General features: G+C 39.8%; 1 protein-coding gene across 1 annotated transcript; it reads left to right on the forward strand.

Moving 5' to 3' along the window:
• Positions 1-6540: 6540 nt before the first annotated feature.
• Positions 6541-99605, forward strand: SLC15A5 (solute carrier family 15 member 5). Its single transcript, XM_052641530.1, is given in 9 exon segments — positions 6541-6901; positions 9399-9621; positions 22700-22869; positions 32870-33090; positions 39445-39658; positions 54054-54242; positions 63560-63688; positions 92683-92791; positions 99458-99605. Coding segments are annotated over 9 exon segments (1764 nt in total).
• Positions 99606-144179: the final 44574 nt, after the last annotated feature.

The raw sequence follows: 144179 nt of genomic DNA on the forward strand, positions 1-144179 counted from the left end.
ATGAACTCCCTGATGTTCAAGCTGGTTTTAGAAAAGGCAGAGGAACCAGAGATCAAATTGCCAACATCTACTGGATCATGGAAAAAGCAAGAGCGTTCCAGAAAAACATCTATTTCTGCTTTATTGCCTATGCCAAAGCCTTTGACTGTGTGGATCACAATAAGCTGGGGAAAATTCTGAAAGAGATGGAAATACCAGACCACCTAACCTGTTGAGAAATCTGTATACAGGTCAGGAAGCAACAGTTGGAACTGGACATGGAACAACAGACTGGTTCCAAATAGGAAAAGGAGTACGTCAAGGCTGTATATTGTCACCCTGCTTATTTAACTTATATGCAGAGTACATCATGAGAAACGCTGGACTGGAAGAAACACAGGCTGGAATCCAGATTGCTGGGAGAAATATCAATCACCTCAGATATGCAGATGACACCACCCTTATGGCAGAAAGTGAAGAGGAGCTAAAAAGCCTCTTGATGAATGTGAAAGAGGAGAGTGAAAAAGTTGGCTTAAAGCTCAACATTCAGAAAACAAAGATCATGGCATCCGGTCCCATCATTTCATGGCAAATAGATGGGGAAACTGTAGAAACAGTGTCAGACTTTATTTTTGGGGGGCTCCAAAATGACTGCAGATGGTGACTGCAGCCATGAAATTAAAAGATGCTTACTCCTTGGAAGAAAAGTTATGACCAACCTAGATAGTATATTCAAAAGCAGAGACTTTACTTTGCCGACTAAGGTCCGTCTAGTCAAGGCTATGGTTTTTCCAGTGGTCATGTATGGATGTGAGAGTTGGACTGTGAAGAAGGCTGAGCGCCGAAGAATTGATGCATTTGAACTGTGGTGTTGGAGAAGACTCTTGAGAGTGCCTTGGACTACAAGGAGATCCAACCAGTCCATTCTAAAGGAGATCAGCCCTGGGATTTCTTTGGAAGGAATGATGCTAAAGCTGAAACTCCAGTACTTTGGCCACCTCATGCGAGGAGTTGACTCATTGGAAAAGACTTTGATGCTGGGAGAGATTGGGGACAGGAGCAGAAGGGGACGACAGAGGATGAGATGGCTGAATGACATCACTGACTCGATGAACATGAGTCTGAGTGAACTCTGGGAGTTGGTGATGGACAGAAAGGCCTGGCATGCTGCAATTCATGGGGTCGCAAAGAGTCGGACACGACTGAGCAACTGAACCGAACTGAATTTGTATCTGTTAATCTCAAACACTTAATTTATCCCTCTCTGCCCTTTGGTCAGAGTACATCATGAGAAACGCTGGACTGGAAGAAACACAAGCTGGAATCAAAGATTGCCGGGAGAAATATCAATAACCTCAGATATACAGATGGCACCACCTTTATGGCAGAAAGTGAAGAGGAACTAAAAAGCCTCTTGATGAAAGTGAAAGAGGAGAGTGAAAAAGTTGGCTTAAAGCTCAACATTCAGAAAACGAAGATCATGGCATCCAGTCCCAACACTTCATGGGAAATAGATGGGGAAACAGTGGAAACAGTGTCAGACTTTATTGTTTTGGATTCCAAAATGACTGCAGATGGTGACTGCAGCAATGAAATTAAAAGACGCTTACTCCTGGAAAGAAAAGTTATGACCAACCTAGATAGTATATTCAAAAGCAGAGACTTTACTTTGCCGACTAAGGTCCATCTAGTCAAGGCTATGGTTTTTCCTGTGGTCATGTATGGATGTGAGAGTTTGACTGTGAAGAAGGCTGAGCGCCGAAGAATTGATGCATTTGAACTGTGGTGTTGGAGAAGACTCTTGAGAGTCCCTTGGACTGCAAGGAGATCCAATCAGTCCATTCTGAAGGAGATCAGCCCTGGGATTTCTTTGGAAGGAATGATGCTAAAGCTGAAACTCCAGTACTTTGGCCACCTCATGCGAGGAGTTGACTCATTGGAAAAGACTTTGATGCTGGGAGAGATTGGGGACAGGAGGAGAAGGGGACGACAGAGGATGAGATGGCTGGATGGCATCACTGACTCGATGGACATGAGTCTGAGTGAACTCTGGGAGTTGGTGATGGACAGAAAGGCCTGGCATGCTGCGATTCATGGGGTCGCAAAGAGTCGGACACGACTGAGCGACTGAACTGAACTGAACTGAACTGAATCATAAATTGTTTTGTATGTCTATGAATCTGTTTCTGTCTTTAATAAGTTCTATGTATCATATTTTAGATTCTACATATGAGAGCTATCATGTGGCATTTGTCTTTCTCTTTCTGACTTACTTCACTTAGTATGATCATCTCTGGTTACATTCATGTTGCTGCAAATAGCATTATTTTTGTTTTTTATGGCCAAGTAGTATTTCACTGTGTGTGTGTGCATATATACATATATAATAGATACATATGTGGCTTCTCAGGTGGCACTATTGATAAACAACTGGCTTGCCAATGCAGGAGATACAAGAGACTGGGTCCCATTCCTGGGTCAGGAAGATCCCTTGGAGGAGGGCAGGGCAACCCACTCCAGTATACTTGCCTGGAGATTCCCATGGACAGAGGAGCCTGGTGGGCTATAATCCATAGAGTCTCAAAGAGTCAGACATGACAGAAGAAACCTAACATCCATGCACGCATATATATATCACAGCTTTATTTATTCATCTGTCAATGAACATTTAATTTGCTTCCATGTCTTGGTTACTGTAAATAGTACTTGTATGAACATTGGGGGCACATGTGCCTCTTTGAATTATGGTTTTCCCAGGGTATATACCCAGTAGTAGGATCAGTGAGGCATATGATAGGTTTATTCTTAGTTTTTTAAAGGCAACTTTGTACTGTCCTCCATAGTGGTTGTACCAATTTACATGCCCACCATTCCCTTAAAAATGCTTTTCTAACACACATTGTAAAGTAATTATCCTTCAATTAAAAAAAATTTTTAAATGCTTAGAGAGGACTTATGAAAAATTATTCCATAAGTACATATCAAATTTGAAATTATTATACCAACATACTGTAAAATCATTTTGAAAGACAATACAGTATTCTCAGAATTTATAATCAACTTGGGGATATTTCATAGAAATGCTTTTTAAATTATTAAAAATTTAAAACTGTTAAAAATATTCCCCTTAAAAGTGGGGCTTACATTTCTGGTACATTTCCAATGAAACCCTTGTGGAATCTGATACATTCAGGCTCTGGGTGCTTAGTAAAAATCATGGGTGGTCATTAGGCTATCAAATAGGCTTTTGACTAATTTCCTCTATTAAATAAGATACATTAAATATGTATTATATGTATATTATAAATATATAATATAAATAATATCTATAATATGTATTAGAATATATTTCCTCTACCAAATATGATAAGTAAAATTTTGCATTCCAAAAATGATACAGGCTTTTTCATTTTAAAATATGCCTGATTTGTATTATAATTTGATGTTAAATATCAAGATGCCTAAACTTTCCCACACTTTAACCCAATAATGTTATTTCTGAGAAACTAGCCTAAGGTTGTAATCAGGGAATGAGAACTTTTATGCACAAATATTCATTAAATTTTTGCTAATAAGGTTCCTTCTCTTTTAAATGTGGGCTCAAGGTCCAAAGTTAAAGAAAGACTGACATAACTGATCTGAAACAAATGTAACTAACCCCAAATGGAGGAATAGTTAAGTAAGCCATGTATCTGTCTGTTAATGCAACCATAAAAATTCATGTTTACAAGGAGTTCACAATGGCATGTTAAACTGTTATGGCATGTTAACATTACCTACAAAAGGGGTAGAAAACATATTATACAGTAATTGTATACAATTATACAACTGAAATATTTAAAGCATGCTAATAAAGACTAGCCATGAGGGGACAACATCAAAGGAAATGCTTCGAAAAGATTCAGTGCTTTTTTCTATTTTTAGACATTTTCCAAATTGTGTCTAATGTGTGTACCTATTTCTATAATGGGGGGAAAATGTCACTTTATTAAGGGTGGCATGGAGGGGGAAGGACAGAAAACAAGCCTAAGGGTGTTGGCGTTAAGATAGGGTTGTATAAAGCTATAAAGTATGCCTAAATTCCCACTTCAGGACTCAAGTGTATTCATAATGACAGTATTCAATATTTCCGGCCAAGTGTTATTCTCAAGTGGAGTTGGGACTTGTCCTTTAAGTTCATTCTGAGCTCAGTATTGAGAAATGCTTTCCTATTGTTTCAACTCTACTCAGCAAATACTGTTGCTTTGGGAAGCCCAGGTGGTTCAGTGGTAAATAATCCACCTGCCAATGCAGGAGACAAGGATTCAATCCCTGGGTTAGGAAGATCCTCTGGAGAAGGAATGGCAACCTGCTCCAGGGTTCTTACCTGGAGAATCCCATGGACTGAGGAGTCCGGCGTGCTACCGTCCACCAGGTCGCCAAGAGTCAGACATGACGTAGGGACAGAGCTCACACCGCACACTCCCTGGTAACCATCCCCTGATGACAGGTTCCCACCACCTGAGTCATGTCCTTGGGCAAGAATGCACAGAGGAGCCAAAGAATTCAAGCAATCATCACCAGGCCCCGGTAAGAGGTGGTGCTACCCTGCTTGTGAGATCACACTGCAGGAGTTCTTTGTCAGATACTGGCTAAATATTAATACATCAACCAGTGGCTGGGGACCACTTTCCCTTCCATCTAGAATGGGAAAAAAAAAAAAAAAAGCCATCACTAAGGGTTCTTTGTAAGCTACAGAAATCAAAGGGGGCTAATTTAAACCAAAATTGATTGTAAATTGAGTCCTGGGACTTCCTTGGTGGTCCAGTGGTTAAGACTTTGCCTTCAATGCAGAGGGTGTGGATTCAAGTCCTGGTCAGGGAGCTAAGACCCCACATGGCACCCCAAAGAACCAAGGCATAAAACAGAAGCAGTATCGTAACAAATTCAATAAAGATTTTTCTTAAGAAAAGAAATTGAATCCTTTACAGAAGGAAAAACTAACCATGTCTCCCTGAAGAATATGAACCAGAACAGTCCTAAGCTCTCCATCAGGGGCACATGGACAATCCCTATTGGGTTGTACCAGCAGTCTCGGCTTCCACCAGGTCTAATCTTATCAACCCACTTATGACTAAAATTCCTTGTGGAGAAACAGTGAAACAACCAACTTAGACCTGTGCTGATCTCCCTTGGCCAGAAGAAAGCCCCACCAGGATGTTGTGGAATAGAAGGAAGTCATTCCTCAAAGGTAGAAGGACCACACATTGGGGTTTGCCCTACACAATCCCAGTGTGTACTTGTTTTTCAGGAATAACTATAAATAGCATGACTTTCGCTCACAAACATGTTTAAGTTTGGATAAGAAATTGCATGATCACTCCACACAAAGGAAAAACAGGGCATTGTTAACCAAAGGGGAAGAAACGGTGCTGAGCTGGTGAAGATAGCCACCATTCCAATGAGACCCTTAAAGGAGGTCAACACAAAGTGTTTTGCACCCAATCTCTCAGGTCAAAGAATCACAGTCAAAAGTCTTTATCAGTCTTCTGCTTTCAACTCCAGTATGAAAATACCATTCCTGTACTCACCCCCTATGTTTTGAATTATTATGACTTTGACCCAATAATTCTAATCCCTTGTCTTCCTATGTCCTTCTGCTAAACTCCTAACTGTTAAAATGTTCTTTTTTTACTGCCACTTTTTTAGCTTAATTTGTGCTCTTCTGCTTTCCAAAATAGAATGCTAACATCCATTCACCCAGCTGGAGGGTCAGGGTGATACCAGAGTCGATATTCCCCAAAGCATGTGTAGGATAGCTACTGTACCCCTCTTGCTGACTAATAATGAATCAAATAGCACCTTTTCATTCTGATTTCCTCTGAGAGGCTGTTCTACAAGCATGGGGTCAACTTAAAGGAACAGGGTTTTTGTTTAAAAATTTCTCCTTTCATTAGTGCACTTAAATTACTTTCTTGCAAACTCTGCTTGTTACCTAAATGTACTAGCACTTTGGTTACCTAATTAGCTTTCTTATCAGAATTCCAACCAAAAATAACAAGAAATGTAATAATGATAAGGTATCCTGCCCCCTCCAAACAGATATCTTTTGTGCTTTATCTCTAGGTACTGTTCTGCCTTGTTTTAATTAAAGTATCAGAAATTATTAGGCTCAAATTATTTCTTGACCTAGTGCTCAAATTCTCCTGAAAAACGGCTTCTTCTGCCTCCGTATTTAAACCTTTATCAGTGTGAGGCAGATGAGTTTCCACATGTATGAAACTGGATTCATGCAATTCAATATAAATTTTGGAGGAAAAGCCTAATCTAGCCTCTAAGTAATTAGACAAACAAATCAGATTTAGCCACACTGAGCTACCATGGTTTAAATACTCATGTCTCTTCTCATGTTCTCTTGGATCATCAAAATGACCATTAACGTGCAAAAAAAGCCTTATGACACTTTAGCATGGAGTTGTGAAATTCAAAGCAAAGATCTTATTTACTTTTTCATTAGAGGGATGGGTGCAAAAATCACCAAGTTCAAACCACTAACTTAAGTAGTATTGGAGGAGGGTAGTCATGTCTGTTACAGCCTTTAAAAACACCGATGAGAGGATACCCTTAAATCACAGCATCGAGAAGGAGAAAACCATAAGACATATTGGTTATTTGTTTTCCTCATACTCCGTGAAAAAAATTCAGGTTGGAATCTGTTTGTTTCTAGTAGAGCTGTGTGAGAGGTTCACTTTCTTCGAAGTCGTCTGCAATATGATTCCCTTCTGTACTGTCAAGCTTGGTTATCGCAATTACCAGGCCGCCATTTTGAAATTGTGTTTTATTGGAGTGTCAATCCTTACCCAGGTGTTTGCAGGTTGGCTTGCTGATGTCTGCCTAGGAAGAAACAAACTGGTCCATATTTGCTTATTTCTGCATTTTCTAGGTGAGTGTCCACTTCTGACTGGATTGTTTTACAACTTATTTTAGTGGATTTTTATTAAAATGGTTGATTTTTGTTATTCCACCTTGTTTTTAGCATAAAGTGTAACGAATGATCCTAGAATGTTGTTTCAATTTATTTTATTCTCTGTATAATTTGAGGGATACTAGTAAGTGTATATGTGTGTCTCTGTGTGTTAGAAGTTGCTCTGATACCTTTATCATTGCACTGATTATATTTTATATTAATTATCTCTTCAAATGTCTGTCTTCTGTAGAATGCCCTCCTTTTCCCGCTTCCTATCACAAGCCCAAATTTGTGACAAATTCTATGTGAAATGTGATGTTTATTTGCTTCACAATTAAAATGAAATGTGCTAAAAAGGTGTTTTGAAGTTCATGTAGAATAACTGAGAAACATTTTCATGAAAAAATGATCCTTTAATTAGTCATATAGTAATTAAGATTGCATTTGAATACATGATTTCCATGTTATGAGCTATGGTTACCTGCTAAAAAAATGAGTGAATTTAACACTATCCTGTGCTACTTTACATAACGAAAAAAGAAATATATCTTTAAAATTTGGGGAGTGAAGTGATTGCAAGCAATGTTGGTAAAATATCATTTGTTTGATAAGATATAGAGACCAAGTTGATGAAAAATCTAGAAATTTATACTGTGAAGTTCAAGGTGGTCTTCTAGACACAATGGAGTTACTGAAGATGAGATGAATATGTTTGGGAAATCTTCCAGTAAACAATCACGGTGAGAGGTTAGAGAGAGAACAGAAAATCTCTGGATGCTAGTCTAGGTTATGGAGAAGTATCAATCCAGGAAAGAACATAAAACCACAAAAAAACTCATCAACTAAATAAGGGCACAAATATGATGGAAAGACGGAAACTAACTCCAAGTTCTGAGTTAAGGAACTTAGGAGGTAGTTCATCAAAACCAACCAGTGCAGCAGAAATGCAGTTTTGGGCGACAGGGAAGATGATGAGGAAGTGATGGGTAGCAGACACGCAGCCTGTGTACATTTCTATCTGATGGCCAAGTACCGTTCACTGAATCAATCAGAGTGTGATTCAAACTTGTAAACTGCTTCAGTTCTGTGAAACATAAACTAAGTCACTGCATGGCAAATATTCATTCACCATTCCACAAATGTTTCTTGTTGACTATTAGGCATTGTTCCAGGTTCTGGAATATAACAGAGAAGAAGGTGGTCTCTTCTTATGAAGCTAACTTTCTCAAATGGGACACGAGAAAATCAAGAAATAGCTATTTTGTTGGGTGGTAGTGCACAATGATGAAAAATAAAGCTGGGGAAGTGGACAGGACAGATAGTGACAAGGCTGCTTTTCTGTATCAGGGAATATTTTCTGATGAGGAGGCATTTAAGCATGATTTACACCTTTTCACTTGGTCAGACTACATAGTAGTGTACATATACAACACCAATCATCTTTGCAGATAAGATCATCTCTATCAGTTTTCTAGATTCCACATATATGTGTTGATATACGGTATTTGATTCTCTCTTTCTGACTTACTTCACCCTGTATGATAGTCTCGGGTTCATACGTGCCTCTACAAATGACCCAGTTTCATTCCTTTTCATGGCCAAGTAATACTCCATTGTGTATTATGTACCACATGTTCTTTATCCGTTCCTCTGTTGATGGACATCTGGAAATACAAAAAACAGGGGATATATGTATATGTAGATGTAGAGCTGATTCACTTGGCTATACAGTGGAAACTAACACAATATTGTAAAGCAACTATACTCCAACAAAAAATTTTAAAAAGAAAAATATAAGCAATTCATGCTAAAAAAAAAACCCAAACGTTTTCTTTAGCAGGCTTCTGAGTTGCCTAAGATCATAGCGTTTTCTGTCTCTACTGATTAAGAACAAATAACCATTGTGAAAGATGGTTTTCTCTGAGGGGTGGGAGTGCAGACATCTTTAGTATCTCACATCAGGTGTTTCTGAATTGTTTTAATTTTGTTTAAATGGACTTGATTTGTTCTCCCCCAAACCCTTCTCCCATACGGGCTGCCACATAACACTGAGCAGAGTTCCATGTGCTGTACAATAAGTCCATGTTGATTATCTGTTTTAAACATAGCAGTGTGTATATGTATGGCTGAGTCCCTTAGCTATCCACATAAAACTATCAGAACATTGTTAATCGGTTATACTCCAATGCAAAATAAAAGGTTCCTCAAAAACGGACATGATTTGTTTATACATTCTGAGAGGTGGTTTGAGTTTGAGAGAAAAATAAACTAGGACTCTGGATTCATTAAAAACACATATTGAGGGAAATATTTACTTTTAGGAAAATTATATTGCCTCCAGAATTGCCATGATTAATATTTTAATAAGACTATCACAAGATGAGGCTACATTCAGAAGAAAAACTTTATTTCTGGTGTGCTTTGGTGAGTCAGTGGTCTATGCATATTTATTTCTCTTTTTCTCCATCTACAGGCACTGCTTTATTATCTGTGGCTGCCTTTCCCTTGGAGGCTTTCTACATAGGCACTCACCATCTGATTAACAACGTACCCAAAAAAGAGCAGACAAGGCTGTTTCACATAGCACTGTTGGCCGTCTGCCTCGGCACAGGAGGAATCAGAGCTATAGTCTGTCCATTGGGTGCTTACAGACTTCAGGAGTGTGGATCCCAGAAACGAACATCCCTTTTTAACTGGTAAGTAGAGCTAGCTTCACTTTCACTTTTCACTTGCATGCACTGGAGGAGGAAATGGCAACCCACTCCAGTATTCTTGCCTGGAGAATCCCCGGGACAGAGGAGCCTGGTGGGCTGCCATCTATGGGGTCTCACAGAGTCGGACACGACTGAAGCAACTTAGCAGCAGCAGCAGCAGCAGAGCTAGCTAGGAGAGAAAACAGGCTTATAACATCCTTTTCCCTTTGTGCATTTCTCATTGTTTGCTCTCTGGGTCCATTTTGATGGCAGTCATTCAGCCTTTGCCATTGATTAGGCTGGGTGACAGTGAGATAATACCTGTGACAGTGATTAAGCCAGTAGTCCCAGGAGCTTATGAGTCAGGTATAGACCAATACAGCTTACCAGCACCTTCTTGAAACACAGTGATGAATTTGTCCTCCACGTAAACAAGTGTGAGATGGTGTGTTGTATTGAATAGAAGATGGTTTTGGAGCCAAACAGGCCTTGGTGGAAATCTCAGCTCTACACAATTGCCTGATCTTAGTAATGTCATTTATTCTTTATGAGTTTAACCATTTCTGAAGGGTTATCATAATACCTCTTCTTGGATTTTCTTAGAGGTAATAATATGTATATTGCTGGTAGAGAACATGGCACATAGCAGTAATCAATAAGTTGTTTTTCTTAGTTATGTCTACATTGTAATAGACTAATTCAGCAAGGATTATAAATTCAGCAAGAAGATGAGAAGGATGGAAGAAGAATTTTACTTCTTAAATATCCATTAAAGCATCAACCAACATCTCTTATTTCACATTCACTCCACTCCCAGCACCTGACAGAATTTCTAGTCCATAGAAATCAAACCACATTTCTATGAGTCTTTTTCTCCCAGTGAGTTCTTTTACAGTGTTATGTGTTTCTAAAGAACCAATTTTAATTATCAAATGCAAATTCAATATAAAAACTTGAAATTTTGATCTTAAGAAAATGTAGTTCAACACTTAGTAGGGAACTTTGTTGTTATTGTCATTCACTGGTGGATATCAGATATATCTGAGATTTGTCTTTCTTCCTCTTCTCTGTGAAATGAGTTAGCAACATTTTTCTAAAATATTGCCTTTTCCACCAGTGTTAGCAATAGATAAAAGCAAAGCAGAATAGCATCAGACAAAATGTCTAAAGAGAACTCATATTTAAAGCATTAAATGAAAAAATTATAATAAATATTATTTAGGTATCATTACATGTAGCTATCTGAGACAGTTCCTTTTTTCTTTGTCTTTCTTTCCTCCTTCCTTTCCCTCTCCCCACCCTGCTGCCATATTATATTAATATTACAAAGCACTCAGGCCTATTTTGGATTAAGTCCAGACGAAAGAGAATAATGCTATTTTACCAAAGGTGGAAGGAACTCTTTACTTCCTTACAGCAAATTCTGCCTCCTTGACCTGCCCAAAGGAGAAAGAAAAATCTTTCTTTTTTATTCTATTCGGAGGTTTTAATCCTTAATTAGCAACATCATTTTGATTAAATAAGACTCTGGAGGATTAAGACTAGAGAGCAATCAGTTGTTCTGAAAGATAGCTCTGGAGAATTTATTGTACTGTGGTCTTAGTCATTCAGAATTGTGTTTAATCAAAGTGACATTTCTCAGCGTTGATTACAAAGGAGACATTATATGAATGAAATATTTCCTCAGGGAAACAGAGGGGACACCCAATGGGTTTGTGCTTTAGGACATTGGAAAGGGGGATGAGGAATGGGGTGAAAATGAATTTCTGGAGCCAGGCCACATTTAAGATGAACACCTTTAGATTGGGTTACTTATTATTTTCTGATTTCATTAAAATCTCCGATAAAGGGATCATGCAACATTTTTTAAAAGTAAGGGCACTGAGAAAAGGATATAAAGAATCAGAGTGTTAATCTTTAACATGATGAAAGACTATGGAAATAATAAGCTCCTCGAACGCTGAAGATGGTTGTTTTTTCTTTCTCAGATCAAATACTAAACTATGGAAAAACTTTTATGAACAGCTGCTTGTTGCAGTTTATAGAAATGAATGTTCATTCTATTCTTGTACGTACTAGGGGTTGGTGGCAAGATGGATAGAACCCCTGCTGGGCAGCCAGACAGCTAGTGGGAACCTCGCTGTGTCACTTAGGTGTCTTACAGTTTTCGGCAAGTTTCTTCACCTCTCAAAGCCCCGGGTCCCTCAACCACAGAATGTGGATGCCTTGGAGGGCTGTTGTGGAGTTTTTATGCAAAATACCATGGCACATTATAGGTTTGCAAATCAGGGTAGCTATGACCAGTGTTATTCAATGACGAATAAGTCATCAGCTAAAGTCATTGTCCAACTTCTGGGAAAGAGGAAGGCCATTTAGGAGAAGGTCATCTTTAAAAGGAGCAGCCCATTGACTTATCATCTATTTCTTCAAGTCAAAAATGCCCCTAGAAATCACAAGCCTGGTTAATATAATGAATTTCAGTACTGGCTTTTGAAAAAGCAACATACCACTTGAATCCATAACCACTTGAAGGTTGCATCCAGTTCCGGTTTCAGCACAGATGTCAGATGTTCATAGTTACGGGACCCTTAATGAGACGTGTCATTGCATCTCTACCACCTAACGCTTCCCAATGATCATGTGAAATAGTGTAGACTGGAAGTCTCAGGCACTGAAAGCACCACTTCCGAGTGGAGCTGCCAAATGTAGGTGAGAAAACCTCTCCCAGCCAACATCACCATCTGGTCCTGGATCATCCTCAAATATGTACCTCATTGAAAGAATAAAGCTAAACTCCCTGAAATCAAAAGGCATAATAATCTGCGAACTTCTCCTTGTGCCATCACCCAGAACTGAACCTGGCTCTTTCAGTGTTGTCCAAACTCTGAGGTGTACAATTAAGAGTTACCATACTGGAGATCATATAAGTAAATACACCTGTGCAGAATCTTTTCTGGAAGCAAACTGAATGGTGAATAATTAAGTCTGTTCATGACCATAATTTTAAATCCTACCACAGTTAAACTTAAGTCTTGCTCCCTCACCTCTCTACTTTGGGTGTCCCTGGTGGCTCAGATGGTAAAGAATCTGTCCACAAGGTAAGAGACCCAGGTTCTATCTCTGGGTTGGGAAGATCCCCTGGAGAAGGGAATAGCAACCCACTCCAGTATTCTTGCCTGGAGAAGTCCATGGGCAGAGAAGCCTGGTGGGCTACAGTTTATGAGATCGCAAAGAGTCGGACATGACTGAGTGACTAACACTCACTCATATCTTTACTTACTTCACCTGATAATTTGCATCCTGTCTGCATATCATAGTCTGTGGTGAACCAGTTACTAGAGTGAATTCTACATGCTGTAAAGGCTCAAATAGTATACTTGTAAATTTCTTGTAAAAGTCTAGAGACTGAATTATTCCATCCCTGAAATTTTGATTATCTGGTACTCAGTTTGACTCTACATAATATATGTCTCCTACTAAAGTGTTCTGATTTAAAATACTTGCTCAAATTTAATATTTTTTATCTTAGGAAAATACTAGAAGTAAAAAATTATTATCCCACAGCCTTTTTTTTTCAAACCTGTTGTAATATTTTACTAAAGTATTGTCTGAGAGAAAGTGAAAGTTAGTCACTTAGTTGTGTCTGACTCTTTGTAACCCCATAGACTGTAGCCCACTAGACTCTGCTGTCCATGGGATTCTCCAGGCAAGAATACTGGAGTGTGTTGCCATTCCCTTATCCAGGGCATCTTCCCAACCCAGGGATCGAACCTGGGTCTCCTGCATTTCAAGTGGATTCTCTACCAGCCAAGCCACCAGGGAGTATTGGAGTATTATCTGAGAGAAGTGATTCTAAAGACTTGTCCAGGAAAGTTTAAAAATGCTGATGCCTGGACCCTGCCACCAGAAATTCTGATCATGTTAATTTGAGGTGGGAACCAGAGGCTTTTTTTTTTAAGGTGCCTAAGTATTCAGGTTTGAGAACCACTGCTCTCAAGAAGTGTTGCCTGATTTTAAGAATCATTTGAGGATTTTGTTAAAAAATATTCCCCATAACTCTACTTAATGCAGTGTGATGACTTGAATGGGAAAGAAATTCAAAAGGGAGAGGGTATATGTATGTGTATGGTTGATTCACTTTGCCATACAGTAGTAATTAACACAATATTGTAAAGTAACTATACGCCAATAAAAATTAATTTAAAAATAAAACAAACAAACAAAAAACATTGCCCATGTCCCTTCCTCCAACTTCTCAGATCAGAATTTCCTGGAAGCATAGCTGGGGAATGTGCATTTTTACCAAGTGCTTCAGAATTTTGAAAACAGTTCGAGAGACTTAAGAAAAGAGAATTCCACATGTGGTCTGGATTTTTGAAAAGAAATGGAGCTAAACACTGATGGAAGCACTTATTTTGTACCAAGATGCTTCAGAAAATTTTGATGATTCATAACAGTTTTTCTTTACCACTCCAGAAATCTACCTGATTGAGAAATCCTATCCTTGAGGAGAAAAACAAAATATGAAATTACACAATTCTGCAAGGTTAAAATCATAATTTAGAAGATACATTTCAGCTAACAAAATCAAAACAGTTCTTGGCATAGTCTTATTAGAACTCATTTCTTATTAGTAGTCATTAACATGGACATAACTCTTTTTATTGCTTTGCTTTATTGTGCTTCACAGGGAATAGAATTTTTAAGTTAATAAATTTCTAAATTTTTATGAATTGTAAATTTTGTAAAATTTACAAATTGCAAGTTAACGACAGCCTTGTGTGTAGTGAGTCTATTGGTGCCGTTTTTTCCAACAGCCTTTGATGACTTTGTGTCTCTAAAGCATCTGATAATTCTCACAGTGTGTAAACTTCATTATTATTATTTTATTTATTATGGTGATAGGTGATCAGTGATCCTTGATGTTACTACCACCATTCACTCAAGGCTCAGATGATGGTTAATATTATTTACCAATAAAATATTTTTAAATTAAGGTAAGCACGTTATTTGTTTAGGCATAATGCTATAGCATGTTTAATGCATTATAGCATAGTGTAAACATAACTTTTACATACACTGAGAAACCAAAAAGTTTTTGCACCAAAAACTGCATGCCCTCTGTTATATCTTGGTGGTCTGAAACCAGACCCATAGTATTGATATCTTCAAGATATGCTTGCACTCAGAATATCTTCTAAGTTGAATAGTGAGGAATAGCTTGTAAACAGTTTTTTTAAAAACCACTAGACCTTCCAAAATTCTATTTGCCTGGGCTCCAGCCAAGTTTAACAAATGTACCCACTCAACATAGTAACAACAGGCACCTCCTCTGTTATCTTTGCCAAAATTGTCAGCATTCAGAAAATACTCAGAATTCCTGTCTGACATACAATGATAAACTAAAAAATATTGAGAAAAAGAAAAAAAAGAAATTTCTTACATTTCTTACTGATCCTGCAGCCTCCTGCTTTTTCTTAAGGCCTGTGTGGTGGCTTTTAAGCTATAGGTGCATCAATAGTGACTTACTGTCATCAATAAACATGCAGTGGTTCAAAGATCTTAAACTCAGAAAATGAGAAAATGATATACCTTTTTTTAAAAAAGCAACAGAATAAATTTGAAGACCTAGTGGGCTTTATCAGGTCATTCATGAATTGGGGAGCATCTCTTCTAACAACCAGAAGTGTGCTTTGAGGGGTTGTACGAAATGGAAGGCTTTTGCAGGAAAAAGGGTAAGGCAAGGGAGCTATTAGCAAAAGAAAAGAAAGCATTATTTTGGGGTCAGGAGATCTTCTTTTGGGAATGGATGTTGGGAAGGGAATGGCAAGTGTTGCACCACATAGATTGCTGCTTTTTCTCCTGAGGGATGGAGAGGTTCACAAGACGGATGACTTCATTGATGCTGACCTGAAAATTCCAGACTGGTTGATTACATTTCTGGGGAGGCTCAAAACTTCAAGTAAGTCCTGCATCTAAGTCTAGGTTTGGTATCATGAACTTTAGCCCAAATGACATCATTTTGGGCCTGGTTTTCTCTTCAACAACATTAGCAACTGTTAAAATTGGGATGTTGACAGAAGAAAGAGAAATAAAGACAGAAAGGGAATGAGAGCAAGTTAGAAGAGTGAGAGACAGGGAGAGCAAAGAAAGAGAATAAAGCGCCCCCCCCCCCAAATTTCTTAATTAAAAATAAATCTTTTACTTTAATTGTGCTGCCTGTTTACCAAAATCGATGGTCTTCTTTTATTAAGCCGTCTTTTCTTTAATAGCATTGTTGAAAAATGCTTATAGATGAAAAGTAGGAAAAAAAATTATATAAATGAATTTACTTACAAAACAAAAATAAACTCACTAATTTTGGAAACAAACTTATGGTTAAAGAGGAGAAACTTAGCAGGGAGGGATAAACTAGGAGCTTAGGATGAACACACAGATACTACTCTATCACCACTGTTTAACTGTTCAGTCATGTCCTATTCTTCTGCAACTCCACGGACTGTAGCCCTCCAGGCTCCTCTGTTCATGGGGTTTCCCAGGCAAGAATACTGGAGTGGGTTGCCATTTCCTTCTCCAGGGGATCTCCCTGACCCAAGGCTCAAATTTGGATCCTGCATTGGCAGGCGGGTTCTTTAACACTGAGCCACCTGGGAAGCCCACACCACTATCTTTATATAATAGATAATCAACAAGGACCTACTGTATAGCACAGGGAACTCTACTCAATATTCTGTAATAACCCAATGAGGGAAAAGAATCTGAAAAAGAATGTATATATGTACTATTTAACTGGTTCACTATGCTGTATACTTGAAACCAACACAAACATTGTAAATCAACTATACTCCAATAATTTTAAGTAGAAACTGCAAAACTTCCTCTGGTCTCTCTTTCTCCAAGTTCACGTCAGCTAGATTATTCTTTGAAGTACTTCAATGGGCCGGTGGTCATGCTAAAAGAAGCAGTGACGGAGAACAGCATCCACCATGAAATCAGCGCCCCAGTGTTACATTGACTCTTCTGCTGCTAAGTCACTTCAGTTGTGTCCGACTCTGTGCAACCCCATAGACGGCAGCCTAGCAGGCTCCCCCATCCCTGGGATTCTCCAGGCAAGAACACTGGAGTAGGTTGCCATTTCCTTCTCCAGTGCATGACAGTGAAAAGTGAAAGTGAAGTCGCTCAGTCGTGTCCGACTCTTCGCGACCCCATGGACTGCAGCCTACCAGGCTCCTCTGCCCATGGGATTTTCCAGGCGAGAGTACTGGAGTGGGGTGCCATTGCCTTCTCCTTGACTCTTCTAAACAGTTTAATTTTAACCCATTCAGTTCAGTTCAGTTGCTCAGTCGTGTCCGACTCTTTGCGACCCCATGAATCGCAGCACCCCAGGCCTCTCTGTCCATCACCAACTCCCAGAGCTCACTCAGACTCACGTCCATCGAGTCCGTGATGCCATCCAGCCATCTCATCCTCTGTCGTCCCCTTCTCCTCCTGCCCCCAATCCCTCCCAGCATCAGTCTTTTCCAATCAGTCAGGTCTTCTCATGAAGTGGCCAAAGTACTGGAGTTTCAGCTTTAGCATCATTCCTTCCAAAGAAATCCCAGGACTGATCTCCTTCAGAATGGACTGGTTGGATCTCCTTGCAGTCCAAGGGACCCCCAAGAGTCTTATCCAACACCACAGTTCAAATGCATCAATTCTTCGGTGCTCAGCTTTCTTCACAGTCCAACTCTCACATCCATACATGACCACAGGAAAAATGATAGCCTTGACTAGGCAAATCCAGGTGAAGAGCCACCATAATCCTGGTGAATTATCTCAGTATCATTCCATGAAGAATAACATATTCTTTCTGAACTCTTAAAATTATCCACTAAGGCACGGGAGTCCCGGAAGTTTTCCTCCCTCTTTCATTATGTTCACAAGTAGGATGGAAAGCCCATTTCAAACAGTTTATCTTATAATCACCTAAAAAAAGTCTGAACCATGTCAAAATTTGTCAGTCTAAAAAATGACAAAACATTTGAGTGACTTTAAAAATTATTCAGTTCAGTTCAGTCGCTCAGTCATGTCCAACTCTTTGCAACCCCATGAATCGCAGAACGCCAGGCCTCCCTGTCCATCACCAACTCCTGGAATTCACTCAGACTCACATCCATCGAGTCAGTGATGCCATCCAGCCGTCTCATCCTCAGTCATCCCCTTCTCCTCCTGCCCCCAATCCCTCCCAGCATCAGAGTCTTTTCCAATGAATCAACTCTTCTCATGAGGTGGCCAAAGTACTGGAGTTTCAGCTTTAGTATCATTCCTTCCAAAGAAATCCCAGGGCTGATCTCCTTCAGAATGGACTGGTTGGATCTCCTTGCAGTCCAAGGGACTCAAGAGTCTTCTCCAACACCACAGTTCAAAAGCATCAATTCTTCAGCACTCAGCCTTCTTCACAGTCAAACTCTCACATCCATACATGACCACAGGAAAAATCATAGCCTGACTAGACTGACCTTAGTCAGCAAAGCAATGTCTCTGCTTTTGAATATATTATCTAGGTTAGTCATAACTTTTCTTCCAAGGAGTAAGCATCTTTTAATTTCATGGCTGCAGGCACCATCTGCAGTGATTTTGGAGCCCCCAAAAATAAAGTCTGACACTGTTTCCACTGTTTCCCCATCTATTTCCCATGAAGTGATGGGACCGGATGCCATGATCTTCGTTTTCTGAATGTTGAGCTTTAAGCCAACTTTTTCACTCTGCTCTTTCACTTTCATCAAGAGGCTTTTAGCTCCTCTTCACTTTCTGCCATAAGGGCGGTGTCATCTGTATATCTGAGGTTATTGATATTTCTCCTGGCAACCTTGATTCCAGCTTGTGCTTCTTCCAGTCCAGCGTTTCTCATGATGTACTCTGCATGTAAGTTAAATAAGCAGGGTGACAATATACAGTCTTGATGTACTCCTTTTCCTATTTGGAACCAGTCTGTTGTTCCATGTCCAGTTCTAACTGTTGCTTCCTGACCTGCATATGGGTTTCTCAAGAGGCAGGTCAGGTGGTCTGGCATTGGCATCTCTTTCAGAATTTTCCACAGTTTATTGTGATCCACACAGTCAAAGGCTTTGGCATAGTCAATAAAGCAAAAATAGATGCTTTTCTGGAACTCTCTTGCTTTTTCCATGATCCAGCGGATGTTGGCAATTTGATCTCTGGTTCCTCTGCCTTTTCTAAAACCAGCTTGAACATCAGGAAGCTCATGGTTCACGTATTGCTGAAGCCTGGCTTGGAGAATTTTGAGCATTACCTTAGTAGCATGTGAGATGAGTGCAATTGTGTGGTAGTTTGAGCATTCTTTGGCATTGCCTTTCTTTGGAATTGGAATGAAAACTGACCTTTTCCAGTCCTGTGGCCACTGTTGAGTTGTCCAAATTTGCTGGCATATTGAGTGCAGCATTTTCACAGCATCATCTTCCAGCTCAACTGGAATTCCATCACCTCCACTAGCTTTGTTCATAGTGATGCTTCCTAACACCCACTTGACTTCACATTCCAGGATGTCTGGCTCTAGATGAGTGATCACACCATCGTAATTATCTGGGTCATGAAGATCTTTTTCCTACAGTTCTTCTGTGTATTCTTGCCACGTCTTCTTAATATCTTCTGCTTCTGTTAGGTCCCTACCATTTCTGTCCTTTATCGAGCCCATCTTTGCATGAAATGTTCCCTTGGTATCTCTAATTTTCTTGAAGAGATCTCTAGTCTTTCCCATTCTGTTGTTTTCCTCTATTTCTTTGCATTGATCGCTGAGGAAGGCTTTCTTATCTCTCCTTGCTAATCTTTGGAATTCTGCATTCAGATGCTTATATCTTTCCTTTTCTCCTTGGCTTTTTGCTTCTCTTCTTTTCACAGCCATTTGTAAGGCCTCCCAGACAGTCATTTTGCTTTTTTGCATTTCTTTTCCATGGGGATGGTCTTGATCCCTGTCTCCTGTACAATGTCACAAACCTCAGTCCATAGTTCATCAGGCACTCTATCTATCACATCTAGGCCCTTAAATCTATTTCTCACTTCCACTATATAATCATAAGGAATTTGATATAGGTCATACCTGAATGGTCTAGCAGTTTTCCCTACTTTCTTCAATTTAAGTCTGAATTTGGTAATAAGGAGTTCATGATCTAAGCCACAGTCAGCTGCTGGTCTTGTTTTTGTTGACTGTATAGAGCTTCTCCATCTTTGGCTGCAAAGAATATAATCAATCTGATTTCAGGATTACTAAATAAATTATGGCAAATTTTAAAATTATTAATCCCAAAAGGTTTGCTAAATTTTGAAGCGATAAGGTTTTTCCCCTTTATTTGTATTCAACACTGTGGAATCACGAAGACCGAAAAAAAAAAAATTACCATTTATATATACTCACAATTATTTGCAGTTCCCAGTCTGTGTTTAAAAGTAGACTAAAGAAACATATTTTTACTGCTGCTTTCAATTTTCCTTAATCACTGGTATTTATTTTTCTTTAGTGCTTTGCTCTCTGACTTTCTGTGCGAGAGGTGCTTTATATATTCAATTTGCTAGTGAGCTATGAGATGAAAGGAGTCTTAATGGTGAGTTTGAAGACTGGATTTTTATTTCTTTTCTTTTTTTTTACAGTTGATACATATATAATTTCACCTTTAATTATCTATGGCTTGTCCTGTCCATGGATCAACAAAGACATGTATAAAGCGTGATTGTACTAGGTAATTCTTTTAGAAAATTACACAATCAAATAGGTCGGGTGACATTTGTTAAAATACACTTAGTACTTTATGTGAAATCTCTTCCTATACAGAGATATTCAGCACTATAATTCTTTGGTTTATAACTATATTTCACAAGATGTAAGTCTTGGAAGAATTGTAATTTTCCTTGACCCTCTTTAGAGTAATTCCATTTACATTCTCCAGTGGTGTACTGAAGAATCTCAGGGAGTCCTCTTGGTTTTCTCTGCAATACTTAGCATTTGAAACAGGGTTTCTTAAAAATTAAAAGGACTATAACATTGCTTGCAGCTCCAGCTTCTCTTTGTTACTACCAGCCACAGTTCAAGTGTCCAGCTTGCAGAAGCATTAAAGATGACCTGAGGTAGAGCCAAGGGACTCTATCCCATTGTCCTAGAAAATTCTAACTTTGTACCTCCCCTGCATGGTGATCTCCAGTAGCATATTGGGCACCTACCTCATGCGAAGAGTTGACTCATTGGAGAAGACTCTGATGCTGGGAGGGATTGGAGGCAGGAGGAGAAGGGGACGACAGAGGATGAGATGGCTGGATGGCATCACGGACTCGATGGACGTGAGTCTGAGTGAACTCCGGGAAATGGTGATGAACAGGGAGGCCTGGCGTGCTGCGATTCATGGGGTCGCAAAGAGTCGGACACGACTGAGTGACTGAACTGAACTGAACTGCATGGTGATAAATCAATCATTATTAGTAGATTATAGTCAGTCAGCTTACTCGGCATGACCATGCTTGACATTTGATTACTTTTCTAGGTCAGTTATGGAGAGTAGATGTTCAAGATTTTGAATGGGGTGATCATTTCATGGGTGCATACATATTCAAAACTTAAATTGACAAGATGACATTGGTCAGACCACCATATGGCCAATTTCAAGATGACTGTCAGACTCACTGTACTGTTTCTATATGTAGCCCCCTTCTTCTGCTGATAAAAGCTCTCGCCCATTGATTGTCAGTGGAGGGGAGTCAGCCTTTGGACAGGAGTCTGCTCTCCCCCTGCCCCGGTTGTCGTGTCCAACTCATTGTGACCCCATGGACTTAGCCCACCAGACTCCTCTGTCCGTGGGATTTCCCAGGCAAGAATACTGGAGTGGGTTGCCATTTCCATCTCCAGGTAATCTTCCCTGCCCAGGGATCAAATCCAGGTCTCCTGCACTGCAGGCAGATTCTTTACCAACTGAGCCACCAGGGAAGCCCCCTGCCCTAGTTGCTGGCACCCAAAACAAAGCAATTTTTCCTTTCTACCAACTTTGCCTCTTTATTGGCTTTTGAACAGTGAGCAACCAGACCCCACTTAATAAGTATGTACTTAATAAGAAAGCTAATAAACAAAGATGTAGATGGTCAACGGGCATATGAAAAGATGCTCAACATGTCTAATCATCAAGGAAATGCAAATCAAAACCACAATGAGATATTAATATTACTTCACACCCATCAGAACATCTATCACCCAACAGAACACAAATAACAAATGTTGGCGGGGATGTGGAAGAAAGGGAACCCTTGTGCACTGTGGGTGGGAATGTAAATTGGCACAGCCACTGTGGAAAACAGCATGGAGCTTTCTCAAAAAGAAGACTGTGAACTACCATATAACCCAGCAGTTCCACTTCTGGGTATATATATATATCCGAAGAAAAAAACCCAAAACACTAAGTTTGGAAAAAATCATGTACCCCAATATTCATAGAAACATTATTTACAGTTTCCAAGTTATGGAAACAGCCTGTGTCCCTCAACAGGTGAATGAATAAAGGAGATGTGGTATATGCATACAATGGAATACTACTTGGCATAAAAAAGAAAGTAATTTTGCCATTTGCTGCAACATGGATGGAAGTGAAGGATATTTTGTCAAGTGAAATAAGTCAGATATAGAAAGACAAATATTCTATGGTTTCACTTATATATAGAATCTAAAAAATGCAACAAACTAGTGAACATGACAAAGAAGAAGCAGACTCACAGATATAGAGAATGAGCTAGTGGTTATGGGGTGGGGGAGTATAGAGGTGGGGGAGTGGGAGGTACACACTGTTGTATGTAAGACAGGCCACAAGGATGTATTTGTACACCATGGGGAATGGAGCCACTGTTTTGTAACAACTATAGATGGAGAATGACCTTGAAAATTTTTATAAAAATTTAAAAAATGGAACTTGAAAAAAGAAAGCTAATAAACAGTATTTGCAAAATCTAGTTTGCCTCATATGCTACTACTTTATAGCTTATGTTTATTTAAAGAATTAGCAACTATTATATGAAGCTACTCAATGGAAATTTTATTTTTGTTTTTGATTCCCAGGTTTTATTGGATCATGAACCTGAATGCAACTGTGGTCTTTCTGGGAATATCTTATATCCAATACTCAGGGGCCTGGGCCCTGGTTTTACTTATTCCTTTTATGTCTACACTTATGGCTCTGATAACTCTTTGTATGATGCACTATAACCTGATTTATCAGCCAGAAAAATGTAAGTAAATCTCACTTTACATTTTTTTGTTTGTTTTTATGGTTTGTTTTTTTTTTTTTTTGACACATCTTCTTCCTCTTAGGTTCTGTATAATTTCACTTTCAACTCAGGGAATTTGTAGTCTGTCACTTACTTCACTTGAGAGCAACAGAGTCTATAAGAATATCAGTAATCTCTATCTTATTTTTCCCTTGTTAAAAGAGTTTTACCAATGGAATGTTTTAAACATAAACAGAAGTAGAAAAAAATCATATATGAACCCTTCTATCTAGCTCTCAGCTTCAACAATTCTCAATTCATTTCTACTCACTTTTGCCCCATCCCTACTGGTAGTTCTGAAGCAAGAACCAAATATTACAGTGCTTCATATGTGTGTGTATAAAAAGAAGCTATATATATGCTCAATACTTTAAAAATATAATCACAACATCATTAATGCACACACAGAATTTCTTAAGATGATCAAGTATCTGTTAAAAAATCTTTTTCCCTTTTAAAATCTGTTTATTTTGCTTTGTCTTATAATTTATTCAAATGAAATCCAAATAAGGCCTATATATTCCAAATGGGAGCTATGTCCCTTAAACCATATATATTCCTCCTTCATCTCTATTTCTCGCCTTTCAATATTTTTTTCTTATGAAATCTGAACATTTCACATAATCTGAATTTTGCTGATTATATCCATTTAATGTCATCCAAAAGGTTTTCCCTCTTTATTTCCCCTAAAATGTCTGACAGACATAGATCCTTGATCAGATTCAGATTTTTCATTTTTGGCAAAATTCCTTCACAGATGGTGTTAGGTACTTCACACTGTCTCATTATCTGCTTTTGCAGGGTCAGTACCCATTGTTAATTTTTGTCTAAATCTATGATCCCATTGGGGGTTGCAAGTTGGTGATAGTCTATATTTCTTCCTCTTTTATTAGCTGAAATAATTCTATAAAGAAATTCTATAAAGAGAAATTTTATTAGCTGAAATATATTCTCAATAACTATTTCATTACACAGAAGTAGTTTGTATAAGGAAAAGAAGATAAATGTCTAATTCTTTCCCTCTGTTTTTAGATTTTCAAATTAATGAGATGAACTTCAGTGTCTTCCAAAGATGATCTATTAGTTGTTTTTAACCTATTAATAAAAACAACTAACAGGTCATCTATTAGTGACCCTGTGGACTGGACTGTAGCCCACCAGTCTTCTCTGTCCACAGGATTCACCCAGCAAGAATATTGGAGTGGGTTGCCATGCCCTCCTCCAGGGGATCCTCCCAACCCAGGAACTGAACCCTCATCTCTTATGTCTCCTGCATTGGCAGGTGGGTTCTTTACCACTAGTGTCACCTGGGAAGCCCATAGATTCCATATATATGCATTAATATACAGTATTTCTGTCTTACTTCACTCTTTATAATAGGCTTTAGGTTCATCCACTGCATTAGGACTGACTCAAATTCATTCCTTCTTATAGCTGAGTAATAGTCCATTTTATATATGTACTACGATTTCTTCATTCATTCATCTGTCGATGGACATCTCAGTTGCTTCCATGGTCTACTACTGTAAATAGTGCTGTGATGAACAGCACTACAAGGTTGCTGTTGTTGAGTTGCTAAGTCATGTCTGACTCTTTGTGACCCTGTGGACTGTAGCCCACCAGGCTCCTCTGACCATGGGATTTCCCAGGCAAGAATACTAGAGTGAGTTGCCATTTCATTCTCCAGGAGATCTTCCCAACCCAGGGGTTGAACCCACACTTCCTGCATTGCAGGTGGATTCTTTGCCCTTGAGCCACTGGTAGAGCCCTTCCATGCACAAGACTTTGGTCTATTTGCTTTGTCTTTTGCATAGTTTATGTTTGAAATAAAATTTACCTATCTTCTTTATGTTTCTAGATTTTAAATGTTGGTGCATAAGTTTTCCTCACTCCCAGATTATGAAAGAATTCATTCATATTTCTTTTGGCATATATATATATATATATATATATATATATATATATGCACCTTTATATCTGTGACCCATTTGGAAATTGTATTATAATAAGTTTTAAGAGTGAACTCAATTTCATCTTTTTCCATATGACTGTCATATTATCCAGCCTTTTATTAAAAAGTGTATTTTTTCCCACTGCTTTGAGATGCCAACTTCCTGTATACCACCACTTACATTTCTGGAATTTCTGTTTCTTCCTTTGATCAGTCACTCTGTTCATATTATCTCTCTTGTTTAAAAAAACTCTGATCTTGATTTCTAACGTATTTTAATTTCAGTAGTACCTTCACTGTTACCCCTATTTCTACCCCTTATCTATACAGCTACCACTAATAGCAATGCAAGAAGTTATATTTTTTAAAATTAAGCACATTCACCACTGGTACTTCATTTCACCCCATATCAGTGAAGTGGGCAAGAAGGGCACAGGGTTTCCTTTTACAGACTATACTCCATGGACTTTATTTCTGCTCTTGTACCATCCCGAGCTTTACTTTTCCACTTAGCATGTTGTGTTGAAATGGTCTATTTCTGATCAGTTAAAAATTCATGTGTCAGTTTGGCAGAAACCAACACAATCCTGTAAAGCAACTGTCCTTCAATTAAAAATCAGTGAAAATCGCTCAGTCATGTCTGACTCTGCGACCTCATGGACTATACAGTCTATGGAACTCTCCAGGTCAGAATACTGGAGTGGGTAGCCTTTTCCTTCCCCAGGGGATCTTCCCAACACAGGGATCAAACCGAGGTCTCCGGCACTTCAGGCAGATTCTTTACCAGGTGAGCCACAAGGGAAGCCTTCAATTAAAAATAAATAAATTCAATTATAAAAGAAAATTCCTGAGTAATATACATACTTGGAATATAGTAAATGTTCAGTGTTTGTTATTGTTAAACTAAGTGCAGAAGATGAGACATAATTGAATTTAATGAGTTGCCCAAGACGTCACAGGCAGTGGCTGATGTGGAACCAGAACCCAGATCTTACTTTTCTCAGGCTAGAGCTTGTTTTTTTCACGCCATGAGCTGAGGCAGTGAGACAGGGGAAACATTACCCCGGAAGCCTCTGCCTTATTTCTCAAAGATCTGTGTTCTGTCAGTCACAGCTGGGCAGTACACAGCCTCCTGGCAGTCTGTGGAATGGGTTCATTATGCAAAAGGATGTCTGAGAGATCCTCTCTGTCAGCCCCAAAAGGCAAAAAAGAGGAAAATGTAAAGGAAGTATAAGCTTTTGTCAAAAGACCACTTTGGCATATTCTGGAGTACGTAATTGTCAAGTAATTCTGCTTTTGTGAATGTGTTCGTCACTCAGTCGTGTCTGACTATTTGCAACCCACGGACTGCAGCCTACCAGGCTCTTATGTCCATGGAATTTTCCAGGCAAGAATACTGGAGCAGGTTGCCATTTCCTACTCCAGGGCTTCTTCCCAAGCCAGCGATCAAACCTGGGTCTCCTGCATTGCAGGCAGATTCTTTACTTACTAAGCCAACAGGAAAGCTTATACATCATTTTTACATTCAGATTTTCTATATAACTATTCATTATCCAACTATTTGCTTCCTAATCTCCTATCTGAAAGTAGATATTCATCTGAATTCATCTGAATAAAAAACTACAATTCTTCATGTAATACAAATCTATTTGATCAGCTCTGTTTACTGCCAGACTACTGTAGTTCATATGCTACCTATTTTAACATGTGATAAGGTAACCTTTCTTTGGACAGTTACAAGAAATAATTGTATTAGCTGTGGGTAAAACTACAAAATGTTCACCAGCAGTTTACTTTACACTATACTCTATAAAATGAGTATTTTGGAGTTGTTTTGCTTTGTTTTGTTTTCTTTTTCAAAGTTATACAGTCAACTGCTTTTCAAGTTATACACCCAACTATGGTGAAGTAAAACTCTGTCTTCCCTCTAGAAAAGTATGTCATCCTTACTTTGGCTTCTTCCTCTCTGATGACTAAATTGCAACTTCCTCAAAGCTGTAATTCAAAGCCATAGGTGACCTTAAAGAAATGATTTTTTATATGCTACCTTTTATTTTAAGGTAACTTTTCAAATGTGGACTATGCATTACATTATGTTTAGCTGTCAAGCACAGTCTTCATTTGCATTTCTTCCCACTGCTGTAATTTTGAGAACTGGCAGGTGACCAAAGAAGAAGGGGAAAAAGTGCATCTACCATCTAGAGTGCAATGTAGGATTTTTTATTATAATTAAGTAGAATAGATGTTCATGATTAGATCAAGGTCAGAGGAGCAGACCATCAGAGCCAAGAACTTAAAGGTACAAAGAATTTAAAAATTGCTTTCTAAAGTTTTTTTTTTAATAAAAAAATAGTAATGTGTTATGATCTTTTAAGTTTGGCAATAAACATTTAAAATAGCTCATCTGTTTTATTTTAAAATGTGCACACTTGGTGTGTTTGCCATGCATGTTTAAACTGGAACTTGAAGTCTCGGTTGCATTTTCATTTCAGGTTTTTTTTTTTTTCAGCTTCCCAGTTTCTGCTCCTGGTGTAGAAAAGCAATTTGAGGATTATAATGACAATGGATTTTTTTTAAAGGCTGAGTCTACACGACGCACAATATTATACAGAAGGCTTGGGTTTGGAGTTTATTGTACAGAAGGCTTGAGTTTCCTATTAAGCCTAATAGATTAATCCAGGAATGTGGTATGATGTTTAGATACAGATGTTTTCAATGGGGCTTCCCTCCTGACACTCGGGGATAGTTACAGTTTGAATGGATAATGGATGCTCCCTCTGCATAGACAGATACAGCATAGCTCCTTTTCCCGCCTCCTTACTGGCTCCCTCTCAGTCCACCTTGTCAATTAGGTTTATTACTTCCTCTTTCCTCTAACAGTCCATCTAGTTCATTGTCCACTCTTTCTCCTTGGCCACCTTTTCTCATTCTTATAGTCTCTCAATGGAGTGGTTGTTCAGTCACTCAGTTATGTCCAACTCTTTGCAACCCCATGGACTGCAGCATTCCAGGCTTCCCTATCCTTTACTATCTCTCAAAGCTTGCTCAAACTTAGGTCCATTGATGCCATCCAACCATCTCATTCTCTGTCATCCCCTTCTCCTCCTGCCCTCAGTCTTTCCCAGCATCAGGGTCTTGAGTCAGCTCTTCACATCAGATGGCGAATTGGAACAGAGCCCTGGAATTTATTCCAGGACTGCATTCTTCTCTCTTTACCCTCTTTCCTTAAGTGATCCACACAAAACACTCCATCTCATTTAACTCTCCTCATCTTGAAACTCACATTCCTGACTTCCTATTCATTTTCATTTGGTTATCCAGGGGTCATCTCAAATTTAAGCTGACACAGCTCAACTCTTAATTCATCCCACTGCAAATGTGTTTGTCTTTTCCATCTTCATGTAAGGGGAATAGAAGTACCATCCTCAAATCTTCTCATTTCTTCACCCTCTCCCCATGTCAAAATATCCTGTTGATTCTTCAACAACACTTCTCATTCTTGTTTTAACTTTTTATTTTATATTGAAGTATAGGTGATCAGGTGATAGGAAATTAACAATGTTGTGTTACAGATATACAGTGAAGTGATTTAGTTGTACAGCTATCTATTCTTTTTCAAATTCTTTTCCCATTTAGGTAGTTACACAATATTGAGTAGAGTTCCCTGTGCTATAAAGTGGGTCTCTGTTGGTTATCCACTTTAAATACAGCAGTGTGTCCATTATATGTGATGAAAACTCAGCCATTAAGAAGAATGAAATAATGCCATTTATGGCAGCATGGATGGACTTAGTGATTGTCGGTATATACTGAGTGAAATAAATCAGAAGAGAAAGACAAATATCATAATGATATCACTTATATGAAACTAATAAAAGATACAAATGAACTTATTTATAAAACTGAAACAGACTAACAAACAGAGAGTGAATTTATGGTTACCAGGGAGGAAGGATTGGGGAGGGGGTAGTTAGGGGTTTGGCATTGACATGTAAACACATCCCATTCGGTTCACTTCTCTCCTTCCTGGTCTGTGGTCAAGTCATCATTACCTGTTAACTGTCTTCCATCTTTGTCTCTTGTTCGGTAAAATCCATTATGCACACAACTACCAGAGTTCCAGAGTAATTTTTTTTTTTTAAACGTACATCATATCTTATGTCTACTCTGTGTAAAATTTCTTAGTAGTTTCTCATAACATGAAAAATAAACTCCAGGTTCCTTACCTTGGCCTGTAAAGTCTGACCCTGACCAACTCTTAGACCTTATTTCCTTCCAACGTTCTGAACTACAGCTTCATTGACCTTTACTGTTTCTGAGCCTCTCCCAGCTAATTTCTACTTCATGACATGCTTGGTATATGCTTCCTCTGGGTCATTTTGCCTATTTCCAATCTATTCAACTCTCAATTCAAATTTCAACTCTTTAGGTGGTGTCTACACCCTACCCCAGGCTTCCCAGCTAGAGCAGTGGTATAGAATCCACCTGTCAATGGAAGAGACACTGGAGATGAAGATTTGACTCTTGGGTTGAGAAGATCTCCAGGAGAAGGAAACGGCAAATCACTCCAGTATTCTTGCCTAGGAAATGCCATGAATGGAAGAGCCTGGTGGGCTACAGTCCATGGGATCACCAAGAGTCTGACATGACTGAGGACGGACATGCACACCTTACTTCTACGGTCTCTATCTTATCACTTCACTTTGTTTCATCATTGAACTCACCTAGTATTTCCCAGCTTGTTTAGTGTCTTCTCAGGGACCTGTAGATCTTCTTCACTACTATATTCTTAAGGACAAGAAAAGTTACTGGAACATAGTAGGTATGTAATAAAATATGTTAAATGAATGAATGAATGTTGGCATTCACATTTGTTTAGCATCACTTATGCACAATCACTGCAGATGGTGATTGTAGCCATGAAATTAAAAGATGCTTACTCCTTGGAAGAAAAGTTATGACCAACCTAGATAGCATATTCAAAAGCAGAGACATTACTTTGCCAACAAAGGTCTGTCTAGTCAAGGCTATGGTTTTTCCAGTGGTCATGTATGGATGTGAGAGTTGGACTGTGAAGAAGGCTGAGCACCAAAGAATTGATGCTTTCGAACTGTGGTGTTGGAGAAGACTCTTGAGAGTCCCTTGGACTGCAAGGAGATCCAACCAGTCCCATTCTGAAGGAGATCAGCCCTGGGTGTTCTTTGGAAGGAATGATGCTAAAGCTGAAACTCCAGTACTTTGGCTACCTCATGCGAACAGTTGACTTATTGAAAAAGACTCTGATGCTGGGAGGGATTGGGGGCAGGAGGAGAAGGGGACAACAGAGGATGAGATGGCTGGATGGCATCATCGACTCGATGGACGTGAGTTTGAGTGAACTCTGGGAGTTGGTGATAGACAGGGAGGCCTGGCATGCTGTGATTCATGGGGTCACAAAGAGTCGGACATGACTGAACGACTGAACTGAACTGATGCACACTTGAAGGGCTAGCTAAAATTTTAGACCTTCTTCATACTTAATCATTTCTTGTTCTTAATCATTTTGTTTTCATTGTTGCATATCACCATATCAGATACAATTTTACTTGTTTAAATAAATTCGTTTTTCAAAGTGTGTATTTAAGGTAGGCTACTGAAAACTTGGTCCATCAAGCAATGCTTATCATAAATTGTTACTAGTGTGTAACAAAAAAGATAAAGTCACTGGGAGAAAACACAGTAGAAGTATTATGGAAAGTTACATCATATATCTGTTGTATTTAATAATCAGATGATCAGGTTTTATATTTTGTATCTTTGTTTTTGTGTTATTTCTTAGGTATTTCATTTTATCATACTTCACAAATGTATTGACTATTATAGTTGATAAATTTTTTTTAAAAACTTTTATCTTTTAACACAGCTAATTTCAGAAGCACTAATTCAAACTCCCTTTCTTTAGAAATAATAAGATAGCAATATTAATTATTTAATAAGATTGGAGATATCAATTTATCACACATAAAAGCAGATCCCAATTTTTCTTAAGACATAGTGATTTGTTTATGTGAAGAAGAAATAGTGAGTTTAAAACATTATATTCAATAAAGTCCTGAATTTAAAACATACGAAGGAAATTAGGGAAAATACCTCTGGAAATAATCTTTTATCCTTCAAATAGTTATCATTTAATAATAAAGCCTATTTGAAAGCACAGAGTAAGTTGGATCAATGCCTGTAATGACCCTTCTGACTACTTGGTACTGTTTCACAAGAGTTGAACAGAGAACAGGTTGATGAGCAACTGAAACAAGATCAGAAGGAAATGTCAGGAAGTTAAGTCTCCAAGCCCAGACCTGTTCAAATTGTCTCTAGACTGTTCATCAAGACATTTTTAGTTCTCATCTTACCAAAACCTTAACTAAACTAATTGAAATAGCTGAAAAAGTTTCCTAATAGAGCAGTTCTTCCTCCAATAGTAAAGAGATGTCCCAATTATTTCATTGTTAAGGGACACAAACCGTGGCCACTCACAGGGACGTCTGTCTCCTTTGGACTTCTCAGTTCTGAGGGCCTTTCATCCAAGTCCTGGCCACAGTGACTACGAGGCAAGAGTGACAGTAGATATGAGCCTGTCTCCTGTCAGCAATTATCCCGACATACTTCCACTTGACCTCAACACACTTCGCAGAGGCAGCCAAAGAGCCTCTGCTGTAATCATTCTTGGTCACTACCAATTTGGGCTGGATTTGATTCAGTGACTTAGAGGTGAAAGGCTCCATATTCAATTACCAGGCCCCCAGCTTCCTCAATTAATCAAAGACTGACATAATAGGTCTATTACAACTCTTAAAGAAAAGATCAGATCCAATCAATGTCATCACTCTATAACCATAAAAAGAAATGAATATTCTTTATTTAAATCTGAAAACCAACACTGTGGCATTTAAATGAACTTGGTTACAATGCATTTCATCTAGAATTTTACTATGGGAAACTTGAACGTATTTAAAATGATGATCAAACTATATACTCTTGAGTTTCTAAAGCAGCCTTCTTTGGAGAAACTCAAGCATGTTCCTGTTTATTTCACTGTTTATCCTGCAACCATGGTTTGGTGTCTTTGTAATTTAAGGCAAGGTTTATCTGGTCTAAGGGAGTGGTAAGGGAGTGCTATGAAAACATTGTAACAATCATGATGGCACCTCTGAACTGCTAACTAAACCAGGATCTCTTATCTGTCATTGGATTAGGAAGTCCTAATGGAGTCAATGAAAAGGTGAAATTTGAAAGATCATAAAAGAAGCAACAATGAGGTTGCAGATCACTAGCAGTTAAGTGATTGCAAATATCTAAAGCAATAAAATGCTTCTGATGCTAAGCGACAGCCATATAAACCCAGAGGAAACTACTGGAAAAGTCAAAAGCCAACTAATCTAACCTGAACTTTTGGTGACACTATCAACATATATAAAGTCATTTGAAGAGTTCAAAGTTTAACCTTATGTCTGAAATTCAAGGATAAAGTCAAAGCAGAGAATATATTTCCTTTCATCTACATGTCAAAATAAGAAACCACCTTCTACCTGACAAGGAAAGTGAGGATTATTTATATGGCAATTTATATTTAAAAAAAAAAAAAAAAACACAGTACCAGTTCTTTGTGTTAAGCCTGTAAAAGAAAGTTCAGGTTGTCTCATTCATTAATGTGTTAAAGTTAGAGGCTTCTGAGAGATTCTGAAATCTTTTACTTTGGTGCTATATTTTGTCACCTTTCTTCCCTTTTTAATATGCTCCCGTTGATCTTACCTTTTTCATTTTTTACATCGGCTGTCAGGCACCACTTGGGCTGGTCACCAGGATGCCAGAACCCTCTTCATAAGCTTGTTCCTTTGAATTCAGCCCCTTGGGTGCTAAAACCGTCTCACTTTAGTGCCCTTCATCCTTTCCATTGTTATCTTTCTGATAGATATTTTGGAAAACTGAAAAATATTCCTTTACTAACTACATAATATTTCCAATTATTTGCAGGTTGCTCCCTTCTGACAACATTCAAGGTGTTTGTTAATGCACTGAAAACATGTTGTCTGCAGTATTGCCACCTTGGTGGAGGTGTGACAAGCTGGTTGGACCATGCCAAGGAAAAAAATAGCGGTCGCTACAGTGAGCTCCTTGTGGAAGACCCAAAATTTTTCTTCAACCTTCTGCCACTCTTTATTTTTTAGCTCCTCTACAAAACATGCATTATGCAAGTGAGGAAAGATAACTAATACTACCCACAGAAACAGTAAAATGATTGTATGATAACGTTATAAGTAGACATTTCTTTTCACCCCAACAAGTGTTTCCCATATACTTGGTTAGGATGTTAACCTATAAATGTTTCTAATCATTACAGGCTCTAGCTTTTAAGGACTAAGTGGAGTCAGATATAAGCATTCCAGAGGAGGATCTGAGTGTGGCATTTTTCCTGTTGAACTGCAAGTGTCTGTCATTAGGTGCAGACATGGCAGACAATACTTTACAGAATTTCCAAGGCTTGTGAGTAACTTGGAAAAATATGAGCTCTGCGGGCAATTATGGGCTTCTCAGGTGGTGCTGCTGCTAAGTGGCTTCAGTCTTGTCTGACTCTTAGTGACCCCATGGTCTGTAGCCTACCAGGCACCTCCATCCATGGGATTTTCCAGGCAAGAGTACTGGAGTGGGGTGCTATTGCCTTCTCCACAGATGGTACTAGTGGTAAAGAATTCACCTGCCAATGTGGGAGATGTAAGAGATAAAGAGTTCGATCCCTGGGTCAGGAAGTTCCCCTTGAGAAGGACATGGCCTCCCACTTCAGTATTCTTGCCTGGAGAATCTCATGGACAGAGGAGCCTAGTGGGCTATAGTCCAGGGGGTCACAAAGAGTCAGACATGACTGAGCGTCTGAGCAATAGAAATGGAGATAAATTAACTTTGTTTTCCTCCTTGACCAAGCTTTTAAAAATTGGTATTAACAAGTAGCTAAATTGGCTGATTCAGTTATGAAGAAATATAAATGATTATAAAAATCTTTGAAGAAGTTTGAAACTCTTCATAGCTAACATCTAACTTGGAATTAGATGGCTAATGAGTGAGTTAAATCATAGAATAGTAGATTCTACAATCTATAGATCTAGAAAAAAATCTTAGAGATTAATTTACTCAATTCCTTCATTTGTTGAAGAGGAAACTGAGGCTTGAAAAAAGTTAAGTGATTTGGGGTAAGTAGGTCAGTGAATAGCAGTGAAAGAAAAGACAGAATCTTATCGTCTGACTCTTAGTAAAACGCTTGCTCCTCTAAACCAGGGATCAGCAAATTACTACCTGCAAACCAAATCCAGCCCATTGCCTTTTTCGTATATCCTGTAAAGTAAGAAGGTTTTTGCATCTTCACATGATTTTTAAAAATAAAAAAAGAATTATATTTTGCATCACATTATAATTATAATTGGGTGCACAATTATAATTATAAATTGTATGAAATTCAAAATGAGGTGTCCATAGAAAACAAACAACAAATTTATGATTACCAAAGGGAAAGGGCAGTAAGGATGAATTAGGAGCTTGGGATTAACATATACACTCTACTGGGTGGTGCTAGTGGTAAAGAACCTACCTGCCAGTGCAGGAGATGTAAGAGACATGGGTTCAATCCCTGGCTCAGGAAGATCCCCACAGGAGAGCATGGCAACCCACTCAAGTATTCTTACCTGGGAAATCCCATGGACAGAGGAGCCAGGCAAGGTACAGTCCATAGGGTCGCACAGAGTCGGACACTGCTGAAGTGAGTTAGCATGCATGCAGTACTATAGATAACCAACAAGGCCTTATCCAACACAAGGAACTACATTCAGTATTTTGCAATAGCCTATAAGGGAAAAGAATCTGAACAAGTGTATCTGAAAAAGTTCATTTGGGTTTTTTATAACATCTTATGGGAAAACCTGAATGAACTTTGGCCAATCCAATATATATATATACGGAGAGAGAGAGAGAGCAGAGAAGGCAATGGCACCCCACTCCAGTACTCTTGCCTGGAAAATCTCATGGACGGAGGAGCCTGGTGGGCTGCAGTCCTTGGGGTCACTGAGGGTCGGACACGACTGAGCGACTTCACTTTCACTTTTCACTTTCATGCATTAGAGAAGGAAATGGCAACCCACTCCAGTGTTCTTGCCTGGAGAATCCCAGGGACAGGGGAGCCTGGTGGGCTGCTGTCTATGGGGTTGCACAGAGTTAGACACGACTGAAGTGACTTAGCAGCAGCCTATATATATATATATACATACATACATAAATACATACATATATATATAGAGAGAGAGAGAGAGAAAGAAAGAGAGAGAGAGAGAGTATGAAGTGAAGTTAAAGTCGCTCAGTCATGTCTGACTCTTTGCAACCCAATGGACTATACAGTCCATGGAATTCTCCAGGCTGGAATACTGGAGTAGGTAGCCTTTCCCTTCTCCACAGGATCTTCCCAACCCAGGGATCGAACCCAGATCCCTCACATTACAGGCAGATTCTTTACCTGCTGAGCCACAGCAGAAGCCCAAGAATACTGGAGTGGGTAGCCTATCCCTTCTCCAGCGTATCTTCCTGACCCAGGAATCGAACTGAGGTCTCCTGCATTGCAGGCAGATTCTTTACCAACTGAGCTATCAGAGCGCCCCCATATATTGAGTGCATATATATTGAATCACTTTGCTGTACACTTGAAAGTAGCACAACGTTATAAATCAACTCTACTTTGATTTAAAAAAAAGAAAGTACAATTGTTAGAGAATAATAAGCATAGGATTTCTCCTTGTTTAGAAGGATCCTGCCAGCGACTAGAATAAATGCCTCTTCTTTAAAGGAAAAAAAAAAAAATTCAGCGTTCATAAATACAGTTTATTGGAACGCAGTCTTATGTTCATTTGTAATAGTATGTCTGTTTATGCCTGCAAACAGCAGAGTTGTGTAGTTGCAACAGAATCCACACATGGAAATATTGTCTATCTATCTGGCCTTTTACAGAAAAGCTTGCTGACCCTTGTTCTAAACGATACATGAAAACTAGGCTGATTTAGTAGATTCAACCTCTCTCTTGACTCTACAAGAATAGATGGTGCAAAAATACAAAAATACCACCTCTATATATGAACATTAATATTATAAAAAATCTTAGGATGAAGAAATTAATCATGAGTACAAAATTGCTAACTGACCCATGGGCAGCCTTGAACCTTCTGTGCAAATAGCACACATTCTTGATTCTTACCCTCATAATTTAGTGACTCCTACTGTTTCTTTTGACTAAATCTAACCCTTCTCTGAAAACTGTCATATATTTTAAAATTTGACATAAATTATAATAAACTTTGATAAACTAATATTTAAGCATACCACCAAATCTAGATGCCTACTCTGTTGCAAAGAACAAACACTAATATCATTGATCACCTATATAGCCGCTAAAGGATGACTTCACAGTGTCTTAAGTCAACCCCCACAGCATGCCTCAGAACTGATTTTGTTATCCTAGATCTGAGTCTCAGAGACATTAAGTGGCTTGCAATTTGCTCTTGGTTGCCCTACTAGCAATATGGCCACATGGCTGTCCCAACCCAGGGCGGGTATTAGTGCCCACACTTTGCTGTTACCAACTATACCGCTCTTGCCTTTGGGCTAAAAACCCGTATACAGGGCTTCCCTGATGGTTCAGTGGCGAAGAATCTGCCTGCCAATGCAGGCGACGTGGATTCGACCTCTGATCAGGGAAGATCCCACAGGCCTCAGGGCAACTAAGCCCATGCACCACTGCTGTTGAGCCTGTGCTCTAGAGCCCGGGAGCCGCAGCTACTGAGCCCACATGCCTCGGCGGCTGCAGCCTGGGTGCCTTAGAGCCCATGCTCCACAACAAGAGAAGAAGCCACTGCCATGAGAAGCCCGAGCACCGCAACTAGAGAGTAGCCCTGCTCGTGGCACCAGAGAAAAGCAACAAAGCCACGAAGACCCAGAGCTGCCAGGAATATGATAGATGAATACGTAAAATTGTATTTTAAAAAATCCCTGTACAATGAACTCCCTGGGCAGTCCAGTGGTTAAGACTCTGTGCTTCAACTGCAGGAGTCATGGGTTTGATCCCCGGTCAAGGAACTAAGATCCTGTATGCCAGGTGGTGCAGCCAAAAATTAATTAAAACAAAAAACAAAAAAAACCCTGTACAGACTATACAGGTTCCAAAATCATATACAGTAATGTTATGCCAGAAACTCCAGAGAAAATGGTTAGAATATACTTCTCAAGGGGGCCGATGAAACTTCGGCTGGGATAGGCTTGTGTTAGATTTTTGCCTCCAGATGAAATAATCACCAGTGTAAAGGAGATCAAAGCACCAAGAATAAAACATCATAGCATGCCATATTTTAAATTTAGTAGCAATTATTGACCTTCAGTTCCAAGACATACATTTAAAATATGTTGATATTAAGGCCGATGATGTTGCCATTTGACATTACTGGCCATTCAGAGGTGAAAATGAATCTCTATTGACAGCAATTATTCCTGAATACTCAGAGGCTTGTATGAAATAAGAGTATTTAAAATTTTAAAAGGAGATGATTTCAGAACTTGAGGCAGAAGCAGAAATGATTTCAAGCTTTCAAGACATCAGAGCCTTTTCTTAGATTAGGCAATATATGAATATTGCTTCACTAAAGATTAATCATACATTTGCCACATTATTAAGTTAGCAGGTTTCTGTGTCTGTGATTCATGCTGGATAATAACTATTCCTATTAACAATAATTCTCGTTTGAAATCAGTAACAGAAACTTCCAAGTTGTGCTGTGAGCCTCTCAGTCTTAGAGGAGCTCTGCTGCCAGCACTTTTCCTTAAAAAATCATTCATTTTCCTCTGCTTAAGGAAGAAACTTAATATTTTGATGGAACTAGGGCAGAACTAGCTCATGTTCCCTTCTCTCTTGCTGTCTTTACCCAACTATAACAATCCTGTTTACTATCCCAAGAGTCAAATTCAAGATCGGAAAATAAATTATCACCAGGACATATTTTATATAGATCAAAAAAAAAAAAAACAACTTAGTGAAAATGTAGTTCATCCCTGGAAGGAGGCAGTTAATAGAGCAAAAGGCTCATTCTGTAATTGGTGGACTTGTTTGCAACTGTACTGACTTATGACTGATTCTCCTTATGCTTCTCAAGTTGCACAACCTGATAATTAGAGAAGGAGATAGTGAAGGTTTCAAACAAGAAGTTATCATCTGGATGTTTGAGCCAGGTTGCTCTCCCAGGATGGGGGTAAAGCAGGAATCCTAATGAAGTTCACACACTGTAAGAAAAAAAAAAAAAAATGGAGACTCCATCCCTTAAGGACAAAACTTGGGTTGACTTTCTCACCAAGCCAATTAGTAGCTTTGTGTGCCACTGGGAATTAAAGAAATACTCTGTGCTGCTAATGATAATGACAAAGATGTGATTATTGCAACAAAGCTCATGAAGTGAGAAGATACACCTTTCCTGTGACACTGTGCTTTAGTTCTGACCTAACAATTATAACCTAACAAAGGGTTTGGAGCACATGAAGAGACTCCAAGTTAATGTCGGAGTTTTAGTTAGTATTAGGATCTATTTTAAAAATGAAATTCTGACACTATGTTGAGGGTTTGCAGTGGGGCAGAGGTATTGTTTGTTGTTGTAGGTTCTTTTGCATGTTCGTTTTTAATTTCTTCTACTTTATTATGCAACTTTTTTCATGGAATTACCTTCTTGGTCCTCTAGTGTTTCACAATTAGTTTAAAAGAAGAGTATAGAAACAACTCTGTTTTCTCTCTTTTTTTTTTTCATTTTACTTGACATATTAAAAACAAGACCAGTCCAGCGAGCCTATAAATATAGCCTACATCAAGCAATGGGTTTCTACACTGGGCCCCTCTTCTTAGGGAAAAATCATTCTTACTTATTTTGCTACCAAACTCAGTGCAATTTAAAGGATATACTGGCCACAATCTATTGTTTATGAGTGAAAAGAAAGTCTTAATACTTTCTGCTGGCTTTCGCTTTATTGTTGGGAAAAACAAAAACTTTACTTGCTGATATGGAATATTTGTTACTTGATTTCTTATGTGTCATCTGAGGCGCAAACTTAGGGTCTTTGTTACTTTTCCAAGGAAAATTAAGAAGAAAGACTAGATGACAAAAGATTCATCATAAAGAATCAGTAGCATTGTCAATAGACTAAACAGAGCTCCTACTGACCTTTGTCAGCTCATAATCATGACCTCAAAGACATGGGGAATGTCCAGCTTATCTCTCACAGAGTACAGGCAAGGGACAAGGCATCTGCCACAGGAATCTTCCTCTAAAGTTAAACCACTGTCTTTTTTTCTTTTTTGAAATAATTTTATTTATTTATTCATTTATTTTGGCCTCACCATGGGGCACGTGGGGTCCTAGCTCCCCAACCAGAGACCAAACCCACACACCCCCTCTGCACTGGAAGCTCAGAGTGTTAACCACTGGACCACCGGGGAAGTTTTAACCACTGTCTTAAAGCATGGCTCTTTCCCTGTTGAAAAGCAGATTCCTTCAGGATATTATCTGCAGACCGTGAATTCCAATCTTAATCTGCGTGGATCGCTTCTGCCAGTTTCAGTCATGAATGTCATCACTATCCTACCACTACTCATTCTGGCTCCTTTTATGGTATATTTCAGCATCTGCTTGCTTCCCTCTAAGAGAGATGGCTCTTTACTGTCAGCATGCATTCATAAGTACAACTTCCCATTTCTAGTAAGTGGTTTGTAACTTTTTTTTAATCAGAGGGTAATTACTTTACAATATTGTGCTGATTTCTGCCACACATCATCATGAATCAGCTACAGGTCTACATATGTTCCCTCCCTCTTAATCCTCCCTGCCACCTTCCACACCACTGGAGGTGATTACAGAGCACTGGGTTGAGCTCCTTATGTCACGCAGCAAATTCCCACTGGCTGGCTCTTTTACGTATGGTACAGCGTATGTTTCCGTGCTACTCTCTCAATTAGTCCCACCCTCTCCATCCCACACTAAAATAAGAAACACTGTACAAGGCTCTAAGTTAGCTATGTGCTCTGGAGTAGAGTCTGATTTTGACAAATTAGGAAGAAGGTACATTCAAGAGTATTGAAGTCTCTACATGGACATCAGTGTTCCATTTTCTTCCTATACTTCTTTGCTTTTCAGAAGACACACCTGATATAAAGACTCGGCAAAATTTTCAGTGCCACCAAATGGTGTCTCCCTCTTCATGTAAAACAGTCTCTACTCCTAAGTTGATGCTGAGAATGTTTTAAAAAATTAACACAGGTAAGCAATAATACTTGGGAGGAATTAACTTCTGAACCACCAAAAAAAATTATTACAAGTTAGTACTGTGATTCAGCTTCAGTACAGTACTTCTTCCAATAGTAAGGTGTGCAACAATAATTTTCAAACAATTTTTCCACCTTGAGATATAATTGACGTTGTTCAGTTGCTAAGTCATGTCCAGTTCTTTGGGATTTCATGGACTGCAGCATGCCAAGCTTCCCTGTCTTTCATTTAAAATTTTAATTAAAAAAATCATAAATAGTTTCATAGATATAAAATTTCATGTACAAATAAGAAAGAAAGTGAAGTCACTCAGTCGTGTCTGACTATTTGCGACCCCATGGACTGTAGCCTACCAGGCTCCTCAGTCCATGGGATTTTCTGGGCAAGAATACTGGAGTGGGTTGCCATTTCCTTCTCCAGGGGATCTTCCCCACCCAGGGATAGAACCTGGGTCTCCCACATTGTAGGCAGGCGCTTTACCGTCTGAGCCACCAGGGAAGCCCATGTACAAATAAGGTCTACTTATATTCGTATATTCTCTCTATTCCTTTGGGTGTCTATTTACATGTTCTTAAAGAATTATCCTTCCATTTTAAAAATAAAGATTCAGTCTCTCAGTTGTGCCCAACTCTTTGCAAGCCCGTAGACTGGAGCACACCAGGCTTCCCTGTCCTTCACTATATTCCAGAGTTTTCTCAAACTCATGTCCACTGAATCGGCCATACTATCCAACCATCTCATTTTCTGTCATCCCTTCTCCTCCTGCTCTCAGTCTCTCCCAGCATCAGGGTCTTTTCCAATCAGTGGGCTCGTTGCATCAGGAGGCCAAAGTATTGAGCTTCGGCTTCAGCATCAGTCTCTCCAGTGAATATTGAGGGTTGATTTCCTTTAGGATTGACTGGTTTGATCTCCTTGCTGTGCAAAGGACTCTCAAGAGTCTTCTCCAACACCATAATTCAAAAGCATCAAATGTGTGAGTTTAAGGTACACAATGTTATAAATTGATACCATTCTGTATTGCAAAATATTTATGACAATAAGGGTAGTTAACACATCCTTGACCTCATATAATTGCTACCTTGTTGTTGTTATGGTCCTCTCTTAATTTTTAAAGTGAAAAAAATGTAGGACATCTTACACAGATTCCATCCCTGGATCAGGCAGATCCTCTGGAGAAGGAAATGGCAACCCACTCCAGCATTCTTGCCTGGAAAATTCCATGGACAAAGGAGCCTGGTGGGCTACAGTGCATAGGGTGGCAAAGAGTTGGACATGACTGAACACTGACCTCATTATTATCATGTTGTTGTTGATATGGTCTACTCTCAATTTTTTAAAGTGAAAAAAATGTAGGACTTCTTACTCAGAACACAATCTATAGAGGGTAAAGTAAAATTTCTGCCAATGAAATGGGAGAAGAGGAGCATCCTGGTGACATTCTCTTCTGCCTCGCTGTGGTCCACCAGGCACTGCCATGGAACAAGAAGATAAGAAACAGGAAACCCAAGCTCATCTGATGACCAGAGACTGGGGTCTCAGCCCCTGCTCTGCTGCTGAGCTGTTCCTGGGTGACTTGGGAAAGCCACTTAATTTTGTCTTCTAGTTCACTTTTTTTAATTGAGGGCCATACCTGAGATAAATGTTGGAACCCTTTGTTGTGTAAAACGTTTGAAATCATTCAAGGTGATAATAGCGCCTAGAACACAGTTAGGGCACAGACTGGAAGCTCTATAAATATTAGCTAATACTAAGTCATCGTTTGCATGGGCAGGTCTAATTGTTTGGTGAGGATAAACAGAAAGCAGAGGAAGTTTGAAACTCTTAAGAAATAGCATGCAATGGCAACATTATGTCTTATCATCTACTTGAGAAATAATTTCATTGAGAGTCAAGGCCAGGCATCTGGAAGTTTCTTTTCTCTTGGTTCAGTTCAGTTCAGTTGCTCTGACTCTTTGCAACCCCATGAACTGCAGCAGGCCAGGCCTCCCTGTCTATCACCAACTCCTGGAGTTCACCCAAACCCATGTCCATTGAGTCGGTGATGCCATCCAACCATTTCATCCTCTGTTGTCCCCTTCTCCTCCTGCCCTCAATCTTTCCTAGCATCAGGGTCTTTTCAAATGAGTCATCTCTTCATGTCAGTTGGCCAGAGTATTGGAGTTTCAGCTTCAACATCAATCCTTCCAATGAACACCCAGGACTGATCTCCTTTAGGATGGACTGGTTGGATCTCCTTGCAGTTCAAGGGACTCTCAAGAGTCTTCTCCAACACCACAGTTCAAAAGCATCAATTCTTTGGTGCTCTGGTTGTTATTCTTAAAACCTCCTTTGTAGAGATCTGTGAAGACAATGCAGTCTTCTGGCAACCCATTATTATATATATATATATTTTGCTGTTTCTCTGTTTATAGAAGTTACATTTTAGCATATGTGCCTCCTGTTGTTTACCAGAGCCATCAACAAGATCACTCCAGACCACATCACAGAGTAGATTTGTTTTTAGAAAGAACTCAAAGTGACTAAACTCAATTTATTTTATCTTCAATTGTAGAGGTCTTCAGTACAAAATATTTTTTGATTTATTCTATAAGCCAGTAACCCTGGCATTATTTATTGTTATAGGTTTAGACAAACTATAAAACTTAATAGGTTTTAACAATCCTTAAATCTTACAAACTGCCTTTTTTTTTTTTTTTTGGTCTGCTAGTATAGAAATCCAAACCAGTATTTAGTGAATGTCCAGCACTGTTTAAGGATACAAAAGAAAAGCAAGACTTTGTACATACCCTCAGCAAGTGTACTATTAAAATATAATGAATGCAGAACAAAGTGGGGGTAAATTTATATTGCAAAATGCCAGAATTCTTGGCAGTCCTGTACAAAATCATGAAAATTCAGTCTAAGCTTCTGAATTATGCTTTCTTACTAAAAAAAATTTTTAATTGGGTTACTTTAGAGAGATATGGTATACAATATGGATGAAAGAACTACATTTTAAAATCCTTCCTGTGAATTCCCTGGCAGTCCAGTGGTTAGTTTTCACTAACGAGGGCCTGGGTGAGGACTCAGGTACATTCTCTGGTCGGGAAACTAAGATCTTGCAAGCCACGTGGCACGGCCAAATAAAATAAAATAAAATCCTTCCTGAGTATAAGCAATCTTAAATTCACTTGAAATATGAGCACTTTCTCTTGGACAGTTCTCCAGTCTCACATATTTGAAAGCATGCCTATTCTTAAAGAAGTGTATGTGGTTTTTCTGGAGGAAGGAAGGTTAGGTAGAGTTATCTGATATATTGTTTAATGTTAATGAACTAAATATTCCCTGGGAAGGTTGGTAACAGACTTAGTGGGCAGGAAGAAAAGGAAAAAAACTAGATTCATCTAAAAAATCTGAGCTATATCCTTCTGAGTACAAATTACTGAATTCAATTGTTTCTAAGCCAGACTCCATTCATTTGTTCATTTACATACTTGCTCACTTATTTGCATAATATTTTGCTCTGGGGAAATAAAGAGGTGTGATGATATGTATCTTTTTAACTAGATGTTTGCTTAAGTTTTCCATATCGGGCTTGTGATTATGGAAGATTAATAAGTTTTATCAGGACATAGAAGCATAAACCTAGGGTACTTTTGATAGTGATTTACATAACTGAATTAATCTAACATTAAAATTTACTTTTGCTTTGAACCTAAGTGCCTTGAAAATGTCAGTGAAGTATGTAAGTATATAAATTATGAACAAACAAATATTTATGAATTCCTCATTTGAACCTAGGCACCTTCCTATGCATATCCCACTTAATCTCATGATAAGTCATCATTTACTAGGTCAAGGATCTCAAAGAGAATGTCTTATTTGCATTCAGACCTTCTAATTCTAAGGCCCTTGTTTTATTATTTGTTATTATTATTCCACTTACTAGCCATCTATAGTTCCTTTTTATTGGAGTATAATTGTTTTACAATATTGTGTTAGTTTCAGCTGTACAATAAGGTGAATCAATCATATGTATACATATATACTCTCTCTCGTCTCCCTCCCATACCCCGGTTCCTACCGCAATCCCACCCCTCTAGGTCATCACAGAGCACCGAGCTGAGCTCCCTGTGCTATACAGCAGCTTCCCACTAGTTATCTGTTTCACACATGGTGGTGTATATATGGGAGAAGGAAATGGCAACCCACTCCAGTGTTCTTGCCTGGAGAATCCCAGGGATGGGCGAGCCTGGTGGGCTGCTGTCTCTGGGGTTGCACAGAGTCGGACACGGCTGAAATGACTTAGCAGCAGCAGCAGCAGCAGTGTGTATATGTCGATGCCACTCTCTCAGTTCATCACCCCCATTCCTTCCCCCACCTTGTCCACAAGTCTGTTTTCTACTTTTGTACCTCTATTCTTGCCCTGCAAATAGATTAATCAGAACCATTTTTCTAGATTCCATATATATACATTAATACACAATATTCATTTTTCTCTTTCGCACTTACTTTACTCTGTATGACAGGCTCTAGGTTCATTCACATCACTACAACTGACTCAATTTCATTCGTTTTTATGGTTGAGTAGTATTCCATTGTTGGAGAAGGCAATAGCACCCCACTCCAGTACTGTTGCCTGGAAAATCGCATGGATGGAGGAGCCTGATGTGCTGCAGTCCATGGGGTTGCTAGGAGTAGGACTCAACTGAGCGACTTCACTTTTCACTTTCATGCATTGGAGAAGAAAATGGCAACCCACTGAGTGTTCTTGCCTGGAGAATCCCAGGGATGGGGGAGCCTGGTGGGCTGCCGTCTATGGGGTTGCACAGAGTCGGACACGACTGAAGCAACTTAGTAGCAGCAGTAGCAGCAATATTCCATTGTATACATGTACCATATGTTCTTTACCCATTCATCTGTCAATGGCCATCTAGGGTGCTTCCATGTCCTGGCTATTGTAAATAGTGCTGTTTTGAACATTTAAATTATAGACATTATTAGTGTTAATTTGGAATCCTTACTGCCATTTCTAATCAAGGCTATGAAGTAAACGAAAAATCCTTCTGCCATCACTATGAGTTGATTTTTAAGGTTCCCCCAGTCCCTTTCACAGTCGGTCACTCCCTGTCCAAGGTCTGTCATGTTTAAGGAGGCAGATGGTGCCAACACTGATATGCCTAGGGTTTGACAAGGATAATGACAGCCCAGGCCAAGAGTGAGAGAGGTAGAGAAATCTCATTTGGTTGGTCAAAGTAGAAATTTAACAAAGGAAAAAAAAATGAGCTTGCTTTTCTTTATCTAGCTCATAACAATGCAAGGAAAGAGGGGTTTCTGATTGAAGATAGGACATTCTTGAGTTTATCAGCTAAAGAAATTAACAAGTAATCTTTTAGAACTTGGACGACAAAGGTTTGATACACACAGAGTGTTTCATCAAGACTGCATTTTCCTAACATTACACGAGACAGATGAATCTATTTAAAAGTAAGCCTTAATACACCAAAAATCTAGAATCAGTGATATTATGATGTATCCTCTGTCATAGTTGGGTATACTTTGTTTTAGCTTTTTTCAGTTCAAAAATGTTTGCACCGTGAGTATTTCCTCTCCTACCATTAGTTAAAATCCAGTATGTGGCATTTAGTAGCTAGTGCTGACACACACCAGTATTAATCTGACTAAAATTAGCCAAATTAAGATTGTCATTAAGCCTTGAACAAAGCAGAAGTGCACAACCCAGTAGGTAGCTGTTATCTTGGCTTTTAAGTAACATTGATATTGAAATGCAGATGAAGTATATCCAAATATCTTCCAGGCCTTCCTCTTTAAAATAAAACTTGAAAATTCAAATCCTAATTCAAAGTTCTTTATGATTCAGGTACAGCCAAGGTGCTGGTCCCTTTTTATATATATACCTTCTACTAGTTTATATATAGTATATAGTATATATATAGTACCTTCTACTAGTTTTAATAATTGACAGAGTTTCTTTTTGGTTGGAATCAAAGTGCTTGATAAATTAAAAAACCAAGCCAGGGATCCAGTTACCTTCATTGGAAGTAGGATTATTTCATCAAAACTACTTTTTCCCTAGTATAGTTTTCAGAACTGTGACAGCAAGAAACATCATGATGTATACCTTCTACAAAATACCTGACAGGAAGTTTTGTAAACACTAAAAAAAGTAACATGCAAATATCTAGCCTGAATAACTCGTTCATTCAGTTGTTCATTTGTTTAATAAAAGCACATCGATGTTCTTAGGTTCTTAATTTTAAAGTTGACATCAACACTGGAATTAAATTTGAGGTAAAGTAGACCAGAAGGAAAATAATTTTTTTTTTCAGGGAAAATAATTTTTCCATGGGTTGAAGGGGGGGATGGTTTCCAAATGATTCGAGTGTTACATTTATTGTGCACTTTATTTCTATTATTGTTATATCAATTCCATCTCAAATCATCAGACATTAGATCTAGGAGGTTGGGGACCCCTAAATTAGACCATCTAGTAAGTCAACTGAAGCAATATTTTATGCCTTACAGATATGTTTGTGTAACTGATCTCCATGCAAATGAATGACCTGTTCCAGATTCAGAAGTTAAAACACAAACTGAAGCTGAACCTCCTGAAATGAGTTCCCAGTGTTCTAAACAAAAACGAGACAGAATGTGGATAGCTCAGTTCAAACACAGGAACATGCCACTAACAGGAGGAACAAAGCAAAAAACATATGCCAAGTAGCAGGTGAGAAAGATCTTCCACAAAGGCAGAAACATACACGATGATGAAATCATAGCTATCTTTATAAGCGTGTTTTATGCACACCAGTGTGTTCTTACATGAGCCAGTTTCTTGTTTTTGAAATTTGCCAAAATCATGGATCTGAGGACAATTTCTCAAGGACTCAGTACAGTTTCATCCTTTCAGTTGTGTTACATGTCGGAGACTCATACCTCAAATGACGCATTAAAAAAAAAAAAATCCATAGTTTTCTCAGTGAGGCAAATTTATCCAACATTGGAATCATCTTTACATATTTATATTGTAGTGTTAGATTTTGCCTCAGCAGGAAGCAGCAAATACAACTAAAATGTTTGAATAAATTCTGACTTAAAAAATTCATTGTGGTCTGATTTGAAAAAGTACTACATGGTGGGATATTAGAATAAACTCTAAGCCATTTAAGACTTTTAGAGAGTTGTCTACAACCACGTGTGTGTTCAGCCTCTTCAGTCATGTCCAAATCAGTGCGATCCTATGGACTATAGCCCACCAGGCTCCTTTGTCCATGGGATTCTCCAGGCAAGAATATTGGGGTGGGTTGCCATTCCCTCCTCCAGGGGATCTTCCCAACTCAGGGTCAAACCCAGGTTTCCCACATTGCAGGCAGATTCTTTACCATTTGAGCCACCAGTGAAGCCCCTATAATGACATAGCCAATATTAAAGCATACATTATTTATCTGAATATAAGATCTCCTTTGGAACCATGTGCTTTATCTTGAAAATACAGATCTGCTAGAGGTTTAAAATGTGTACTTTCTGATAAACTACACTCTGCTTTGGACAAGTTATGATCTCATAGGTGTTAACGATAAAATTGGAGCAGATTTAATTTAGGTTGGAATGCAGCTTTGTTTTGAATTTTTAAAAAAGCCATTTTTCATCTGCGCCAGAGTGCAGTAGCAAATTAAAAGCAAATGCAGTTAGTCTGATGTTTCAGGTAAAATATGCTTTGCCCTAAAATATCTAGGTAGATAAACCAAATATTTGTGCTTTGCTTGAAATTGTTTGGAGAACTGTCTTTCGTTGGATTTTCCTAAAACAGGTCTCAGAGCTTCTTGGATCTGGTTGAATGTAGGTCTGATCAAACCTTCTAGAATGGAGCTTGAAATTCTGTCTAGCAAGCTGCCAGGTGATTCCTATGCTCTTGATCAAAGACTAGACTTTAAGTTTCAAGGACAGAGCAAAAAGCCAAGAGACTGCTCTCTCACATTTCATGCTTGTACACTGCCAGCAGAGGCTTAGGTAAAAAAAATGCTACAATTTCTCATCAGGTCAGAGCTAAAATTCAGCAGTAGGCAATAAAAGCTGACAAGTCAACCGAAATTTGGCCAACCACTACACTCATGGGCCAGATCTGGCCTTCCATTTGCTTTTACATTATCTGCAAGCTAAAAGTTGTTTTCGCTGATGAACATTTGCAATTGATTTGATAAGAAATGATAACTGAATACCAATTAGGTGAAATTATATTACACCCTCAAAAAAGCATTATTAGTTTGAATCTTATCAATAAAAAATTGTATAAAATATATTCTATTTCTTGTTATATAATACTTACATAGCTTCAAAATGTTGCCTTTTGCACATAAAACCAAAAATACTCACTACTGGTTTTTTACAAAAAATATTTGCCCATCTCTTGTCTAATCTATTGCCTCTAAAGCTATAAACTTCTCTGGATAAAATACAATATAAGCCTTTTTATATACAACAGGTGATAACAACAAAAAAAAAGGTGGGGGGGGAGTAGACATGATATCTTTATCTAAATTATACTAAATTAGTTAGAATGAGACGTACTGTAGAAGATACACAGAGAATTCAAATTCTAAAATAAGAAAGCCAAGAAAATTTAAAAATCTATTCTATCTACCGCGATCCTTTCTTTGAGGTTCATGGGAATATCTTACAATTTAATTGCACAATATTTGAACAACTTAATTTTTTGCATGAAGGATCTTAGTTCCCTGACCAGGAATTGAACCCATGCCCTCTGCATTGGGGAGCTCAGAGTCTTAACCACTGGTCTGCCAGGGAAATTCTTGAACAATTTAATTTTCACGTAATATCTGAACATACCTGTAATCAGTTGGCTAGTGCTACCAGAACAAGATATCATACACTACGTGGCTTTCACAACAAGTTTATTTCTTACAGTTCTGGAGGCTAGAAATCCAAGATCAAGGTGTTGGCAGGTTTAATTTCCCCTAAGACCTCTATCCTTGGATTGTAGATGGCCAACTTCTTGCTGTCTTCACCCTTCCTTTCCTCTGTGTCTGTATAGACATGGTATCTTTTCTTCTTTTTACAAAGATAACAGCCATACAGGGCTTCCCTGGTGGCTCAGGCAGTAAAGAATTTGCCGGCCAATGTAGGAGACCCAGGTTCGATTGCTTGGTTGGGAAGATTCCCTTCAGAAGGAAATGACAACCCACTCCAGTATTCTTGCCTGGGAAATCCCATGGACAGGGGAGCCTGGCAGGTTACAATCCACAGTATTGCAAGTGTTGAACATGACTGAAGCAGCTGAGCACCATATTAGATTAGTGTCCCACTCTTACGACCTCATTTAACCTTAATCACCTCTTTAAAGGCTCTGTCTTCAAGTAATGACTTTGGAGGTTATGGCTTCAAATGTATGAATTTTGAAGGAACACAATTCAGTTCATTGTATGCGTGCATGAAATTGGGTTGTATATTATGCTAGATTGGCAGCATTTTTTTTCCTTTCTCAGTGGTATGAAAGAATGTTTCCTCATATAGCTAAATTAATCTTAGATTCAGGGAAGCATGGTAGGTGAGAAAATCAATAGTTCTGAAAGTTTTTTAACAGTAAGTAACAGTCTCCAACTGTTGCTTTCTTTATATCCAGTCAGTCATAATTCCCAGAGGCAAACCATTTTTTAAAATCTTTAGGTGTCATTTGTCTAATATTGTTGAATAATATGATTATAAAAACATTTTTAAACAGTAATAATAAGTATGTCATTGCAAAACCAAAGAAATAATTTATTTTTCTGTACTTAATAAATAGGTTGGTTTCTGCAAAGTTGCTCAGTCGTGTTCAACTCTTTGTGACCTCATGGACTGTAGCCCACCAGGCTCCTCTGTCCATGGAATTTTCCAGACAAGAATACTGGAGTGGGGTGCCATTTGCTTCTCCAGTGGATCCTCCTGACCCAGAGATCAAACCCACGACTGTCTCTTGCCTTAGAAGATGACTTCTTTACCTCTAGCGCCACTTTAACTTCTTAACTATCTTCCTACCTTCAGTACCACTCCCATTCTATCAACCAGCACCTGGCTCTTAGAGTTATCATCCTAAATGCCAATTCTAATCTTTTCACTTGTGTTTAATATCTTCAATGATTCCATTTTCTTCAGAGTAATTTGAAAATTCCTTAAAAATTTATGAAATGCCTCTTGTGATCTGACCTCCATCTGTCTTCTCCCCTGATACCTAAATGACTTTGAGTTTCTCACCATTCTGAAAATTTGTCTGATACTCTCATGACTTTGTGCTTTTGCTCAGGCAATTCATGCTGCCCTCACCTCTTCCTACTGAAACCCTTCTTTCTTTATTTTTTAGTATTTATTTATTTATTCACTGCACTGAGTCTTAATTGCTGCATGAAGGCTTTTTCTAGTTGCAGCAAGCAGGGGCTACTCTGGCTGCACTTGGAGGGCTTCTCATTTTGGTGGCTTCTCTTGTTGCAGAGTACAGGCTCTATGACGTGAGCTCAGTAGTTGTGGCACGTGGGCTTAGTTGCTCCAAGGCACGTGAGATTTTCCCTGACCAGGGATGGAACCATGTCCCCTGAATTGGCAGGAGGATTCTTAACCACTGGAAGGAAGTTCAGTCCTTCTTTCCTTAAATCATAGGATTTCTCTCACTTTTCCAGCTGGAAGTAAATTCTTCTCCTTTTAGAATAGCATTGAAAATGAAAAGTGAAAGTGAAGTCGCTCAGTCATGTCTGACTCTTTGAGACCCATGGACTGTAGCCCACCAAGCTCCTCCATCCATGGGATTCTCCAGGCAAGAATACTGGAGTGGGTTGCCATTTCCTTCTCTAGGGGATCTTCCCAACCCAAGGATCGAACCCAGGTCTCCCACATTGCAGGCAGTCCACAAAAACTGAGAACAATTTTTTTTAATGTTACTTCTCCAACTGCCCTGACAGACAACTTTACGTATAGCAGTAATAGAGTAAATATTAAATCAAATTGATATTTTAGGTCTCTTTCTAGTGAGTTTTAGTGTGCTAAGTATAGATAAATTCTGTGATGAATTTTATCTTCAAGGTGTGTGCGTGTTAGTCACTCAGTTGTGTCCAACTCTGCAACCCCATGGACTGTAGCCCTTCAGGCTCCTCTGTCCATGGGATTTTCCAGGCAAGAACACTGGAGTGGGTTACCATTCCCTTCTCCAGGGGATCTTCTTGACCTAGGGATTGAACCCAGGTCTCCTGCATCGAAAGTGGGTTCTTTACCCTCTGAGCCACCAGGGAAGTCATATCTTCAAGATAGGTAATATTAAAATTCCTTTTTTCAATCTGAGCTGTTAACAGAATCGAAATCTCTACTTCATTATGAATGGGCCTTCATGGAATCTAATTTAAAGTAATAATATATTTTAATATTCCTCAAATTTTCTGTTATTCAGATTTCCTCCTCTTTTATACCTTTTGTTTCTTGAGGTCTTAGAAAGAGCAGACTTTATGGATACATTTAAATGTTGAGATACAATCAAAAAATTTACCTACCAGTTTCTCTATCAACTAAAACAAACACTAAGCTATTTAAACATTAGATTGATTTTTCTAAATTGAAAGTTTGCTTATCTGAAATTTTATGCAAGTTAGCAAAAGGTGACTATCTCTAAATTTCAAGTAAATTCCATCAAGCTAAAGTTTGCCTCTGATCTAACAATGGGATTAAGTCCAGCAATATGAATGATAACTTGAGAAATGAAATGGTTGCAGTTGATATCAGTTCAGTTCAGGTTAGTCACTCAGTCGTGTCAGACTCTTTACAACCCTATGAATCGCAGCATGCCAGGCCTCCCTGTCCATCACCAACTCCCGGAGTTCACACAAACTCATGTCCATCGAGTCCGTGATGCCATCCAGCCATCTCATCCTCTGTCGTCCCCTTCTCCTCCTGCCCCCAATCCCTCCCAGCATCAGACTCTTTTCCAATGAGTCAACTCTTCGCATGAGGTGGCCAAAGTATTGGAGTTTCAGCTTTAGCATCAGTCCTTCAGAAGAACACCCAGGGCTGATCTCTTTCAGAATGGACTGGTTGGATCTCCATGCAGTCCAAGGGACTCTCAAGAGTCTTCTCCAACACCAAAGTTCAGAAGCAGCAATTCTTCGGCACTCAGCTTTCTTCACAGTCCAACTCTCACATCCATACATGACTACTGGGAAAACCATAGCCTTGACTAGACGGACATTTGTTGGCAAAGTAATGTCTCTGCTTTAGAATATGCTGTCTAGGTTGGTCATAACTTTCTTTCCAAGGAGTAAGCGTCTTTAATTTCATGGCTGCAATCACCATCTGCAGTGATTTTGGAACCCAGAAAAATAAAGTCTGACACTGTTTCCACTGTTTCCCCATCTATTTCCCATGGAGTGATGGGACCAGATGCCATGATCTTAGTTTTCTGAACAGTGAGCTTTAAGCCAACTTTTTCACTCTCCTCTTTCACTTTCATCAAGAGGCTTTTTAGCTCCTCTTCACTTTCTGCCATAAGGGTGGTGTCATCTGCATATCTGAGGTTATTGATATTTCTCCCGGCAGTCTTGATTCCAGCTTGTGCTTCCTCCAGCCCAGTGTTTCTCATGATGTACTCTGCATATAAGTTAAATAAGCAGGGTGACAATATACAGCCTTGAGGTACTCCTTTTCCTATTTGGAACCAGTCTGTTGTTCCATGTCCAGTTCCAACTGTTGCTTCCTGACCTGCATATAGGTTTCTCAAGAGACAGGTCAAGTGGTCTGGTATTCCCATCTCTTTCAGAATTTTCCACAGTTTATTGTGATCCACACGGTCAAAGTCTTTGGCATAGTCAATAAAGCAGAAATAGATGTTTTTCTGGAACTCTCTTGCTTTTTTGATGATCCAGCAGATGTTGGCAATTTGATCTCTGGTTCCTCTGCCTTTTCTAAAACCAGCTTGAACAGTAAACAGGGAACTAAAGCAACCATTTCTGAGAGACCAAAGCCTAAGCATAGTAAAATCACATAACACAGTCAGCTGACATCTGGACATCCCCAGAATAACAATAACAAAATGTTGAGGATACATCCTCTAGTGTCAGTGTGTAAGAAATACTGTGGCCTATTACATTGATTGGGTGTGCTGACTAAAAAAATATAGTTACAACCTGAAAGTAGAGAGCTGTTCCATTCAATGGGAATTTCTAGGACTTCAAGCCAGGGAGGCAGCATCTCAAGTAGCCCTGAGAAACTGCTCTGAGATGGTGGAGGATGGAGTCAGATTATATAGAAGTTTGCAACAAAGGGAGCAGATAGTCTGAACATCGAAGATTACTGGTAGTTAAGGAAAACCAGATATCTCACAGTAAGGAAATTAGCACTCTTCTATGTATGGGAGAAGAGGGCATGACAGCCCGCTCCAGTATTCTTGCCTGGAGAACCCCATGTTCAGAGGAGCCTTGGCAGGCTACAGTCCATGGAGTTGCAAAGAGTCGGACACGACTGATGTGATTTAGCAGGCACACATGCATGCCTGGGAGGATGCAAGCGTCTGGACTCACTGAATTCATTCCTTTCACATGCACCTCAGCTATCTGGGTCCAGTAATCCTGCATTTTCACATCCCCAGCTGCCCACCCCCTCACTCCTGTCTGTAGGGAGCCTCGTGTTGGCAGCTATATCACAGGGATTGTTCCTTTTCGGGGCCCTCCGGGTTGAGAAATTCCCATTTGGAGGGCCAGAACCATAGATAGCTGTGAAATCCTTGTTTATAGATATGACAGGAGATACTCCATTTCAGTGACTTTTTAAAATTTGGTTTTTTCCTTTGCATTCATTTTCTTCAGTCGCTGGCAATCTTTAGGCTGCCTTGTCTGTGTTGGTAGCTGGCTTCTTTGAAATACACAGAAAGCACTTCCCACCAGTGGAGCAACCTCTTTCAGGCAAAGTTGTCACCGTCTCCTCCATGCCCTGGTCCCACCTCGTTCTTCAATACGTTTTACTCGGAGTGGCTGAAACCCTGGTCAACCCAGCCTGTGAGTAATAATTTTTTTCACCTCCTGTTGGAACATACTGAATCTTCACTTGGAGTACATTGCCTCAAGTGGTGGGAAATCTGATCCTGCCCCAGAAATTTCCTACAGTGCTTCAGAACAAGCTTATGCATCATCCTCATTTAAAAAGAAATTACAATTTCTCTTCGTTCTTTTACCACATACAGACAATGATTAACTCAACCTGAATGTTGATAGGATGGAATGGAAGATTTACTAATCTGGTTGAAGGTAGCAATCATTTGGTCAGATACACAACAGGAGAAAATTCTGCTAAAACCTAGAAGACAAGACTGATATGTAATCTTTCCTCTGATCGTCTCCCTTCCCTCTTCCTACCCTCTGCCTCTAATTCATAGGTAAACTCACTTATATACTCCCTCCAAAAGTAACATTTGTAGTGTACGTTGAGAGTATATAAACATGCAAATGAAGTGAAAGTTTAAGCCAGTTTTCCAGACAACTCATGTCTTTAAATTAAATGACACTAAATTAAGTGTGATCACAAATGTTTCATAAGACAGGTTCAAAATAACTTTATTAAGTATCAAGGGTTTTCTGTATCATCTAGATGCTGATATTAATTAAACTAGCCACTTCAAAATTCATCAAAGTATTTCAGTGACTTCTTACAAAACTGCAATATGTATGTGTGAGTGTGTGTGTGTGTATACTTATCAGTGTGATCTACTGTGTCTTATATTTCTGTCTTCCTTATAAGTTCCCCACACAGAGGATCTTGATTGTAACTCAAGCCAATTATACTTTACCAAAATTATAACTTCCTGACTCTCTTCCTGCCTCTAATGTCTCTCCCATTCTATCTGCTCAACTTAACCTTTTAAGTAATTTTCATAGATGACAATTCTAATTCTCTTGCTAAAATCTTCAATTATTCTTAAATTTCTCAAAGCAATATACATATATATATGTATTTAATATATATGCACATATACACATATATGACATCAAGGTAATTCTTTTAAAAATCAAAATAAAATTAAATGTGTAATTACAGCCATATATGTATGTTAGACTTCTTTTTTATAATTTTAGGTCATTTCATTCACATGAAATAAATAATTTTATGATGTTCTGAGATGTGGCTATCACTGTTTGATACTAGAGGAAATACAAAAAAAGTATAAAAGAATATCACCACACAAATATTTGTGACTTCCCTGATGTTTCCAGAAGATTGTTGGAAGTAGTCAGCTGACATTTTATAGGTAATGAATGAAGGTGATGAGTGAATGCTTATGTGCTAAGTTGTTAAGTCACGTCCAGCTGTTTTGCGACCCAATGGACTATAGCTTGCCAGGTTCCTCTGTCCATGGGGTTTTCCAAGCAAGAATACTGGAGTGGGTTGCTATTTCCTCCTCCAGGGGATCTTCCTGACCCAGGGATCGAACCCGAATCTCTTGTCTCCTGCAATGCAGGTGAACTCATTACTGCTTGAGTCATCAAGGAATCAATGAGGGTGATGAGTGAACACAGTCAGGAAATTCCCAGCCAGCTAAGCAATTGTGGTTCAACATTTGAAAGCTAGAGAGGCACTTTTAACCAGAGAGTTAAAAAGGCAGATCATGTCATATTAAGCACTTAGTCCATCCATCCCTGATTTCCCATCTGAAAACTGAGGTCCAACTAAGTCCACTGACTTTTCCTCTATAGAGCTCATGGGACAGGGAGCAGAAGATTTCATTTTAATTTCCAGCCTTGTTATTAACTACACATGTGACCTTAAAAATCCACTTAGCCACTAAGCTTCACCTTTTAGACCTTTAAAATGGAAATACTTATAATTCTTCCTCATATCACAGCATCGGTGTAACAGTCAATGGGAATGAAACCTACTCCTGAGAATTAAATGACATAAAATGTGAGAGGGTGTTTTGAACTATCAAATCAAGAATCATCCGTCTGAAAGGCAGGATGGCATAGTTGTTAATATCCATAAAGTCGGGCAGAACTGAATTCAAACCCGTTCAGCCACTGACTAGTTGTGTGAACTTGGCAAAATTATTCTGCATTTTTGAGGCTTTCTCATTGTAAGGACTAAGTGAAATATTTCATGTAAAGGAAGAAGCAGCGTGTACATAGACAATATATAGGATAGACCGCACTTACCATTAACAATCGCAGAGCTTCCCCTGGTGGCTCAGATGGTAAGAATCTGCCTGCAATGGGGGAGATCTGGATTTGATCCTTGGATTGGGAAGATCCCCTGGTGGAGGGCATGACAACCCTCTCCAGTATTCTTGCCTGGAGAATCCCCAAGGACAGAGGAGCCTTGTGGGCTACAGTCCATGAGGTCACAGAGAGTTGGACACGATTGAGTAACTAAGCACAGCGCAGCACATGTGTGCTGTTATTATTGTTCCTATGCTTCAGGGAAATTAATAGTCCAAGACTCACGGCTCAAGCACAGATGTCCGGCTCACAAGTCATAGTAAAAACCACACCTCCCACAACTCTAACACCAGGAGATCTGATAGTGGGAGCAGTATTGTGTCTTTGTCACCAGTCATCCAAAGTTCCTTTTTTCTTCTTACTTCTCACCTCCAATCCAACAGCAAGTCTTAGTCTTTACTCTGAAATATAATTTAAATCTGGTCCTGTCTCATCATCTCCTTTTCTATTCACCTAGTTTCTAATCCCAGTTCTTTTTTTCCGCATGTACACTTCTTATTTAAAAAAAATAAAATAAAAGATTTAATATTCCAGGGATATAGTGGACTTAGGTGTGAGTTGTTTAAAATATTTTTAGTAAACATCACTGCTGGAAAAGTGGTATGTAAACACACAGGTGGGAGTGTGTCTGGCAAGAAAATACAAGGAGTCTCATGCAGTTGGAGGCATGAGGAAGAGATAAACTGGTCAAACTGTCAAACTTAAATTTGCTCCGGGGGGTGGGGGGGGGGGGCGGGGGCAGGCTCAATCATTTGTTTGGGAAACTAGATCCCTCATGCCTCAACTAAGAATTCACATGCCACAACTGAAAAATCCTGCATGCCGCAACTGGAGAAGGAAATGGAAGCCCACTCCAGTGTTCTTGCCTGGGAAATCCCATGGACAGATGAGTCTGCCAGGCTATAGCCCATGGGGTCACAAAGAGTTGGACACAACTTAGAGACTGAATCACCACCACCGTGCTGCAGCTGAGACCTGGCACAGCCAAATAAATAAATAAAAATTGTCAAAAAAAAAAAAAAAGAATTGGTCAACAGGGTTATGTGGTTTTCTCTAGCTACGTCAGACTGCATGGATCTAGGACCAGATAGTGAATTGTCTTGCCAGTCAATTTCCAGAAGGCAAGAGACAGGCAAAGACATGAGGGAATGTGGAAGAATATGATTCTAATAGTTGACCATGGAACTTAGCTTGGATAAAAAAAAAGTAGTGAGAACACGTAGGGCATGAAAGAGGTGAAAATAATGAAAGGAGTCATGGAGTGGAAGCCCTGAAGGAGGACAGGCATTTTGATGGTTGGGTTATCGAGAGTAAGCTGGGAAGATGGAAGGTGCTAGTCAGAGGCCAGTGCACAAAGTTGAGATTATGGATCAGTGACGATCACTACTCTGGGGCATGCGTTGGCAAACTTTTTCTTAAAACTTTCAGATAGTAAGTGGTTCGGTTTTGCACTCGTTTCTGGTGCAACTACTGAACTCCGTCATTGTGGTGTATAGGCCGTCAGACATGATATACAATGAATGGGCATGGCTGTGTCCCAATAAAACTTTATTTATAAATAGGTGGCAGTTGGACCTTACCTGACCGTAGTTCACCAACCCCTGGTCTGAGGTACAAGTTTCAGCATGTGTCCATAGGTGTGAGTGGCTAAGGTCAAATAGGGCACAAGGACATTAGAAAGGGGATCATGGAACTGTCATATCTTGGGCCATTCCAAGATATGACAGATGGAAGGTTGGAAAGATGATCTATATGTATGTGTGTGTTAAAATTGCCAGGGGACTTCTCTGGAGGTCCAGTGGTTAAGACTTCACTTTCCAATTCAGGAGGGTTGAGTTCACTGGGGGACTAAAATCCCACATGTGTTGAAGCCAAAAAATAAAAATAAAACAGAAGCAATATTGTATAACAAATTCAATAAAGACAGAAATAGTACACATCAAAAAATATATTTTTTTTAAAAACTGCCAAGAATTAAGACAGAAGTGGAACCAGAGAGTGTAACGATGAGAGGGGAGCTGATGACTTTGAAAAAATATAAGAAAATGTCACAGAGATTGGCAGCTGACAGCAAAGAAAAGAAATATTAGGTGATCTAACCAGGTAACATGAGATTCAAAGTTGAAGATTTTGTAGAGATGAGGGAGGAATAATGATCTGAAAATGGTAATAGCATAAAGTTCCATTTTCTAGTTCTGCCATACTTCTCCACATGTTCAAAGCAAACCCCTCACCAAATGGAATAAACACATTTTAACGGTTTAAGAACAAGTGAAGTAAAAAAATTTCCAGGAATGAGTCTCCAGTACTAGCTGCCTGAGGAAGGCAGTTATGGCTCTATAGTTTGTAGATTCCACATAAACTGTGATGGGGCATCTTTGCAAACACTACAGTCTCCACCTGGAGACAAATTTCAACTCGCTCTTTGGCAACAAGACCAGCTTTCCCATACACTGTATATTTTTTACTGTGTCCTCACAGTAAAATGATCTTCCTTGGTGGCTCAAGCAGTAAAAAATCTGCCTGCAGTGCCGATGACTCAGGTTCGATCCCTGGATCTGGAAGATCCCCTGGAGAAGGGAATGGCTACCTTTCCAAGTATTCTTGCCTGGAGAATTCCATGGACAGAGGAGCCTGTTGGGGTATAAAGTCCATGAGGTAGCAAAGAGTCAGACACGCCTGAGTGACTAACACTTTTCACAGTAAAATTAGGATTTTAGAATAGTGGCAAACTTGTTGATTACATCTATACTACAGTATGCTAAAGGAAATATTATGGAACCTAAAAAAATCAAGTCGATGATCACCAAAGTCAAAAAAGATCAGAACACTCCTGAAATTGGAGTTCGGAGGACTTGAAAAGCGAAGTCCTATAAAAGAGAACCAGAAGTTTTCATAACGAGGAAAATGACACCAAAGAGAGATTAACCAGCAGGCAGAGAGCTGGCAAAGTGTGCTCATGAATTATATACTGTACCAGAAGTTCTTGCAAAAGAAAAGCACAGGATTAATAATTAACTAGCAAAGTAATAATGGGCCCGAATTTTCCACTTTTTCTCACTGAAAGAAATCGTCCTACTTCATCTTCCTGCCCATTGTTTGTCTCCTTGTATTTAGAAAGAGGAAAGTTCATCAGCCAAATCCTTGTTGTAACTGAGTCATTCCTGCCCAAAGCATTTCTCTTGCACTTTCCTTTGGCTTTTCCTGAGAAAACTTGCAAGCTTGGCCTCAAACTCCTGCAAGTAATTTGCAGGGCACAATTCAGCTCTGGAACCCACGTCTCCTGCTGCCAATATTTGAAGCCTTTCTTCACAGTATTTTACTTATCATCATCATTACCTTAATTTCCAATAACAATATTTGTGATGTTAAGCACCTGGTTAGTGCTGCCCTTAGTATTATGCATATCTCTGCTCTCTGCCCTGCCAGAGTTCAAAATCCAGGGAAGATGTACTGATACTTTCTCCCACCCTCAGCCTTAGTACTTCAGCACATCTGAAGCACAGAGATTCCTTTAAATGTTTATTGAATTATAAATAAAAACACATGGAGAACACAGAGAAAGCAAAATGAAAACGTTAAATAAATACAGGAAGGAATAGTAAAAGTAAGGTCATTTAAAAGTGCTGGACAAGGGACTTCCCTGGTGGTCCAGCAGATAAGAATTTGCCTTCCAATGCAGGGATGTGAATTCAGTCCCTGGTCTGGGAACTAAGATGCTACATGCCTCGGGATGACTAAGTCCACTGGCCACCATGAAGACCCAGGCAGCCAACAATAACAGTAAATTAAATTTTTTAAAAAGTGCTGGAGAAATGCAGAGTTTTACTTGGGTAAAGTATGGGGAAACTAAGGGTGAAGTCTTCCTGAAAGGAAAGGGGGAAGATAATTAAATTTCATTCTTTGTAGAGAGAGTGAAACTAAAAGTTTAGCGTTCGTGGCATATCCGTTTTCTATCACCACCTTTCTTTTGAAAAAGAGCTTCAATATTTATTTATAATCTCTCATTGCAGAAAAATTTGCTAAGTACAAAAGAGTAGGAAAAAAATTAAAAATCCAATCATTCAGCCAGTCAGAGCTAAAACCATTCATATTATTTGATGTGTTTCTTTATAATTTTTTGCCACTTATATACAGAAGAGAGAGATGAGTACAATAAACTCCCATGTATTCACATTCCAGCTCTAATAATTTTCTACACATGGCCCAAACTGTCTCTTCTCTACCTTCATTCACATAATGTCTTCCTCTTCATGGTATAATTATGAAGCAAACCATAGGTATCAAATTATAATAAATACTGCAAAGATCTTAGTTTGTATCCCTACGATGGCTATTCATAGTTATGTTGATATGGAATGTATACAATTATATATGCTTACTTCCTTTATTTCTGATATAAAAAATTATGTTTAATTGAAATTCAAAATAAAAACTTTCCTCCATAATTTTCTTTTTACCCCTTACCACCATCATTACTACTATTCAAACAATGACTTGAGAGAGAAAAGATAACCATTCTGGAGACCCAATACTTAAGCTACTGCCTCTCCTTAATTGGGATATTTAAATGCATATAAAAATAAATAAAAGGGAATTCCCTGGCAGTCCAGTGGTTTAGACCCCACACTTTCACTGATGAGGATCTGGGTTCAATCCCTGATTGGGGAACTAGGATCCCGCAAACCATGAGGTGCAGCCAAAAAACAAATTTTGTAATGCATATGAAAGGATTCGTACAGTGCCTTGGTGGCTCAGATGGTAAAGCATCTGTCTACAATGCGGGAGACCCGGGTTCGATCCCTGTGTTGGGAAGATCCCCTGGTGAAGGAAATGACAATCCACTCCAGCACTATTGCCTGGAAAATCCAATGGACAGAGGAGCCTGGTAGGCTACAGTCCATGGGGTCGCAAAAAGTCAGACACGACTGAGCGACTTCACTTGCACAAATAGGGAATATTTGATTTGGTAAAATTAATATCATTACAAATAGCTAACCTTATTCAGTTCTTGTATACATCATAGCAAGTAACAGTCATACACCTCAAACAAGTACATAATGAATGATCTTCCTACCATTTCATAGAGAAGCAGGCTGAGGCTTGAGAAGTTTAAGTATAGAATCTGCCTACCAAGTAGGAGACATGGGTTCAATCCCTGGGTTGAAAAGATCCCCTGGAGAAGGAAATGGCAACCCACTCCAGTATTCTTGCCTGGAGAATCCCATGGACAGAGGAGCCTGGCGGGCTACAGTCCATAGGGTTGCAAAGAGTTGGACATGACTTAGTGACTAAACAACAACCTAAAATCACAGAGGTAATAAACATCTGACCCAGGATTTTATCATAAGCTTATCTAAGTCAGAGCTCACACTGTTCGCTGCCATGCTAGTTTTCTGTGATAGATTGAGTTTTCCGTGGAGAATCTAATGATGTATATAAACAACAGAATCATAGAACTTACGGATATCATCATGATACTATCCATTACAATCTTCCCAGGTGGTGCTAGTGGTAAAGAATCCACCTTCCAATGCAGGAGATGTAAGAGGCACAGGATGGATCAGTCCCTGGGTCAGGAAGATCATCTAGAGGCAGGCACAGAAACCCACTCCAGTGTTCTTGTTTGGAGAATCCCATGGACAGAGGAGCCTGGCAGACTTCAGTCCTTGAGGTCACAAAAGGGTCGAATACGACTGAAGCAACTTAGCATGCATACATGATACTCTCCAATGCAAGCCTTAGCTCAATCCAAAATCCCTAAGAAATATTCAAATTGATGTATAACTTGGGTGAATATTTTGGGACACTCAACCACCTAGCAGTTAAATTTTCCTTAGAGCTATATAGAAGTGTATTTTGCCACATTTTATTTCTTGTAGATATCTGTAAACTGTAACATCGTTATCAGCTCAGTTCAATCACTCAGTCCTGTCTGACTTTGTGACCCCATGGACTGCAGCACTCCAGGCTTCCCTGTCCATCACCAACTCCCGGAGCTTGCTCAAACTCCTATCCACCAAGTCGGTGATGCCATCCAACCATCTCATCCTCTGTCGTCCCCCTTCTTCTCCTGCCTTCAGTCTTTCCCAGCATCAGGGTCAGTCAGCTCTTCGCATCAGGTGGCCAAAGTTTTGGAGTTTCAGCTTCAGCATCAGTCCTTCCAGTGAATATTCAGGACTGTTTTCCTTTAGGATTGACCGATTGGATCTCCTTGCAGTCCAAGGGACTTTCAAGAGTTTCTCCAACACCACAATTCAAAAGCATCAGTTCTTTGGCACTCAGCTTTCTTTATGGTCCAACCCTCACATCCATACATGACTACTGGAAAAACCATAGATTTGACTAGATGGACCTTTGTCAGCAAAGTAATGTCTCTGCTTTTTAATTCACTGTCTAATTCATTGTCATAACTTTTCTTCCAAGGAGCAAGCATTTTTTAACATCATAATATATCTTACTCTAGTAATGTTAACAAAGGTGAAGTGAAAGTCTGTCAGTCATGTCTGACTCTTTGTAATCCATGGACTATACAGTCCACGCAATTCTCCAGGCAAAAATACTGGCATGGGTAGCCATTCCCTTCTCCAGGGGATCTTCCCAACCCAGGGATCAAACCCAGGTCTCTTGCATTGCAGGTGGATTCTTTACCAGCTGAGCCACAAGGGAAGCCCAGTGTTAACAAGGCCCAACAGAAATTTTACCTGCATCAGTAAACTTTCTTGGAGGTATGATCAATACCGATTTGAAGAGTATCCGTACTTTTACTTTAGAGAGAATTTTCTATGAACTTATGGTTGCTGGGAGGAAGAATGGAGGGAAGGGTTAGTTAGGGAGTTTGGGATCAATATATACACACTCCTGTATTTAAAATAGATAAACAACAAGGACCTACTGATTAGCACAGGGAACTTGGCCCAAGGTTATGTGGCAGCCTGGATGGGAGGGGAATTTAGGAGAGAATGGATGCATGTATATGTATGGCTGAGTCCCTTTGCTATTTATCTAAAGCTATTGTAACACTATTAATTGGCTATACTCCAATATAAAATAAAAATTTTTTAAAAAGGAATAATGTTCTAAATTCTGAACTTTTGTCTTCTCAGTCTCTGTAATATACAGATTTGTTCCAAGTACCATCAGAAGAACCTTTATGAATTGCTTGACACTGATCAGTGGATTTGCTTGTTTCATGGGGGCACTGCTGTTGGAGTTGGTCTACCTCATCTCAGAAGGTAAAAAATGGTTTGCTTATATATATATATGTTGATTTGATGACTAGAGAATTGAGAGGCAAAACCTTAAGAGAGGCTTTGCCAGCATAGTCTTTTTTTTTAATTGATCCACTTTTGCAATTAAGATAGAATTAAGATAGGAAATAGACTCTTGCTGTATTCATTAATTTCTGGGAATTGTTTTTCTTTTGATAGGAGGAGGTAATTACAGAATGTCACTTCTCATGAGACCCTGTCTGCTGTCTTTCTTTATCGTACTTTAATGCAAACTGGTCATTATGTTCTTATTAGGTTTTTCAACAGGGCTGTATTCAATAATGGGTCATAGATAACCCTCAGAAAAGGTAAGTCCTGTGTAAATATAGGAGGATGGGGGTATCTGGATGATCCTTTATCCAGAAATATAGTCTGCAACCAAAGAGAAATTGTGAGTTGAACTGGAAACATTTCGCAATAGATATTTGGTCAGAAGAAACAACCAATCTGAAAAAGTCACATGCTACATAAAAAGTACTACTCTTACATGGACCGGTAGAAAAATCAAACAGAATAACATTAAAAATTAGCTGTCATGACAAAATGTCTTTGGCTGTATTTTAAATCTACAGACTTTTTCCTTTATTTGTTCTGAGATGTTAATACAGCTTAAAATTTATTAAATTTGCTTGTGCTTATTTTATGGGAAATACTGAAGGCTTATTGTTCTCTCCTTTCAAAAAATGCATTTTAAAATTGTAAACAAATATTCATATTCTTTACAAATAAATTTAATTTACTTACCTTCGAACTATGGAAAAAATAAATTCTATGAAAGAGAAACTCCTTTTAACACTAGGCATCCATTCAAAACATATTTATGAGGATCCACTCTGTTCCAGATACCATATTAGGTACTAGAGATACCATGCCAAGAAAATTAACTTCCAGATCCTCACAAAATTTCCAAGGGTGTAGGGAAGCAATAAAATTGAGTAATAAATTAAATGATAGATATAGTAGAGTTTAAGGAACAAATCTACAGTCTTTGCTAAGATCGAACCCTGTTCTTAGTTAACTGAGAAAGTTAAGCCAAAGTATGTAATGAGTAATTACCATGTGCCAGGCTCTACGTTATTAATACTTGGAATTATGTGAGACATGGTTCCAGTTCTTAAGAGCTCACATTCAAATTGTCATAACTAAGTGTGAACAACAGAATTTGTTGACATCTCTGATGATCAGAGTCTTTAAATGTAAACAAAGCCTAGAACACTGATATTAGGATTTTATAAGATAGCTTGGAAAAATCTTACCAATACCTCTACCTAAACATCTCTTGACAAGCTGGCTATAAATGTGGAGATTCCCCACAGACTCCCCCTCAGAACTGATAATTTGCTAGGAAGCACAATACTTGTGATTACAGCTTTATTATAGCAAAAAAGTACAAATCGGAATGAGATAAAGGCAGAGATGCATAAAACAAGGTCTAGGAGGGTTCCAGAAACAAAGCTTGTTTCATCCTCAGAGATGTGGTACCCAAATGGCATCAGTGTGACAGTGTCACAGCAGTGTGACAATACACAGAGCACTGTCACCCAGCAGAGCTTGCCTGAGCTTCAGTATGCAGAGTTTTTATTGAGGTAGGGGCTTCCCTGGTATCTCAGACCGTAAAGAATCTGCCTGCAATGCAGGAAGACCCAGGTTCAATCCCTGGGTCCAGAAGATGCCCTGGAGAAGAGAATGGCTACCCACTCTAGTATTCTTGCCTAGAGAGTCCCATGAACAGAGGAGCTTGGCGGGCTACAGTCCTTGGGTTCACAAAGAGCTGGACACGACTGAGCGACTAACACTTCTGTCTCATGTGGGCAGGATTGACTGAACCATTGGCCATGTAGTTGAACTGGGCTGATACCCACTCTGTGGCTCAAAATACCAACCCTCTAACCCTGTGGTTGGTCTTCCAGGCTTGCCAGCTCCCATTCTGAGTCAGGCCATTAAGAAAAACCATCAGGTGGGGCTTAATGAGCCAACCATGAATAACAGAGACACTTCAGTCCCTTGGGAAATTCAGAGATTTTAGTTTACCTCCCAGGAACCAGGAAGAAAGGCTAGACAATTTTCTTATTACGCACAACTGTTCTTGCAAATATATTTTACTGAAAATCTATTTTTACTGAGAATCTGCACAGTATGATAGGATCTGCTATATAACATCACTGGGTCTATTACCACAATTGTATAAAGTTGACAAAGCATCTGCTCTCTAGTTGTAGTGGGCAGGCTTCTCATTGCAGTGGCTTCTCTCATTGCAGTGGCTTCTCTCCTTGCGGAGCACGGGCTCTAGGGTGCATGGGCTTCAGTAGCTGCAGCACGTGGGCTCAGTAGTTGTGGCCTCCTGGCTCTAAGCTCAGACTCAATAGCAGTGGCACATGGGCTTAGGTGCTCTGCAGCACGTGACATCTTCCCGGATCATGGATGGAACCACTTTTCCTGCATTGGCAGGCTGATTCTTTACCACTGAGCCACCATGAAAGCCCAAGAGTTTATACAGTTTTGGCAGAGTTTGGTGCTCATTAAAGGAGGTCTACCAAGAACACACAGTGAGTACATCTTAGCATCATGCAATGTGAGGCAGAGGGGAGGAGCAGTCTCTAAACTTATATTGAAAAGAACATCATTTAAATTACTGCTAATTGATTTAATTTACTTCTTTAAAATGTTTTTCTATTCATACTAGTACTGTATTACATCAAGTCATATCCTAATCAGTTCCGTTCAGTTCAATCGCTCAGCCGTGTCCAACTCTTTGCAACCCCATGGATCGCAGCACACCAGGCCTCCCTGTCCATCACCAACTCCCGGAGTTCACTCAGACTCACGTCCATCGAGTCAGTGATGCTATACAGCCATCTCATCCTCTGTCATCCCCTTCTCCTCCTGCCCCCAATCCCTCCCAGCATCAGAGTCTTTTCCAATGAGTCATCTTTTCACATGAGGTGGCCAAAGTACTGGAGCTTCAGCTTTAGCATCATTCCTTCCAAAGAAATCCCAGGGTTGATCTCCTTCAGAATGGACTGGTCGGATCTCCTTGCAGTCCAAGGGACTCTCAAGAGTCTTCTCCAACACCACAGTTCCAAAGCATCTAGAATCTTGCAATTGGTTGTCACTGTTGAGGTCATCTAATCTAACACTGTACCCAAAACTAGAAGATGCACAATCTTCTTCTAGTACCCAGGAAATGTTCTCTACTTTGAGAAGTAGCCCAACTGTTGATAAATATATTTCCCAGAATAAACCTACTTTTTCTGTCCACATAGCAACTCTTCAAAACATTCAATAAATATTTGGGGCAATAATGTGCAATGTTAAGAGAGTAGGTTCTATAGTCGAACTCCAAGGATTCCAACCCAGGTAGTCTAGCTCTGTGTCTTCAGTTTTCATGTCAATAGCAACAATAAATAATTCATTATGTTGCTTAGAGGATTAAGTAGTTAATATGCATAATAAGTATTCAATAAAGATAGCTATTTTGACCCCCTTCTAATATAGAGACAAACCACTCCAATTTTTTTCATAGTACATGATTCCTTGATTTTTCATTATCAAAACCCCTCTATCTTGATGGATAGATAACAATTTGTCAGTATCGTTCTTAAAATATGGTTTCCAGACTCAGTCACAAGGCTCAAAATGGGTACATCCAAGATAGATACGTTACTTTTATCAACCTTCTCAGTCTCTCTCTCTCGGCATTTTTAATAGACACCAACGGAGATTGTGGTTACTTTTTCAGTAGCTGCATCATACCTATGTTCAATTAAAACCTGAGGCTTCTTTTTTTATTTTTAGCAGTTTCTCTCAGTTCAGTTCCAATCATCTTATCACAATTTCGTTGTCTAATTAAATGCAGGACTTTATCTCTTATCCTTAATAAATGTCAGCCCATCGTTCTAAATAACGGACAGTTTAAAAACTTGATTCTGTCATCTGGTGAATTACGGGTCTTTACTTCTTTACCAGCTTTGTGTCACTGGCAAATTTAGTAAGCAAGTTTCTAGACTTCTTTCAGGTACTTGATAAAATTGTTGAATTGGACAGGACCAAAAGCAGAGCCTTGTGGAAAATTCCTAGAGACCTCGCTGTAAGTTAATGGTAATCAACTAGTCCTCTCCTTTTGGATATAATCACCTGCCTCTTCACCTAGTTACTATCATTGAGCCCACACGATTCTCCATCATTCCCAGAATGACATCACAGGAGACTTTTGTCAAATAGTTTTTTTCTGGGAGTAGATATATCTGAGTTTGTGACAGTCACTTTAGCCATCAGATTAGCATTCATCAAGAAAGGCAATGAAGTTCATTTAGATGATTTGATTTTAGTGACCCTAAACTGGCTTATGGTGACTAATTAGGGCCTCTAAAAGAGAGTGATCCTTAGACTATCTGCATGATTTCAGGTAGGCCACCATCTCGTTAAGAATGCTTAAAAAAAGGAAATGCTGCAGTTCACTGTTCTCAGAGATGATGAGAAGATAAAGTTCAATAATATATTTGAGCATTTTAATGTTAGAGATTATTTTAAATATAGAATAAAGCCATAGTGGCCCATTCAGTTAGAAAGATCAGTCTGTTTAATCAAACAGCCAGACCAATTTCTTTGACAGAACTGAGCATCATGAAAAAGAACTCTATAGCTCTATGTTTAAGCATCCCACAAGCCTCCACATTCCATTTAGCATATAGGATATTTTAAATCTTTAAGGATTCATGTCAGCAGAGCATGTGTGTATGTGAGTGTGTGTGTGTGAGTGTTAGCGTATGATTGGAAAAGATGATCAGTTATCACAGTCTCCAAGCTGCATTAGTCATTTTTAGCACCATGATGGAGAATGGTGTGAATGCGGTAAATTCAAAAGATTTCTCAAAACTTGACGGTGCAGACAGATAGCTGTTAGAGTGACATTTTCAGTACAAGTGAGAAAACTGATGCTTCTGGGATCTCTAACTCTAAGTGCCTTAAAGGAGAAGATACAAGACTAAACCCATCCTCCTACACTAATCATTTCAGGAATAGTTTATCTAAAAGTAGCAATGCTAATAAAAAGGGAGTGAAGAAGTCAGTCAAACTGCTTATTTCGACTCTGTGCCATTAGCAACCAGATCAATTTTCTCACATGCGTGAGCACAAGCTTACCTTCTGACAAAAATAACAAAATGGGAATTCAGTGAAAAGTGACATCTTAGTTACGGACGTGGAGGTGATTGAAAGATCCAAAGCAGAATGTCTCAAAGAAAAAAAGGATAATTGGGCAGAATCAAGAGGTCAAGGTATACATCTTCCTGTCCCGTTAGCCCTTCCTTTTCAGAGTTCAGCAAAGGGGCAGAACACGTAGCAGTTTAACGCCCATCAAGAGCCATTTTAAAATAAAACTGTGATCTTTTAAAATTCTCATTTAAATATCTCTGATGATTGAGACCACTGACAGCCTTGTCGGCATGAATCACTGGGTTGTTCTTGAAATGGGAATTTGCAGTTGCAGTAAACTTCAAAGAAGAAAATATTTATGCATCTGGAAAGCAATTCAGCTGGATTTCACAGGTCCACGCCTATTTTCTTGGAGATGGGTTTCTTCAAACTCAGGTCAGTGCCTAAGGTCCGACTTCATATGGGTATTGAAATGATAGACCCAGAGGGGAAAAGTGGCTCGCTACCCAGGATTCACCTATGTTGTTGTTATTCAGTCGCTAAGTCGTGTCCAACTGTTGCCTGCCAGGCTCCTCTGTCCCTGGGATTTTCTAGGGAAGAATGCTGGAGTGGGCTGTCATTTCCTTCTCAGGGGATCTTCCTGACCCAGGGATTGAACCTGTGCCCCTTGCATCTCCTGCATTGGCAGGCGGATTCTTTACCACTAGCGCCACCTGGGAAGCCGGGCCATATTCTACATTTGATTGTCAAGTAGTTTAGTGCCCCCATTCCCATGCATCCATGGCAGGCCCCCAGTGCTTCACGAGCAAACCCTGCTCTTCTTTCTCAGTCAGAATCAGGTGCAGAGACCCCCTCATCCAATGGGATTATATGTTCCAGAAACAATTTATTCTACATCCTCAACGTTTGGCTCCACAGAGACCCTCGGCATTGCCCCGAGACCTTAAGTTTTCACAACAGTATCAGGTCAAAGCTCAAAATACCTTTCCAACATGGACAGCAAGTATCCAGTGCTGCTGGCTCATGAGAGGTAGAAAGGGCAGAATTTGGAGTCAGAGCACTTGAATTCAAACTCAACTCTGCCCTTAATAAGCTGTGAAGTTTTTAGCTCTAGGGGTTCAGAACAGGTCTTCCCAAGATGAGTTCCTTTGGCATGTGGATTATTTTGAGTGAAAGGCAGTGGGGACCCTACTGCCTCTCCCTTAGATTCATTGAAAAAATTTAAATTGGAAAGTTTTCCCCAGAAAAAAATGAGTTTTCATCAGAGATACACTTTATCTAAGATGGCAGGGCAAACATCTAATTACCAAACGTCTGTATTTATCTAGGCCTATGTGCTCAGTCGGTCAGTTGTGTCAACTTTTTGCAACCCTCTAGATTCCAGTGTTCTTGCCTGGAGAATCCCAGGGATGGCGGAGCCTGGTGGGCCATCTATGGGATTGCACAGAGTCAGACACGACTGACATGACTTAGCAGCAGCAGCAGCAGACTTCAGCCCACCAGACTTCTCTGTCCATGGGATTCTCCAGGCAAAAATACTGGCATGGGTAGCCATTCCCTTCTCCAGGGGATCTTCCTGACCCAGGGATCAAACCCACAGCTCCCACAATGGCAGGCAGGTTCTTTACCATCAAGCCACCTAGGAAGCCACAAGGTTCTTACACTATTATGTTATTATATTTATCTATATGGCAGGGCAGACATCTAGTTATCAAACATCTGCTGTCTTTCTTATCATCCTATGAATGACCCTCCTTTCTTGGAAGCTCCAGGTCCCTACCCCATTTCTTACATCATGATGGCATGTATTCCTCATTGTATCTTTCTCTCTTTGAACCTGTCATGTGGGGGGAGGTCCTTGTAAGTACAAGATTCAATTTTATTTTCTCCTGTCAATCTGTCTCAGGTCAGTTTCATTCTTAGACCAGCCAGAAGAACCTAAAGGGACAGAAGAAAGGATTTTGCAACCCTGACTGCGCATTACTTAATTTTTCTGAGTCTCAATTCCTCCTTCTGTAAATGGTGTCACTAACAACTTCCAAGATATCTTGGACGACCAGAGGAAATAGATATAAAGCACCAAATCAGTAAAGCACACAAAAAATAATGATTTGTGTTGTTGGGGTGGTTGTTATTGTAATTTGAATGGGATCTCAACATTTTCCAAGTGGGCTAGGATTATCATGGATATGATGTTCCAGTTTGGCACTTATATAATTCTTCAGGAATATGTTCCATAAATGCAGAGCACAGGTGTCCTAGTCAGCTTCAATTCTAGGACTGGATTGGGATGAGATGAAATAAAGCTATGTTCTGAGATTTTTCTTGGCCCTCTTGGACCCATGTCATTAGTGGTACACCCTTTGCAAGGCAAACTTACACATCTAGATAGAGTTAGACACACATCTGTGCTCCTCCCTGCAGTGTTGAAGTTGGCTCTAGAAAGATGAATGGATTTTGCCTTGGTAAGCATAAGGGTGAAGAATTTCTGGTAGAGAGAATATATAACAAGTGAAAGTGTTAGTCGCTCAGTCATGTCCAACTCCTTTTGATCCCATGGACAATAGCCTGCCAAGCTCCTCTGTCCATGGAATTCTCCAAGCAAGAGTACTTGAATGGGTAGCCACATCTTTCTCCAAGGGATCTTCTCGACCCAGGGATCAAACCCACATCTCTTGCACTGGTGTATACTTACCACTGAACCACCAGGGAAGCAGGCATATATCAAAGCCTAGAAGTAAGGAGTCACCTGGTGCATCAGAGGAACTCAGAAAAGATCAGTAGCCTGAAAATATTCAGGAAGAATCACGTGAAGTCAGGTCAAGGAAGTAGGAGTAAAATCATGCAGGAACTGTGGCTTACAGATATTTTTTAAAAAGCTGTGTGTAATATATATGGAATCTAGAAAAATGATATTGATGAACCCATTTACAGGGCAGAAATAGAGACACATAGAAACAGATAGAGACATAGAAAATGGTCTTGTGAACACAGAGGGGAAGGATAGGGTGGGACCAATTGAGAGTGTAGCATTGACATATATACACTACCATGTGTAAAACGGATAGTGGGAAGCTGATGTACAGCTCAGGGAGCTCAGCTCAGTGCTCTGTGATGACCTACAGGGATGGGATGGGGTGGGTGGGAGGGAGGCTTAAGAGGGAGGGGATCTATGTATACTTATGACTGATTCATGTTGTTGTACAGCAGAAACCAACACAACATTGTAAAACAGTTTCCCTCTAATTTTAAAAAACCTATATGCAATAAGAATGTATAAAGGCACTAAGCAAGTCACACCTCTTTGTGTTTTAAGATCACTGCGGATGCAGCGTAATTTGAAAAGGAAAGAAGAATGGCTTGGGAGAAGCAGGATGTGTTCAACTGAAGTAAAACTCAGGCAAGTCTAGTAATGATGAACTAGTGACAAAGTAGGCAGATGGAGAGAAATGGATGAATGTGAGCTTGATTTTAGAGGTAGGGTAGTGAAGTTTTTGAGTTAGGAGGTGGTAGCATGTAGAAGTGGGGTCAAGGAAGTGGTCCAGATTCTGCCAAAAGATAACTGGGTGGGCAAAGATTCTATTCACCAAATGGAGAACGTTAGAAGACAGATAGGTTGAAAAACTTATCACCTTTAACACATTAAGTTTGACCTATCTATGAGACATCCAAAGGGAAATACCTGGAGCTCAGAAAAAGGGTTAGATATATAAATATGACAATCTGTGGCACAAAAATAGCATTTGAATCCAAGGAAGTGAATACTCTAGTGTGAGTATTAAGAATGAGAAGAGAAGGAGAGAAGGACCTAGATATTAGAGGTTGGGTGGAGGAGAAATGGCTGGCTAGAGAAGGAAGAGGACAGCCAGAGAGGTAGGGGGAAATACATGCTTTCCTGCATGGATGTGTATGTGCGTGCATGTGTGTTTGCGTGCTGTGTGTTCACTGAAAATAGGAAATAGTAAGTTGTGTTAAATGCTACTGTGAGATCTGAAACTATCACCACATTGATAATCGGCTATACTCCAATACAAAATAAAATGTCTAACAAAAAACAAGGATCAGTAAGAAATGAAAAAGAAAATTCTAAAGATGCTCTGAGGGTGAAATAGCTCAAACAAGTACTGTAAGGAATGGTCAAAGAAGAAGAAATAGCAAGTATAAAACTCAGAAAATTCATCAATCTTTTAGTTTCAGAAATGCTGCTCAGTGATGAAGTAAATGAAGTCAGATATTAAATATGATGATTAAATATGATGAAGTAAATGAAGCCAGATATTAAATATCTGTATAGAACACATTTCTATTTAACAGCAGCAAAATAGACATTAACATCATTTGATAATGAGCAGTCCTTTCCCTTATATTCCCTGTATTTTATATAAACAATATATGTTTATATATAAAAAAATGCTACTGTAAGATCAAATAATAGAATGAAGAATGGAAAGTATCCTTAGATTTGCAACATTATAATCCTTAATAACTGTAACAAGAGTCATTTCAGCAGTGAAAAGGGAAATAAAACCAGGATATAGAAGCATCACATTTAAAACAACTCTTTTTTTTTTTTTTTTTCACTTTACAATATTGCATTGGTTCTGCCACACATCAACATGAATCCACCATGGGTGTACACGTGTTCCCCATCCTGAACCCCCCTCCCACCTCCCTCCCCGTACCACCCCTCCAGGTCATCCCAGTGCACCAGCCCCAAGGATCCTGTATTGAACCTGGACTGGTGATTCGTTTCTTATATGATATTATACATGTTTCCACGCCATTCCCCCAAATCATCCCACCCTCTCCCTCTCCCACAGAGTCCAAAAGGCTGTTCTATACATCTGTGTCTCTTTTGAAGAACTTTCTCTGAATATTTAAAAAATAAAGTGGTGGCTGGAGGAAGCTGTGGGTAGATTTGCCAACTTTAGCAGATAAAAATACAAGACACCCAATTACATCTGAATTTCAAGTAAACTAAATTTTTTTATAATAAATATATCCCGTGCAATAATATGGATGTACTTTGCATAAATTATACTTTATAAAGTTACCAGTGCAATATTCAGGACATGCTCCTTCTAAAAAAATATTTCAAGGTTGTTCTTAAAATCAGATTTAACTATGGGTCCTGTGTTTTATCTGGGAAACTGAGATGTGAGTTCAAGATACATTTTTTTTAATCTTGAAAGATACTTGAGCATGTTTAACTGATGAAAATATCTGGTACAAGTGGAGAAATTAAAAATGCAAGAGAATGGGGGAGAATGGATACACGTATGCGTGTGGCTGAGTCTCTTTGTTGTGCATCTGAAATTATCAGAACATTATCAATGGGCTATACTCCAATAAAAAATAAAAAGTTTTTTAAAAAGAAAGAAATACATGTAAGCAAAAAAAAAAAAAAAATGCAAGAAAGAAAGGGAGATTGACTTCTTATCAGAGGGTAGCTATTTCTTTCCTCTACTGAAATAGCAGAAAGGAGAGTGGGTGTGCAGGTGCAAGCAGATGTATAGTTCTCGTATTAGAAATATACTGGAGTCTTCCTTTCAAGGGTCCCAACTTTCTTCATAAAGTAGGCAGCAAACCATTCATGAGAGCAAAAAGGAAACAGGATGAGAATAAAGAATAAGAAGAATGGGAGATAGGAGAATGTTATTTCGAGAGCTAGAAAAGATGATTTAGAAGAGAAGTGCTGGACTTCCCTGGTGGTCCAGTGGTTAAGAAGCTGCCTGCCAGTGCAGGGGACACAGGCTCAGTCCCTGGTCCGGGCAGATTCCACATGCCGCAGGGCATCTAAGTCCACGCACCACAATCACTGAGCCCATGTGCCTAGAACCCGCGCTCTGCAACAAGAGACACCACCACAATGAGAAGCCCATGCACCACAACTAGAGAAAGTCCGTGTGCGTCAAAGACCCAGCACAGCCAAAAGTAAATAAATAAAAAGAAGAAGAAAAGTGTTAAGATGGGCCGTAGTGTTGAAGGTGTAGTTGACACTGGTGATCATGAAGGGCGATTTCAAACCACCTAAAGCATGATTCTACCCAGTAATATTCAGGTGCTCAAGGCAGTCATGAGACTGTCCAGTAGATTTTTAAATGGTCTAAAGATCACAAGACACAGGGAGAAAGGCACAAACTCTATTCATGACTTTAAGTACTCTGGGGGTAAATCTTATAGGCTATTTTCTCATAAATATGCAAAAAAGTGAGAAAGCTTTCTTCTCAAATTCTGAAATTAATGTCTGCACCATTAGCTAATTGAAGCTGCAAATGAGTGAACAGACTGTACAAGCAGGCAGATTTGGGACAAAAATCAGTTCCTGCTATAGCCATGATGTTATTTAAATTCAATATTTCACTCTTTGAAATAGCTCCACTTAGAGATGGATTTATTAAATCAGTCCACAAAAACATATTAGGTTCCTACTATGTGCAAGTACTGGCTAGATACTGAATTAATAATACCGAGGCTGATGTTTAATTAACAAGAAGAATCTTATAGAAATATTTGACACTCAAATTAATATCAGATATATTCATTTGACTAATGCTATTACAATTACAGTTCATTGCTAATGGCATTATCGGGCTATTATCACAAAGCATTACCTCTCTTCTAAAACTCATTTCCATGATAATTCATTGAAATCATCATGAGAACACACTATCTTGATGGGTTTTTACCTCCCAATGCTCTTCAAAAGAATGAACTCACCCTTCTAAGAAAGCTTGTTATCCCAAATAGTACCCAGGCCCATTCTCCTGCAGTTCAAGTGAACAATGCATACAGATTTCTCTACAGTTTTGAAAGACACTGTGTCCCTTCCTGGAAACAGCAAGCTGATTTCATTTTTATCCACAATTCCCAAGAAGTAGAAATGCAAATTTAAGTCTCCATGCAGACATTGTTATGAGAAAAAAGTACTGAGCATGTGTAGATTCAGGACCAAACTCCAACCACCCCTTCATTCAACAAATACTTATTCTATCTCCTTTACATGACTTTAGGCAAACAGTTCAGCCTCTCCGTGCCTGTTTCCTTGTCTGTAAATTGAGGGTAATAATAATTTGAGTAGTTATTAGCTAAATATGAAAAAAGTGGTAGAAAAGCCAAAGTTAGAATATAGTTGTTAGATATTATTTCCTTCAGGTATCATGAAAATTAATGTGTTTTAAAAATTAACTCAGGTAGGAGAGCTATGAATCTCAAATGAAGCATTTAAATCAGGTTACTGAAAGGAGGAAGGAAAGAAATTAACATTTATTAAGTGTCAGTTATATGCAGACCTTGCTACATGCATTTCACAAGGATATTATTTCATTAAATCTTCACAACAATTCTTTGGGGGTAGGTATTTGTAGCCCCATCACGGATAAGAAGGAAATGAGCTCAGAAAGCTATACAAGTTGCCCAAATCCTATAGCGGTGGATTCCTGATTGGAAAGCTCTTTTTACTGCATAGGCTTTATTTCTCGAGATGCAGAAGCACATACACCCTGGAGAATGATGGCTACATCTTTTTAATTGCCTACTTCTTGGCTCCAGAGCCAAAAGCAGACAGTGAAGTGATAGATGTGCCTAAAATAAAGTAAGGTGTAAAACCCATTTCAGTTTTGCCTCAACCATTTTGGATATTTGCTAAACCATTTCCCTTATAAAATAACTTAAAAAAAAAATCTAACAAAGTTTGAAGGAAATAATTGCTCCCTGTGCCCAACTGAAGTCCTTGAAAATTTTCAAAAGGCACATTTTAAGGTTTTTGACTTTTCAGTTCAGTTCAGTTCAGTCTCTCAGTTGTGTCCAACTCTTTGCGCTCCCATGAGTTGACAGCACACCAGGCCTCCCTGTCCATCACCAACTCCCAGAATCTACCCAAACCCATGTCCATCAAGTCGGTGATGCCATTCAGCCATCTCATCCTCTGTCGTCCCCTTCTCCTCCTGCCCTCAATCTTTCCCAGCAACAGGGTCTTTTCAAATGAGTCAACTCTTCGCAATCAGGTGGCCAAAGTATTGGAGTTTCAGCTTCAACATCAGTCCTTCCAATGAACACCCAGGACTGAGCTTCTGATCTTTTGACTTTTAAATAAAGATAAAAATAAACAAATAGGACCGAATCAAACTTACAAGCTTTTGCACACCCAGAGGAAACCCTAAACAAAATGAAAATACAACCTACAGAATGGGAGAAGATATTTGCAAATGATATGATGGACAAGGGCTTAATTTCCAAAATATACAAACAGTTCATACAACTCAACAACAACAAAATAAACAACCCTATCCAAAATTGGGCAGGAGATCTAAATAGACATTTCTCCAAAGAAGATATACAGATGGCCAATAGTTACTTGAAAAGATGCTCAACACTGCTAATTGTTAGAGAGACGCAAATCAAAACTACCATGAAGTACCACCTCACACCAGTCAGAACGGCCATCATTAAAAAGTCCACAAATAATAAATGCTGGAGGCAGGGTAGAGAAAAGGGAACCCTCCTGCACTGTTGATGGGAACGTTAGTTGGTGCAGCCACTATGGAAAACAGTGTGAAGGTTTCTCAGAAAACTAAAAATAAAATTGCCACATGATCCAGCGATCCCACTCCTGGATACATACCCAGACAAAACTGTAATTCAAAAAGATAGATGTGCCCCTATGTCCATAGCAACGCTGTTCACAATAGCCAAGACACGGAAACAACCTAAATGTTCATTGACAGATGAATGGATAAAGAAGATATATATACACAATGAAATATTGTGTGTCATGTCTGACTCTTTGTGACCACATGGACTGTAGCCCACCACGTTCCTCTGTCCATGGAATTCTCCAGGCAAGAATGCTGGAGTGGGTTCCCTTGCCGTTCCCTTCTCGAGGGGATCTTCCTGACCCAAGTATCGAACCCAAGTCTCCTGCATTGCAGGTGGATTCTTACCATCTGAGGCACCAGGGAAGCTGGCAGTAATTACTGAACATCTGTGTGTGATAGAATGAAATATTACTTAGTCATAAAAAAGAATGAAATAATGCCATTTGGAACATTGGAACATAGTATGATAATAGAGATTATCATGCTAAGTGAAGTAAGTCAGAAACAAAGATAAATGCCATATAATATAGGAGATCCAACCTGTCCATCCTGAAGGAGATCAGCCCTGGGATTTCTTTGGAAGTAATGATGCTAAAGCTGAAACTCTAGTACTTTGGCCACCTCATGCAAAGAGTTGACTCATTGGAAAAGACTCTGATGCTGGGAGGGATTAGGGGCAGGAGGAGAAGGGGACGCCAGAGGATGAGATGGCTGGATGGTATCACGGACTTGATGGACGTGAGTCTGAGTGAACTCCGGGAGTTGGTGATGGACAGGGAGGCCTGGTGTGCTGCGATTCATGGGGTCGCAAAGAGTCGGACACGAATGAGCGACTGAACTGAACTGAACTGAATGTCACTTATATGGAATCTGAAATATGACACAAATGGGTCTATGAAACAGAAACAGAATCACAGACATAGAGAACAGACCTCGGTTGCCAAGGAGGAGAGGGCATAGGGGAGGGATAGAGTGGGAGACTGGGGTTAGCAGATGTAGGCTTTTATATGTGGAATGGGTAAGCAGCAAGTCCTGTTGTATGGCACAGAGAACTATGTTCAATATCCTATGATAAATCATAATGACAAAGAATATTTTAAAAACAGTGAATATTTATATGTACAACTGAGTCATTTTGCTGTACATAGGTAATAAACACAACATTGTAAATCAACTATACTTCAATAAAAAATTTTAAATATTTTCACAGCTCCATAACATTCAGAATGAAATGTTAGTAAAAAGAGAAAATACTACCTCTTCCTCCAAAAAGAGATAGTTGAAATCTGCCTTAAATCAAAAACAATATGCTTGTCATAACTGAAATATGCCTGGAATCAAAACAATATGCTTATCATTATATATATATATGCATTATATGTAGTGTGTGTTGTACTGCAGAAACCAACACAAAATTGTAAGCTATTTTCCACCAATTAAAAAATAAATAAAATTTTAAAAAAACACCCAATATATTTTAGCACTTAAAATAATGTCATGTATACCTGAGGCATTGGGTAAATCTAGGATTTCAATACAGAATATAGTGAAATGTCACTGAAGGGTTCAGACTCGACTGGTTATTGTTACTTGGGGTATTATAATTTCCAAAATAAAATCTTAGGATAGGTTCATAAATAGCACATAGCTTGCAACTTACAATATTGAGGCTGTCATCCAGACTTTGCTGAAAAAGAGTTGATTGTAGTGGAAAACCAGCCATTTTTGGTCTTTTATAATAAATCAGAAATAATTTTTAGAAGTCAAATATCCTCAAAAGTATGTTTGATGAAGTGGTTTAAAAATATTTTTCTCCCATAAAGGTGCCCATATATGTTTTAAAATATTATTATTCTGCCATATATGATGAAATAAATTCAAAGTATAAAGGAATGGAGAAAAAGCTGTGGCCCATGGGCTCAGTAGTTGTGGTTCCCATGCTCTAGAGCACAGGCTTAATAGTTGAGGCACACAGGCTTAATTACTCCACAGCGTGTGGGATCTTCCTGGATCAGGGATCAAACCCATTTCTCTTGAATTGGCAGGCAAATCCTTTTCCACTGAGCCACCAGGGAAGCCCTATGGGTATTTATTTTAAACAAAGTAGTGCCTGAATTAATCCTGCTGAAAGCTCAATACACAAATTTGTATTAAGTACCTACCTTTCGTTCTTTCCTTAAAAATATTGAGAGATCGTCCCATGTCATATGAAATTCTTCTCTGAAAGAAAAAAGGAGTGCTTACTTTTAACAATTACTTGATACATTTTATTGCGTTGATGGGGATATATATTGATTTAATTTTAATATATATCATATACATGTATAATATATATTAATTTGCCTTTTACTTCTTAAGGAATGTTTAGACTTTTCCCATTTTCTAATGCTAATAAACATTACTAAGGTGTGCATGTTTTATATAATCTTAAAGTACATCAGGTAAGGATTGTCCCCTTAGAATAGAATCTTGGAAATATGATTGCTCTTTCAATGAAGTTAAATATTTTAAAGACTCTTGAGAAGTAAAGCCAAATTGTTTTCTAAAAGGCCAATCAATTATGCCACCAGTGTGGTAGGATAATACTTGTCTCAATGTATTAATTTCAGCCCTGAGCATATTACTATTTTAATCTTCATCAATCTGATTAGCAAAAAATTATATTCCATTGTTACTTTAATTTGTATTTTTAAGAACAGGAAATTGAAATTTTTAGTGTGATGAACATTGCTTTTTTTCTTCATAAAATGACATATCATATTCTTTGCCCATTTTTCTTTTAGTCTATCTGTGTTTTTTCTTATTGCTTTCCATGTTCTTTAAACTTTAGGGATATTATTATATCATTGCCATTTATTGCTAATATTTTCCCAGTTTTAACTAAACATTTCACTTTATAGATGAGTGTTTTACATGTGTTTTGTTGATATATATTAATAATCAAATCTATCAACCTTTTTCATTGTGATTAACTTCGTCACATTTATCTATGGTTACGGAATTTTGCATGCTCAGTCACTCCAGTCATGTCCAACTCTTTGCAACCCCATGGACTGTAGCCTGCCAGGCTCCTCTGTCCATGGGACTTTCCAGGCAAGAATAGTGGAGCTGGTTGCCATTTCTTACTCCAGAGGATGTGAACCCAACCTGGGTCTCCTGCATTGCAGGCAGATACTTTACCACTGAGCTACCAGGGGAACCCTATGGAATTCTAGTAGAACAGACTTATTCATGTGGACTTCATTTTTGTATTAAGTGAAGATAACACTTATTTGATTCAAATAAACAAGTTTCACAACATAATTTGATATATTTTGAGAAAAGTTAGTTAAACCAAAAATATTCCACAACTACAGGATAAATGAAATGAAACCAGTTAGTGATATGTACTTTAATATAGACTTAGTTCTCAGCTGGTCTTAGAATTGTTTCAAGGATGTCTTTCTGTCTTGTTCCTTTCCAATGCCTCTTGAGTTTAGCTTAGTATCACTCTCTTTTTAATTATACAGTTTTATGATATATAATGCATCCAGTGGCTCAATGGGTAAAGAACCTGCCTGCAAATTCAGGAGACATAGGAGATGCAGGTTCGATCCCTGGGTGAGGAAGATCCCCTGGAGGAGGAAATGGCAACCCACTCCAGTATTCTTGCCTGAAAAATCCCATGAACAGAGGAGCCTGACAGGCTACAGTCCATGGGATTGCAAAGATTTGGACCCGACTGAGCAACTAAGCATGCATGCATGCAGTGCATATCAGGTATTACTAATCATACTTCTTGTGGTGATTCATTTATAAAAATATAATAAATGTAAAAATTATATTCCCTATGGTTTATACCTCCATATGAATTTTGAAGGCATTTTATTAGTTTTACCCAAATCCTGTTATTTAAAAAAATAAGTAGAAGTCAATAGCAAATTTTAGTGGGGAAAGTTTTTATAATAGTTAGTGTTCCATCTAGGTGTGTAACATTTTTAATTTATTAGTGTTCAAAAATTCAGTTTAGTAAGATTTTTTTCTTGAGAAATCTGTATGCAGGCCAGGAAGCAACAGTTAGAACTGGACATGGAACAACAGACTGCTTCCAAATAGGAAAAGGAGTACATCAAGGCTGTATATCGTCACCCTGCTTATTTAACTTCTATGCAGAGTACATCATGAGAAACGCTGGACTGGAAGAAACACAAGTTGGAATCAAGATTGCCAGGAGAAATATCAATAACCTCAGATATGCAGATGATACCACCCTTATGGCAGAAAGTGAAGAGCAACTAAAGAGCCTCTTGATGAAAGTGAAAGAGGAGAGTGAAAAAGTTGGCTTAAAGCTCACCATTCAGAAAACTAAGATCATGGCATCTGGTCCCATCACTTCATGGGAAATAGATGGGGAAACAGTGGAAACAGTGTCAGACTTTATTTTTGGGGACTCCAAAATCACTGCAGATGGTGATTGCAGCCATGAAATTAAAAGACGTTTACTCCTTGGAAGAAAAGTTATGATCAACCTAGATAGCATAGTCAAAAGCAGAGACATTACTTTGCAGACTAAGGTCCGTCTAGTCAAGACTGTGGTTTTCCAGTAGTCATGTATGGATGTGAGAGTTGGACTGTGAAGAAGGCTGAGCGCCGAAGAATTGATGCTTTTGAACTGTGATGTTGGAGAAGACTCTTGAGAGTCCCTTGGACTGCAAGGAGATCCAACCAGTCCATTCTAAAGGAGATCAGCCCTGGGATTTCTTTGGAAGGAATGATGCTAATGCTGAAACTCCAGTACTTTGGCCACCTCATGCGAAGAGTTGACTCATTGGAGAAGATTCTGATGCTGGGAGGGATTGGGGGCAGGAGGAGAAGGAGACGACCAAGGATGAGATGGCTGGATGGCATCACTGACTCGATGGACGCGAGTCTGAGTGCTGCAATTCATGAGGTCGCAAAGAGTCAGACACAACTGAGCGACTGAACTGAACTGAAGATTTTTTTCTTTGCATATATCCTGAACATTTCTTAGAGTTATTGTTGGCATTTTATGCTCTTTTTCTTTTTGCTATTATGAACTGAATCATTTTCCCTCATTACAACTCACTGAGATAATCACTATTATATAGGGAGATTATTAATGTTTATGTCTTCATCTTGCATCTAACTTCTTAAACTTTCTTAGTAAATTTATGAAGGCATTTTAGTTGATCCTTTTAAGTTTACAGCTAAATTCTCTAATCTTAAGATAAATACAGTTTTCATCCTTATTTTCAATATTAACTCCTCTGCTTTGCATCCTCATCAGGACACAGAACTTCAGTGCAATGTTAATAACAGAATACAGTCACATTTTATCTTTCTCATGGCCTTAACAGGAATTTTTCTTAATTTTCTGTTAAGCATATTTATAGGTTTATAAAGAGAATCTAAAAGGATGTTATCATAAGAACATTTCTGTTTCTTGTTCTCTAAGATTTAAATGAAGCAGGCTAAATTTTATTGAATGCTTCCTAAGCAGTTCTTGAGATCACGTTTTGATTTTTCTTACTGCTCTTGACATTACAGTATATTTAATTAATAGACTTTTCAATATTAAATCATTTTAACTACATGGGATAAACAATCCTCAGTAGCATCAATACTTGATGATCTTTGGCTCTTTAAGATCCGGAGGAAAGACTCACTTCTTCCATGAAAATGAAAAGGTGCATTTAGACCTCATGTGTCTTTGAGGATCATTCTTTGCAATGTTTCTTTCCCTGCTATTTCTTGCCATTAAGATTTTTCATTTCTTCTAGGTCCTATTTTGGCAAATAGCGTTTTCTTAGATAATCATCCTGTTTCCAGAACATTGTTTGACACTAACCTAGCATACTCATAACTTAACACTGTTATATCGTCTGATTCATTTGTTGTATATTTTGATTGGATTTGTCAAGTTTTTTTGTTGTTGTTGTTACATTTTCCTGCAATGAATCAGCTCTTAGAACTGTTTAATATACTTTAAGATATTGACTTTCTATTCTATTTCCTTCCTCCTACTTTCCTTAGATTTATTTATTTTCTGATTTTCACGTTCAGTGTTTAATTCATATATGCTTATTCTTACTCTAAAAGTGAAAACAGTGTGCCTTTAAATGTCTCTTAATAGGATTTAACTCTCTATGCTTTAATTTGTAAATGCAATTTTCTCATTTTTTTATTTTCTAAATACATTGTGATTGTAAATTTCATTTCCTCTTTGACCAGCTAGTTATTTAGGAGCAGAATCTTCAATTTACAGGAATTTGGTTTGTCATTAATGTTACCTAAACTTCTATAAGTCCTCTAACATTTTTCTTTGTACTCAACAATATTGTAATCTTAATTAAACTCTTACCAATCATATTATTCCTTTTTATTGAAGTATAGTTGATTTACAGTATTGCATTAGTTTCAGGTGTACAGCAAAGTGCCAATTACATTATTCTAATTCTCTACATTATGTTCCTTTTTGCCTATTCTATCAAAAAAAAAAAAAGAATCAAACTGATGTAATCATTCAGCAGAATTATTTATCTGTTTTTTTATCTCTGCATTTCCAACAGATTTTGTTATATTTCATTACCTAAGAGATATTCATTGACATATCTGCAATATGAATTGAGCTTTTTATCAATATAAAAAGATCCTCGATGTCCCTTTGACATGGTTTTTCCTTTGAATTCAGTTTTTCCTGAAATTAGTTTTTTCTGCTATTTTATTTTTACATTTGCTGTATGCTGCTGCTGCTAAGTCGCTTCAGTCGTGTCCGACTCTGTGAAACCCCATAGACGGCAGCCCACCCGGGTCCCCCGTCCCTGGAATCCTCCCGGCAAGAACACTGGAGTGCTTGCCATTTCCTTCTCCTTTGCTGTACGAGTTTCTCATTTCATCATTATTATTTTAACCTTTGTCATTTTGTGTTGGGGTATTTTGTAAACAACAGCAATAATATGTATTATCATCACATTTCCTCCCTCATATGGATTTTTTTCTGTTTACTCATCTCAGTGAAAGTGAAAGTGTGTTAGTCACTCAGTTGTGTCCAACTCTTTGTGAACCCATGGACTGTAGCCCACCAGGCTCCTGTGTCCATGGCATTCTCCAGGCAAGAGTACTGGAGTGGGTTTCCATTTCCTTCTCCAGGGAATCTTCCCCACCCAGGTGTAGAAACTGGGTCTCCTGCATTGCAGGCAGAGTCTTTACCATCTGATTTACTGAGGAACAGATTTACTGAGGAAAGCTCAAGGAACAGATTAACTGAGAGGCAGTATCTACTAACTGAAAATGTATATGGATTTCCTTACCTCCAGTCACATTCCCAGGTGGCGCTAGTGATAATGAACCTGCCTGCCAGTGCAGGAGACGTGAGAGACACGAGCTCAGTCCCTGGGTCAGGAAGATCTTCTGGAGGAGGGCGTGGCAACCCCACTCCAGTATTCCTGCCTAGAGAATCCCATGAACAGAGGTGCCTGGCTGGCTATAGTCCATGGTGTTGCAGAGTTGGACACGACTGAAACAACTGAGCACAGTACAGTCACATTCCATATTTTTGCCAAAGTCTTTTGTTAAAAATATCCCCAATAAAATCCAAGTTACAACAATAAGCCGACTGACATAAGAATGTTATCTACCCCCATTTTCTAGTTCTTCAACACTCTGATCATATAGTGTGATTATAAACTTCAGTTTCAAGCGTACTTGACTTTCAGGTGCTCCCAGAGCTCATGTTCACCTATAATACTTCTGAAGACTACACTTCTGGGATGCAATGTCCCCTGACTGTGCTGTGCCCCCGTTACTTCTTGTCTAATGGTTTATGGAAGTTCCACTCCCTGATATAATAGTTTAGAAGCAGAGGTACTTGGTGCTGGGTGCTGGCTAGAAGGATATAGGGAAGGGCTTCCCCCACCATCACCAAAAAAAAAAAACAAACACAGTAACTGTGCATTAGCTCAACAACAAATACCATCTTTCTGTCTAGGACTAACCTTGATTTCTGGGGTGGGGGCATATCCCAGTCACCTCCTATTCACCATGTTGGCAAGAGAGGGATCCTCCTACCTAAATAGCATAAGATGAACATGTGGGAAGACGAGACTGACAGCAGCTTATCCATCACCTGTGCTCATGTTAGGGTACGAGAGCATGCTGTGCCTGGCTCTATGGGGCTGCACCCAGGAAAAGAGTATACAATCAGGGTCTGTGAGGGACAGACTTATCGCAACAAACAGTGATGTGATCTCTGCTTCCAATAGGAGAATGTGACTGCTGGGCTGAATAATGGTGAAGGACTGGTAAGAAGTGAAATCTGTTGAGGACCAGTTGGAGTGTAGCTGGTCTGGCTGATAGTGAACTAGCTGGAGGGGACAATATCCCCCTGGGTGAGGAACATGTCTGATGAAGCAGGGAAATGTGTAGTCAGGCCTTTAGGGCTCTGTGACACTCAAGACACAAAGGCATTACATGAAATGTTAGGCTTCACATCACAGGGCATAAGATGCAATAGGATTTTCTTTTAATAGATGCAAAAGTATTTTCTTTCACATCAGCAGTTTTGTGCTGTTTACAGCATCATAGCATGTGTGGGTCACTATATGTATTTCTCAAGCCCATTCCTAAAACCTTAAATTTAGTGTAAATTATTCTGAGTCTCATAATAAGTTGAATATCAATCCCAGGATTTAGGTGAAGATACCATCTTAGATATTTTGGATGTTATTTGGAGCAAGCAATTTCAAAGACTGCTGTCCAGATGTTTTTACACTATTGACAAGATGCTAAGGAAAATCATAATTAGTCGTTACATTAGCACCAACAGGGAGCTGTAATTGTGCAGTTTTAAGAGTAAGAAATGAAGGTTCTGGAAATCCCCTCATGGTCCAGTGGTTAAGAATCTTCCTTGCAATGCAGGGCACGCAGATTTGATCCCTAGTCGGAGAAGTAAGATCCCACAGGCTGCAGGGCAACTAAACCCGCAGGCGGCAACTAAGACCGATGCAGTCAAATAAATAAATATTTAAGAAAAAGAGAAATAAAAAGCTCAAAATAAAAAAGAAAATGAGGGTCTACTGAGTGAAGCTTCGCTTTATCTCTCTGCGCTTTCTTCTTTTCATTAATAAAATACAAGAACTAGTTTAGATAAGTCTATGGTCCTTTTATCTCTAAAATGACCATGATAATTTAAGATAAACAGAAACATTTTATTTAGTGCCTATAAAGTCTAATGTTCAAGAATAATTACTGGCGTACCTCAGAGACACCGTAGGTTTGTAAAGTAAATATAGCAATAAAGCAAGTCACGTGGATTTTTTTCATTTCCCAAGGTATATAAAAGTGCTGTTTACACTATACAGTCTATTAAGACAGTATGTGTAAAAGACATTGTATATTAAGACACTATATTGTCTATTGGAGAAGGCAATGGCACCCCACTCCAGCACTCTTGCCTGGAAAATCCCATGGACGGAGGAGCCTGGTGGGCTGCAGTCCATGGGGTCATGAAGAGTCAGGCACGACTGAGCAACTTCACTTTCACTTTTCACTTTCATGCATTGGAGAAGGGAATGGCAACCCACTCCAGTGTTCTTGCCTGGAGAATCCCAGGGATGGGAGATCCTGGTGGGCTGACGTCTATGGGGTCACACAGAGTCGGACACGACTGAAGTGACTTCATATATTGTCTATTAAGATGGTATAGCACAAAACATGTTTACACTATAAGTCTGCTAAGTGCCCAGTAACATATGTCTAAAAAAAACCAATGTACATACCATAATTAAAAAAGGATTCTGTTTGGGGGAAGTTTCCTGGTAGTCCACTGGTTAGGATGCTGCACTTCCACTGCTGGGGGTCCGTAGTAGTTCCCGTGGTTGGGGAACTAAGACCCCACACGCCACATAGTGTGGTCAAAAAAAAAAAAAAAATCTGTTGGAAAAATGGCACCAGTAGTCTTGCTTGACAAGAGTTGCCACAAACCTTCAGTTTGTAAAAAATGCAAGATGTGTGTAGTGCAATAAAACAAGGTATGTGGTGTATCTGTATGTTTCATGTTACTAATCCATGAGCTCCTTTGCTTAAGAGATGGAATGCCCATTTCCTGGTACATAAAAATTTCTTAAATGATTTTCAAACAAACAAATAAATCTAGCTGAGTGAGAGATGATTTGGGGGGATGGTGAATAATGCCAAATATTTTGTGAGTGTTCTTCTAGTCAGTAGTCTAACACTCATTACTAACAAGCTGGTTACAATATCAAAATACGTCACCAAGTCTTAACTGTTAGCATTAACAAACAGCACTTTGTCATCCCCCAGATTTTTCATGTGGCTATTTTTTCTCACATTGTTAACCTTCCTGTCCACCCCAGCTAAGACCTAGAGAAGTCTCGTTAGTCCCATTCGAGACCTAAAGCCATCACTTTGTCTCCTTTTGCAAGGATGCTCCTGATTTCAATCAGCTACTAGAAATGTCAGATGAAAAATGGCACAAATGTGAATTACGACAATAAAAGTTTATAAGCTACTAAAATAAAGTTATAGTACCTAAGAGCTGAGTCAACTGACAATGTTAAATGGAACATTTTACAACCAGTCCTGGGATAATGATAAAAAAAAAAAAAAGGCACACAGAACATGAAATATCTGACAGGAGATGGGCTCAAGATCAAGCTCAGGCTCCATGAGTTTGTATGAGCACCTCTCAAGTGAGGCGCAAGAAGGGATAGCCTAATGCCCATGGGGGGTACCCTCTCTGTGCCCAACCCTCAACATCTATTATCTCTTTTTCTTTTCATACCAGCTCAGTGAGAAGGGGTACTGCTATCATTTTAGAGAGGAGAAACCAAGGCTGAAGCCATCCATTTGGGCAAATCCTCAATAAACAAACTATTAAATAATAGACTTCAAAAGTCTCTCTGATCCCAGCAATGCTGTTTCTATATTTTTTTCTATATCTTTCTATAAGTAATGCTAGCTCTAAAGAGCATACATAGACATGTAATACATAGGCATGTAATACATAGACATGTATCTCATATATAAAGCAAATTTAAGCTTCACAAAGAATCTCTCTCTCCAACTTGATGCTAGTGTTTGTTCCATGTAATCAATTCAGATGATGGTTTTCTTGACCATGAAGTGCACCATGTAAATTAGCTACACACTCAAAGGCTTCCCTGGGGGCTCAGATGGTAAAGAATCTGCCTGCAATGCAGGAGACCCGGGTTCCATCCCTGAGTTGGGAAGATCTCCTAGAGAAGGAAAGGCAAAACTATGGAACTAGAATGAGATCAGCATTAGGAAGAAAGATGGACATTAAAAATCATATTTTAGAAAGAATTCTCCTATATATAAAATAGAAAACTAATAAGAACCTACCGTATAGCACAGGGAACTCTACTCAGTACTCTGTAATGGCCTGTATGGGAAGAGAATCTTAAAAAAGAGTAGATATATGCATGTGTATAACTGATTCACTTTCCTGTTCAGCAGAAGCTCAGAAACCTTGTAAATCAACTATACCCCAATAAAAAATTTTAAAAGAAAGAATAAAGGACTTCCCTGGTGGCTCAGATGGTAAAGTGTCTGCCTACAGTGTGGGAGACCTGAGTTCGATCCCTGAGTCAGGAAGATCCTCTGGAGAAAGAAATGGCAACCCACTCCAGTACTCTTGCCTGGAAAATCCCATGCATGGAGGAGCGTAGTATGCTACAGTCCATGGGGTCGCAAAGAGTCGGACACAACTGAGCGACTTCACTTCACTTCACTTCAAAGGAGTATGATCAGGAGTTTGACTAGGTGGTATGGTTCTCTTTTATTTTCTTTTTTTTTTTTCTCTCTCTTTTATTTTCAAAATAATTCCAGTCACCAAATATCCTGTGTTATTCATAAATTTCCACTGCCTTTCTCTAACTTTTCAAGTACTACATCCTCCTGTCAGCCCCATGCACATGATACCAGGTGACACTGTTTCTCTTGTGTGCCCACCCCAGCAACCCCAATGAGAGAGATGCATGCACACTTACCCCACACCAGGCACGTGTGTGCATGCTCAGTCTCTCAGTTGTGTCGAACTCTTTGTGACCTTATGAACTATAGCCCGCCAGGCTCCTCTGTCCATGGGATTCTCCAAGCAAGAATACTGGAGTAGGTTCCCATGCCCTTCCTCCTCCAGGGGACCTTCCTGACCCAGGGATCAAACCTCTGTTTCTTATGTCTCCTGTATTGGCAGGCAGATTCTTTACCATTAGCGCCACCTAGGAAGCCCTGATAGTCTGGTATTTGCTGTAACTGCACAATTTCTTAGAAATATTATGTTTTACCTTTAAAGATCTTATAAAATTTATATTCTTCTCCCTCATCTGACTTTGTTATGCAATAAAGATAGTCTTTTCAATTACTTATTATGGAGTAAAATTCATGCTCCAAGAAGAATTAATGTCATGTTAATTCTGAGGCTTTGCCTACTCTGTGCAAACTCCTCTTACTCTAGCCAGAGAAACACGGTGATAAAATGGTATAATCGCATGACATGCAAAGTGCTGATGTGAAATGAAAAGGACAGAAATATGATTGGGATATTAATTCAGGAGAAATAAGGAAATGGGACTGTTTGAATAGGCTTAGCAGGATGGTTTAGTTCTTCCTGAAAATAAGTGTGATGCCATCTCAACTTACCTTGACCTCTACCCTGACTCCCACATTCAGGTACAACCAAATGTTTAGTTTCTAAACACACACACAAACACATGCATTAAAAAGATTACAAAATACCCAATAGACAGACACAGACATTCAGTGAAACTTCTCCTAAATATCAGATAAAGGCAGCATGCCAATGTAGCAATAAAACCATAAATTTATATTGTAATGGAACACAAATTAATAAAATGGGGAAGTAGAACTTACAAAATAGCTTTAAACTCAATACCAGATTTCATTATAGGTCCTAGACTATAATGGACACAAGATAATTTTCATGGTTGATCCATAATAATAGTCATTGGGAAGTTAAATGACAGAAGAGCAGCAGCTTTAAGTGGGAAATGGCACAATTCTTCACAGCTGTCATGCTTGTGCACTTGCTGACTATCAAGCTTGAACAAAGCATTTAATTCAAACCCCATTTAAAAGTATACACTGTCAAGAGAGAGGCCAAAAACCATATACTAGTTAAGGAAGCAACATATAACCCGTGTGCCAGAGATGACACTGAAGATCAAGTCAGTTGGAACATAGACGGATTGCTCACAACCCATTGTAGGAGCTGACTATTCAGAGATGATCTCTTCCTGGTCTTATAATGCATAACATTTTGCGGGGTGGCCACCTGATGGAAAGAACTGACTCATTGGAAAAGACCCTGATGCTGGGAAAGATTGAAGACAGGAAGAGAAGGGGACAAAAGAGGATGAGATGGTTGGATGGCATCACTGACTGGATGGACATGAGTTTGAGCAAGCTCTGGGAGTTGGTTATGGACTGGGAAGCCTGGCATGCTGCTGTCCATGGAGTTGCAAATAGTCCAATATGACAGAGTGACTGAACTGAACTGACTATTTTGCCCATTCAGAACTGCAATTGAATTTAAATTCTCTCTCTGAAGATAGATTTTGCCTTTTAAGTAATCTTTTAAACTTCCATAATGCTATATATCTATGATATATTATTACTACTAAGATCCTACTGCTGTTTTTAAAAGTAGTGCATAAAAATAAGTGCTACATGTATAATGTATATGATAGAATACATCATATTTCATAGAATATATTCAATATTAAATTTCAACACCCACTGAAGAAAAACTGAGTGTGTGTGTAAGTCATAGTGATAATATGGATATAGATATATAGATTTAGGTATGAAAAGAGAGTTCTAGCAAAGATCCAAAGCAAAAGTCACAACTTAGAAGTGTAGTGAAAGCAATGACCTTGAACCCTAATTAATTTCCTATATACTCAGTTTGGGGCTTCCCAGATGATGCTAGTGGTAAAGAACCCGCCTGCCAGTGCAGGAGATATAAGAGATGTGGGTTCATTCCCTGCATTGGGAAGACCCCCTGGAGGAGGAAATGGCAACCCACTCCAGTACTCTTGCCTGCAGAATTCCATGGACAGAGGAGTCTGGTGGACTACAGTCTGACTCTGCAATCCTATGGACTGTAGTCCACCAGGCTCCTGTGTCTATGGGGTTACAGAGTCAAACATGACTGAAGCAACTTAACACACCACAGCACATACTCAGTGTGACATCAAAAGGAGGTGAAGATTCCTTACTTAAGGGTATTAAATTGAGGAATTTTCATCAGGTTAAAAGAAAATCTTCACATGAACCACAGACTGCAATATGACCAATAGGGTCTGTGGTATTAAAGTAACACTGGATTTATCCTATCTCAGTTATCAAAATAAAGTAACCTCTGGCATCTACATGTATTATCTCGCTAACCTTACAATTGGGCTTCCCTGGTAGCATAGCTGGTAAAGAATCCTCCTGCAATGCAGGAGATCCCAGTTCAATCCCTGGGTCGGGAAGATCCCCTGGAGAAGGGATAGTCTACCCACTCCAGTATTCTTGGGCTTCCCTGCTGGCTCAGACAGTAAAGAATCCACCTACGATGCAGGAGACCTGGGTTCGATCCCCGGGTTGGGAAGATCCCCAGGAGAAGGGAATGGCTACCCATTCCAGTATTCTTGGCTGAAGAAGTCCGTGGACAGAGGAGCTTGGCAGGCTACAGTCCATGGGATCACAGAGTCAGACACAACTGAGTGACTTTCACATTCACAACCTTACAATTAGCACATACAATGGGCTATCTGGTGATGACAAATAATTTTCATACATCAATGTATTTTACCAAACAATCCCTATTGAGGGTGCCAAGCACTGTTCTATATATTAAACGTATAAGAATAAATTAAAAATGTGATTCTTGCAAATTAGAAGCATAATCAGGTTCTTCTGATACCTATATTGTGCTATCAAAATCAAGTTTTTTGACCTTCAAAACATTTGGCGTGCTTTGCTTATTATTTTACTGTTAATTACAGAATTAAATGAATTTTAACTCTGAGTTTCAGATGTGCTTTTTTGCTCTGTAGATATTATTCAAGCGAATAAAACTCTATGAATTGTGGAATGATAAAATATTCACAGAAACTTACAACTCTGCAGTTGAATAACAATTACATTTGTTCCAAACAGGCAATTGGTTTCCAAACACATTAAACAAAGGCAATTTAGAAAACTTCTTCTTTTTCTTGGCATCATTAACATTGTTGAACGTCCTGGGATTCTGGAGTGTTTCACAAAGGTAAGTGTGTGGTAAGATGAACAATTTCTGAGTCCATGAAATATTGATCTGGGAGCCATCACTGAGCCAATGGGAATCTTGTATTCCATGACTGGACAAATTAGCATATTAGAGAAATTTAACAGACATTCAGAGCAAGAAATTTTCATTTAGACTTCACTTTTTCCATCAGTCCTTATAATAAAAAGTTCTTCGCTCAACTCTAAAAAAAGATATTTTTCCTCCAACATACAGTGCCATTTTAGAATTAGAAATAACCATATCGATAATAAGAATGAATGAGTCATTATCATTAAAAGCAAATATCATTAAACAAATAGCTAGAAATCTAATGAGCCTTAAGATTTGGATTCCATTCAGGCCTTTAAATCAGCAGTGACCATTTCAAGGTCAATAACAAACTGTGCAAAATCATTTAGCCAGTCACCTGAGACCATTCAAGTGGCTTAATATGTATCATCTACCATCCATCCATTGCCAGGCCCTCTCTCTCAGTGATGTCTTCTTGGATGGCTGTGTGCTTTTGAGCAAAGTGCCTCACCTCTCTGAGCCTCTGTCTTCACACATGTAAAATAAGGACAATAATTCCAACCTTTTGTGGGCTTTTTGTGGAGATGAATTTTGATAAAAGACCAAGCATGTCTGCCATGTTGCAGGAACTAAATATATCTTTATTTTCCTCACTTTTTTCCATTCATTTATCTATTTAGTCACTTAGTCTCTCGTCTAGTACCACTTATTCCTTGCCTGAATCATTCTCTTATTCCTCTAATAAATCTCTTTTGGAACATCAGTCATGGGAAGTGGTAAATCAGAAGGACATGCAGTCGGTATCAGTCAATGGGGCCTATGGTCCAGCATAAGAGAAACACTGAGACCTCATGTGAGACAGAATTAATGACATAAATAAAAAAACAAATGAACAAAAATTAAAAGTCTTAAGGGCTTCCTGAATTTTAAAATTTCTTACCTTCCAAAGTGTATGTTATCAAAGTGACCCTCTGTACTGTAAAATCTCCTTAAAAATGCCTGCCTGGTTCTTAGATTGACCACCACATTAGAAAGTCAGATTCTTGCAGAAGGATTCAACAGCAATGTCCCTGTCTTTGCAGCAAAACAGAGTCAGCAATAAAAACTGAAACTGAAGGCAAGGCTTCTTTCCCCTCTGGCCACTGCCTCCAAATACATGAGTGCCACCCATCAGCTAATTCTCACAAATCTGTGTTGTTTCTCAATTTCACGTACTCTCCCACTGTAAGATTTGACCCTGTGTTTCAAAAAGTAGTTTGGGTCATTTGTCGAGACGTGCACAGACCTCAAGTTTGTCCTCAGAGTGAAGAAAGAGAAACAAAATTGTATCTTAACACATAAATGTGGAATCTAGAAAAATGGTAGAGATGATCCTATTTGCAGGGCAAGAATAGAGACAGACACAGAGAATGGACACACAGACACACAGTGAGGAAGGCAAGGGCAGGCTGAATCGGGAGAATGGAATTTACATATATACACCACCATGCGTAGAATAGATAGCCAGTGGGAACCTGTTGTATAGTACAGGAAGCTCAGCGCGGTGCTCTGTGATGGCCTAGAGGGGTGGAACGGGTGGGGGTCGGAAGGGATATATATATACATATAGCCGATTCACTTTTTTGTACCACAGAAACTAACACAACATTGCAAAGCAACTATATCTTAATTAAAAATACACATATGTTGATAAAGTTGAAAAAAAAAAAGCAATCTTTAGAGGCAGCCCAGCTGAATCCAGTCCCACAGCTTAGCTGCACAAACCTCAGCAAGTTGCTTAACCTTGCTCAGCCTCAGTTTCTTCTTTGTCAAAAGGAAACAATAAGAATGGTAACTGTGCCATAAGGTTATTGTAAGGATAAGAAAATACTCAAAAATGTTAGCAATAATAATAATAATGGCTTCATGTGTTGCTTTATGCTCTCTTCTTCCTCCTGTTTATTTTTCACCTAGACTCATGCTGAGATGTGGCCAAGATGACCATGACTATGGGCTAAATTCAGGTATCACTAGCACGGGAACCAAAACTCTATTACTCTGGGACTGACTCACACATTTATTCATTTATCCATTCATTCAACCAATGTGTTAAGCATCGTTCCAAGCACTTGAAAAATAAAATTGAAGAAAGCAAAGTACTGGTCTACATGGAGCAAGCATGTAGCACTCAAAATATTTAAGTGTGATTATTCTTCTGTGATTGTTGAGCAAGTGAGTTACTATAAAGTGAGAGATGCTAGAGCAGGGTTCAGAGAAGAAGGCAGGAATAAAAATATACAAAGCACCAGAGATTGGGGGAACCAGAGATAAAAGGACTAAGAGATAATGTAGGCAGGGCTTGTGCATGTGTGCTAAGTCACTTCAGTCATGCCCTACTCTTTGCGACACTATGGACTATAGCCTGCTAAGCTCCTCTGTTCATGGGATTCTCCAGGCAAGAATACTGGAGTGAGTTGCCATACCCTCCTCCAGGGGATCTTCCCAACCCCAGGTATGTCTCCTGCGGCTCCTGCATTGCAGGTAGAGTCTTTACCACTGAGCCATCGAGGAAGCCCCAATGTAGGGCTTATTTAGAAAGAAATCGGATTCTTACCAAATCTTCTCCATCTCCTGTATGCTTTCTTTTATCTTGCATCCTTTATGAGGGAAGGAAACAAAGAGAGGATGAAATAAAGCAGGATGAGAAGAAATTAATTTTCTATATGTTGAGCATTTCTGTCTTAAGCAGCATGATTGTCCACCTCTCTGATCTTATCACTCTATACATGAGAACTGTGGTGTTGGAGAAGACTCTTGAGAGCCCCTTGGACTGCAAGGAGATCAAACGAGTCCATCCTAAAAGAAATCAGTCCTGTATATTCATTGGAAGGAATGATGCTGAAGCTGAAACTCCAATACTTTGGCCACCTAATGTGAAGAACTGACTCATTGGAAGAGATCCTGATGCTGGGAAAGATTAAAGGCAGGAGAAGAAGGGGACAACAGAGGATGAGATGGTTGGATGGCATCACCAACTCAATGGACCTAAGTTTGAGCAAGCTCCGGGAGTTGGTGATGGACAGGGAAGCCTGGTGTGCTGCAGTCCCTGGGGTCACAAAGAGCAACTGAGTGTCAGTCCATGGACATGACTGAGTGACTGAACTGAACTGAATACATGAGAACACCGAAGTGAAAACCTACTTGAGTAAATTGTGCTGCTTTTAAGTGCCACGGAGAAGCCCTCTTCCTGCTCTGATGACTCCTTAACTTTATGGGGATGGAGACCGTCCCTGCAGCTCAAGCAACTGTGTTCACCACCACCTGTTGATCACTCTCCACAAGAAAAGAATGCTTGTCCCATTTCGGAAGAAAGGAGAGTCTAAAAAATTTGCCCATAGAGATTAAATAGCTAGAACCAACTACATTAGTTCAAAGGAACACATTGCCTTGGGTATCTATTCCCAATTGGGACTGGAGAAGCCTAACCAAAAGCATTAAGTGAGAAACGGTATGGAATGTAAGTGATTAGATCAGTGTCTGCAGTGAGAGTGCAGGATTCCAGCTTATTTCTATACTGATTGCTTTTGTCAAACACTGGCAAAAAATAAGGGGCTTCCCTGGTGGCTCGGTGGTAAAGAACCTGCCTGCCTAAAAGGAGACAAGGGTTCGATCCCTGGGTCAGGAAGATCCCCTGGAGTAGGAAATGGCAACCTACTCTAGTATTCTTGCCTGGACAGTCCTATGGACAGAGGAGTCTGGTGGGCTACAGTTCATTGGGTTGCAAAAGGATCAGACATGACTTAGCAACTAAACAACAGCAAACAATAAGGATGGAAACGGGAGAAAACACAGATGTCTGAGGGACAGTATTATTGAAACATTATTTATAAGAGAGATGATGTTTTATCTCAATACACTTCCAAACACAATCTAGTTCTTACCAAACCCAAAGGTATATCTGGTCAGAGCCAGATATTGGTGATAAATCTATCAATGTCAGTCCCAAGTATCAAGGAGAGTCCCAAGCTATTCTTGTTCCAAAGATCCTGAGGCCAGTGGATTAATGATGAAACAGCACCCTCACTAATATACAAGTGGAATTAGGTCTGTGCTAGCATACAAGGGCACCCCACCATCAAGTTTATATTACTGTGCTACAATCCTGGTGTAAGTCCTAGAACCAAACTAATCTTGTTGAGGTCAGTGGAAAATCACTTACCTGGGTATGCTACCGTTTAGTCTCTAAGTCATGTCCAACTCTTTTGCAATTCCATGGACTATAGCCCACCAGGCTCCTCCATCTGTGGGATTTCCCAGGCAAGAATACTGGAGTGGGTTGCTATTTCCCTCTACAGAGGATCTTCCCAAACCAAGGAGATCGAACCTGTATCTTCTGCATTGGCAGGGGAATTCTTTACCTCTGAGACACCAGGGAACCCCTAGCTAAGTGTAGTTAGGAATATTCCAGAGAGTCAGACCAGGTGTACCTTCCATTTCTAAGAAGAAACAAAAGCAAATAGTCCCCTGCCTCTGTCTGTGTTAGAGTCCTCTTCAATCACATCTGAAATAGTGACATGAACACCTGAGGCTCTCCAGGTTGGGGCTGAAGGAAGTAGGTAGATGAAATGTTTTCCCTTGCTGGAAAGTATTATATGAATATCGCTATAGACCTTAATATAAATATGCATCCTACATCAGATGCTAAGATAATAATAAAGGATATTATAGATGTTTATTGGGCTTCCCAGGTGGCACTAGTGGTAAAGAACTCCCCTGCCAGTGCAGGATATACAGAAGACACGGGTTCAATCCCTGGGTTGAGAAGATCCCCTGGAGGAGGGCATGGTAACCCACTCCAGTACTCTTGCCTGGAGAATCCCATGGACAGAGGAGCCTGGCGGGCTACAGTCCATGGAGTCGCAGAGTTGGACATGACTGAACTGACTTAGAGTGCACGCACAGATGTTTATAGTGGGGGAAAATAGAAGGGTATTTATTATTACAACTTGACACCATCATCCCTCTAATATTGTAAAACACATAAAGTTAATATCATTGTGCTTAATTTGTTAATGATACCAGTAATCTTTTGTACATAACCTGTAACAATTAGTGAAAGAGACCTAAATCAGAGACAAAGGACTAGTTATTCAAAGCATATCCTTTTCTTACAGGTATTTTTAGCAATGTTGAGAAGGGAAAGAAGGTAAAGTTAGCATCAGAAACCTTCGCAAATTAAAATAAAGCCTAACCTCAGAGACTTATGTGTCTTTGATAAAATTGAACTTATGGTTCTTATTCATTTGTTTACTCAACCAATATTTATTGGACATCTGATATGTACTCTGGACGAGGCCTACTCCAATATTCTTGCCTGGGAATTCCCATAGACAGGAGCCTGGCTGGCTGGTCCATGGATTCGCAAAAGGATCAAGCATGACTTAGTGACTAAACAACAACATGTACCAGGCACTGGTCAAAGCAGTAGGCATACAGCAGTGAATAAAACAGCCTGAAAGTCCTCTCCTCCTAGAGCTTCTTCAAAATGTTTAAGAAACAATAGGTCTTCAGAGGCAGCATGCTATAGAGGAAAACGGTCAGGACTCAGAGAGTTCTGGTTTCAAACCTAAGCTCTGTCAACTCTTACTCATGTGAACCTAAGCAAATTATGTAACCTCTTAAAACGTCAGTCTTTTTTGCCTGTGAAATGGGAATGGTTCCATCCTTCCCAGGTTGTAGTGAGAAATGTGGTTAGTTAGGGTGAGTATTGGGCCCTGGCTTACTGTCTGGCATTTAGAAGATGGGGAATCCAGATTTTGGGTACGTCTTGGATAAGGGGATGCAGTTTAGAAACACATTTGTAGATTTCTTCTTCAACAGTGGTATTTTCCACACAGTCTCAGCGCTGAATTTACAAACCCCTAGACTGAGCGACTTCACTTTCACTTTTCACTTTCATGCATTGGAGAAGGAAATGGCAACCCACTCCAGTATTCTTGCCTGGAGAATCCCAGGGACAGAGGAGCCTGTTGGGCTGCCATCTGTGGGGTCTCACAGAGTCGGACACGACTGACGAGACGTAAGAGCAGTGCATCTGACCACTCTAAAGTGGCGCTGGTGGTAAAGAACCCACCTGCCAATGCAGGAGACATAAGAGACAGGAGTTCAATCTTTGGGTCAGGAAGATCCCCTGGAGAAGGAAATGGCAACCCACTCCAAGATTCTTGCCTGAGGAATCTCGTGGACAGATGAGCCTAATGGACCACAGACCATAAGGCTGCAGAGAGTCGGACGCGACTGAAGTGACTTAACACACACAGTACATCTGATAAATCTTTCCAGTCCTGCCCACCATTAAGTCTACAAAGTCGGTCGGTAGTTCCAGACTTTAACGTTTCTCACCATCGGACTCATGGCAGACTGTAAAACAGCACCACCTAAAGGTCCTTGTGAGACACCTTCACACGTCCTAAAACTCCCTTTGTCGTTTTATCCAGACTCTTCTGGGGAGCAGGGCTCTTAAATAATCATCACCGTTGTGCCAGTATCTATGGGACTGTAATAAAAGGGAGACAAGCACGGGGAGAAAGCAAATGATTTATCAAGTCATCTACATCTGGCCTTAAAAAAAAAAACCTTTCTTTCTTTCTTTTTTAGGTATTGTAATCTAAATCATTTTAATGCCCAGAACACCAGTGGAAGTAATCTCGAAGAAACCCTTCCCCTCCAGGAAAAGTCTTTGAAATTTTACGGCAGTACACAGGAATTTTCTTCAAGTATTGATCTTTGGGAAACAGCCCTGTGAAACTATTCGACTCAACCCATCATATGAGCAGAGTATTCACTGTTTTCTTTAGCTGGCTGCTATGCCTTTTAGTTTAAGAGCTAATATGTATGTATTGGTATGAGAGTGGCCTTATGAACTTTATCTGTGTACTTTAATGGTTCAGCCGTTTAAAGCAATGTACATGACACTTCTTAGTTGTCATAGTTTTAAGTCTTTAGAATTCAAATAATCGTACGTCAGTATTCTCCCCTTCAGCACATTTATTGAGCCCTTATTACATGCCAGGCATAATAATCAGACACAGTTTATGTCAGAGTAAATAATAACCCTAAACACAAGTAACCTATATCTTATACATAAATAATAAGCCTATACAGTTTTACTGTACTTCATCTTGCTATTACACTATCAAGTTATGAGTGAAGGAAACTTTCTCTGAATTAAACAGCAGCATTACTGGGTCCAGTGATTAAGACTTTGCCTTCCATTGCAGGGGGTGCAGGTTTGATCCCTGGTTGAGGAGCTAAGTAAAATCCCAAAAAGCCAAAACACAAGCAATATTGTAACAAATTTAATAAAGACTTTTAAAAAATGGTCCTCTTTAAAAAAAATTTTTTTAAAAAAAACAGCATTACTAAAATAGAGATCCTTAACCCAAAAGTGAATATTCACATACTAAACAAATTGTAAAATAAATATAAGTGGTGGAATGATTGAGATTAAAGGAAAGGAGAAAATTAAGGAGGTTAAATGAGTGTTGGAGGAAGGGCAAGTGATCAAATCAAAGAGATGCTTAAAGAGATTCCCTAACCTGGTTTCCACTGGTACCAGTTCAGATGCATTCAGAAAACTGTTTTCCAAAAGAGATTTTACCAGTATAAGCAGATTAATGTGAAAAAATTAATTTAAAAAAATCAAATACAACTAGGGTCCCAAATCTTCGTAGCAGTGTTTATCAAGGTTTTGCTGAGGACCCCCAGTTTCAGGCAGATCTTTCTGGTCCCAACCACAGACTGCTTTAAGGCAAAACTTTTCCCAGGAATTGGCGGTTCTAACAAACCCACCCAAATCATTCTTAACGCTCTCTAAAATCTGAGCGCCACTCTTTTCTGGGACAGTTCAAGCTGTATAGAAGAGGTGGGCTTTATCAGTTGATTGGAAATGATTCTGCAGTTAAAGCACCTCCCTTGTGTATATCTAAAATATTTTAGATCTACAGAATAAAAGATTTATACATCTTGATGAGGTGTGATACGCATTTTTAATTGCAAAAGAGCAGCTGTAAAGCGCCAGGTGTTTCTCTTACTCAAACTATTTTTCATTTGTTTGTTCTGAGGACAGTGAAAAGACAAACCCTTACAGACAAAAATTCTTGCCCTGTAACATTTTCCGAATCCTTCTCTCTTTTTTGGGGGGCATTTGTTCTCTGATGAAACAGTGAGGCTGATCCCTGATCTGCCTTAGAATCTTTCTTTGTTGTAAAAGGTTAAATGCTGAGTTTGTGATTTGGGTTTAATCAATGCTCCAAAGATCAAAAAACCTTTAAACACACCTCATCTCAGAACAAGTCAGAAGCTCCAACAGTCCCTGTCACTGTTAGAAATAGGGTCTGCTTTATTTTGTTGTCCGCCCCTCCCAAATTTGCCTTTGTCTTCTTAATTTCTACATCATGATAGGAAAAAGTGCTCATTATGCTTTCACTCGTCATTAGAGGTGAAAAAAGATCTACAGAATTATAAAGATGACCCCAAGCAAACACCGAAAGAGCTTAGAATTCTCACACTGGGGATGACACTCGTGATTAGCTAAATTGCAGGGACTACACACACTTGCGTTGGAAGCAGGAGGCATTCACACACTAGTTTCTTGTCTAGTGCTTAGCAACATTATCACTGAGCACCTGGAATAGTTTAGGCATTAAGTGTAATTGGTTTTGCTTTACATAAATCTGTAGCTTTGTAAATAAGCAGAGCATTTCAGCTTCTCTATAACACCAATTAACTTAAAGGGATGTGTTGTTTGCAGAAGCCTGCTGGGTTCTGTACAGTATTTCTCCAGTAATATGCTCAGTGGCAGGCAAAGTTCTGTGTCCCCGCGGTGTTGCGTTGACTCCCAGTCACTTGTTGCCAAGGGTCTGAACCCAGACACTCGTTTGCTCCATTTTTCAGTTGTAAAAGATGGGGAAGATGAAGTCTTCCCTAAGAATCACCTTCTGTGCTCTATTTCTGTCCATGACCGAGACCTGAAAGGTGAGGTACTTGAAAATGTTTTCTGTGACCTGCAGAGCACACATCTAAGACCAGCTGACTCTGTCCACAACTGACAGCTACGTCTCTTTCCTCTTTCTTTTCTTCTTGTAACACTTCAATGCAATGCAGCCAAAAGTCCCTGCATTGAACTGTATACAAAATTAAGAAAACCACTTTCTTATGATGTGAATCTGCCAGTGAAAATGTTCCCATCAGAGTGACTTTTTAAATAACAGTTAGAAATCTGCTCCTGGAAGTTGTTAAATTTTTTCAAGCTTCTTGGATATTTCCCCTCATTGTCCCTCTCTTTTTTATTAATTAATTGTTAATTAATTAATAGATAAGGTATTAGTTGCTTCACTCATGATGTTTTTAGTTGCATCATGCCAGATTTTTAGTTGCGGTATGTGGCGTCTAGTTGCCCTGCCAGGGATTGAACCTGGGCCCCTTAAGTCTTAGCCACTGGACTACCAGGGAAGTCCCTCGCCTCATTATCTCTTGGGCTCAACTTAATCCTTTCTCATATCCCTTTCAGGTAATCTTGATTTATAGCATTTATTCCACTCTGGCCAAAATCTAATTCTCCTGGTTTCTGAAAGCTTTTTATCGACTATCAGAGTAACAGTATCACCAAAAAACAGCTTATGATTCCAAAACGCTTCCTATTAATATTACATGATTTACAAATTGAAGGAGGGCGACTCCTAAAAACCATAGGATCCCTTTGCTGTATGACAAAACAGCTTCAGCCTTAGCACCCTGAACCAGTCCGGTGGTGGACATAGCCCATCACCACTGCTAGAAAAGCCGACATACAATCACCAGCCACAGACTTATAAATAAGGTCCTTAAATGAAATCAACAGCTGAGTGATGACAGCACTCAGGTGCTGCTAACATTCAGGTCCGCTTGTAGGGAACAGGGAAATTAGAGGAACCACTCATAATAACAACTCATATCTGTGTCACCCTTTATAGTTTACAAGCTGCTGTCACTTGTATCATCACGTTTGGTTGGCACCACCCTGGGAAGTAGACACATTTTGGCAAGCCCGTTTCATACAGGAGACGTTGCAGCTCTGAGACAGAGCGAATAATCGAGAGTCACAGAGACAGTGGATGTCTCAAGATGTTCACTGTTTTTAAAGTGCTAGCCCCTTCTACAAAAGACACGCACAATAGTCACCAACACCAGATGATTCCCAGCCACTTGGGTGAAACACTCTCCACATCATCCCAAAGAGAACAAGAATGAAAGGAAAGACCACATGGGGGTTTGCTGTTGTTTAGTTGCTAAATTGTGTCTAACTCTTTTATGACCCAGTAGACTGTAGCCTGCCAGGCTCCTCTATCTATGGGATTTTCCAGGCAGGAATACTGGATTGTGTTGCCATTTCCTTCTCCAGGGGATCTTCCTGACCCAGGGATTGAACTCATGTCTCCTGCATTGGCAGACAGATTCTTTACCATGGAGCCACCTGGGAAGCCCCACTAGGGTTATAGACCCTGGCAGAATGTTTACCCAGAACAGCATTGTTCTAACATCTCTTCCCCAGCCCTTAGCTCCCTCTATGGAGCCAGCCACTGTCCTTGTGTGGATCTTAGGCTTTCAGGAGCACTGCACTGAAAAGACGCCCCCAGACTGACCACCCTGGGGTTGGGAAAGAGGGTCTTGGGCTCAAAAGCATCCTTTCTTTCCCCTTGCAACAAAATGCCCTCAGATGAGCCATAGTCAATTCCAAACTGCCTTAGGAAAGAACAGGTTAAGGAAAGCAAATTTACTCTCCAAAATATTATTAATAATGGTGAAGACTCCTGTAGTACTACTAAATACAAGGCTCTGTTGTTGTTTTTAAATATTAACTCATTTAATCATCAGCTTCCCAGGTAGTGTAGTGGTAAAGAACCTACCTGCCAATGCAAGAGATATAAAAGAGGTGGGTTCGATCCCTAGGTTGGGATGATCCCCTGGAGGAGGGCATGGCAACCCATTCCAGTATTCCTGCCTGGAGAATCTCATGGACAGAGAAGCCTGGAAGGCTTGCATCCAAAGGATCACAAAGAATCAGACAGGACTGAAGCGACTGAGCATGTGCACAAGCATTTGGTCATCACAATAAATGCTCTATAAGTATAATTACCTCTGTAAGTACAATGGTAAATCCCATTTTACAGATACAAAGCATGAAACACAGAGGAGTTAATAACTTTACAAAGGTTGTACAAGCAGCATGGCCAAAGTGAAAATTTGGACCTAGGGAGCCTGATGACAAATTCCAGGGGCAAGCCCTTTAGATGGAACTGCCCCTCAGTAGAGCTGTCGACTACAATAGATATTCTCAGGGCAATTCCAGGGAAGACAGTGCCTTGGCCCAATGCATTTCAGTATCTTCTGTCCCAGTACAAAAGAACAGGACTTCTTCCATCAGTAATTGTTGGATGCAAACAATATCAACTCTTAACAACCCCAGGGACTGCCCCTCCCTCTCTTTTGTGAATAATTATTGCTCTTTTGCTTAAACCCAAAGGCATGACTCTAAGGGCAGAATTTCAGGCTCTGCAGCAATTGTTGTAGGGGTCCTCTTGGAGTTTTCTTAATCTATAATTTAAGCTGTCTGTTCCTCAATTGACAGTCATTGTTAGATCAAGATGGAACCCTAGGCCAACTAGTCTCCATTTCCTTAGCCTCTACATGGACATTCCTGGGATTCCTCCAGTAAATTTGATAAAAGTGTCGAAGATAATGGAGCACTGTGATGATAAGACCCAGTCTCTCTGTCTCACTCTGCCTATCTCTGTCTCTCATACATTGCTGCTAACTCGCTTCAGTCGTGTCCGACTCTATGCGACCCCTCTCATACATACACACACTCATTCTCTCTCTCTGTATCTATCTTCTCCTTCTCTCTGGCTGTGTGTTCAACTGAGGTGGACTGTGGACTATGGTCTAGCATCCATTGTGTATGGTCTAATCGATGCTATTTGAGAGCCAAGATCTTTTCCCAAAGTGATACATTGTCACAAGTCTACTCAGAGACCTTACTAATTATTAAATAATATAACAGCACCCAAACTTTAATCTATCATCCACCTTCAGTTCAGCCAGTTCAGTTCAGTCACTCAGTCATGTCCAACTCTTTGCAACCCCATGAATCGCAGCACGCCAGGCCTGCCTGTTCATCACCAACTCCCGGAGTTCACTCAAACTCACATCCATCGAGTCGGTGATGCCATCCAGCCATCTCATCCTCTGTCGTCCCCTTTTCCACCTGCCCCCAATCCCTCCCAGTATCAGAGTCTTTTCCAATGAGTCAACTCTTCACATGAGGTGGACAAAGTATTGGAGTTTCAGCTTTAGCATCATTCCTTCAGAAGAACACCCAGGGCTGATCTCCTTCAGAATGGATTGGTTGGATATCCTTGCAGTCTAAGGGACTCTCAAGAGTCTTCTCCAAAACCGCAGTTCAAAAACATCAATTCTTCAGTGCTCAGATTTCTTCACAGTCCAACTCCCACATCCATACATGACCACTGGAAAAACCATAGCTTTCGCTAGACAGACCTTTGTTGGCAAAGTAATGTCTCTGATTTCAATATACTATCTAGGTTGGTCATAATTTTTCTTCCAAGAAGTAAGCATCTTAAAATTTCATGGCTTCAGTCACCATCTGCAGTGATTTTGGAGTCCCAAAAAATAAAGTCTGACACTGTTTCCACTGTTTCCCCATCTATTTCCCATGAAGTGATGGGACCAGATGCCATGATCTTAGTTTTCTGAATGGTGAGCTTTAAGCCAACTTTTCACTCTCCCCTTTCACTTTCATCAAGAGGCTTTTTAGCTCCTCTTCACTTTCTGCCATAAGGGTGGTGTCATCTGCATATCTGAGTTTATTGATATTTCTCCCGGCAGTCTTGATTCCAGCTTGTGCTTCCTCCAGCCCAGTGTTTCTCATGATGTACTCTGCATATAGGTTAAATAAGCAGGGTGACAATATACAGCCTTGACGTACTCCTTTTCCTATTTGGAACCAGTCTGTTGTTCCATGTCCAGTTCTAACAGTTTCTTCAAGAGGCAGGTCAGGTGGTCTGGTATTCCCATCTCTTTCAGAATTTTCCACAGTTTATTGTGATTCACAGTCAAAGGCTTTGGCATAGTCAATAAAGCAGAAATAGATGTTTTTCTGGAACTCTCTTGCGTTTTCCATGATCCAGCAGATGTTGGCAATTTGATCTCTGGTTCCTCTGCCTTTTCTAAAACCAGCTTGAACATCTGGAAGTTCACGGTTCATGTATTGCTGAAGCCTGGCTTGGAGAATTTTGAGCATTACTTTACTAGCATGTGAGATGAATGCAATTGTGCGGTGGCTTGAGCATTCTTTGGCATTGCCTTTCTTTGGAATTGGAATGAAAACTGACATTTTCCAGTCCTGTGGCCACTGCTGAGTTGTCCAAATTTGCTGGCATATTGAGTGCAGCACTTTCACAGCATCATCTTTCAGGATTTGAAATACCTCCACTGGAATTCCATCACCTCTACTAGCTTTGTTCATAGTGATGCTTCCTAAGGCCCACTTGACTTCACATTCCAGGATGTCTGGCTCTAGGTGAGTGATCACACCATCATGATTATCTGGGTCGTGAAGATCTTTTTTGTACAGTTCTTCTGTGTATTCTTGCCACCTCTTCTTAGTATCTTCTGCTTCTGTTAGGTCCATACCATTTCTGTCCTTTATCGAGCCCATCTTTGCATGAAATGTTCCCTTGGTGTCTCTAATTTTCTTGAAGAGATCTCTAGTCTTTCCCATTCTGTTCTTTTCTTCTATTTCTTTGCATTGATCACTGAAGAAGGCTTTCTTATCTCTCCTTGCTATTCTTTGGAACTCTGCATTCAGATGCTTATATCTTTCCTTTTCTCCTTTGCTTTTCACTTCTCTTCTTTTCACAGCTATTTGTAAGGCTTCCCCAGACAGCCATTTTGCTTTTTTGCATTTCTTTTCCATGGGGATTGTCTTGATCCCTGTCTCCTGTACAATGTCATGAACCTCAGTCCATAGTTCATCAGGCACTCTATCTGTCAGATCTAGGCCCTTAAATCTATTTCTCACTTCCACTGTATAATCATAAGGGATTTGATTTAGGTCATACCTGAATGGTCTAGTAGTTTTCCCTACTTTCTTCAATTTCAGTCTGAATTTGGCAATAAGGAGTTCATGATCTCAGCCACAGTCAGCTCCCTGTCTTGTTTTTGCTGACTGTATAGAGCTTCTCCATCTTTGGCTGCAAAGAATATCATCAATCTGATTTCGGTGTTGACCATCTGGTGATGTCCATATGTAGAGTCTTCTCTTGTGTTGTTGGAAGAGGGTTCTTGCTATGACCAGTGCATTCTCTTGGCAAAACTTTATTAGTCTTTGCCCTGCTTCATTCTGTAATCCAAGGCCAAATTTGCCTGTTACTGCAGGTGTTTCTTGACTTCCTACTTTTGGATTCCAGTCCCCTATAATGAAAAGGACATCTTTTTTGGGTGTTAGTTCTAAAAGGTCTTGTAGTTCTTCATAGAACCGTTCAACTTCAGCTTCTTCAGCATTACTGGTTGGGCCATAGACTTGAATTACTGAGATATTGAATGATTTGCCTTGGAAACGAACAGAGATCATTCTGTCGATCATCCACCTTAGACAGGTTTGAATCCATGTACTGACTGGGAATCAGGTTGTTATAATACTTAAGCCTGCTAAACCACAAGTGACCAAACCTTGTCTAAACAGAGTAATGAGTCAATAGCTGATAACATGTGTCAATTATCATGGTAGCAGCAAGTCGGAAGCACATTTCAAGACACTGATGCCAAGAGCAAGGCAACACTGCTAACAGGGATAAAAGAAGCCATAAACTGGAATCAGTGGGAGGCAGAAATTTGGCAAGAAGCACAGGGAAGTCACCAGAACATCAAAGAAACTATCAGGAAAGCACATGCACCGTCATCATGGACAGTTTTCATTTTCCCAAAGCCATCTCTGGAAACAAAATGATAGTCAAGAGACCATGCTGGATTTTTAAGGAAGAGAAAGAGCTCTCTGTCAGAAATGCCAGAGAGGAAGGGTGAGCTTTAGAAGCCAGAGCAGTAAGACATCATCTGAAGACACTGATTTCCCATGTAATAAAATAGGTATCATCAATGAGGCAAATATCCTTTTAGCTAGACTAACTCATTAATGTGATAAATCATTTACGATGTAGCATGGATTAGCAGGGAAAGCTGGAAGGAGAGAAGCCCTTGGATTTTTTGCACCTGCTCATCTAGCCAGTGAACTTCATGGACAGTTATGCATGTAAGCTTCTTGGTAATTTAAGCCTTCACTTGTGTGCTGCATACGGTGATCTGGGCTAGCCGTCTGGGATGTGACTCCTGCTTTGAGAGTAATGATAAAGTTTCTAGCAGTCACTGTTGTTGTGGGAGGCAGACTGTCACGGAAGTGTTATTATTAATGAGCATTACTACTGGACAGCTTGAACTCCCATTTTGGGGTGGGAGGCATTGCAGAGTAAGTGCCTTAATTTCCCTGAATTGATGAGGGCCCCCTTGAGCATAACCGAATGCTTCCTAATGCATTCCCATGCCTCACTCACATGGGTTAAACCTTCCTGACTTGTTTCTACAATATCTCCAGAAATGCAGACTTCTGTCTTCATGCAGCTTGTACAGTTCTGCCTTATTTCTTTGCAGCCAACCATGCCTGAAAGACAGGAACAAACAAGATGGACAAGTGTGGCAGTGAATGAACCATTTTTCTGCAATTAGAAGTTCACAGAGAATAAATTATCCCCTCATTCAAGCTGTCCAGTAGTAATGCTCATTAATAATAACACTTCCACGACAGTCTGCCTCCCACAACAACAGTGACTGCTAGAAACTTTATCATTACTCTCAAAGCAGGAGTCATATCCCAGACGGCTGGCCCAGATCACCGTATGCAGCACACAAGAGAAGGCTTAAATTACCAAGAAGCTTACATGCGTAACTCTCCATGAAGTTCACTGGCTAGAGGAGCAGGTGCAAAAAATCCAAGGGCTTCTCTCCTATCAGCTTTCTCTGCTAATCCATGCTACATCATAAATGATTTTTCACATTAATAAGTCAGTCTAGCTAAAAGGATATTTGCCTCATTGAAGATCCCTATTTTATTACAGGATCTTTATTTTCTAGATGTAGCCATAAGATTATAGAGAATATGTGGTCCATGGAAACAGAAATGTTCGTGGAGAACTGCATCTCCACTTATACATGTCCATATACCTATTCATATGGGCTTCCCTGGTGGCTCAGTGATAAAGAATCTGCCTGCAGTGCAGGAGCCACAGGAGATGCAGATTTGATCCTTGAGTCAGGAAGATCCCCGAGAGGAAGGCAGGGCAACCCCCTCCAGTATTCTTGCCTGGAGAGTCCCAAGGACAGAGGAGCCTGGTGGGCTATGGTCCATAGGGTCATAAAGAGTCAGACACAACTGAAGAGACTGAGTACACATTATACATATATATATATACATATACATATACATATACATATACATATACTTGCTTCCCAGGTGGCTCAGTGGTAAAGAATCTGCTTGCCAAGCAGGAGACAAGGGCTTAGTCCCTAGGTTGGGAAGATCCTCTGGAGAAGGAAATGGCAACCCCCCCCCCCCCCCCCGCCCCCAGTATTCTTGCCTGGGAAATCCCTTGAACAGAGGAGCCTGGCAGGCTATAGTCCATGGAGTCTCAAAGAGGAGGACATAACTGAGCAATTATACACAAATACATATAGTTACATCCATGTACAGAAGGAGCATTCCAGTTAGTAGCTGATGCTACTATGCCTCTCCTTTGGGCTTCTCCATGTCTTTCTACATAGGCTCCTTTGGGCTTCTTTGAAACCTGATGGCTGGTGGCCTATGGCAAGTATCCCCAGAAAGAAATAAAGCCAGGCAGAAACAATATCATCTTTTGTAACCTAGCCAGGGGCTACACAGCATCACTTCTACTGCTTTCTGTTTGTTGAAGTAATCAGAGAACCTTGTCTAGATGTGAAGAGGGGAAACTGGATCCAACTCTTCATAAGAAGTAGCAAGACTCTTAGAAATGCACATGGGACCCCAAATGTCAGTATGGACATTCTTTTCTAAAGAGGAACAGATATCTGTTAGACAAAGGGAAGAAGCAGGAGCATTTCAGGTAATGTTGGGAAGTAGCATAAGCAACATGGAAAAGTACAAAACAGCACAGCTTATTCTGAAAACTGCAAGTCATTTGGACTTTTGACAAGAGCAGTTGTTCGGAGCACAAGATTCGAGGGCAGAATAACATGACAGATTTGTGCTTCAAAAAGAACACTCAGTCCAAAAAATGTAGAGGATCAATTGGTAGGGGCTAGACAAAAGTTAGCTCAGGATAGTCACTATGTGTGAGTGAATATTGGTAAGAGATAATGAGATCCAGACTTCCCTGGTGGTCCAGTGGTTAAGACTCCATCTGCTAATGTAGGGGACACAGGTTTGATCCCTGGTCCAGGAAGATCCAGCATGCTGCAGAGCAGTTAAACCTGTCTGCCACAGCTACTGAGTCCACGAACCTAGAGCCTGGGAGCCACAACAAGAAAAGCCACCACAATGAGAAACCAGTGAACGGCAACAAAACGCAGCCCCAGCTCGGCTCAGCTAGAGAAAACTCATGCCCAGAAATGAAGACTCAGAGCAATGAAAGATGAATACATTAATTTTTTATAAAGGATAAGGAGATCTGAGGTTAGCGTAGCAAGATGTGGATGGGAGATGGGAAAAACATCAGAGATTCAAAGGCAGAATAATAGGAGGAAACTATTGGATTTCCACTGGGACTGAGTAATCTCATGTAATTCTCACAACCTCTCTATGATCTAGGAATTATTCTTGTCTTCATTTTGTAGATAAGGAAACTGAAACAGAGAGAAGCCAAGCTGCTTGCCCATTTTCCCCACAATTAGAACTTGGATTCATAGAGTCCAACATGGAAGCCCATATATTTAATCACTAAGCTATAGTAATTGGATGAGGTGGTGACAAAAAAGAGTTCAAGATCATCACCAGGTTTCTGATTCAAGCAACAAACTGACTGTTAATGCCACTCATCTAAAGAAAGAAATACAGGAGGATGGGGGACTAGGATAGTAAAAAGGATGCAAACATGTTTGTATAAAATGAGTTTGAGGCATCTGTAGGGAACTGACCAACCTAGACAGCATATTAAGAAGCAGAGAGGTTACTTTGCCAACAAAGGTCCATCTAGTCAATGGATGTCAACGTCAATGTCTGGTCAATGTCTAGTCAGTGGATGTGGGAGTTGGACCATAGAGAAGGCTGAGTGCCAAAGAATTGATGCTTTTGAACTGTGGTGTTGGAGAAGACTCATGAGAGTCCCTTGGAATGCAAGGAGATCAAACCAGTCAATCCTAAAGGAAATTAATCCTGAATATTCATCAGAAGGAGTGATGCTGAAGCTGATGCTACAATACTTTGACAACCTGATGCAAAGAACTGACTCACTGGAAAAGACCCTGATGCTGTGCAAGACTGAAGGCAGGAGGACAAGAGGGGCAACAGAGGATGAGATGCTTGGATGGCATCACCAACTGCGTGGACATGAGTTTGAGCAAGCTCCAGGAATGGTGATGGACAGAGAAGGCCGGTGTGCTGTAGTCTATGGGGTCGCAAAGAGTTGGACATGACTGAGTGAGTGAACTGACTGACTGTAGGGAATTGAGTGGAGATTTCTAAAACTTTGTTGGTGATCTATACAAGGCATAATGGATTTTGTTCACATAGAAATGAATCTGAATCATCAAGCAGTTATACTTAAAAAGGACCTTAAGGAACAGCTAATCAAGTTTTTTATTTTATAAATGAAGAGATCTAGGTCCAGAGAGGTGATGCAATTTGCCCATATAGAAACCCCTATTTCATTGAGAAAGCTTCCAAGAGTTCTGACACTCAGTCTGGCTCCATAGAGTATAAATTCTCAAAAGAATTATTAGGGAAGAAGTGTCCATCATCAAATGCTGGATTTAACAAGCAATTTAGTTTGATGTCTTCAGGACTTCTCAGAAGCTTTATTATATATACTGGGAATTTCTGAGAAATGGATTTGCTATTCAGTGTTTTCTAAATTCATGTGACCACTCAATCCTTTACTCAGAGAATACTTCTCAGCACTGGTATTCTTTGCTATACATCAGAGATGCTGGTAGGTTCTCTGTAGGCCAGACCTTACAGTGGGAATGGCAGTCACTGAATTGGGAAACCTAAATGCAATGGGAGTGATTGGATCCCAGAGTGGCTGAGGCCAATGGCAGCACTCAACCACCAAAGGCAAAGTGAGCCTTCTTACTATACTGGACAGCAGAGTCAAAGCAGAATAGCCTGACTCATGCAGACCTGTGGCACTGACTAGTTGACCATGGTGTTCCTGGAAGTAAGATGCTAAATTCTTATTTAATCTGTACTGGCAGAAAAAGTTCTAGATCAAATGAAGGCAAGTTTAACCTGATCATAAAAACGGAGTTGCAGCCACTTAATCAAAGAGACTTGAGCCTCTTTCCAGAACAATTTGGATAAAAGGGAACCAGGTCCCCTTGAGAAAAGATCCCAGTACACTGCAAAAATATACCGTCAATTTTTCTCCCAGGCCTCCCCAAAAGGGATCTGTTGTCTTTTACTAGAGTACCTGTACACTGTGCATAAGGAAATGATCAGAGCATTTGGGAATTACTGGATTCAGGCTCTGAACTGACAGTGATTCCATGAGACCCAGAACATCACTATGGCACACAGGTTAGAGTAGAGACTTATAAAGACCAGATGACCAGTGGAGTTTTAGCTTAAGTCTAATTTACAGTGGGCCCAGTATGTTCCCAAACCCACCCTGTGTTTATTTCTCTATTTCCAGAATGTGTCATTGGAACAGACATACTTAGCAGCTGGCACAGTTTTCACATTGACTCCCTCTCCTTGTAGATTTAATATAACAGTAAGACCCCTACATATGAGCCTTCAAGTTGCGAACTTTCAGAAATGTGATTGTGTGTTCACATGTCCAATCACATAAGTTAGTTCAGCTATCTGACATACATTGTCACGTGTGCATCCTCTACAAGTGGTTGTGCTTTCGTGCACTTTACGGTACAGTACTCTATAGTACTGTATGAGTACAGTAGCATAGTGTCTTTATTTCAGCCCAGGATGTCTGGAAGCAAGCAGAAAAGCAGTGGTGATGTAACTGGTACTGTACGGTATAGCCAATGGTGTTGAATAGGTAGGTTAACATTGTTGGATTTATGAATGCACTCTCAGAATGGAACTTGTTCGTATGTAGGGAACTTACTGTATTATGGTTGGAAAGACCATTGGAACACATTAGAATAGCCTCTACATAGGAAAATAGGATCATGGAAAAAGCAAGAGAATTCCAGAAAAACATCTACTTCTGCTTTATTGACTATGCCAAAGACTTTGACTGTGTGGATCACAATAAACTGTGGAAAATTCTGAAAGAGATGGGAATACCAGACCACCTGATCTGCCTCTTGAGAAATCTGTATGAAGGTCAGGAAGCAACAGTTAGAACTGGACACGGAACAACAGACTGGTTCCAAATAGGAAAAAGGGTACGTCAAGGCTGTATATTGTCACCCTGCTTATTTAACTTCTATGCAGAGTACATCATGAGAAATGCTGGGCTGGAAGAAACACAAGCTGGAATCAAGATTGCCGGGAGAAATATCAATCACCTCAGATATGCAGATGACACCACCTTTATGGCAGAAAGTGAAGAGGAGCTAAAAAGCCTCTGATGAAAGTGAAAGAGGAGAGTGAACAAAGTTAGCTTAAAGCTCAACATTCAGAAAACGAAAATCATGGCATCTGGTCCCATCACTTCATGGGAAAAAGATGGGGAAACAGTGGAAACAGTGTCAGACTTTATTTCTGGGGCTCCCAAATCACTGCAGATGGTGACCACAGCCATGAAATTAAAAGACACATACTCCTTGGAAGAAAAGTTATGACCAAACTAGATAGTATATTCAAAAGCAGAGACATTACTTTGCCGACTAAGGTCCACCTAGTCAAGGCTATGGTTTTTCCTGTGGTCATGTATGGATATGAGAGTTGGACTGTGAAGAAGGCTGAGTGCCGAAGAATTGCTGCTTTTGAACTGTGGTGTTGGAGGAGACTCTTGAGAGTCCCTTGGACTGCAAAGAGATCCAACCAGTCCATTCTGAAGGAGATCAGCCCTGGGATTTCTTTGGAAGGAATGATGCTAAAGCTGAAACTCCATTACTTTGTCCACCTCATGTGAAGAGTTGACTCATTGGAAAAGACTCTGATGCTGGGAGGGATTGGGGGCAGGAGGAGAAGGGGATGACAGAGGATGAGATGGCTGGATGGCATCACAGACTCAATGGACATGAGTCTGAGTGAACTCTGGGAGATGGTGATGGACAGGAGGCCTGGCGTGCTGTGATTCATGGGGTCGCAAAGAGTCGGACATGACTGAGCAACTGAACTGAACTGAACTGAAACCAAAAGCAATACTATATTTCTGGAGAGACTACAGAAGTTAGTACCAACCATCAGGGGCTTGAAAGATGCGGGTCTGGTGATTTCCACCAAACCCCACATAAGTCTTCTACTTGAACTGTGAAAAGGACAGGTATCAATAAAAAAAATAAAAAATTAGAAAAAAAAAAACCAACAAAATACAAAAGAAGACAGCAAGAAAAGAAAGAAGGGACCAAGTAACTACAATACTAATAGGAAACAAACAAAAAAAAGTGGCAATAACAAATCCTTCCCAATCAGTAATTATTTTAGGTAAATGGTTTGAATTCCCCAATCAAAACACATAGAATGGCTGAATGGACTAAAAAAAAAAAGAAATCAAACTATATGCTATCTATAAGAAACTCACTGTAGGTTTGACACATACACTGAAACCCAACAGCACATTAGAAGGATTACCATAACCAAATGGGATTTATTTCTAGGATGTAAGGATTATTCAACAATGAAAATGAGTTAATTTGATATAACACATTATAGAATAAATGATGAAAAAAATCACATGATTATCTCACTAGATGCAGAAAAAGTATTTGACAGAATTCAACACCATATCATGATAAAGATTTTCAACAAAGTAGGAATAGGAAGAAATCATCCCAACACAATTAAGACTATATATGAAAAGTTTTTAAAATATAATTAAGACTATATACTGGAGTATATAGTCAGCATACTGGAGTGGGTAGCCCTTCCCTCCTCCAAGGATATTCCTAACCCAGGGATCAAACCCAGGTCTCCTGCATTGCAGACTGATTCTTTACCAACTGAGCTATCAGTGAAGCCCTAGACTATTTATGAAAAGCCCACAGATAACATCAACTCAATGGTGAAAAACTGAAAGCTTTTCCTCTAAGATCAGAACAAAGCAAGGATGTCCAGTCTCACCGTTTCTATTCAACATGATATTGGACATCTTCACCAGAACAAACTGATAAGAAAAAACAAAAGGCATCCCAATCAGAAAGAAGTGAAACTGTCCTTCTTTGCAAACGGTATGATCTTGTATATGGAAAACCCCAAAGACTCCATTTTTTCTAATGTTAGAACTAATAAGCAAATTCACTAAATTTCAGGATATACAATCAACCTATAAAAACCAGCTGCATTTCTATACAAAAAGAATGGACTATCCAAAATTAAGACAATCGATTTACTGTCTGGCATGGAAAAGAATAAAATACTTGGGAATAACTAAAGGGGTGAAAAATTTGCACACTTAAAACTACAAATCATTGATGGAAGAAATTTTTTTTAAAGAGACAAATTCATTTATTTATTAGAAAAAAGTCAAATTAAAGACACCCCATGTTCATGAATAGAAAGATTTAATATTTTTTAAAATACCCATACTGCCTGCCCAAAGTGATCTGCAGATTCAATGTCATCCATATCAAAATCCCAACAGCAATTTTTACAGAAATTTTTAAAAACCTAAAATTCATTGAAACCACAAAATACCATGTATAGCCAAATCAATCTTGAGAAAGAACAAACCTGAAGGAATCAAATCTCCTGATTTCAAAATATACTATAAAGCTATAGTATCCAAAACAGTATGGTTTTGGCATAAAGACAAAGAAACCAATGAAGTGGAGTAGAGAGCCCAGAAATAAACTCACACATATTGGGTTAACTGATCCTCAATAAAGATGCCAAGAACACACAATGGATAAAAGATAGTCTGTTCAGAAAACAGTGTTGGGAAAACTGGACCTCCACATAGAAAAGAATGAAGCAGGACCCTTGTCTTACCCTATCCACAAATATTAACTCAAAATGGATTAAACATTTTAAACATAAGACCTGAATCTGTAAAATTCCTAGCATAAAACAAAAAAATGCTTCATGACATCGTTCTTGGCAATAATTGTATGGATACAACATCAAAAGCACAAGCAACAAACACATAAATATACAAGTAAGACTAAATAAAACTAAAAAGTGTCTGCACACCAAAGGAACTAACAACAAGATGAAAAGGCAATCTATCTAAAATTTCAAACTTCAAAGCTATGGTTAAACAGTTTGCCCTAAATCTAAGAAAAGGACGAACATCTTCTAATTCCCACCTTCCCATTGACTGTGCCACTCCTTGTGATGAACCCAAGTTAATAAAGATCAAATATCACAGACATGCTAAATTTTTGTCTTGACTTTGAGGGTATATAATAACTCTCTGTCTTTGGTATCCGTTATAAGAAGACATATGTCCAAAGAAAATCCCAGACAACTAGTATCTTCCTTGGACTTTATTATTCATCCCTAGAAACAATTTAGCTCCTATGTACAGCCGAATTGGATATGAATGAGAAAAAAAAAAAAAAAAACAAGTGGAAAGGAGCACTCTTCTCACCCTCACATGTGTCAATCACAAGTAAAGTTACTTCCGAGCAGAACTAGTTAACTAAAGACATGGTAGCTATAAATGTAATGGGAAAAATGAAAATAAGGAAGGAGGGAAGAGAGGGAAGGAGGGAAGAAAGGGTGAAATGAAATAAGGAGAAAAGGGAAGGGGAGGGAGAGAGAGGAAGGAAGGAAGGAAGGAAGGAAAAGTTGACCCTTCTCCGTAGAGTGCAGAACATTTCAATTTAGTAAGTTTGGTGCAGCTGTTCTCATAAACCCATGAAAAGTGGAGCCAATTGTCCTTTAAAGATTTACCAGCCATTTCCCAGCTATGCAAAGTGTCCTTGGAAGATTTCCCTGTACTAGTTGGTGAGAATTATTCTTCCTTTCAAAGTCATTTATGTTCACTGAGGAGTCTGAACGGTATGAAATGGACTGTTCATCATATAACCAAAATTTTACATGTGATAACTGACTTTGTCAGATCTCAAGTTGTCCCAAAGCACTCTAATAGTGTGCTTTGGGACACTAAAGCACACTTTAGTGTGCTTAAAGAATGTGTAAAAAAAAAAAATTAACCAACTATCTGAAAAGTTAGATAAATGACATTTTAAAAGCCAACTATTTCCTTAAATTTGGGGCTGTGTAAGGGATGTTTACTTGAGAATAGTAACCTTTCCCTCTTAACCCACTATATCCAGATCTGCAAAAGTGCAGCCAGGATTAAAAGAATACTGCTAATTCTTCTGAGATAACAACTAGCAAAATCTAGAAAACACCAGCAACCCTCTGAAATGTCAAAATAGCCTGGTTCAAATTGTTCAACTTTTCATGCTCACATTAATTATTTCAAAGATATGTATTGACTGCTGCCCTGCCCATATAGTACCTACTAATACAAAGGTGAGGAAGACAGAGAAGATTCCTCATGGGACATACAGTCTAGGGAAGAATCAAGAGGTAGGTTTCATCTAAATGCTGAAAGGCATGCAGTGAAATGAAAGTTGCTCAGTTGTGTCCGACTCTTTGCGACCCCATGGACTATAGAGTCCATGGAATTCTCCAGGCCAGAATACTGAAGTGGGTAGCCTTTCCCTCCTCCAGGGCATCTTCCCAACCCAGGGATTAAAACCAGGTCTCCCACACTGCAGGAGGATCCTTTACCAGCTGAGCCACAAGGGAAGCCCAAGAATACTGGGGTGGGGTAGCCTATCCCTTCTCCAGGGGATATTCCTGACCCAGGAATTGAACCAGCATCTCCAGCATTGCAAATAGATTCTTTACCAACTGAGCTATCAGGGAAGCTCAAAGATGAATATAACTTAATCAAACAAGGGGGACACTTGGCAGCCCTCAAGTGATAGTGTTCATACAGGAAGTCCTTGGAGACCTAGCATTATTTTTATAAAGTCTCTTAGAAAGGGCCTCATGTTCTTCTCTCCACTCTCATTCTAGGATTAGTTTCAAAGAAAGTGAAGAAGGGAATAGAATCCTGGGATGATTTGGGGAATCCAAAAGAACTCCGAGTTCTTCTGGAAGTCAGGAAGACAGCATCCGTGTTCACTCCAGTCACTCAATCAACAAACATTCATAGTGATCCTTGTTCTGTGCCAGACATATCTCCACAGGGCTTTCGTTGTTGCTTATATCACTAAAGCAAGGCAGTAGTAGAGATGAATCACTTCATGGGATCCCTGGGGCAGAGAGTCCGCAGCATGTCCAAGTCTCCTGCACTCCCACTTGCCCTCTTCAGGATACAGAAGTTATAGCTCTGAAAGAGAGGAGAGAAAGACAGGGAACAAACAAGTGCCCCTTGAATGTGTTTTGAGGTCATGATGAGGGGTCACAGAAGCACAAAACACCATAGTGGACCAAATGGGAGAATTATCTATCTCAGGATCAACCAGTGAAGGACAAGTGAAGACCAGGGAGTAGGTACTGCCTCACTACTATTGCTATAAGACTGTGTTATGAGCTCCTGTTCAGTTCAGTTCAGTCCCTCAGTCATGTCTGACTCTTTGCGACCCGATGAATCACAGCACGCCAGGCCTCCCTCTCCATCACCATCTCCCAGAGTTCACTCAGACTCACGTCCATCGAGTCCGTGATGCCATCCAGCCATCTCATCCTCTGTCGTCCCCTTCTCCTCCTGCCCCCAATCCCTCCCAGCATCAGAGTCTTTTCCAATGAGTCAACTCTTCACATGAGGTGGACAAAGTACTGGAGTTTCAGCTTTAGCATCATTCCTTCCAAAGAAATCCCAGGGCTGATCTCCTTCAGAATGGACTGGTTGAATCTCCTTGCAGTCCAAGGGACTCTCAAGAGTCTTCTCCAAAACCACAGTTCAAAAACATCAATTCTTCGGCACTCAGCCTTCTTCACAGTCCAACTCTCACATCCATACATGACCACGGGAAAAACCATAGCCTTGACTAGATGGACCTTTGTTGGCAAAGTAACGTCTCTGCTTTTGAATATGCTATCTAGGTTGGTCATAACTTTTCTTTCAAGCAGTAAGCGTCTTTTAATTTCATGGCTGAGGTCACCATCTGCAGTGATTCTGGAGCCCCCCAAAATTAAGTCTGACACCATTTCAACTGTTTCCCCATCTATTTCCCATGAAGTGATGGGACCAGATGCCATGGTCTTCGTTTTCTGAATATTGAGATTTAAGCCAACTTTTTCGCTCTCCTTTTTCACTTTCATCAAGAGGCTTTTTAGCTCCTCTTCACTTTCTGCCATAAAGGTGGTGTCATCTGCATGTCTGAGGTGATTGATATTTCTCCCGGCAATCTTGATTCCAGCCTGTGCTTCTTCCAATCCAGCGTTTCTCATGATATACTCTGCATAGAAGTTAAACAAGCAGGGTGACAATATACAGCCTTGAGGTTCTCCTTTTCCTATTTGGAACCAGTCTGTTGTTCCATGTCCAGTTCTAACTGTTGCTTCCTGACCTGCATACAGATTTCTCAAGAGGCAGGTCAGGTGGTCTGGTATTCCCATCTCTTTCAGAATTTTCCACAGTTTCTTGTGATCCACACAGTCAGTCTTTGGCATAGTCAATAAAGCAGAAATAGATGTTTTTCTGGAACTCTCTTGCTTTTTCCATGGATGTTGGCAATTTGATCTCTGGTTCCTCTGCCTTTCCTAAAACCAGCTTGAACATCAGGGAGTTCACGGTTCACATATTGCTGAAGCCTGGCTTGGAGAATTTTGAGCATTACTTTACTAGCATGTGAGATGAATGCAATTGTGCGGTAGCTTGAGCATTCTTTGGCATTGCCTTTCTTTGGGATTGGAATGAAAACTGACCTTTTCCAATCCTGTGACCACTGCTGCATTTTCCAATTGTGCTGGCGTATTGAGTGCAGCACTTTCACAGCATCATCTTTCAGGATTTGAAATAGCTCCACTGGAATTCCATCACCTCCACTAGCTTTGTTCATAATGATGCTTCCTAAGGCCCACTTGACTTCACATTCCAAGATGTCTGGTTCTAGATTAGTGATCACATCATCATGATTATCTGGGTCGTGAAGATCTTTTTTGTACAGTTCTTCCGTGTATTCTTGCTACCTCTTCTTAGTATCTTCTGCTTCTGTTATGTCCAGACCATTTCTGTCCTTTATCGAGCCCATCTTTGCATGAAATGTTCCCTTGGTATCTCTAATTTTCTTGAAGAGATCTCTAGTCTTTCCCATTCTGTTCTTTTCTTCTATTTCTTTGCATTGATCGCTGAAGAAGGCTTTCTTATCTCTCCTTGCTATTCTCTGGAACTCTGCATTTTGATGCCTATATCTTTCCTTTTCTCCTTTGCTTTTCACTTCTCTTCTTTTCACAGCTATTTGTAAGGCCTCCCCAGACAGACATTTTGCTTTTTTGCATTTCTTTTCCATGGGGATGATCTTGATCCCTGTCTCCTGCACAATGTCATGAACCTCAGTCCATAGTTCATCAGGCACTCTATCTATCAGATCTAGCCCCTTAAATCTATTTCTCACTTCCACTGTATAATCATAAGGGATTTGATTTAGGTCATACCTGAATGGTCTAGTGGTTTTCCCTACTCTCTTCAATTTAAGTCTGAATTTGGCAATAAGGAGTTCATGAACTGAGCCACAGTCAGCTCCTGGTCTTGTTTTTGTTGACTATATAGAGCTTCTCCATCTTTGGCTGCATAGAATATCATCAGTCTGATTTCGGTGCTGACCATCTGGTGATGTCCATGTGTAGAGTCTTCTGTGTTGTTGGAAGAGGGTTCTTGCTATGACCAGTGCATTTTCTTGACAAAACTCTATTAGTCTTTGCCCTGCTTCATTCCGCATTCCAAGGCCAAATTTGCCTATTACTCCAGGTGTTTCTTGACTTCCTACTTTTGGATTCCAGTCCCCTATAATGAAAAGGACATCTTTTTTGGGTGTTAGTTCTAAAAGGTCTTGTGAGCTCCTGTTAGCACCCAGAAAAAGCAGAAACTATGACTTAAGGGCTTCCCTGGTGACTCAGACAGTAAAAAAAATCTGCCTGCAACACTGAAGACCCAGGTTCAATCCCTGGGTTAGGAAGATCCCCTGGAGAAGGAAATAGCAATCCACTCCATTATTCTTGCTTGGAGAATTTCATGGACAGAGAAGCCTGACAGGCTACCGGCCATGGGATTGCAAAGAGTTGGACATGACCAAGTGACTAACACTCATTTTCATCTTTCATGATTTGATGGAATTTAAACCAGAAACAGGGAAAACTCAGAACTGACTTAGAGCATGTGGTTTATAGCCAGAGAGTGATAGTATCTTTGAATGTGTACTTAGCTGAATTATATGAAGTTTTATTTTCTACACAACTGAGACACTTGAAAATATGGCAACATATACACAAGCTCTGTGTGTGTGTGTGTGTGTGTGTATGTGTGTTTACACACAAACCAAATGCACTTGAACATTGGACCTTTCAGAATAGCCACTTTGGGAGGTTCTATTTATGGTATTGTCATTGTTCAACCCTTTCTTAAGCCTTCAGGATCATTTTATAAACCATACAAGAAAATCAATTCCATTACTTCATATTGACTTTCCTTGTTTGATTACCAATTGTAAAAGAAAGAAAGAAAAAAAAAAGATCCAGTTAAATCAAGGTTTTATTTCCCAATCTTGGCACTTGCAGGCTTCTGGCAGTTTTCAAAATTCAACAGATATATGTTTATTGGCTCTGAATATTCACAAATATAAGCAATGGCAAAGATACTTTGAGCAATGGCTACTGTGTTGTAATACATGTTCTATCAAGGTGACTCTTTCCAATGAAAACATTCATTTGAATGTATTAGTATATTTGTGGAAGACAAGATCCAACCCCTAGAAAACAGCTACACTTCATTATAGTCCTGGGTATTAACAGCAGTGATGAAAAACTCAACTTTGACTGAATGGTCTTTCCCCTTGAAATACCACATTCTCTGTCACTGTCTCAAGCTCCACATGCCTCAAATTTCTCAACACTTTAGAAAGAGCTTTCTCAAGGGGGCCACAACATCAATGCTGCCACACAAGGAGAGAAGAGAGCTTGTGAGAGTCTGAGTCACACTTCCTCTGCTGTCTCTCACACAGGTATCTTTGCATTTTTACAAGCATTACTCTTAATCTCATTTTTCATTCCCATCTTGCAACTTTATGCCTTCCTATTGATCTTAGTTCTGCTGCTTAGAGACACCAATGAGAAATCCTGAGAACATTCAATAAATAAAAAATATCCATCCACCCTGAACGTGATTCCTCTTTAGCAAACTGTGCAAGTATCAATAAAATAGCATTTTTCTGCTCCCTGTTCATTGCTGAGACCAAAGCCTATGCCCTGAATGTGGAATTGACTCCAGGAATAGGTAGAGGGTGTTCTCCATTTCAAATCTCAGTCCTGGTTCTGAAGCCCAATATTGCCTTAGAGAAGTTTCCTTCTATAATTATTGATTACTCACATACTGGAATTGAAGTCACATCTACAAAGATCTCAGTTTAGATTGTAGCATTTGTGAATCTTTCCTGAATGAGAAGTACATTTATTTGCATTATTCCTATAAAAGAATTTGTTTGCAAGTGAGAAAATGGTCTTCTATCACATGTTTTGCCAGTTTGAATTTAGTCAGGGACCTTGGTGTAATGGTACTTATTTCATATAAATAATACTTTGTTTTAAAATTTTTGTAGTCACAGATCACCTAGGTGGTGAATCTTTTTATCACACAGTTGAGTCAGTTTGGGAATCAAACTTAGGCTCTTTATCTCTGAACTATGGACAACTGGAGTAAATACCAAAGAGAAGGATAGAAAGAACTCTGATCTAGGCATAGGTGATAGGCCTATGTATTTGCTCCCAAGCTATGTGGGTTTAAGGCTTCCCCAAGCTCCTTTTATGTGTGAACATGAAGGGGCTGACACCTTATCTTCAATATCACTAATATTTTCAGGCTTCATGGGCAAGGTATGAGGATATATTTTCATAAGCATCTGATTGCACTTCGTGGCAACCTTACCTGTCTCTCTTCCCTCATTTCCAAGTTTCTTAAGAGCACTAAAAATATTTTGTCAATGGAGAGAAAGACTATTGAGAAGCAGGAGCTGAGACGTTGCATTGGGAAGCCATCTTGTTTAAATTTTTAAGTTCTAAGTGATGAAAAAAGTCAACCTAAATTACACACAAAAAAGTGAAAGTCGCTCAGTTGTGTCTGACTTTCTGTGACCCCATGGACTTGTCCATGGAATTCTCCAGGCCAGAATACTGGAGTGGGTAGCCATTGCCTTCTCCAGGGGATCTTCTCAATGCAGGGATTGAACACAGGTCTCCAATTGTAGGTGGATTCTTTACCAGCTGTGCCAGCAGGGAAGCCCAGATTACACAAAGAAAACAGGAATTTATGGGCTTAATGCCATTGAAAAGTCTAGTTACTGGCTGAATTTAGACTGACTTGGATTACATCAAATGTATAGGCTGAATCCTTAACCCCTAGTATCTTTGAATGTGACTATATTCGGAAATAGTGTCTTTGAAGTTGTAAGTAAAGTTGAGGGAGATCATTTAGGTGGACCTGAGATTGTTGGAGCTTCTGCCATACTCAAAATCTCACCCCAAGGGGCGTGCAAGGTCTCCTGGAAGAGCCTTCTTCACCCTGTGTGGATAAGTAGCCACTGCTGTGTCACACCTCCCCTCACATGCATACTCCCTAAAGAGTCACTCAGGAGGATAGCAGTAGCACAGCTGTAGTGTGTCCTACGATGAGGCTACCAATCACAAAGGTTCTGCATTCCAGGACTCCCAAGACCCCCCAGGTACCATCACTGCCATATATCCTTGTCAGAGCTTATACATATCTTGACAGCCCCTGACACTGTGACTCTGCTACAGTCTCTTAGACTCCACATGTTGAAGCCCTCAATTTAATGAAGCCACATTTTCTTCCCCTACCAAAGGGTTTTCCCATTTAGAGCTCCATTCTGTCACACAAATACCAAAGCAGAGTAGCCAGGCACCTTTAGGTCTTGTGAACATCTTAGTGGCAACAGCCAAATGGAAATAATAGACATCATCATGTATTCTAAACCCTTTCAGCTACAAGGCTAGTAGTAGTTAGAGCAAGCTTGGGTGCCTGGAGCTCTCATCTCCAAGAATTTCTTTCCTGAACAGAGAGTTGACAAGTAGAGTTGACATGACAAGTCCCCTGGGCAAACAGGCTCCTGGTGGGTAACCTCACTGTCTTGGTTTTGTCCAAAGGAGTAAATGTGTCCAGCTGTCTGGAGTGACAGCAGCTTAAACTCAAGTGTGGAACTCACAAGCCGTAAATTCAGTCTGATGATGAATTTCGTCAGGATAAAGTCTGAGCCTGACAACTTGTCCATAACTAGGGAGTTCTGGGGGGTACAGATTACAGAAATGTTATTCTGTTTCTCACAGAAACTTCTATGATTGAGTGTTGCTTGAAATTGAATGTAGTGTTCTTGACACATCATAGAGACAGATTTCATAGGAACTTAGCTCTGAGGGGGAATTTTGATATCATCTAATACAATTCCTTCTTTTTGGCATTTGAGGAAACTTTTTTTTTTCAGCTGGTGAGTGACAAAGCTGGAACTAGAATCCAGAGATTTCTTTGTTTTCTTTCCTCACAGAAAAATCACAGGGACAACAGGGAAAAGATTTCTGGTACTCTTAAAGCTTTGGCATCCTCCACATTTGTCCTGGATTATGGAGAATATGTGGGCTTCCCCGGTGGCTCAGATGGTAAAGTGTCTGCCTGCAATGTAGGAGACCTGGGTTCGATCCCTGGGTTGGGAAGATGCCCTGGAGAAGGAAATGGCAACCCACTCTAGTATCCTTGCCTGGAGAATCCCATGGACAGAGGAGCCTGGCAGGCTACAGACAGTGGAGCCGCCAAGAGTCGGACACGACTGAGCGACTTCACTTTCTTTCTTTCCATAGAGAATATACCCTCATATAATCCAGACCACTTCTTATTCTGTACTTTCATGAGAAAGAATAGAGATAAACTGTCAAACTTAGAGACTGTCCAGTGAACTTTAAGTGGCATCTATTTCCAAGGTCTGTACGACAAAGCCAGAGTCTTATATCTTATTTTCCATTTTATGTTCCATAGCAGGTATCCTGACTCTTCCAGTTTTTCCACGATTTTTTTCTCATCAGTGACCCATCTAAAAGGAATGATGCCATCTAAATGATTTTGCCTCTTAGACACCCACTCTATTTCCCCCTAAAATGAGGATACAACTCTAGAAAGCTAAGGAACTCAGATCTCTTTAAAATATCATAGCTCTCTCTGAAGTTGGCCTCAGCTCCAAAGCTAGTTCTCCAGAGATAAGAAAGAGTTTTCACAGAACAGAAAACAATAAAGGCTTGGGTCACTTTCACGATGGAAAAATAAAAGAAAAGTTCAGAGTCACACAAAGACACTCTACGGACACGACTGGGACACATGCGATCTTGACCCTGGGCTACTAGACAGGATCTATATATTATTCAAAGAATAATCTTGCTGACTCTGATCCCTGTCCACAATTAGATAGAGATCAGATATACCTTGAGAGAAGTGTGCGTGTGTGTGTGTTTGGTTCATGGCATTTAGCCCAAATCGTTTGCTGATTATTTATAATGAATACACTTCACAAAAATGAACTTAATAACCTCACCCAGTCCTGCCTCCCACTTTTTCATTTATGCAAATAAACAGGGACTTACAAGACTAGTCCCCTAGGTCATCACCACCATGAGTGATTTAATTGTCAGCCTTTCCAGTAAAGCTGCCTACCTGGATTTCAATTAATGCTAATTATTATAGGGACTCCATTACCCAAGTGAGGAAATGTCTCCCCTGATAAAGTCAATGCTACAGAAAAAGAAATTCAAAGTTGCCTGCTTCCAGTCAAGCATCCAAATTCTAAATGTGCCTAATACCCAACCCTGGGGGCTTGCCAGGTGGTGCTAGTGGTAAAGAATTTGCCTGTAATGCAGGAGACGCAAGAGATGTTGGTTTGATCCCTAGGTTGGGAAAGTCCTCTGGAGTAGGAAATGGCAACCCACTCCAGTATTATTGTCTGGAGAATCCCATGGACAGGGAAGCCTGGTGTGCTGCAGTCCATGGGGTTACAGAGTAGGATGAGACTTAGTGACTGAACAATAACAATGGTCTAAGTGGCTGCCCCGAGCATTGTAGGATAGTTTGCAGCATCCCTGGCCTCTACCTACTGGACGCCAGTAGAACCACTCCTGAGATTATATACCCAATATATCTCAGTTCAGTTCAGTTCAGTCACTCAGTCACGTCCAACACTTGGAGACTCCATGGACTGCAGCACGCCAGGCTTCCCTGTCCATCACCAACTCCTGAAGCTTGCTCAAACTCATGTCCATCGAGTCGGTGATGCCATCCAACCATCTCATCCTCTGTCGTCCCCTTTTTCTCCTGCTTTCAATCCCTCCAAGCATCAGGGTCTTTTCAAATGAGTTAGCTGTTCACATCATGTGGCCATAGTATTGGCATTTCAGATTCAGCATCAGTCCTTCCAAAGAATATTCAGGACTGATTTCCGTTAGGATTGGCTGGTTTGATCTTGTAGTCCAAGAGACTCTCAAGAGTCTTTTCCAACACCACAGTTCAAAAACATCAATTCTTTGGCACTCCGCTTTCTTTATAGTCCAACTCTCACATCCATACATGATCACTGGAAAAACCATAGCTTTGACTAGACAGACCTTTGTTGGCAGAGTAATATCTCTGCTTTTTAATACACTATCCAGTTCGGTCATAGCTTTTCTTCTAAGGAGCAAACATCCTTTCATTTCATGGCTGTAGTCACCATCTGCAGTGATTTTGGAGCCCCCAAAAATAAAATCTCTCACTGTTTCCATTGTTTCCCCATCTATTTGCCATGAAATGATGGGACCAGATGCCATGATCTTAGTTTTCTGAATGTTGAGTTTTAAGCCAGCTTTTCAACTCTCCTCTTTCACTTTCATCAAGAAGCTCTTTAGTTCCTCTTCACTTTCTGCCATAAGGGTGGGGTCATCTACATATCTGAGGTTATTATTTCTCCCAGCGATCTTGATTCCAGCTTGTGCTTCCTCCAGCCCAGCATTTTGCATGATGTACTCTGCATATAAGTTAAATAAGCAGGGTGACAATATACAGCCTTGACGTCCTCCTTTTCCTATTTGGAACCATTCTGTTGTTCCATGTTCTCTATGTCCTCAATGGTAAGAGGGGTAAAATCACATTTAGAATCAAATCCCATACTCACCAGAGACTCTCAGAGGGCTCAAACAAAGCCTTGTGCACACCAGGAGACCCCACAGCGACTGAGACAGACCTGCCTTTGAGTGTCTCCTGCAGAGGTACGGGTCAGCAGTGGCCGGGCCTCTGGGTGTTTCAGACCTGGGTGTGCCATAAGCCCTCTTGGGGATGGTAGCCATTAACCCAACCAATGATCCACCAGAACTTACACAGGACTGAGGAAACAGACTCTTGGAGGACACAAACAAAACCTTGTGCTCACCAGGACCCAGGAGAAAGGAGGAGTGACCCCACAAGACACTGACCCAGACTTGCCTGTGAGTGGCCAGGAGTCTCCAGCAGTAGCATGTGTTGGCAGTGGCCTGCTGTAGGGTTGGGGGCATTGAGTGTGGTAGTGCATGCATGGGACCTTTTGAAGGAGGTCACCATTATCTTCATTACCTCCACCATAGTTTGGTCTCAGGTCAAACAACAGGGAAGAAACACAGCCCTGCCCATTAACAGAAAATATATCTCAAGACATTGCCATATGCCCCCAGAGGGGAATAGAAATGGGTCAGGAAGAGGTCACAGGTAAGCTGGCTCTCAGAAGATGATTGTTAACCTTTTTGGCATCTCAGTACACTCACAGAATCCAGTGAGGAACTCTTTCATCTCATATCCACAAATACACTTAAGTACATATGGTCAAATTTTACTTCAAAAACTCCCTCCAGCTGAAAAATTAATGCTCTAGGGCACCCTTTTCTTTACATCAACACTGGAGTTTTTCATATAAGACTTTCCCAAGAAGCCAAGCAAAAAGAAAATAAAAGGAAAGTACTAAAAATGTAGACGTTCAGAGACAGACAGTTTTACAAGAAAGAGGTATCTTAAAATAATTAATGTCACCTTACAGAAGGCTTGGAACAATTTAAGGACTCACAAGCTCTACGTTTTTCCTTCTGTTCTGAGTGATCTCATCTCATTGCTTTTTTTCAACTCTCCCCTTCCTTCCCAGACAAGCATGGAGTTAGAAGTAAGAGTAGTAATAGCTAACTTTTGCTTATAAACACCATCCTCAGTGGTTCACACAATAAAGAATTTGCCTGCAGTGCAGGAGACAGGTTCAATCCCTGGGCCAGGAAGATCCTCTGGAGGAGAGAATGGCTACCCACTCCAGTATTCTTGCCTGGAAAACCCAATGGGCAGAGGAGTCTGGCAAGCCTCAGTCCATGGGATCACAAAGAGTCAGACATGACTGAATGATTTTCACTTTTACCTATAACTTACTAAAGACCTTAGGGGCTTCCTGGTCACCCAGACAATAAAGAATTTGCCTGCATTGCAGGGGACTGGGGTTCAATCCCTTGGTCAGGAAGATCCCCTGCAGAAGGGAATGGCTACCCACTTCAGTATTTTTGCCTGGAGAATTCCAAGGACAGAGGAGCCTAGCAGTCTACAGTCCATCAGGTCACAAAGGGTCAGGCACAACTGAGTGACTAACACAATCGCTACCATTAACTTACTAGGGGCCAGGCATGTTTGGAGTACTGTTACTTATATTTACTCATGTCATCCTCACAACAACTCCATGGCATAAATTCTATGATTATTTCCATTTTACAGATAAGGAAACTGAGAGATTAAGTAGCTTTCCCAAAGTCACTCAGCTAATAAGTGGCAGAAGAGAAAGTTAATTGTAGACCAGTCCCAGAGTCCATGTTTTTGGCCTCCCTGTCCTCCAAACAATGTGTGGTTCACAGTCCTAGTGGACAATGGGAAGCAGTTATATATGGTGAGACAAGATTTTCATACATTTTCCTAGGATGTATTGCCATAGCAATCAACACTTACAACACCTGGCCAACTTCATTTATTCCTCGTCCCTCGCTTCTCCTTCAATTTCTCTGCTTCTTATCACCTCTCTTCCCCTAAGAGAGTAAAGCTTTGTTTCCTCATAGCATCCTGACTAATCTCCTGTGAATTCAGATGATTCAGGTATCACTTACTATTGGTTCTCAAAGTTTGGCCAAAGAACCATCCGAGGATGAATCACCAGTAGTATTTATTAAAATGGCAGATTCTTGGGTCCTACCATAGATCCACTGAATTAAAGTCTTGATTAAAGGACTTCCCTGGTTGTGAAAGTGAAAGAAAGTGAAAGTGAGGTCGCTCAGTCGTGTCTGACTCTTTGCGACCCCATGGACTGTAACTTATCAGGCTTATCTGTCCATGGGATTTTCCAGGCAATAGTACTGGAGTGGATTGCCGTTTCCTTCTCCAGCGGATCTTCCAAACCCAGGGATTGAACCCAGGTCTCCTGCATTGTAGACAGACGCTTTCCTAGGTGGTACCGCGCAATTAATTCTTCCCTGGATAAGAACCCACCTGCCCACACAGTGAACACAGGGTCAGTCTCTGGTCTGGGAAGATTCCACATGCCAAGGAGCAACTAAGCCCATGTGCCACAACTACTGAGCCCACCTGCTGCAACTACTGAAGTCCATGAGCCCTAGAGCTCATGCTCTTCAACAAGAGAAGCCACTGCAATGAGAAGCCTATGTACCACAACAAACAGCAGCCCCACTCGCAGCAACTAGAGAAAGACTGAACACCACAGTGAAGACCCAGCACAGCCAAAAATAAAATAAATAATAAATAAATAAAGACAGAATCTCGACTAAAATTAAAACTGCCTTAGAGCACAAGTCTCTAAGCAAGTTGCTTAGAGGATTCTGATGCACACAAAGGCTGAGCTCCATGTATTGTTAATCAGTCCTTAAGTCAAGTCTGACTCTTTGCGACCCCATGGACTCCAGCACACCAGGTTTCCTTGGCCTTCACTATCTCCCAGAGTTTGCTCAAACTCATGCCCCATTGAGTTGATGATGCCATCCAACCATCTCATCCTCTGTCACCCCCTTCTCTTCCTGCCCTCAATCTTTCCCAGCCTCAGGGTCTTTTCCAATGAGTCAGTTCCATGTAGATTTCTGTGACTGGCTAGCTCAGCAAGTTATAACTAATATTGAGGCTGTTCAATTGTCAGACAGAAGAGTCAACTTTGCTTGGCAGTTTTACTCTTACCCTTTCCTTATTTATTTAATGTTCTTCCAAACTACAAACAGCTGAACAACATGGGAACGTGGGGAAATAGTTTAGATAAAGTCAAACTTATTACCAAAACTGAAACTACTAATTTCAAGGGTGTTATTTTGATCCAAAATGGACAATAGTTTTTAAATTGGAATTTCTTGAATGAATACAATGCCTAATTTTCAATGGAGATACAACAATAGTTTCTGAAAAAGGAAAACAGAAGTTATACTCCAATTCTTGCTTGACTCATATCTGCGTCTTAGATCCAGGGATCTTAAAGAGCATAACCTGTAATTTGCTGCATCCAGCATCTTGCAAGTTTACACTGTGAGTAAATTTATGTTTACAAAATAAGGACAATAAAGGCTTTAAGTGGGCTAGGTGAAACCAATGGACAAGAGTTGAGTCTTGGCCGTGGACCCTGATTAGATAACTTCATCAACACAACTCCTGTACCATCAAACCTCTCAGCAGTTTAGAATCACTCTCCATCAAGATAAAGCTCATAAAAACTTCTGACTCTTACTCAGTCACTCATATTAGGAGTGTCTCTGAACCAAAACTAATGACAGAAATACTAAACCACAAGGGGAAAGATATGGGTGGGAGAAGGATAAATTAGGAGTTTGGGGTTAACATAGACACACTACTATATATAAAACAGATAATCAACAAGGACCTACTCAATATTCTGAGGGAACTCAGAGTAGTAGAGTAGTAGGGAACTCTACTCAATATTCTGCAATAACCTATATGAGGAAAAAATCTGAAACAGAGTATATATATATATAAAACTGAATCACTTCACTGTACGCCTGAAAGTAAGACAGCATTGTAAACCAATTATACCTCAAAATAAAATAAAAATTATATTAAAAATAAAATAAAAATAACCTTTCTACCCATTCAAAATAAAATGATAATACTATAAGCTACATAGAAACATTGGTGTTATTGCAAAGGCTACATAACAAAAAAGGGAGTCAGCCTCCTCCTTGCAGAAAAACTAATTGGCAGCCTGGTGGTTTATGCTCAGAAGTGCGCATGCACGTTCTCCTAGCAGATGAGCACCAATATCATTTGTCCAGCAGGAACCATGTGCCATGACTGCACTTTAGTTACCTGCAAGCTTTTTTTTTTTCCCCTAAGTGAAAATAACATAGTCTCCTGGTAGCATGGAATTGAGATACGAGACTCCATTTGGGAGCTTGATGGAAACTGTTGGAGACTGAGGAGAGGCCTGTTTTCCATATTTGATGAATGTTTCAGACAGAGGTTCCAGAACCAGTGATGTAACTCCTTTGGCACTTTGTCCTGTATTTGATTTCTGCACAGCCATGGGGTTGATGGTGCAAAGTAACTTTTCCTCAACTTTGTAAGGCAAGCAATTCAATATCACGGTAATCCAAGTCTATACCCTGACCAGTAATGCGGAAGAAGCTGAAGTTGAACGGTTCTATGAAGACTGGAATGCACAAGTACAAAGTCAAGAAACACCTGCAGTAACAGGCAAATCTGACCTTGGAGTACAGAATGAAGTAGGGCAAAGGCTAATAGAGTTTTGCCAAGAGAACACACTGGTCATAGCAAACACTTTCTTCCAACAACACAAGAGAAGACTACACATGGACATTACCAGATGGTCAACACCAAAATCAGATTGATTATATTCTTTGCAGCCAAAGATGGAGAAGCTCTATACAGCCAGCAAAAACAAGACCAGGAGCTGACTATGGCTCAGATCATAAACTCCTTATTGCCAAACTCAGACTTAAATTGAAGAAAGTAGGGAAAACCACTGGACTATTCAGGACTATTCACTGGACCTAAATCAAATGCCTAACAGTGGAAGTGAGAAATAGATTTAAGGGACTAGATATGATAGACAGTGTAAACTATGATAGATCTGATAGCCTGATGAACTATGGACAGAGGTTCATGACACTGTATAGGAGACAGGGATCAAGACCACCCCCAAGAAAAAGAAATGCAAAAAAGAAAAATGGCTGTCTGAGGAGGCCTTACAAATAGTTGTGTAAAGAAGGGAAGTGAAAAGCAAAGGAGAAAAGGAAAGATATACTCATTTGAATGCAGAGTTCCAAAGGATAGCAAGGAAAGATAAGAAAGCCTTCCTCAGTGATCAATACAAAGAAACAGAGGAAAACAATAGGAAGGGAAAGACTAGAGATCTCTTCATGAAAACTAGAGATAATAAGGGAAAAATTCATGCAAAGATGGGCTCGATAAAGGACAAAAAAGTATGGACCTAACAAAAGCAGACGATATTAAGAACACATGGCAAGAATACACAGAAGAACTATACAAAAGAGATCTTCATGACCCCGATAATCATGATGGTGTGATCACTCATCTAGAGCCAGGCATCCTGGAATGTGAAGTCAAGTGGGCATTAGGAAGTATTACTATGAACAAAGCTAGTGGAGGTGAGGGAATTCCAGCTGAGCTATTTCATATCTGAACAGATGATGCTGTGAAAGTGCTGCACTCAATATGCCAGCAAATTTGGAAAACTCAGCAGTGGCCACAGGACTGGAAAAGGTCAGTTTTCACTCCAATCCCCAAAAAAGGCAATGTTAAAGAATGCTCAAACTACCACACAATTGCACTCATCTCACACGCTAGCAAAGTAATGCTCAAAATTCTCCAAGCCAGGCTTCAACAGTACCTGAACCATGAACTTCCAGACATTAAAGCTGGATTTAGAAAAGGCAGAGGAACCAGAGATCAAATAGCCAACATTTGCTGGATCATGGAAAAAGCAAGAGAGTTCCAGAAAAACACCTACTTCTGCTTTATTGACTATGCCAAAGCCTTTGACTGTGTGGATCACAAGAAACTGTGGAAAATTCTAAAAGAGATGGGAATAGCAGACCACCTGACCTGCCTCTTGAAAAACCTGTATGGAGGTCAGGAAGCAACAGTTAGAACTGGACATGGAACAACAGACTGGTTCCAAATAGGAAAAGGAGTATGTCAAGGCTGTATATTGTCACCCTGCTTATTTAACTTCTATGTCAACGCTGGACTGGAAGAAGCACAAGCTGGAATCAAGATTGCCGGGAGAAATATCAATAACCTCAGATATGCAAATGACACCACGCTTATGGTAGAAAGAGAAGAACTAAAGAGCCTCTTGATGAAAGTGAAAGAGGAGAGTGAAAAAGTTGGCTTAAAGCTCAACTTTCAGAAAACTAAGATCATGGCATCCGGTCCCATCACTTCATGGGAAATAGATGGGGAAACAATGGAAACAGTGGCAGACTTTATTTTCAGTCAGTCAGTCAGTTCAGTTGCTTAGTCATGTCTGACTTTTTGCGATCCCATGAACTGCAGCACGCCAGGCCTCCCTGCCCATCACCAACTCCCGGAGTCCACCCAAACCCATGTCCATTGAGTCGGTGATGCCATCCACCCATCTCATCCTCGGTCATCCCCTTCTCCTCTTGCCCTCAATCTTTCCCATCATCAGGGTCTTTTCAAATGAATCAGCTCTTCCCAGTAGGTGGCCAAATTACTGGAGTTTCAGCTTCAACATCAGTCCTTCCGATGAACACCTAGGACTGGTCTCCTTTAGGATGGACTGGTTGGATCTCCTTGCAGTCCAAGGGACATTCAAGAGTCTTCTCCAACACCACAGTTCAAAAGCATCAGTTCTTCAGTGCTCAGTTTTCTTCGTAGTCCAACTCTCACATCATTTGGGGGGCTCCAAAATCACTGCAGATGGTGACTTCAACCCTGAAATTAAAAGACGCTTACTCCTTGGAAGAAAAGTTATGACCAACCTAGACAGCATATTAAAAAGCAGAGACATTGCTTTGTCAACAAAGGTCCATCTAGTCAAGCCTATGGTTTTTCCAGTAGTCACATATGGATATGAGAGTTGAACTATAAAGAAAACTGAGCACCAAAGAACTGATGCTTTTGAACTGTGGTGTTGGAGAAGATTCTTGAGAGTCCTTTGGACTGCAAGGAGATCCAACCAGGAATCCCTGGAGGAAGGCATGGCAACCTACTCTAGTTCTCTTGCCTGGGAAATCCCATAGACAGAGGAGCCTGGAGGGCTACAGTCCATGGAGTCACAAAGAGTCCCTTCATAAACCCTAAGGACTAAGTAAGTATCTGTAGCACCTTTCTTTTCAGACTGTTCCACTTTCCTAGGTTTTTTTTCTTTTCTTTCTTTCTTTTTTTTTTTTTTTTTTGGTGAAGCCTTCAGGAGCTGTGCGTTGTTCCTGACAGTTGCAAAGAGGGAGTTGATGTGGTTAAATACATTTCCATCACCTCTGAGTAGATGATAAAACATATTGTGAGTAAAACTAAATCCTTCTATTTTCCATTTTAACTAGACCAAAGATCTCTGGAAGATTTAATTTTTTTTTTTTTTAGCTTTTAATTTCTTCCTAAATTTCTAATACATTTGACATTTATTCTGTAACCACTGTGTCCTCGGTTCTTTCAAATATCACTTGAGTTTCTCAACAAATCTGAGGACAGGACTGTGATACCCATCTTACACACAAGAGCCTGAGGTTTAGAAAAGCATCTAATGTCACAGAGCAAGTAAGAAATAGAAATAAGATTCAAATTCTGGTCTCTTAACTCTCAGTCCAATGTCAGGCTAGTTGTCCTACAGCTATTACCAAGTTAGGTACAATGAATGAGAAAAAAAAAATACCTGAGTGACCAAAATTCAGAGCTTCTATCTTTCTAAAGAATCCCTTGTACTTTGTATTTTTCACTCTGGTGAGGAAAGTTCTCACATGTTCTGTAACACTGGCATGCTCCCATATTCTCACCCTTTCCAGCTCATACTTGTTTCCCCTGCAGGAATTATAATAGCTGTATCTTGAGTTTCTTTTTAGAACTTTTTAGGAAAACTGGCCATTGTAGAGGATTACAGAAGTAAATATGTAACGACACAGAGTGACATGAACCCAGTAATTTTTCCCACTGAACCCAGTCTCTAAGTCTCCCATTTCTAGTCCATCCTGCTGTTGCCAGGGGCAAGCAGTACTGCTAAGCACACCAGAACTCTTGTAGGATCTTTCTAAAGGTTCCCTGCAAAATGTATTGCTTTTATAACTGCCAGTTAAATGATACCTCAACTGCATTTGAGGAAGAGTGGGGACATCCAGTGGCCATGTCGGTTGATAACAACTGAATTATCACTACAGTGATATCTTCTGATTTGATACAAACTCTAGAACTGCAAAAGCTCTTACAGATTTTTGTTTTCAACAAATTTAAATTACTGCAAAAGGGACATTTTGGTAGCCCTCAAACTTGTATTTAGAGTTCAATTGACAAGTGCATCTCCCCAAATAATCTTATTTTTCAGATACCTAGGTCATAGTTTACTGCTCAAAATTGTCAACCACATCGAACCAAAGTACATGATGATCTTAACCCTTCTCCAAAAATATCTGAATTTTTAGGCTTTCCAGATGGTGCAGTGGTAAAGAATCCGCCTACCAATGCAGGAGACTCAGGTTCGATCCCTAGGTCAGGAAGATACCCTGGAGGAAGAAATGGCAACCCATTCCAGGATTCTTGCCTGGAAAATCCCATAGACAGAGGAGCCTGGTGGGCTACAGTCCATAGGGTCACAAAGAATCCGACACAACGGAGCACTCAATAGACTCTTTGACTCGGTCCATTTACATGGATGACCGTCTGGCCTCAGCGTATGCATTGTACACAAACATTGGATGCAGGCTTCCTTTCCATATGAAGGGAAATGAAACAGTTCAAGGGATCAAGACATTTCATTGACCAGCTAGTGCAATTTTGAAACTGAAATTTTTTAGTGAGGAAGGAACACGTGTCTTTTTAAAAAACTCATTAGTTAATTTATTTTTGGCTGCACTGGGTCTTCATTGTTTTGCACAGGCTTTCTCTGGTTGTGGTGAGCAGAGCCTGCTCTCTAATTGTGATGCCTGGCCTTCTCACTGTGATGGCTTCTCTTGTTGCGGAGCACAGGCTCTATGGCACGCGGGCTTTAGTAGTTGTGGTGCATGGGGCTCAGTGGCCCGTCAGCATGGGGAATCTTCCTGGACCAGGGGAACCCCTGTCCCCTGCATTAGCAGGCAGATTGTTAACCACTGGACCACCAAGGAAGTCTAGAACATGTGTCTTTTAACCTCCCTAGAATAATATTATTGAAAGGCGTTGATGGAGCCTGCCATGTGATGAAATAGTTTGGCCAGTTTTTAAAAAAGCACATGATATTGTTCTAGAATGCAGTTTAATGACTATGCCCTTTTTTTTTCTTCTCATCACATGGCAAATTCTAAAACCATTTAAAACTCAGCATTCAGATTTGTAACTGAATAGAACAGCTCAAGGTAGAGAACAAGACAAACAGATCAAGGACCAGGGAATTCCCATCATAGAATCTTTGGAACATACATTGTTGTATCTGCTCTGAAAGTTGCTTTACTCAGGGGCAACCGGCCTCAAACAAGTTGTGAGTAGGTATGTCTAATAGGTGTGTCAGATTTCTCAGTCTTGGTCCAAACCCTTGTTCTCTACAACACTCATTGCAGGTCTCAACACACTTGCCCTGTGGGCCATTCTCCAAACTTACTTAACCTTTCCATCCACTACTAAAACTAACCGCGGCACAGTCACAGGACTCTGCTCCCAGGGCAGTGTTCCTGATAAGAAGGGAAGCTGATGAAACTTCAGAAATGTAAAGATGAAAGACAGATGCTGGTTGCCAGTATTATTCCTCCAGAAGAATTTTCTCCCCATAGAAGACAATACCTGATCACAAAGAAATACCTTCCAATATTGGAATTTCATCCAAGAGTTTAACTGTCCATCTCAGAGTTTTATAGACTCTCAGCTACAGATAAAATCAATCCTGGGACTTCCCTAATTGTCCAGTGGTTAGGACTCTGCCCTTCCACTGCAGGGGGCCCAGGTTCGATCCCTAGTCAGGAAATCTCGATCCCACAAACCACGTAGTGTGCCCCACACCAAAAAAAAGTCCAATCCTAACTCTTAACCATTAAAATTAATCAGAAAAAATGAAGACTTACATTCTGGCATTCAAAAAACTAAATTTTGCTTGACAACCACAAATCATATGTTGCATGTGTGGTACTTAACCCTACTGTCATTCACATTCACCTTGAGTACAAAGCTCACATAGACAGTTCATCCCTTGATAATTTTTTTAGAATGTATTTCCTTTCTGAGGTTCATCAGTGCAATGCATAATTCAGGATTGCTTTAGAAAGACTGAGGACCAAGAGACCAGAGTTCCAGCTCCAGTTCTGCTACTCACCAACCATCCAACCTCACATCAGTCAGGGTACATTTCAAGTTCAGTTTTCTCATTAGATCTCCTGGTGTAATGTTATAAAATATTCTCTCATCCCATTTCCTTGTTTGGAATTGATTTGTCCAGTATGAAACTACCCTGGGTTGTGAAGATCCCCTGGAGGAGGGCATGGCAACCCACTCCAGTATTCTTGTCTAGAGAATTCCCATGGACAAAGGAGCCTGGCAGGCTACTGTCCATGGGGTCACAAAGAGACACAACTGAAGCGACCAAGCACAGTACACATGACTGTACAAAAGTGGACTGAGTAATATTTCAGTGTACATACATACCATATCTTCTTTATCCATTCATCTGTTGGTAGACACTTAGATTGCTTCCAAGTCTTGGCTATTGTAAATAGTGCTGCACTGAATATTCAGGTGCATGTATCTTTTTGATTATAATTTTCTTCAGAGATGTGGTATACTTATATACCAGGGAAGCCCAGATTAACATATATTCATTGCTATATATTAGGCTTACCCAGTACCTCAGACAGTAAAGAGTTGCCTGCAATGTAGGAGACTCAAGTTTGATCACTGGGTTTGGAAGATTCCCTGGAGAAAGGAATGGTTACCCATTCCAGTATTCTTGCCTGGAGAATCCCATGGACCAAGGAGCCTGGCAGGTTGCAGTCCATGGAATCACAGAGTCAGACAGGACTGAGCAACTAACACTTTCACTTTCACTGCTGCTGCTGCTGCTGCTAAGTCGCTTCAGTCGTGTCCAACTCTGTGCAACCCCATAGACGGCAGCCCACCAGGCTCCCCTATCCCTGGGACTCTCCAGGCAAGAACACTGGTGTGGGTTTCCATTTCCTTCTCCAATGCATGAAAGTGAAAAGTGAACGTGAAGTCATTCAGTTGTGTCCAACTCTTCACGACCCCATGGACTGCAGCCCACCAGGCTCCTCCATCCATGGGATTTCCAGGCAAGAGTACTGGAGTGGGGTGCCACTGCCTTCTCCGTCACTTTCACTACTATATATAAAATAGATAACCAACAAAGACTTATTTTATAGCACATGGAACTATATGCAATGTTTTGAAATAACCTATAAGGGAAAATAATCTGAAAATATACATATATTTATATGTATACCTATATAAATAAAACTGAGTCACTTTGCTATACACCAGAAACTAGCAAAACATTGCAAAACATTGTAAATCAACTATACTTCAACTTAAAAAAAAAATTTTGTCTAACATCATAAGGTCTTTTCAGAAGATTCTCTCCTTCTGAAAGAGAGAATCACAGAAACTCACTACCCGAAAGACCTTCTATACTTAGGAAATTACGTACCAGCCTTTGGTGTTGATGATGTGTGGCATAGGAATACCTCGTGTTGATCCTTCTCTAAACACCCAAAGCACATGATTATACCTCTTGTCTGCCATGAGATACAGAAAAGGGGAGAACAAAACACGAACCCAGGAATCCTGCATCCTCCCTTTTTGCTCTAAACCATTATACTGATTTCTGAAGAAAGCAGGAAAAAATGAGCAGTCCCGTTGCTCACGCCATGGTTCTCAACAGTTTGCCATCATACGCATTTGAAGATCTTGCTTCTTTCTCTCCTGCCAACACAAGAATAGGAGGCAGAGCAGCCATGAGGGATATCACGAGAATTTGCTTTCTCGGTCTTAAGAAGAGCCATTCCATTTCTTGCCTGAAGTTTAACTTGATTATGCATTCATTAAAGACGAGTGATGGTGATGATTAAACAAAAACATCTTTAAAATGCAGAGTTCATTTCAGCCCATTTGGTTTTGTTACACACAAATTGGATTTGCATCGCATCTTGCACAGCAGGTACTCCACTTGAAATCAAAGACAGATGCTTTTATGGGATTAAAAAGAAAACCTAGGAGGAGGGGGAGAGGGCGAGAGATTGAGATATTTTTGCATTTCAGTAATAATGGCTCCAAAATGAAATTGCGATCATATTACTGCTTTATCCATATAAGTGTTGGGGCTATAATTAAAAGGAAACAAGAGCCCCCCATATAACTTGAATCATCGTCAAAGAAGAACATTTAATTTGCAGGGGGAAAAATGATTTTTCCCATAAATGTCTAATAATACCTTAGCATATTTGAAATTTAATCATAAGTGGCTTAGAATTAAACCATTTGAATTATTACTGAAACATTTCAAGTGGTGACATTAAATGCTTTGTTTGAAATTAGCCATTAATTCAAAAGTCGTCTCCAGTGCTGCTGTGAGAGTTTAACTCCTTGTCTGTAAACAGAAGTTCCTGGTTCTCACACTATATAATTAATCTTCATACCTCTACAATGCTCACATTGCTGGCTGTTTACTCTGGTATCTTTGGTTCAATGATGCCGGACAGTATGATTTTATAATTGATACTATCTCCTGTTTTAAATTTGTATATATTCATCAGTTTATTAGAGTTTCATTGCAAGCACTAAGTAAAGAAGGGCAGAACTGACAGAACCCCTGTGTAGCTCACCTTCCCGTTATTTCCAAGACGTTTTTTACAGTGCATATGGTACCTCTAATGTCTTGCAGAGTGTCTGACTCTTTAACAGCATATTAGCCTTTTTGTCTACTTGGTATTTGCATCTTGTGTTGGATAGATTGCACTGGTGATCCCAATTACTGGCCCTCCTTGTCTATGCTCTTTGCAACATTGCAGATCTTCCCAATGAAGAGGTGGAATCTATTTCCCCTACCTTTGCAATCTGGGTTCAACTTGTGATTTGCTGTGGTCACCAGAGTTTGGTGAAAAGGATAATGTGTCAGTTCTAAGCCAAGGCTCTGGAAGCCTTGCATAATCACTTCTTTCTCTTGATTCTGCAATGAGAAAAGAGCTAGCCTGATGAAAAATGGGAGATATCACCCCATAACTCCTGCCAACATTTAACCTACCCCCAGAAGCATAGCTGCTTAGCCAAATGAAATTGATCAAAATCCAAGACCAGAAGAACTATGTGGCCAACTTAAGACCAGATAAATTATTAATCTGGAGGATATTTTGTTACACAGAAATGGGTAGTGATACACAGCTACATCATTTAATTTGGACTTCAACGATGAATAAGATTTCCGATGCTTAACACATCTTTGTGTCATAGTATGTGTTGGTATATGTTTAATAAGTATGTATTGATTTATAATTGGGAGGAGATTCATTTATCTATTTTAGTCTGTGGATCAATATGTTCTAATAAACTCTCATAGCATGTAACTATGCCTTCCATACTTAATGTAGAGTGCTTGGGGCTGGGGGGAAACCAGAAGAAAAGGCATTGTGCTCCATTCTTTTTCTCACTGAGAATATCACACATGAAAAATGACCCAAGAACATAGATAAAGGATTTATTGGAGAAAGAAGTCAGCCTCATCAGCATGTATATTAATTGGCTTGAAAATTCATGTGGAATTGTACCTGGATAAGGCTTACCATTTCAAAACCTTCAAGGGCGACTTCCCTGGCAATCCAGTGTCTAGAACTCTTCACTTCCAGTGCAGGGGGCACAGGTTCCATCCCTGGTCGGGATGGAGCAACATGGTTGGACCTAGAGAGTATCAAACTGAGTGAAGTAAGATGTCAGAGAAAGACAAATATATGATATCACTCATTTGTGGAATCTAATTTTTTTAGTGATATAAATGAACTTATTTGGAAAAAAGAAACAAAGTCACAGATATCAAAAAAAAAACATGGTTACCAAAGATAAAATGTGAGGGGATGGAATAAATTAGGAACTTGGGGTTAACATACACACACCACTATATTTAAAATAGACAACCAACAAGGGCCTACTGTATAGCACAGGGAACTCTACTCAATTTTCTGTAATAACCTATACAAGAAAACATTCTGAAAAAGGATGAACGTATGTATATGTACAACTGAATCGCTGTGCTGTATACCTGAAACTAACACAACATTGTAACTATACTCCAATCATGTGTGCAAGCTTAGTCACTCAGTCGTGTCCAATTCTCTGTGACACTTTGGACTGTAGCCCGCCAGGCTCCTTAGCCTGCCTGCCTGTGGGGCTTTTCAGGCAAGAATGATGGAGTGGGTTGCCATTTCCTCCTCGAGGGGAATCTTCCCAACCCAGGGATCAGATCTGCATCTTTTGTGTCTCCTGCACTGCAGGTGGGTTCTCTCCCCACTGACCCATTTTAAAAAAGAGACATCTCATATGGAGATGTCTCCTGACTCACAGGAGCTGAGTCAGTTTGCTTACAATATGGCCTTATGCAAGTTAATTGATGCATTTGAATGTATGCTTTTATCTGTAAAATAAAATGAGAATACTTTGTAATCTTTCCATGATTGTTACTAGAAATAAGGTACAATGGTTAGTAAAGTGTCAACGTATAGTTAGTGGCAGTGATAGTGGTGTGGTAGTAGTAGTATCAGTTATGATACCTGTCTTCAGCAACCACCTCAGTTCAATTAACTTTTTTATTTTATTTTATTTTATTTTTTTTGGCTACACTGAGTCTTCATTGTCACACGAGGGCTTTCTCTAGTTGTGGCATATAGGCTTAGTTGCCCTGTGGCATGTGGGATCTTGGTTCCCTGACCAGGGATCAACACACATCCCCTGCAATGGAAGGTAGATTCTTAACCACTGGGCCACCAGGAAAGCTCCTCAGTTCAATTATTTTATCTTCACGTGTTTTAAGCAATATCCACCATATACTTTTATCTATAAACCCATCCATTCCCTATAAATCCACTCCATTCAATGGAGTTCCAAATATTCCCAGAATACCAGAACCAAAATTCAGATGCCTGAGTGATAACAAGTGGAACCATTCACTGACCTTGGAGCAAGGTTACCTTGTTACTAGTCAGACTTAGAACTCTATGTCTTCACTGACAACCATTCGGGATCTGCACTACCCTCAAATCACAACAGATCCCTTTTGATCTGCTCATCTGTACAGAGACTTCTGTCTTGACCTCTGATCCTAATCATTGATGTAATTTCCCCCAAGAGCACCTGGCACTCTGCCATGACTAGCGCTCTTGATTTATCCATTCTGGAAAGGCTATATTGCTTTACTCCTGATAGAGCTACTTCCTTTAAAATGTTGCTCTATAATGTAGAATATTGGAATCTTATTTGTAGTAATGACTAACATCTACGTAGCACTTTAGATTATTAGAAATCACTTTCACATCCATCCTCAGAAAAACCCTGTACGAGAGAGATTATTTTATCCTACAATGAGGAAATAGAGACTGAAAAAGGCTAAATGAATTCTCCAATATCATACTAGTATCTCCAAGCTAAATCAAGTCTTCTGGCTCCAGCATCTATGAAGTTATCATTTGCCACCTTGATCAAAACATACACAGGTTTATTTATCCAATGAACATTTTGTGAGTACCTAAATGCTACAGGTACCTTCACCCTCAAAGATGTTCACAACCTAGCAGGCATGCAACCGTGTAAACACAGGACCAATGCCTTATTCTTCTTGGAATTAGCAGCTTCTGACACAGTATCTGCACTTTCCAGGTGGCACAGTGGTAAAAGAATCTGCCTGCAATTGCAGGAGACGCAGAAGATGCAGGTTCGATCCCTGGGTTGGAAAGATCCCCTGGAGAAGGAAATGGCAACCCAGTATCTGGCACAGAGCATATTTATTGAATGAATGAACGGTATATGAATGAATATATTAAAAATTAAATTACTTTTTAAGCAAATGCTAACACAATGAGAAATTACTCTATAAACCACAAAGTGGTATATAAATTTTAAGCATTATTACTGCATTCAATTTTAGGAGGAATTTTAATTTCAATTAGAATGCCAGAGTGAGCTCTTAGATAATTCTAATAATGTCTTTTTTTATCCTATTTAACATTATTTCCTTCAAATTCAATATACCATCAGGAGAAAGGCTGTTTTAAGTCCCTCCTTCAAGAGTTCTTTAATCCTCTGACCTGATTGCAATCACTTCATCAAATGCACCCACACCCTGATTCTGTCACTGCCAAAACTCCCATATGGAAGGGGAGGAGCTCTCTCCAAGGACTTGGCACAAATCCTCATAAAACCACTTAGCACATTTTATTGTAATTATCTGTTGACATGTCTTTTTCCCCCTCAAATCAATGCCATTTGATAATTTACCTACTAAAAGTTTTCAA

This window comes from Budorcas taxicolor, chromosome 5, assembly GCF_023091745.1.
Source record: "Budorcas taxicolor isolate Tak-1 chromosome 5, Takin1.1, whole genome shotgun sequence".
In the NCBI taxonomy this organism is placed as follows: Eukaryota; Metazoa; Chordata; class Mammalia; order Artiodactyla; family Bovidae; genus Budorcas; species Budorcas taxicolor.